This window comes from Leucoraja erinacea, chromosome 5, assembly GCF_028641065.1.
Source record: "Leucoraja erinacea ecotype New England chromosome 5, Leri_hhj_1, whole genome shotgun sequence".
Taxonomy (NCBI): Eukaryota; Metazoa; Chordata; class Chondrichthyes; order Rajiformes; family Rajidae; genus Leucoraja; species Leucoraja erinaceus.
Window position 1 is genome coordinate 70,575,210 of NC_073381.1, and position 118,557 is coordinate 70,693,766.

General features: G+C 42.1%; 2 protein-coding genes across 2 annotated transcripts; both read right to left on the reverse strand.

Moving 5' to 3' along the window:
- Window positions 1–35,181: 35,181 nt before the first annotated feature.
- On the reverse strand, window positions 35,182–99,666 carry faxcb (failed axon connections homolog, metaxin like GST domain containing b). Its single transcript, XM_055635869.1, has 6 exons — window positions 98,929–99,666; window positions 94,091–94,226; window positions 75,674–75,870; window positions 59,122–59,339; window positions 49,370–49,486; window positions 35,182–42,933 (listed from the first exon to the last, which is right to left on the reverse strand). Exons 1-6 carry the CDS (start codon window positions 99,186–99,188, stop codon window positions 42,635–42,637), a joined length of 1,227 nt encoding a protein of 408 aa, XP_055491844.1. The 5' UTR covers window positions 99,189–99,666; the 3' UTR covers window positions 35,182–42,634.
- A 4,296-nt stretch (window positions 99,667–103,962) lies between these two features.
- coq3 (coenzyme Q3 methyltransferase) lies at window positions 103,963–113,487 on the reverse strand. Its single transcript, XM_055635870.1, has 6 exons — window positions 113,223–113,487; window positions 108,698–108,835; window positions 107,309–107,408; window positions 106,674–106,916; window positions 105,622–105,781; window positions 103,963–104,666 (listed from the first exon to the last, which is right to left on the reverse strand). Exons 1-6 carry the CDS (start codon window positions 113,432–113,434, stop codon window positions 104,446–104,448), a joined length of 1,074 nt encoding a protein of 357 aa, XP_055491845.1. The 5' UTR covers window positions 113,435–113,487; the 3' UTR covers window positions 103,963–104,445.
- Window positions 113,488–118,557: the final 5,070 nt, after the last annotated feature.

Consider the following 118,557-nt stretch of genomic DNA (forward strand, 5'->3'; position numbering starts at 1 on the left):
TGAGCCACTTATAATCTCCTTTCAGCATCACCGTGTTTTAATTTATCAGCAATAAGATAAGTGACTCAAGCAGAAGCATGTTATTAATTACTGTTAACCTACTCAATGTTGTGGGTTAACAGTAATTAATAATACACTTTGGGTTGAGTCACTTATCTTACTGCAGCTAAGTGATTCAACCTGTAGAATTTTATTAATTCATTAGGTCGGGCTGCATCCGTGGAAAGAGAATCAGAGTCAATGTTTCAGGTCGAAGACCCTTTAGCAGAACTGCAAAGGAGACAAAAGAAGCTCGTGAAGCTGTGGCGAGGGTGGGGGAGGGTGATGGTGATGGCGAAGAGTTTCTTTTGTCCCATTTTCAGCTCTGACAAAACATCTTCAACCTGAAACATCGACTCTGTTTCTCTTCAAATGGTTGTGACCTGATCTGCCAATTATTTGAAAAAATTTTCTTTTTGTTTTATTTTTCCAGCACCTACAGCTTTTTTTTAAATCGCAGATTTTATTAACTACTGTGTCCTAATCATAATAAATCCACTACTACCCAGACAAGACACACCAAACAAAGTACCCTTAGAAATATTAGCAGTCACAGGCTAAAGATACTAGGCTTGAGTATGCCTAGTACGCACTTAGCCATTTCATATTACCTTTGACTCCTTTAATTTTGCAAACTATCTCCTCAAAACTTAAAAAAAAGCAACTTGGAGCAAAAAATCTTGGTTCAGTTGATCAATTCCCGAATTAAAACTTAAGGTTCGAGAAATTGAGTACATATTTAAAGTCCATCTGGGGGAATAGGGCATTGTCACGGAAACAATCTTAGTGTTATATTGACCTCCAAATAAATGAGTAAAAGAGATGCAAAGACAACAGATAAAGAGCCAACAAGTCTCCTCCATTATTCAGCAATACAAGAGTTGTTAATTCATGTCATATCTTGTTGGGTGGTCTTACTGAGTTAGCTTAACCAAAGAATAATGTAAAATGTAGTCAGGAATTCTGAAGTTTTAATCTATTACCATGGATGTTGTGAAAAAGGTATTCTACAGGCAATAAATAGCCACGGCTGCGAAAAGTCAACTTCGAAGCATACTTTCAATTTTAACAACTTAAATTGTGTGCAAATAGCCCTAGCAGAACATGTATATATAAAATTAGTGCCATTAATTGGCATTTACTCATTAATAACATGTTCACTAATGCCCAGATGGTTTTGCCGGGATGTTTGACTCCAAATCTTATCATAGCCTGAGTCCAAACATGGCCCTAAGAGCTGAATTCCAAAGATGAGGTGAGAAAGACAGCCTTTGACATTTGACAATGCACCAAGACATCGGCAATGTTCAACATGAACTGATAAAGTCATACAGCATTGAAACAGGCCCTTCGGCCCAACTTGCTCACACATCACATCTACACTAGTACCACCTGCCTACATTTAGCCCATATCCTTATAAACCAATTCTAATCATGTACCTGTCTAACTGTTTCTTAAATGTTGCAATAGCACCTGCCTCAACTACCTCCACTGACAGCTTGTTGCATACACCCACCTCCCTTGGTGTAAAAATGTTACCCCTCAGGTTGCTATTGGGCCAATAGATCAGTGAATGACGCAGTCAACCTAGGCCTGCATTTCATCCTCCAGCACCTAGACCGCCAGGGGACCGATGCAAGGATTTTGTTTGTGGATTTTAGCTATGCATTCAACACCATTGTGCCAGAGCTACTACACTCCAAACTCTCCCAGTTGACTGTGCCTGAACCCCTCCTTCAGTGGATCACCAGCTTCCTGACAGACAGGAGGCAGCATGTGAGGCTGGGAAAGCACATCTTGGACCCGCAGACCCTCAGCATAGGAGCACCACAAGGCTGCATACTCTCGCCTCTCCTCTCCTCTCTCTACACCAACGCCTGCACCTCCACAGACTCCTCTGTCATGCTTCTCAAGTTTGCAGACGACACACCCCTGATTGGACTGATCCAGGATAGGGAAGGGATCTGCCTACAGACAGGAAATGACACAGCTGGCGTCCTGGTGCCTTTGTAACAACCTAGAGCTCAATGCTCTTAAGACAGTGGAATTGATAGTAGACTTTAGGAGAGCTCCCCCTCCCCTCACCCCACTCACCATCAACAACACCACAGTCACATCTGTGGAGTCTTTTAAGTTCCTTGGAACCATCATCTCCAAGGACTTTGAATGGGGGGCTGCCATCGACTGCACAGTCAAAAAGGCCCAACAGAGGATGTACTTCCTGCGGCAGCTGAGGAAACACAATCTGCCACACGCAATGATGGTCCAATTCTAGGTTACTGCCATCGTAGAGTCTGTCCTCGCCTTCGCTGGTCTGGTTTGGCTCAGCCACCAAGCATGACACCTAGAGGTTGCAGCGAATGATCCAATCAGCTAAGAAGGCTGTTGGCTGCAAACTTCCCTTCATTGACGAACTGTACACTGCAAGGGCCAAGAAGCGAGCGGGTAAGATCATCTCTGACCCCTTCGCACCCTGGCCACAAAGTCCTTGAAGCACTTTCCTCTGGAAGGGGGACTGCACTGTCAAAGCTGCCACAGCCAGACATAAAAACAGAGGTCAGCTTTTTTTCACGAGCGAAAGTAGCGCTTGGTCTCATTCGATATAACCTAAAGTCTAGAGCAGCCGCAATAGATGCTCTGGAAGAGATTTATTTCAAACACTCTGTTTAAACTATGAATGCTTGGGTCCTTCGTAATCGAGGGGGGAGGTAAGGCTTTAGTGTTTTATTCATCTCTTGTTTATTGTATGTCGGGGACTGATTCCTGGGATGTCAGGAGTCAGACTGACAAGGGGGATGTGGAGAAACGGTCTTATGCGGAAGCAGAATGGACTGGATAGAACTGTGGCGAGTACTGGGGTCTACGTTGGAGGTGGCGAGACTGACGGAGGATTACTTTTTGTATGTAGACGGCTGGTGGGGGTGAAAGGTGAGGACTAAGGGGACTCGGCCCTTGTTGCGAGTGCGGGGATGGGAGGAAGATTGTTGCCGATGGTTGGGGAAGTCCATGGTGGAGGAGGGGAACCCCAGTTCCCTGAATAAGAGGACATAGATGTCCTGGGGGAACGCCTCATCCGTTAAATGCCGTAGATGATTGGGAGTAACTTTTTTCACACAGAGAGGTGTGAATCTCATGGAACTCTCTCTGCACACACTGGGTAGTTTGAGCATGACACCTAGAGGCTGCAGCGAATGATCCAATCAGCTGAGAAGGCTGTTGGCTGCAAACTTCCCCTCATTGACGAACTGTACACTGCAAGGGCCAGGAAGCGAGCGGGTAAGATCATCTCTGACCCCTTCGCACCCTGGCCACAAAGTCCTTGAATCACTTCCCTCTGGAAGGCGACTCCACTGTCAAAGCAGCCACAGCCAGACATAAAAACAGCTTTTTTTCCACGAGCAGTAGCTCTATTCAATAACCTAAAGTCTGTAGCCTCCTTTTGCTCTGGTATTTTATTTCATTCACATGTTTAAACTATAATGTTTTATTCTTAATATTTTAATGCTTTATGTTTTATTCTTAATTGTTTATTGTATGTCGTGTTGTTACTTGCGAGCGGAGCACCAAGGCACATTCCTTGTATGTGTACATACTTGGCCAATAAACCTATTCATTCAGTCACAACTTTTTTCCCAGGATGTAATTATCAAATACTAGACGGCATAGCTTTAAGGCGAGACGTTTTTTTAAAATAATCTAAGAGTGGCGGGTGCATGGAGTACACTGCCAGATGTTGTCATGGAGGCAGATGTGATAGTTACATTTAAGAAGGTTTTAGATAGTCACATGAATACGAGGGTAATGGAGGGGTGTGAATCTTGTGAAGGCAGATAATATTAGTTTAACTTCAGCACAAACATGGTGGGCCGAGTTGCCTGTTCTATGTTCCATAAGATACACACATACATATTGACTCAGCATTTACATTAGCTCAAAGAGGAGCTTGCCCTTCATTATAATTCCCAAAGAAAGGAGTTGCTAGTGATATAAAATTATTAAACAAGGTTCCGCTGTGTTTATTCAGCATGCTTTCCACCGTATAAATAGTTAAATATTATTGATGATTGACACGTTTGTAGAAAGAGAGATATTTTTCCACAGAATATTTATGAATTAAATAGTCTGCCATTTGACCAACGCAAAACTAGAAGCGACAAATGATTGTTTCCTTTGTTGCCACACAATGTATCTCAGGCTGAAATATCTAAAATTTTATTTCTTTAAACAATAAAATGAATTGCTTTCAGAACGTTGTCATTTAGCACAATGGCAGATTAAGAAATGTATTTGCAATAAAACTAAAGAAAATAAATGGTTGTATGTGGATTCAGATGCCAGTTATATTTTATATCCATTTGCTTTGAACCAGCCATTCAAATTTTATTACAGTGTAGAGCACTAAATAATGTTTTATAGGTGAAAATTCAATAGGTTTTTAATTGATGTCACAGCTCTAATCATTCTCTGCTATTATTTTAACCATATTTTCCACAGAGAGAAATTATGAAAGCCAACGCAATAAATATAAAGAACGTGCTTTTGTTAATTTGCCATGAGAATAATAAGTACAAAGAATATTAAGTACAAATGTTGCAAAGAGCGCTCAAATATGCATGGCATATTTCTTTTTTTACAGTAGATGTAACTGTAATTTTCCTCTGCTGCAAGGCTTCTTATTTTAAATGACATCTTCACTTAAGCTGATGGAATTAAAGTGTATGATCCTACTAGCAACAGAAGATTAATGGCTCTTCCTATATATGGTGCCATCCAGCATGTCAATCGGTGTAGGTAAACCAAAGATGGACCAAAATCTCTGGAGAAAAGGAATAGGTGATGTTTCGGGTCGACCTGAAACGTTAACTATTCCTTTTCTCTAGAGATGCTGCCTGATCCACTGAGTTACTCCAGCTTTTTGTGCCTATATTCAGTTTAAACCAGCATCTGCAGTTCCTACCTACACACGATGTAATAAGCCAATGTCTTCTCAGTGAGAACACAATCTGAAGTGTTCTAGGAGATCTCGAAGCTCCTGGAAGGATAATGTGAATTCTACAGACATTTCTCATCATGACAAACATGAGGAGGGTGCAGAGCCATTGACCACCATCAACTTTCCAAATATTTGGCAGAAAGGACATATCAGTATGTTTACTGGGAGAGAGGTCATGATGAGCCATTAACTTTCTCTGTGGATCCCAGAGGAATGCTGCAAGTGCAATTTCGGTCATCCCTGTCGAGGAACCCTTCTATTTTTTAAGCACTGCTGTAACTTCATTGTCCATTTAACATTGCACTGGGGTCTTAATGTAATCATAAGACAAGATGGGAACATTGTCTAAGTAAGTTGAAGATAGACACAATAAGCTGGAGTAACTCAGCAGGACTGGCAGCATCTCTGGAGAGACGTTTCCGGTCGAGACCCTCCTTCAGATAGGTTAAAGAATTGTTTGGCAAATATATAAACTATACACATGCTGGCATTTCTGTCAATTGCAATAAACCTCTTCAGTTTAGTTAGTTACTTGAGGAAATGCTGCTGAACAGAGAGAAGGTGTAAATAACTTTGTATTAAAGTGGCTTTTCTTTGCAGTATCTACTATGCAATCACTTCCTGTCGGGCAAACATGCCAGTCCAAAAAACCATATGGTCATTAAGTTGATGGAAATAAAGGGGCATAAGGAATCATTTAGGAGCGCAGAGGTTTGCAGGACATATACGATGAGCAGGGAATATGTCTTAAGAAATCAGAAACAATTCAACAGAGACTGGGAATTTCAGAGCAACATAAATGGTATTTGTTAGCAAATTCTGCATGAGGATGTCAGAATATTAGCCACAGCGTATTTTAACCATGAAAATGGGACTCCTTCCAATTCCTGATATAATAAAATATTATTAAGAGAATGCAGCAATGAGGAACAAAAGGGTTGTCCTAGAGGAGTTCAGGAGTATAGATATCTTTACCATATTGTTAAATAGTTAAGTCTCTTCTTTGTTAACTTTACTGCAACTTAATAAACCTCAGCTTCACGTTAAACCCAAGTCTATACTTATACGGTCTAAGTTGATAGGAACTCATAATGCTGCAGTTGGCATCCCAGATAGTACAATAAGCCTGGGGTAAAAGAAAAATGATCAACCAAGCACTTACATACTGTAGTTATATTAAGGCTAGTCTCGAGATCGTTCAGCTGGCACATCTTTGGCCCACCGACTCGGCTCTGACCAGCGATCACCCCATACACTAGCACTATCCTACACACTAGAGACAATTTACAACTTTACTGAAGCCAAACTTTACTGAAGTTTACTACAAACCTTTACGTCTTTGGAGTGTATGAGGAAACCGGAGCAGCCGGAGAAAACACAGGCTATGGGGACTACATACAAACTCCATACAGACAGCACACATAGCCAGGATCAAACCCGGGTCTCATGGCGCTGCACCACCATGTCAACCTTTGCATCTTCAGAGACCCAGTTGTCTGGAATGTTAAGGGAAACTTACATTGGAGAAGAGCGGTGACTCAAGCCCTAGCCCTCAGGTTTTGTTCAATACCCTAAATATAATGATAATGGCTAGGAAACTATTCTAGATGTCTGCACAGAAGGTGAAAAAAGGTCAGATAAATTGGAGAATATTAAGCTTGAGACACTAGCAAAATGTGAAAACAGATGATTGATAAAGGAAGATGCAAGGAACTACAAATACTGCTTTACAAAAAAAACCATAAAGTGCTGAAGTAACTCCATGGGTCAGTCATCATCTCTAGAGAACATGAATTGGTGACGTTTCAGGTTGAGTCCCTTCCAATCCCTCAGTTCATTATTCCACTCTCCTCACAACATTTTCTCCAGAGATGCTGCCTGACCTGCCAAGTTACTCCAGCACTTTGTGTCTTTCATTAGTGAAGGTAGTCATGTTAAATTAAAACTGGAGCCAAGAGTATATATTATTGATTAAATAAGCTCTTCCTTCCTCTGTGTGAAATTATGTGCTGTTAGCACATCAAGGAATAGAAAATGAGTAATTAGAAAATTGCAAAACTCAAAGCTGAGCTGGTTATGACATCATCTGTGGTACAACACCCATATAGGCAGGGAATGCCAAACATCCAGCAACTCAATGTAAGACAGTGCTTTCGGAACCAGAGTCACACATTTAGTGGCTGGAACTGCAATCGTTTAATGCTTGTCAGACAGTAAAAAAGTAAAAATCCAAAGGGGAGTTGCTAAAAATTTAAACTCTCCTGCCCATATTGACCTTTCTGTCCTGGGTCTCCTCCACTATCAGTGAGGCCACACGCAAATTGATGGAACAGCACCTCATATATTTTTCTTGTGTAGCTTGCAACCTAGTGGTATGAACATTGAGTTCTCTAATTTCAAGTAACTCCTGCATTCTGAATCCAGTTGTATATTTTAGCAGTTAGATGTAAGGTAAAGGGCAAAATTGAAAACTGTGAAAGAACAAATACTATGCAGTTTTACAACTCCATTCTGAATCTGCATGCATTTCTCTGGATGGAATGCTATGAATTGTGAGACCAAAGCCAATTGCCAGGTAAGAACTTCAAGAACCTACATTAGACATGTGGCTGGAGATATTGACAAAATATTGCTAAAAGACAAATTCAAGAAACACATAGGAAATTGATGGCTGCAGATGTCCAAGACTGATCAGCCCCCAAAATATGAAATATAACATTGTGCTTGGCAAAAGTGACAATAAAGTGGCAATATGGTGACAAGGGTGGTGAATCTGGAATCTTTGCCACACAAAGCTTTGGAGGCCAAGTCAGTGGATATTTTTAAGGCAGAGATAGATTCTTGATTAGTATGGGTTTCAGAGGTTATGGGGAGAAGGCAGAAGAATGGGGTTAGGAGAGAGCGATATATCAGCCATCATTGAATGGTGGGGTGGGAGATTGCAACCTTCACGTGGTCCGCCCTGTTTCGACAAATGCAATCAACCTGGCGTGCACAATCAAATAAGATCAAATGGAACAAGTTGTCCTACAACTTTGGGCTGTGCACGCTATACGCAAGAAGAAGATTGAATGGCGGATTAGACTTGATGGGCCAAATGTCCTAATCCTCCTCCTATCACTTATGAACTTTTGAATAAATGTCATTAAGTTTGTCAAAATTAAGGGCCTCATGGCCGAGAGAAGCAGATCTGAGGTTATCTTAACGTTGATGATTCGCGTTCAATATTAATGTGGGGACCACAGTATCAAAAAAATCCCTTTCCCTTGACCTTTTATTCATTAAGAGTTGTACAATTGTAATCATGAGGCATTGTATAAAGTGTGTATAAACAAGCTAAGGGTTAAAGAATTGTGTAGCTAATATGTAAACTGTACGTGCTGATGTTTCAGCAATATTGACAGCAATATATTTTTTTAATTAGATGAGGAGATTGGACTGGTTTGTTAAAGCAGATTTCAATGCAATCAATTAATGTCTGTATTAATGCTTACTGCAAATAAAGATGACCCATACAAAGAACATAGTGGCACAGCGGTAGAGTTGCTGCCTTACAGTGCCAGAGACCCGTGTGCAATCCTGTCTACGGGTACTTTCTATACAGAATTTGTATATTCACCCAATGACCAAAGGGCCTGTTTCACGCTGTATCTCTAAACTAAACAAAAGGTCATTAAGTTGTTGGAATCTTGGTGTTGCGAATGATTGCTCATTAGATCAGATGCAGAAAGAATGGGATGGGTACAGGCACGTATGTAGCACTGGAAGTCCAGAAGTAATTGGAGAGAGAAAGGTGATTGCAAATCAAAATACGTGAGATTTCACATGAAATCCACATTGGGTAATTGAGGGTGATTTAAACAAGAAGATCGGACATCTTCAAACTCATTTGTGAGGCCAAGATTAGGTCAAGAAAACAGATCAACTGTGCCCCATCAGGAGCACAGATGCTGTTCCAGGCTCCTGGTGTTAAAATATTTATTTGTATCCCTTAAAGAATCTTAATAAATCACAGCTGAATATGAAACTCAAGTTTGTTCTATAAGGTCCACAGACTGAAAGATCCTTCTGCATGAAATCCTTTGAAACAAAACTGAATGCTGCCCGAATAATATTAACTCCTTTACAGAGCACTGATGTATTACATTGCCTTTAATGGAGCTGCCTTTTTCATTTAAGATAGCACAATATATTTTATTTCTTCACCTTCATTCATTGGTGCCATGGTAGAGTTGCTGCCTTCCAGAGACCCAGATTCAAACCTGACCACGAGTGCTGTCTGCACGGAGTTTGTACCTTCTCCCCATGACCTGCATAAGTTTTCTCCGGGAGTTCCGGTTTCCTCCCACACTCTACAGATGTACAGGTTGGTACGTTAATTGGCTTGGTAACAATTGTAAATTGCCCTTAGTGTGTAGGATAATAATAATAATAATAATAATAATAATAATAATAATAATAATAATAATAATAATATCTTTTATTGTCATTGCACGTCAGTGACAATAAAAGATATCTCAAAAACATTTTTTTAAATGCACTTGTTAATAAGTTTTTCATCATTTGCGGAAGATATTGCTTCTTTCTGTTCTACTTTGTGTAACTACATCTATTAAAAGTCTCATTTAAATATTTTATAATAGAAATAGTCTGCTTCAGCACCATCGATATTCATTCGTGTTTTCATAGCAATTTAGCTGTGGAGTCAATTTATGGAAGAGTTTAGATGTTTTAACTCCATTTAAATAGTTTTGCCTCAAGACTTTCCCATGAGACAGAGAAACATGGCATCAGCAGGCAGCTTATTAAATGTAGGTGAATATACAGACGATGCTTATGAGATTGTGCAACATATAAGGTGTCCGTAGACAAATTATTAATTTATGTTAAGCCTTATCTTATGCAATAGGTGACAAAACTTCATTCTGCTTTGTATTTAATATTTTGTTCTTGGGCATTTTTCATTCCCTTTTCCACTTTCGCTAACAGTGTGGGATTGGAAAACTGCTAACAGTAAAATTAAATACTGCTTTCTCATGGATGAAATAGACAATCCCGATCAGTTAAGAGTCGTGTAATGAGTTATAATCTCCTCCAGCAAGCCATGGCCACAAGAGATTTTACTGTGCTGCACTTTTCAAATAATTCTGATGCAGAGTGCAAGAAATCATCAAGACTCCTCTATAAAATGTTTATGGAAACTTGACAGAAGAGGAAACTGTCAGTTGGTTATTCTAGCTTCAATAAGTTGGATAAATGACTCTTAACCACTTACTATGAATACTTATGTGCAATTGAATAGAAACACGCCCAAAATGTCAATAATTTGCATTGTTTTAAAATGTGCAGCTAGAACAAAAGACCCTGAGAAAATAGGAGCAGGAATGCATCACTCGACCCCTTGTTTCCTCAGTCCCTGATCTTTCAAAAAGGGCGGCGTAGTGGCAAAGCGGTAGAGTTACTGCCTTACTGCGCCAGAGACCCAGGTTCGATCCTGTCTATGGGTACTGTCTGTATGGAGTTTGTATGTTCTGCCTGTGGCCACGTAGGTTTTCTCCGGGTGGTCTGGGTTCCTCCCACACTCCAAAGACCTTCAGATTTGTAGGTTACTTGGCTTCTGTAAATTGTGAATTGTCCCTGGTGTGTAGGGTAGTGCTGGTGTACGGGGTGATCACTGGTCAGCACGGACTCGGTGGGCCAAAGGGCTTGATACCACGCTGCATCTCTAAAGGGTTACCTGCTCTTTACATGCCTCTGTTGATCTGGTGTCCACACTCCTCCTGGGCAAAAATGTCCAGAGATTTACCACTCTCTGCAATAAGTTTCTACACTCCTCATTTTAAATGACTTCCCTCGTATCTTGTAATTATACCCTCTTGTTCAAGATTCTTCCAGAAGTGGAGATCTCATCATCTATACCGAGCTACCACCCGAGGATCTTAAATCACACTTCAGTCTTCCCAATTGCAGAGTACAGATTGAATCTCTTTAGCCACTTATGATAGGACAACTATCCATCACCGGGATTCATCACTTTTGTCAGTATATCCTCTTAAATAAAGGTTCTGAAATGTCACCATGTTCCAGGCGTAGTGTCACCAATGCACAATGTCACCAATTGTTCCCCTGTTCAATTGTAACAATTTCCCTTGGCGGCACAGTGAGTGGCGCCGCAGTAGAGTGGTTGCTTTCCAGCACCATAGTCCTGGGTTCGATTCTGACTATGGGTGCTTGTCTGTACGGAGTTTGTATGTTCTCTCCATGACTTGCGTGTGTTTTCTCCCAGATCTTCCGCTTCCTCGCACACTCCAAAGATGTACAGGTCTGTAAGCTAATTGGCTTGGTGTAATTGTAAAATTGTCCCTAGTGTGTGTAGAGTTGTGTTAATTGTGGGCATCGCTGGTCGGTACAGACTCAGTGGACCAAAGGGCCTGTTTCCACGCTGTGTCCCTAAACTAAACTCAACACCAGTCCTCATTCAAACAAGGCCAATATGGCATTTACCTTTCTAACCACGTCACACCTTCCAATTAATTTAAAAAAAACATGTGTATCAATTTGTCTTTAGTTCATCTGTGCTCTTTCTCCATTTAAATAGTACTCACCGTTCAGATAATTCTTACCGAAGTACATAAATCACACTCCCACTTTAAACTCCATTTGCCAAGCTTTCTCTCACTCACACTATCTACCTTTGTCCCATTGCAGAGTCACAATCTCCTCATTACAATGTGACTTCTATTTGTGTCATAAGCAAACTTCAATACTTTACATCCTGTCCCCTTTATCCAGGTCAAAAATAAAGTTTAAAAAAATGGAAAACATCCACTTATTCTGAATCTTGATTTTCAAAATCATAACCAATCATCAATCCCCCAAAACAGTGAGCTATGATCTTATGCACCAGCCTTGTATGTAGCTTCTGGAGATGTAGGCTGATATTTCCAAACAATTGTTGGGTATATTTTATTAAACTGATAATTGCATGAGCAATTGAATCAATTACATGAAACTAGGGGTAATAATTGGCCAGTATTTTTTTGTGAATGGATACTAATAACTGTGGGGTTCCACAATGATCAGTATTTGGTCCCGCACTTTATGTAATATATTAATGAATCATAAATGAATCTCATGAGCTCTGGGAAAATCATATGCAGGTAAAATAAATAATGGCTATGGATAGGAAAGTTTCAGAATACAAGATTGTAATCAATTGTCTTGTCAGTTATGCAGTGAATGATAAACAAGAATAAAAAAGTAGTTTAGTTTAGTTTATTGGCCCATTTACTGAGGTGGTGAAAAGCTTTTGATGCGTGCGAAACAGTCAATGGAAAGACTGCAATCGAGCCGTTCACACTGTACAGATACATGATAAAGGGAGTAATGTTTAGAGCAAGAGAAAGTCGTAAAGTCAGATGAAAGATAAATTCAAGGTTTCTCCAGTAAGGTAGATAGTAGCTCAGGACCACTCTCTAGTTCTCGATTGGATGATTCACTTGCCCAATGACAGTCGGGAAGAAAATGCCCCTGAATCTGGAGGAGTCTTGAAGGGAGAGGGGAGAAGAGGGAGTGAACAGGGTGAGCGAATAGCCTTTTGAAGAACCCTGTCTGAAGAAGGGCTTTGTCCTGAAATATCACCTGTTCCTTTTCTCCAGAGATACTGCCTGACCCGCTGTTACTCCAGCACTTTGTGTCTATCTTCGATTGGAACCTTCTCCTGCTACTAGTGGCGAGCGTTGCAGGTCACACAAATACAGTAAATAACATTCATCAAGTCAATGGCAGCACAGAAGCAGCTCCTTGAGCCCACCATGTCAACCATGTCAACCATTGTCTCCCTTGGCCACATTTGGTCTGCAGCTTTCAATGCCTTGACAACACAAGTGCTGTCTCGATGCTTCTTAAATGTTGCGAGTAATTTATTGTTGCGAGAGCTATAGTTTCCTTTTTTTCAACCTCACATCTTCTTCCTGCTGTCCTCAACTGGCAATTTAGCCAAAACTACTTCCCTGCCAAGGCCACAGTTAGAATTTGATGATATTATCACACTAGGATATGCACATTTGAAAGAGGATCTTAGTGGCTTCATGAAGACTTCCTGCTGACTGCTTAAATAGATGAATCAGTACCGAGCTTTAAAGCTTAAATCACTGTGCCAGTTTTAGCTGCCTTCCTGCCCAGCAGATGGGGAGCAGTCACATAATCGCAACATGGTTAAAGCATAACCAATGCCATTCATGCCGTGAAATTCTACTGTACAGCCTTCTCTCCATGTCCTTTTAAATCCATTCCGTTAATCTAATTATCCAGCTCCATTAATCTGGCAGTACATTCTGGATTCTAAACATTTGTAGTGTATGCATAACTTACCTCATGTCAATGTTGGTGTTTTTTGCCCTCATTCTATGTCTCTAGTTTCTTGACCTTTCCAGGACATAGAACAGCAAAGCATAAGAACAGGCCATTCGGCCCACAATGTCTGTGCTGAATACAATGCCAAGATAAACTAATCGCCTCTGCCCATACAGGACTGAAGAAGGGTTTCAGCCTGAAACGTTGCCCATTTCCTTCGCTCCATATATGCTGCTGCACCCGCTGAGTTTCTCCAGCACTTTTGTCTACCTTTGTCCCCCTCCATACCTTGCACATCCATGTGCCTTTCCAAAAGCTTCTTAAATGGAAGCAAAGAGAACAGTATCCTTCTACCACAGTGATTATACCTTTCACAATTTTAAAGACCTCAATTGGATCTCTTTGCAACTTTTTCTACTTCAATGTGAACAACAATTTAGAGTCATAGAGTGTGGAAACAGGCTCTTCAGCCTAACTTGCCACACTGGCCTACATATCCCAGCGACAATAGTCCCACCTGCATGCATTTGGCCCATATCCCTCCAAACCTGTCTTATCCATGTACCTGTCTAACGGTTTCTTAAATGTAGCGATAGTCCCTGCATCAACTACCTTCTCTGGCAGCTTGTTCCATACACTCACCACCTTTTGTGTGAAAAGGTTACCCCTCAGATTCCAATTAAATCTTTTCCCCTTCACCTCAAGCCTATGACCTCGATTCACTTTCTCTGGGCAAGAGACTGCATCTACCCAATCTATTCCTCTCATGATTTTATAAACCTCTATAAGATCACCCCTCATTCTCCTGCGCTGCAAGGATTAGAGAGTCCCTCTCCTTATAGATCCTCGAGTCCTAGCAACATCCTTGTTACTATTCTCTGTACCCTTTCCAGCTTGACAACATCTTTCCTATAACATGGTGCCCAGAACTGAACACAATGCTCTAAATATAGCCTCATCGATGTCTTGTATAACTGCAACATGACCTCCCAACTTCTATACTCAGTACTCTGACTGATGAAGGCCAATGCACCAAAAGCCTTTTTGACCACCCTATCTACCTGTGATTACACCTTCTAGGAACTTATAGGGAGAAGGCAGGAAAGGGGTACTGATTGTGGATGATCAGCCATGATCACATTGAATGGTGGTGCTGGCTCGAAGGGCCGAATGGCCTACTCCTGCACCTATTGTCTATTGTCTATGTACCGGCACTCCTAGATCCCTCTGCTCTATAACACTCTATAACCCCAGAAGCCAACCATTCACCATGTAGGTCCTTCCCATGTTAAACTTCCCAAAATCCAGCACCTCGCATGTATTAAATTCCACATTCTTCAAGTGTATCTTCAAGTTCCACATCTTCCACATTCTTCAAGTGTATCCAACAACTAAGTTACAGAGATAGGTTGAATAAGTTAGGTCTTTATTCTCTGGAGCGCAGAAGGTTAAGGGGGGACTTGATAGAGGTCTTTAAAATGATGAGAGGAATAGACAGAGTTGATGTGGACAAGCTTTTCCCTTTGAGAATAGGGAAGATTCAAACAAGAGGACATGACTTCAGAATTAAGGGACAGAAGTTTGGGGTAATATGAGGGGGAACTTCTTTACTCAGAGAGTGGTAGCGGTGTGGAATGAGCTTCCAGTGGAAGTGGTGGAGGCAGGTTCATTGGTATCATTTAAAAATAAATTGGATCGGCATATGGATGAGAAGGGAATGGAGGGTTATGGTATGAGTGCAGGCAGGTGGGACTAAGGGGGAAAAAAAAATTGTTCGGCACGGACTTGTAGGGCCGAGATGGCCTGTTTCCGTGCTGTAATTGTTATATGGTTATATGGTTATATGGTATCTATATAATTAGAGTTTCTCATCCCTGAAACTCTTCTCATAAATCTCTTCTACACCTTCTCCACAACATTTTTTTTTTCCCTAAACGTATTGCCCAGAAATAGGCACAATATTCATATTTAGTTTAACCATTCCCCCCCATAAAGGAGCTTTGCAATGTGTTTGCTTTTGTCTCTATGTCTCAATTTATAGTCAAGAACCTCAGGTTTTGCCAATTGGCGAGGTGTGGCGAGGTATGGTGTGCTACAGTCACATGTACGGAGGTACTGAGAAAAGCTTTGTTTTGCATGCTGTCCAAACATGTCCGATTTACCGCACATAAACAATTCAGTTCAAACTGTCTCAACCTGCTCCGCCTCTTTCAAAAAGCTTTCTTCAAATTTATTGAAGTTACTGATTCTCATAATTCATTGCAACTTCAAGTTTGGATCATCTGTGCAAATTTGAAAATTGTGACTTTCACATCCAAGACTAAATTATTAATTCACCTTTCTTGCAGTAGCTCTGGTGCCAATCAATGAGGATGTCCAATGTATGTATCCCTCCAGTATAAACAACGATCAGTTATTATCCAATTGTCTTTCAATGCTGCTATACCACTGCTACACCAAAGCCTTGTACTCTAAACAGTCACAACCCTTGATAAGTTTGATATCTTATTTAATTCCACCTTGTAGGAAGCACACACACACCACATCAACTTCATTCTCCTCATCAACCCTCTCTTTAACTTCACCAAAAAACTATATTTAGGTAGACAAAATTTACTGTTAATAAATTCATGCTGACGTTATCTAATTCATCCGTACTTGGCCAAGTGACGGCTAACTTTTTTTCTATGATGGTTATTTCCAGACCATCCCTCCATTGAGAATAAATGATTCTTATCAATACTTTTTTTCTGAATAAGGCCATTATATATAAAAAAATGTCCCATTCCTCAGGCACCCCTTCTGATCAAAATTCCCTTTGTTGGATCTAATGGCTAATATTTCCAAGATGTGTAATAATTTGTTTTGTTTTTTATCATTAAAATACAATACAATTAATAAATGTTAAGGCAGAGTAAAGATGGTGGAGAGAGGGGAGCTGATGGTAGCAGCTAGGTGGCTGTTTGTTGTATTGGCCATATTATAAAGAAACATGGCACTGTTGGCTTGAAACCGTGTCCAATATCTTTGTCATGGAAAACTGAATATGTAGTTACCTCATAATTGCCTCAAAAATTGAAAAACATAAGTAGAAAACGGTATTATACACCACTAGTAACCTGGCCATTCACATTTATACCTGCAGATAAGATAGCAAGAGATTGTGGCCCATTAATGCATTTCCAAGAACCTTTAAGTTCACAATACATTTCAAAGCACTCTGAAAAATAATGAACAATTATATAAAATGTAGTCTTGAACAGATCAACTAGAAGAAATCTATAAAGGTTGATTACTACATTCTAAGAAGCAGGAGCAAGGGTCAAGAATCAAAAGTACCCAATTATCAAAAAAGGACACAATGTTTCTGGAGTAACTCAGTGGGTCAGGCAACATCTCTGGAGAACATAGATAGGTGACATTTTGGGTTGGGACCTGAAACATTATCTATTAACCAGAGCAATTAGAAAAAGACTCAAAATATGTCACCAATTGATGACTGTTTAGCAACTGAAGCTGCATTGATAACAAGGTGAACACAGTTGATTACTCCATGCATAATTTAGTTGGTCAGTGAAAGTATATATTTTAAAACCATACAAAGACTTTTCATCTTCAGAAGTATAATCATATCATTTTTGTGCTATATCTCACAGAAATACTCCTTTAAATGTATTTAAGTAAATTAGCAACAAAAAAGTTACGAGTTATTTTCTCTGTATTACCTGATAACAGCCTGGCTCCATTCATAACCTCTTTGCATCTGAATGGCAACATAACAGATTCCATTATCCCACACCCTGAGATTTGAGCACATAATCTAGGCTGACACTCAAGTGCAATACTAAAGATGTGCTGCATTGTAATCAGTTCAATGAGACATCAAACTGAGACTCAATCTGCCCTCTTACGTGGATGTAATAGAGAGCATGACACTATTTGGGGAAGTGAAAAGGGTTCTTTCTAGTTACACCCCAACTGTATCTGGTCATTATCTTGTTGCTTCTTTGCACCAATTGTCCACTTGACTGAATAAATCACAGTAGACAAGATCATTCAAAACCAGTTCATTAACTGGGAAGCATTTTGGGACCTCTGGAGTTTTATGAAAAACACTAGATAATTGTAGCTACTGTCTTTATTCCTGAAATAAAACGTATTTTGACATTGCATATGTTTTTCACATGCAATTGCTGATGTAAACTTCAAAGTGAACAATACAGTGGCATTAAGAGAACCCTTGAATGTTATTATATTACCGCGAGTACCTCACTCCCAGCATCAGTCTCTTGAGACTGGCATCTCTTATCAGTTGATTAATGACATGTTTTTCCTGTAGTGAAAGCTATTGTAAACAAGTTGAGTGGCTTAATAGGTGATCCCTCAGAAATATCTTTTAATTACTAAATTCAATTTATGTTTACTGCTCGTCCTCCATCACATGTACTGACTGAGACACACAGCGCCAATATTCTGTCTAAAAATGTTGCTCTGTACAAGGGAAAGGAAACCTTCTCCGTCCTATTTTTCCCTGTTTAATGTGTTTGCTTGGAATTCCTTTGCCTAAAATGATAACAGATTAACTTATAAAATCATGATCATGTGAACAGTTTAGCAGTTGTTAGCAAATGCATTTTAGGGGACAATGCTCTGATCTTCAATAACTGAGGCACACGTGAGTGGTCTACATAGGAGAGGGTAAACACATTCAACTTGAGAGAGAATGAATATGCGAGTTATTGTATTGGGTGTACATGCACACAAATTCAAGTAGATTCAGAGCAAAACTATTACCTTGCTGATATTCAAAGCATAGCTGAAAAGTGATAAGAAGACAACGTTTCTCTCAGTGTGATTATCTAGATAGCATCCCGTGTCAATATCCAGCAAGCCCAAATCACCCATTGTTCACCAACAAAAGAAGGCACAAAGTGCTGGAGTAACTTAGCAGGTCAGGCATCATCTCTGGAAGATGTGGATAGGTGATGTTTTGGGTCGGGACACTTCTTCAGAACCCAGCAAGTTCTGAAGAAGGAACCAGACCCAAAATGTCATCTATCCATTTATTTCAAAGTTGCTATCTGACCCGCTGAGTTACTACAGTTCTTTGTGGGTTTTTTGGTAAACCAGCATTTGCAGTTTTTTCAGTCCACACTGTACACTGGCAGCATGCCTATCATATCAAGAATTAATGGACCCCAAACAAATGTATTTACTGCTGGTAATACATACATGCCTCTGTCATGATGATCTTTTGACCTGGTGCGTATAAAGGAGTAACACTGTATAATTCACAAAATATTCTGAAAAGACATATAGTTTTCCAGCTTTGTCAGTGTCTGTGATACTCAGACACTTCCACCATTGTGGAAAGGTATGTTTCAAACTAATGGTACACAAAAATGCTGGTGAAACTCAGCGGGTGCAGCAGCATCTATGGAGCGAAGAAAATAGGCAATGTTTTGGGCCGAAACCCTTCTTCAGACTTCTTCAAAATAATACTCCTTTAGTACAACAGGCGAACAATCAAATGTCATGTATTTCCATTAATGCTGTAAGTGAAAATATGTAGTTGAACAAAAATCTTCAGAACTGTCCCAAAATGTCATTCTTCACCATCTACTTATCTTCTTTTCTAATGAGTGGCTATACTAATTATAATCACTCTAATAAACCAGACAAGACAAAATTAATGTACTATTATTATTGTCCGAGAAGCTGAATTTTGTTTTTAAAAATGTCTAAAAGGATCTCCATCATTTATAATAGGTGCATTGGTGTTAATGCCATTTGACCATTAAAATTAGTTTGCTTTTGTCCCTCATGTTAAGTACACTATCAAATTGCAAACCATTTTTGTTTTCAACCGGGTTGAGATAAAACATGGGAGGCAAATCGAATGCTGAAGGGTCACATGAAATGCTTTAAAATAAATAACAGAAATAGATCAGCAATGAAACAATTATTATACAGCTAAAAGTGATAATCATGTTTTTTGCTCCACAATCGAAAGAAATTCAGAAAAATAGGGTTAACAAAAAAAATCCACCAGCATTTCTAATATGCTCCATGAAAGAGCAGCTCTTTGAAATTCACAAAGCCTCCATCAGCCTGTATTCAGTATCCATGCTTGATAGCCAAGGAATATGTTCCCAGATGCTCCTCTGTTTATTGTTGACTCCGTGTAATTTGTTTGCCCTAATTTGTCTCTGTGTATCGAGGGAGTTCCCTTTTTAATTTTGCCTTCACTGTTTACTACTCATTGTGGAGCAGCGGGCTGTTAAGCTGTGAGAACCACAAGCCAAGGAAGAAGGGAAAAAAAAAGGTGATGCAGATTGTTTTAAGCCTCTGTTGCCCCATGGGCTCAAAGGCCTTGCTTGAAGCCTGCACCTGCTCCTCCTCCTGAGACCCAGGGCTCCTGATCTTTACGCCATGCCCTTCAGCTGCCCGATTCCCATTATCCTAAATCAAACACCGTTTTCTACATTCACGCCTCCAGCACTTGGCATGAAATTAATAAGTCTCGCTGATACATTTCAGTGGAAGTGTGGCTTCTTTCACACAGCAGTGGTAGATTAAAAATCCTGGCATCAGTAACACTCACTGCATCCAGGCACACAGTATGACAAGGATGAGTGACATTTGAGTTTAGCACAATAATACTTTTAACTCTTAAATAGCATTGTATCTGGACAGTTTAAAACTACATCAACCAATCAATGTCAAAGTTAGCACTCATTTCCATGTGTCTCAAAGACATATTTTTGTAATTCTTCTATAGTTACTCTGTTTAAAAATATTATCCAGAATATTATTCTCTTTTCTAAGTCAACCCACAGAGCAACCTGATTCTTAAATTCATAACAACTCCACAAAGCCCGAAATTATAATAGGGCAGTAGGTTGTTCAAAGGTTTCTCCAATAAATCTAATATTAAAGATGGTTTTAACTTACTCCACCAAACAGAAATCTTGCAGAAATGGAGGTAGCTACAAATTAGTTAATTCCCTGCAAGATTCCTGCCCAGTGGTTATTTTAATATCACTTGAGCAGCAATAGTGCCAAGCCGAAGATGGTGAATATTCATATAGATATCTTAAGTCACAATCATATTTCCAACATCACAGCATGAGCAAATAGGACCGTGAACAACCTAACAAATGCATCGTGAATGCAGCCATCCTGTGAAAAGCAGTTGATTCTGTGTTTAAGTGTAGCGAGCAATTGGATGTATATTTGTGGCCCACTGCTCAACTGCAGAAGGTGGGGTTACACAGACACTTGCAGGTGCTTTGCAATGTGCCTTCTGTTGTTGCACAGTATACATAAACTTTGAGATATGCATATCAGACTTGAGGTAAGTACAGGTGTGTGAATGTTCGGAGAGAAATATAAATAAAAGATGAGCGATAGAATGTAGTGCAAGGAAGAGAGTGTGAAACTAGGGGTACAGTTGCTGGGTTTGAGTTCAGTTTAGTTTATTGTCACATGTACCGAGATGCAGTGAAAAGCTTTAGATGTATCATCAACTGATCATTTGTGAAAGGACGTTAAGTTGACTACACCCTGTCTTGGTGTTAACCCATCATGTCTCCCCAAGGAGGCAAGAAGTTTAATTGTATCTGTACATCACTGTTCTTCACAATATGCCTATCACAATAACTCAACTTGAACTTGGCATATGACAATAAACTCGACTTTGACCTAAATTCTGCTTTTAGAAGATTTCTTGGCCCTCTGCATGAAAGGTCCTCTCATTCCATCCAATTTTACGTTTCATAGTAGAATTGGGGAGCTCACGGTCACCCACAATGTAATCATTGTTTTCAACTAACTCTAAAGACCTTTGGGATACCTTTGAGTGCTAGTAGCAGCTGCAAAGTGCCTCTCCATTGAGAAGGTATCAGGTATCAGATTCAATGAGGATTGTTAGCAGCAAAAATATATATTTGCACCGTGTAGTGTGTGAGATAATGCTGCAGCTAGTCCAGTGGAATTTGATTAAAGATAAGTAGGAATCCTTTCGATGACTATTGACTAGTTTCAGATGTTACTTGTTGCTTACAAACCTGCACAGTGAATGAGCGCTCAGCTAATAAATAGTATTAGTCATACAGCACGAGACACAGGCCCTTCGGCCCAATGCACCTATGCTAACCAAGATTCCCCAACTAAGCTAGTTCCACATGCCCATAATTGGCACATATGCCTCTAAACCTTTCATATCCATGTACCTGTCCACATTTCATTTAAATGGTGGTATTATTGTACTTGCCTCAATTAATTCCTCAACTGCCAGCTTGTTCCATATTCTCAGCACCCTCTATGTTCCTATTGAATCTTTCCCCCTGTCTGCATTCTCCCTGTCTATCCCCCACCCATTGTAATCTATCCCCCCTCCTATAAGATCACCCATCAGCCTCCAGACCTCCAGGTAATAAATTCCTAGCCTGCCTAACTTCGCCCTATAGCTCAATGGTACTTCAATGTCACATGCACCTAAGTACAGTGAAATTATTTTCACAGTATGCAGTTCAAAGACAATCCTACCATACATAAGGCACAAGCATACACTAAGTGTAAAAGTGTGAGATAGTAGATCATATTGAGTCAGTACCAAAGAGTCACCACGCAAGCCCACGTGTCCCGGTAGCATCCTCATTAATCTTCTCTGTATTCTTTCCATTAATGGCATCTTTCCTCCAGCAGGATGATCAAAACTGTACACAATACTCCAAGTGTGACCTTCCTTCTGGCTGGTTAGTTTGGGTTTTTCTAAGCTCAGTCAAGCTGAGGCAAAAATTGTCGCATTTTAATCACAAATTATATTCACGTTAATTTTTAAGATGAGTTCCTGTGATCAATGCTGCAGTTTTTATTAACTCAACACTGGAAGTTTAACTCAAAATAGGGAAGACAAACCAGGGCACATGATCATCACTGATAGCAATAAATAACCATTTCATAGAAAAATAGAAACATAGAAAATAGGTGCAGGAGTAGGTCATTCGGCCCTTCAAGCCTGCACCGCCATTCAATATGATCATGACTGATCATCCAACTCAGTATCCTGTACCTGCGTTCTCTCCATACCCCCTGATACCTTTAGCCACAAGGGCCACATCTAACTCCCTCTTAAATATAGCCGATGAACTGGCCTCAACTACCTTCTGTGGCAGAGAATTCCAGAGATTCGTCACTCTCTGTGTGAAAAATGTTTTTCTCATCTTGGTCCTAAAAGATTTCCCCTTTATCCTTAAACTGTGACCCCTTGTTCTGGATCTCCAGAAGACATCTCTTTACTCCTATCTGAACCACCCCACCAGATTAAGGGTGGCACAATGGCACAGCGGTAGAGCTGCTGCCTGACAGCGCCAGAGATCCGGGTTCGAACCTGACTGGGTACGGGTGCTGTCTGTACGAAGTTTGTACATTCTCCCTGGAACTGCATGGGTTTCCCCGGGTGCTCCGGTTTCCTCCCACATTCCAAAGACGTACAGGTTGTAGGTTACTTGGCTTTGGTTAAATTATTAATTGTCCCTTACGTGTAGGATAGTGCTAGTGTACAAGGTGATTGCTAGATGGCGTGGGCCGAAGGGCCTATTTCTATTCTGTATCTCTAAAGTCTAACGTAAATTGACATTATGTGTTTGTGTATATTGCATCGTTGTGATAATTGAAATTGATTCTTCTGTGCACAGGCGCTTTAACAGGCAGAATTTTAAACCCATTCAATGTATATTATAGTTGGGCAGGATCATGCTTGATCTAGCTCGTAGTCAGACCCTCTGCCTATGCTATCCCTTCACCACACTTCCTCTTTGCAGCCCTGTGAATCCAATTGGAGGCTTCCGCCCTCTCATGAAGAGAAGGTCACGAGTGAGGTCTAGGGGTCAGACTAGAGAAATTGCACCTTCCTCCTCAGTTTATCTCGATGGCTTGGAGATACTAGAAGCATTTGGAAAGAGATCAAAAGGAGTTGCATTATATTAACAATTAAAATAAAATACATTTATTTTAAGAGACTTCAAGTGCTGTACGTTAATTTAAAAAAATTACAGCTCAGTAATATGTAAATAATCCGAATACTTAGTTCTATTTACATTTTCACTCGAGGTTGGTCACCCCATTCAAAAGAAAGAAAGAGGTTCACAATGTGTACACCATCCATGGAAAATTACATTTGGACCGCTCAGCTCAGGACATCTACTCCTGGACTCAGTCACCACCACCAACTAAAACTCAGTACATTCTGGCCTGCTCAATAAGTTAAGAAAATGTTGGCTGTACCCAATATAGTTGACAAATGGTATAGTTCTTGGAGTTAAGAGTCAAGAGTGTTTTATGGTCATATGTCCCAGATGGGACAATGAAATTCTTGCTTGCTGCAGCACAACACAATATGTGAATATGTAAACATAGTACATAACCGGACAAAGAGAGAAAAAAAAGAAAAAGTTCAATAAATAGCAAATATAGTGCAATAATAATATATTATTTTGCAGTTCAGAGCTTAGAGCTTATTCGTTGTTGTGTTTAATAGCCTGATGGCTGTAGGGAAGAAGCTGTTCCTGAACCTGGGCATTACAGTTTTCAGGCTCCTATACCTTCTTCCTGATGGCAATGGTGAGATGAATGTGTGACCAGGAAGGTGTGGGTCCTTGATGATTCTGGCTGCCTTTTTGAGGCAGCAACTACGATAGATCCCTTTGACGGTGGGGAGGTCAAAGCCCGTGATGGACTGGGCTGTGGTCACAACTTTTTGTAGTCTTTTTCGCACCTGCATGTTCAAGTTGCTGAAACAGGCCACGATGCAACCAGTCAAAATGCTCTCTACCATGCACCTGTAGAAGTTTAGGAGAATCCTCTTCGACATACCGAATCTCTGTAATCTTCTCAGGAAGCATAGTCGCTGATGTGCCTTCTTTATAATTGCATTGGTGTGCTGGGTCCAGGAAAGACCTTCAGAAATATGCACGCCCAGGAATTAGAACTTATTGACCCTCTCCACCATCGTCCCGTTGATATAAACAGGATTGTGGGTCCTCATCCTTCCCCTACCAAAGTCCACAATCAGTTCCTTGGTCTTACTGATGTTGAGAGCCAGGTTGTTGTGCTGGCACCATTTGGTCAGTCGGGCGATCTCACTTCTATACTCTAACTCATCCCCATCTGTGATTCGTCCAACCACAGTGGTGTCGTCGGCGAACTTGATGATGGAGTTTTCATTATGTCTGGCCATGCAGTCATGGGTATAGAGTGAGTAAAGCAGGGGGCTGAGCATGCAGGCTTGAGGTGCTCCTGTACTAACTGTTACTGAGGATGAAGTGGTTCATCCAATTCAAACAGACTGTGGTCTGTGGATGAGGAAGTTGAAGATCCAATTGCAGACGGATGCCGGGTTCTGTGAGCTTGGTAACCAGCTTGGAAGGGATGAACCAGCTTGGAATGGTCAAACAGCACAGAAAGTGGCTCTTCAGCCCACCATATCCATGCCAACCTCTTTGCCCATCAACACTGGTCCCATTTGCCCATTTTAGAGCTATATACTCCTATGACCTGCCTACTTAAGACTCTGTCTAAATCATCCTTAAAAGTAGTCAAGAAGGAACTGCAGAAGCTGGAAGATCGAAGGTACACAAAAAATTGCTGGAGAAACTCAGTGGGTGCAGCAGCATCTATGGAGCAAAGGAAATAGGCGACGTTTCGGGCCGAAACCCTTCTTCAGACTGATGGGGGGTGGGGGGGGGGGAGAAGGAAGGAAAAAGGGAGGAGGAGGAGCCAGAGGGCGGGGGGATGGGAGGAGACAGCTCGAGGGTTAAGGAAGGGGAGGAGACAGCAAGGGCTAGCAAAATTGGGAGAATTCAACGTTAATGCCATCAGGATGCAAACTGCCCAGGCGGAATATGAGGTGCTGTTCCTCCAATTTCCGGTGTTGCTCACTCTGGCAATGGAGGAGACCCAGGACAGAGAGGTCAGATTGGGAATGGGAGGGGGAGTTGAAGTGCTGAGCCACCGGGAGGTCAGGTTGGATATTGTAGACTGAGCGGAGGTGTTCGGCGAAACGATCGCCCAACCTACGCTTAGTCTCCCCGATGTAGATCAGCTGACATCTAGAGCAGCGGATGCAGTAGATGAGGTTGGAGGAGTAAATATTTAAATATTTAAAAAATACTTAAAAGTAGTATCTGATTCCACCATCTTAATGCAACAAAGGATTCCCGAAACTATTTTTTAAAGTAATTTAGGAATTATTTATCACGTGGTGGGATGATGTTGTGATTATTTTTTGTGAAAGGTACATTTTATGGTATATCAATGAAATTACAAGTTACAGCTTTAAAAATATCAAGAATTTTTTATCTTTTTTTCAAAAATCATGTGTTTTAAAATTGCTATATATTGTTTTATACAGATTTTGCATTTGTTAACAAACAAGTCAATTTGAGCAAAACCCTGAAGAAATGGAACTTCCTAAAATGAATACAATCTTGGTGCAGTTTGCACCCAGTTTGATGGTTACAGTCAAGTTGGACATTCCACTCCCATTTGTTTCAATGAGACGATGGTTTCAGTGACTAGGGTTTTAAATATAATTCCAGCATTAGGACAACTAACATCAGAGGCAAGCCAAAGTCCCCAAACCTCCTCTGGTCTAACTTAATCAAGTTTTGGATTTGGCATAACTGGAAACCTTGGCTTGGATTTATCACTCTTTACTTCCTCCAGTCCATTGGGGAAAAGCTTGCTTTGTTTTTTGGCTGATCCCCATCATTCATTTGTAAAGTACACTACCATGTTACACTGCACATTCAAACTCCAACCAGTCGCCTGCTTGCAGTCATCATTCTTTACCTACAATGGCAATATTTACAAGATTATCACATTAAAATCACAACACACTTGAACAGACAAGTCACTGCCGCATTTTATCTTCCAATGCTTTCCAGATTTAAATTGATTATTTTATTCATTTCAAATCTCGACCAGAAACAATGCCCATTTCTTCTCTCCATAGATGCTGCCTCACCCGCTGAGTTACTCCAGCATTTTGTGTCTACCTTCAAATTACTTCCATCTTTAGAAACTAGCAACTGCAGCTCCTGGTTTACAAGAAGGACACAAAGTGCTGGAGTAACTCAACGGGTCAAAAAAGGGTCCTGACCCAAATTGTCACCTATCCATGTTGGCCAAGGATGTTGCCTGACCCGCTGAGTTACTCCAGCACTTTGCGTCCTATTTCCATCTTTATTTCAGTATGATTTCTGTATTTATTGTTCATGGGAGAGTGCTGGAGTGGTTGATGTGAAAATTGTTCTGCACTCTGACCCACAGCTATCACTATTGCAGTAGGTGAATGGTTTCCCTCTGAAAGGTCCTCCAAGACCATAAAACATTGATCTCGATTTTCCCGTTAGTTTAGTTTATAGATAAAGCATGGAAATCAGCCCTTTGGTCTACTGAGTCCACGTCAACTATTGCACAGCGCAGTTCCCAACTCCTTCTTTGCCCTCACCCTCTTTCCACCCCCTCCCAATTTTATTGTTCCCACTCACTCATATGGACTCCCCTCATCTGCTTATGCTCCCATCCCCTTGACATGCCGCACTGGGAGTATAATCAGGCGACCCTCGAAATACAGAGACTTTGTCATTTGATAAGTAATAACAGGATCCCTATGTTTATGCAGCATGAAAACAACGGCAGAAACCAAATTGGCAAACATGTGAAAACTCATAATTAAAGATAGAATTTATGTTTTGTGGATTATGCATTTGATACTGTTTGTTATCTTGTGCGTAATGTTTTACGGTTCATAATCGTTAGTTCATAGTATGTTAATTATTGACAGTGTTGAGCCTTTGGAAATAGGTCATTTCATTTTGTAGCAGGGGAAACTGTAATCTTATTGTATTGCATTTATTTTTATAAGATTCAGAATAATAATATACAATATTTAGTTTAGTTTATTGTCACATTTTCCGAGGTACAGTGAAAAACATCTGATGTGTACCAGTCAGCGGAAAGACTGCAGCCTAATTATTACCCATGGCCCAGAGTGAGTGGAGTAATCAAAGCCAAAACTTAAGGACCTGTCCCACTTGGGAGTCATTTGCGTGTCATTTACGCGACATCATTTACGCGTCACGACGCACGATGCGCACGTGACGCGCGCATGGCGTGCATTACACATGCGTGATGCGCAAATGACGCCCAAGTGGGACAGGCCCTTTAGGGTTACAACTGGAAGCAGCTCGTCAGCACAGAAAACGAAACATTTTTCACTAAGTGATTACAATCGAGCTATCCATGGTGTAAAATACAGGATAAAGGGAATAACGTTTGTGCAAGCTAAAGTCCAGTAAAGCCCAATTAATGGTATTCTGAGGGTCTCCAATGAGCTCAAGACCACTCGCTAGTTGTTGACAGGATAGTTCAGTTGCCTGATAACAGCTGAAAAGAAACTGTCCCTGAATTTGGATGTGTGCGTTTTCACATTTCTGTACCTCTTGCTTGTTGTGAGGCGGGAGAAGAGGGAGTGACGGGGTGAGACCCATCCTTGATTATGTGGTGACTTTGCTGATGCAGCATGAAATGTTAATGGTGTCGATGGAAGGGAGGTTGCTTTGTGTGATGGTCCGGGATGCATCTACAATTCTCTGCAATTTCTTGCGGTCTTGGATGTAGCTGTTCCTAAAGGCTGATCTAACTTCTGCAAAACTATATTATTGCTATTATTATTATTATGTAACTACTAATTGCTTTGTTATTATAATTGTGTGGGATTTGGGTTAGTCAGTCTCAACTTTTGGTTCCTTCATTACTTTTGGTTCCTAATGAAAATTGTTGAATTTTGAACTTATTTTGTGTAGTGCAGGAAGTCCCCTGGTGGCCACATGGAGACTGCACGTTGAGTTACCTGCTACTCTGATTGTCTGCGATTAAAGAAAAGTAAAGAAGTCAAACCGATTATTACCCACACCCCAGAGTGACTGGAGTAATCAAAGCCAAAACTAAGGATTGCAACTGGAAGCAGCTCATCAGCACAGAAAACTAACCATTTTTCACAGTGTATTTGCAGGCCAACCCTAGAAAATCACAAACCTTCAGCCATACCAGCCACCAAACATGGATTTCATCAACTTCACCAACAATTTTCATCCTATGCTCAAATTTACTTGGACCATCTCCGACACCTCCCTCCCCTTTCTTGATCTGACAGTCTCCATCACATGAAATAGACCATTGATGGAAGTCTATTACAAACCCACAGACTACCACAACTATCTCGACTACACTTCTTCCCACCCTGCTTCCTGCAAAGACTCTATCCCCTACTCCCAATTCCTCCGTCTATGCCTCATCTGCACCCAAGATAAGGTGATCCATACCAGGACATCCAAGATGTCCTCATTCTTTGGGGAACGGAGGTTCCCCTCTCCCATCATAAATGAGGCTCTCACACATGTCTCCTTGGTACCCCGCAGGTCCGCCCTTGCTCCCCCTCCCTCTAGTCGCAACAGACAGAGTCGCTCTAGTCCTTACCTTCCACCCCATCAGCCGTCGCATACAACACATAATCCTCCAAAATTTCCGCCACCTCCAATGGGATCCCACCATTAGCTACATTTTCCCATCTCCACCGTTTCCGCTTTCCGCAGAGACCGTTCCCTCCGCAACTCCCTGGTTAACTCATCCCTTCCCACCTAAACCATTCCCTCCCCGGTACCTTACCCTGCATCCGCAGAAGATGCATCATCTGTCGTTATACCTCCTCCCTCTACTCTGTCCAGGAACTCTGACAGTCCTTTCAGGATAGATAGAGGTTCACTTGCACCTCCTCCAACCTCATCTACTGGATCCGTTATTCAAGATGTGGACTCTCATATATCGGCGAGACTTAATGCAAACTGGGCGATTGTTTTGCGGAACACCTTCGCTCAGCCCGTGTGAACCAACCTGATCTCCCGGACACTTTAATTCTCCTTCCCATTCCTGTCAGACCTTTCTGTCCGCGGCCTCCTCCATTGTCAGTGAGCTAAATGCAAATTGGAGGAACAGCATCTCATATTCCGCTTGGTTAGCTTACAGCTTCAGTGGTATGAATTTTGATTTCTCTCACTTCAGGTAGCCCTGGCATTCCCTCTCTCTCTATCCCTCCCCCACCCAATTCGCACGTGTCTCATTTTCAGCCTATAAACAGCTACAAACAGCCTGTTTCCATTATCATCATTACTTTTTTGCATATCTTTCATTCATTGTTCTTTATCTCTCCACATCTCCATCTATATCTCTTGTTTCCCTTGTCCCTAACCAGTCTGAAGAAGGGTCTCCTTCTCTCCAGAGATGCTTCCTGTCCCACTGAGTTACTCCAACTTTTTGTGTCTATCTTCGGTTTAAACACGCATCTGCATGGCCTTCAGAAGGGGGGGTGCGTTGGGTGCGACCGCACCCCCTTTTTTTCCCCTCTAAGAAAAAAATCACAAAAAAGATTCAGCCGGGCAATAGTGGCTGAATCTGAACCCAATGTCTGTAACCCCAACACCAGACGCTGCAGTGGCAGAGCCCACCGTCGGGGCCCGCCATCTCCCCCCACACCACCCCCGCTGACCCCGCTGGGCCCACGCCACCCCCGCTGGACCCACGCCACACCCACTGACCTCCGCTAGGCCCACGCTACCCCCGCTGGGCCCACACCACCCTCGCTGACCCCCGCTGGGCCCACGCCCCCCGCTGGGCCCACGCCACCCCTGCTGGGCCCACGCCACCTTCTTCCCCCCGCCCGTTGGGCCCGTGTCACCTTCATCTTTGCCCCCGCCCCCCCGCAAGAAAGAGGGGGGGAGGGGAGGGGGGGAGAGGGAGAGAGAGGGGGGAAGGGAGGGGAGAGAGAGATGGGGAGGGGAGAGGGAAAGGGGGATTATCTATAGTGAGATTGCAAAATTAAGGTAGGTTTTATATTTTCTCCTCCATATGAATAATATTAAACAATATCAAATAATATCAAACAATTGGAACTGTTTTCTTTTTCTTGAAAACAATACTGAAAAATATGAATTCCATAGTTTGTGACATAAATACACATTTTTATGGGATCATTATATACAGATGTAACATTTCAATTTCGATATCGGGGGGAGGGAGGACGGGGGGTTTTGGGGGCAAATATGCTTCAAGCCGAAAGCCTAATCGTTAAAGAGTTAAAAGGTAGCCTAATCTATATAGAGCGGAGAAGAGGAATCAGAGCTGCCAAGGAAAGGTACTCTGTGAAGTTGAGGAGCAAGTTGGACTGATTCAGGATAGGATCTCTGTACTCTTTTCAGTTTGACATCTTTCCTATAACATGGTGCCCAGAACTGAACACAATATTCTAAATGCAGTCTCACCAACGTCTTGTACAACTGCAACATGACCTCCCAACTTCTATACTCAATACTCTGACTGATGAGGGCCAAAGTGCCAAAATACTTTTTGACCACCTGATATACCTGCGACACGACCTTCAAGGAACCATGCAACCATCAACCATTCCTCTGCCCACCTGGGTAATTGATCCAGATCCTGCTGCAATCTTTCACAACCATCTTCACTATCTGCAAAACCACTCACTTCTGTATCATCAGCAAACTTGCTAATCGTTCCCTGTTCTGTGACGTTTCACAAAGTGCTGGAGTAACTCAGCGGGCCAGGCTGAGTATAGAAGTTGGGAGGTCATGTTGCAGTTGCATAAGAAGTTGGTGAGGCCACATTCAGAGTATTGTGTTCAGTTCTGGGCACCATGTTGTAGGAAATATGTCATCAAACTGGAAGGGTACTGTGAAGATTTATGAGGATGTTGCCAGGACTAGAAAGCCAGAGCTATAGGGAGAGGTTGAGTAGGCTGGGACAATTTCATGGAGCACAGGAGGATGAGGGATGATCTAATAGAGGTGTATAAAATCATGATTTGAATAGATATGGGTGAGTCTTTTGCCCAGAGTAAGTGAATCGGGGAGCAGAGGACATAAGTTTAAGGTGAAGGGCAAAAGATTTAATAGGAATCTGTGGGGTATGTTTTTCACACAAAGGATGGTAGGTGTATGGAACAAGCTGCCAGAGGATGTAGTTGAGGCAGGGACTATCGCAACGTTTAAGAAACAGTTAGACAGGTACATGGATAGGACAGGTTCGGAGGGATATGGATCAAACGTGGGCAGGTGGGACTAGTGCAGATGGGGCATGCTGGGCCGAAGGGCCTGTTTCCACACTGTATCACTCTATGACTCTATCTTTCCCTCTCAAACCCATTATCCTGCCTTCTCCCCATTACCTCTGACACCCGTATCAATCAAGAATCTATCAATCTCATTCTGAAAAATGTCCATTGACTTGACCTCCACAGCTGTCTGTGGCAATGAATTCCACAGTACACCACCCTCTGACTTAAGAAATTCCTGCTCATCTCCTTCCTAAAGGAATGTCTTTTAATTCTGAGGCTGTGGCCACTGGTCCTAGACTCTCCCACTAGTGGAAACATCCTCTCCAAATCCACTCCATCCAGGTTTTTACCAGGCTGGGACAGACGGCAACAGCTTCACACTGTGTCCCAAAGCTTGTGTCCTGTCCTGCATCGCCCAAGGCAGCAGAGATGTTATAGGAGAGGGCAAGCACCGTAACAAAGTTGCTCACAATGGTTTGGGTAACATTCAGGAATGTCTATGCATGTCACATCATGAATATTACTGAAGAACGGTCTTGACCCGAAATATAATCTATACCATTTCTCCAGAGATGCTGCCTGACCCACTGAGTTACTCCAGCACTCTGTGAAACGTCACCTATCCATGTTCTCCACAGATGCTGCCTGACTCGCTGATTTACTCCAGCACTCTGTGAAACGTCGCCTATTCATATTCTCTGCAGATGCTGCCTGACCCACTGAGTTACTCCAGCATTTTGTGACTATTTTCCCTTCACCCATCAGCCCAAGCCCACTCTCCCCCTCCTTTCCTATGTTCCTTTCCACCCATAAACCTCTCTCTGCCTTTACATTTCATTCCTCTTTCAAATCTGCTCTACTTATCTACATGCATTTTTCTTCTTCACTTTTTAGTCATAGAATGATGCAGTGTGGAAACAGACCCTTCAGCCCAACTTGCCCACACCGACCAACATGTCCCATCTACACTAGTCCCACTCACACGCGTCTGGCCCATATCGATTTAAATCTGTCCTATCCAAGTACGTGTCCAAATGTCTCTTAAACAGTAGGATAGTCCCAGCCTTAACTACCTCCTCTGGCAGCTCGTTACATACACCCAGCACCCTTTGTGTGAAAAAGCTACCTCTCAGGTTCCTGTTAATTTCTGAAATATTGGTCATAAATTTGGTACAGAAATGCTCCAAAATAAGGCTCAGAATGCATCAGAGAGCATCTAAAAACCCTGGCATCGAGGGACTTCACGCTTCGCGCACGTGATGTGCGCAGCAAGCACATTATTTCTTATTAAGTTTTTTGTAATCCTGTCATGCCACCCCCCTTTTTGAAAAGCTTCGTACGGGCCTGATCTGCAGTTCCTCCTTACAGCAAAATGTAAACCACAGAATGCTCAATTCATTCATAATATATCACCAGCCAGCCTTTCCTTTCGTGGTTTGTATCCTCAGCATCTGGTAGCATGCATTGTATTGGACTGAATACTAATCCATGCATTCCTGCACTAAATGATTTTGCATTCCTGCACTAAATGATTGTCCCTTCTCTTATCGTACCGTTTAATATTTTGCCGGTGCTTGAATTGTTGTCAGTGATCCACAACATAATAAGTACAATAAGGCACCAACATGTAATTTTACAGTGTTCTTCTAGAATTGGTTTCTTCTACGAAGTCACCTTTGCCTAAACAAGGTAATAGCAGAGCATGTAAACTTTAGAACAGCTTTGTGGGTCTATCCGGTTGATATTAATTAAGAATTTGTGGATCTTGTAGAACCATTCTGGGAAAGATGTAACTGTAACTCTATATTTTTATGAAACATTAACTTAGTTTGTCTTTCCATTGATGCTTCCTGAGCTGCTGAATTTTTCCAGCACATTCTGTATTTGTTAGAAGGGTCTCGACCCGAAACGTCGCCTGGTCTTTTTCTCCAGAGATGCTGCCTAACCCGCTGAGTTACTCCAGCATTTTGTGTCCATATTCTATGTAAACCACCATCTGCAGTTCCTTCTTACACATAAAACGCAGGTAATCTGGTATCCGATTGTTCTGAAACCTCAATGGCTTGGCATCCGGTTCAATCATTAGGTACACTTAGACTCTGGTATCTGCCAGCCCACTACATTAAAACTGTTCATTTGGGGACACACTCAGATCTTCAGTGATGCCAGACTAGAAGATTTTTCAGCCAATCACTTGATAATTCTAGTAGTACTTCAACACAGCTTTAATTCTCCTTTGAAAAATAAGTGGATTAAAACTGTGTTGATGTACTACTAGAATTATCATATGATTGTCCGGAAAATCTTTCGGCCTGGCAGTGAGTGTGCCTGGTTAACAGAGTTACAGTAGAATCATACATTTTCAGTGATCTCGGTAGGCAGTGCTGGAAACAAGGATCTAGTAAGTTTCAAGGGTGCTTGTGAAATGGTACCTATTGAGTGAAAAGGAGTGTTGGAACCAAGGTCCCAGCTAGTGCAAGGATGTGGGGGATGGGGTTGGGTGGGAATACCAGGGCCCGCAGTGTTTCAAAGGGAGCATGGTTAACTGAGCTTCAATTGAGTGGACAGGAGTACGGGATCAACAGGGCATTGGCGATTGAAAGGCAGTGTAAGTGCTTCTAGAAGTAATGGTGAAAACTCTGCAAACTTTTCCACTGCAGCTGGATTTCAGGATTTACTGAAATGTAAGTGGGCTTGGTCTCCTCAAGATTGAAGAGAGACACTGGAGGAGACACTGGAGGAGACTGGTGTGATCAACTTGATAAAGACAACTGAGATAAAGGCTACAGCCAACTGAGATGAGGGACACCAATGGATTATGTTTCTAAGTTTTTGTCAAACATGAAGATATTAAAAAGAGGTTGCGGGTGAGGAACTGTGGACATATAGTCTTTACAGATGATTTAGAAGGAAGCCACCTGACTTCTTGGCTGCAATGAATTGCAAATGAACAGGTTAACTCATATGTGAGGTAGTAATTTGCTACAAAAAATATTTTTTACAAAGCAAATCTTCAAGAAACAATAATGGAGGCATAAGTGACTGCAGCTGCTGGAATCTGGTGCAAAAGAATGGACAGTTACTGAAGGAACTCAGCAGGTCAGGCAGCATCTGTGCAGGGAGATGGACACCGACAAGTTGATTGAACATTTCACTCCTCAGGTGCTGCCTCACCCATTGAGTTCCTTCAGCAGTTCTCCTTTTTCAAACAATAGTGGTTGGTGCCTGCCAAACAAAATCTATAATGATTAGCATTCAAAAGATCAACATGCAATTATAATTGCTGAAGGCACTAATGTTTGTTTACTTCAAAATGCAGCAGGAATCAATGGCACAGATTTTGTCATTTTCCCCACTGCTTCTGCAAAATTTGCAATTTGACGAGTTCTTGCAGCATCCTTTAAAGCTTACGTGCTTTTGCAGTCAAAATAATAGCAAATAATTTCGAAATAATGTGAAATAATATCTCATCATTTTGAGATTGTTAGTTTACAGCTAAACAACCACCTGAAACTTCAAAATAACTATTACAATTGTAGAGTCTTTCAATGCAATCTCACTCACTTTCCTTATTTCCCTTTTTATACCTGATTTTGTGTTGAATTCAAATACAGGTACTCCACATTTCCTTAGTTAAGAAAACACATGGTAACGTCATGTCATTGGAGCAGAACTGGCCATTCGATCCATCGAGTCTAATCAGCTTGAATTCACATACTTCCCATTACCTTGGTTAAAGAAACAAATGGTAGCTTGTAATAAGTCATGGGAGCAGAATTAGGCCATTCGGCAGATCTAGTCCTGCTAGATCATGCTAAACAGGCATCAGCTCTCTGATGGTACACAAAAATGCTGGAGAAACTCAGCGGATGCAGCAGCATCTATGGAGCAAAGGAAATAGGTGACGTTTCGGGCCAAAACCTTTCTTCGCTCTCAGCTCTCTGATGCCTGTTTTGTTTCTCAGCACCATTATCAACTTACTATGCAAAAGTCGAAACATGTTTGTAAATGTAATTCTGGGCAACAGCAGAGTCCATCAAATGCCCAACTACAGCAAAATCTTGGACACTTTTGTGATATGTTATGGTGTTTAATTTACCAAATAATTTGAAGCTTCACATGATTTGTACAGTAAATGCCACCATTTTTTTTTAATAACCTTGCATCGGGATGTTAAAGGGTATTCCAGAACAAGGGGTCACAGTTTAAGGATAAGGGGGAAATCTTTTAGGACCGAGATGAGAAAAACATTTTTCACACAGATGAATCTCTGAAATTCTCTGCCACAGAAGGTAGTTGAGGCCAGTTCATTGGCTATATTTAAGAGGGAGTTAGATGTGGCCCTTGTGGCTAAAGGTATCCGGGGGTATGGAGAGAAGGCAGGTACAGGATACCGAGTTGGATGATCATATGCCGTGATCATATTGAATGGCGGTGCAGGCTCGAAGGGCCTACTCCTGCACCTATTTTCTATGTTTCTATTATTGTAGAATTCAAAGAGCTCATATATAGCGAACCACTGTAAAAACACTTCCCTGTGTTTTGTGGGGAATTATACACACACCAGTTATTAGTACTTGATCCATGAATAACAATGTCATGTTTAATTGGGCGCTACAGCGGCGCAGTTGGCAGAGCAGCTGTGTAGGAGCCATGAAGCTTAGGTCAGTATTATTATCATGCCTGCTATTTTTAGTTTTTAGCTATCTGCCTGTACTTTTGTAGGTGGGATTTGATACGTTGTAGGGGTGTGTTCTTTTGTTAGAGGAGTCTCACGCAGACTCGCAAATTAAAAGTTTTAGTTTTGAGTCGGAGTGTGAGGGGAAATAGTTTTCTACCATGATCACGACACACACGTTACGAGATGACATACCTTTATAAGAAGAAGCTTTTATGTGATTTATACGACGTGAATGGAGTAGCGAAAAGAACGGAAAGTTATGAGTTATTTCTTTGTTTTGTATTATTTCAATAAACGACTAATTAATCAAGAAACAACATCTGGAAGATTCATTTATGTGTACGTGAGTGCGTTAGGCTATACCTTCAAATCATCTCCCATAATTAATGGCTAATGAAATTGGATTTTGAGAATTTTGTAAAAATTGCCATTATAAGCTGCCTCAGCACCAGAGACCTGGGTTCGATCCCGACCTTGGATGCTATCGGTATGAAGTTTGCGCATTCTCCCTATGAACGTATGGGTTTCCTCCAGGTGATTTGGTTTCCTCCAACACCCAAAGACGTGCAATTTCATAGGTTAATTGTGAGAAAAAAAATCCCCCCCCACTAAGGTGAAGAGAGTGGATGAAAAAGTAGAGTAACATAGATAGTGTAAATGGGTGATCAATCATTGGCAGGGACTCGATGTGCTGAAGGGCCTGTTTCCATGGCATATATCTGAACTAAAATGAAAACAATCTCCTGTTACTAAACTAATCTCCTGGAGAAAACTCTGTCAATAATAATGGGTATGGAATCAAGCAATCGACAAACGGTATCCAATTTCTCACCCTTTCCAGCATCAACACATATTTAGAGAGTACGGTTGCAATATTAACACACAAACATTTAATGTAGTTAACATTTTTTCTGTCTTTATAATAAATAGTTGACGGTTGCAATAAAAATAGAGATCGAGAGAAATGGCAAACATTCATCCAACAATAAGAATATGAAATGCTGGAAATGGTCAGCACTTTTGGAAAGAGGAACAAAGCTGACATACAAGGTTGAAGGAATAGCGATCAATTCAACAGAAGTGAGTGAGATGAGTGGAAAAATCACAATGGTGAGTCATAGTAACAGTTTGCAATGAATGGATCCGAATAGGTAATAAGCTATCAGAGTGAGGCCAGACGCAAATTGGAGGAACAACATCTCATATTTCGCTTGAGTAGCTTGCAACTTAGCGGGATGACTTTTGATTTGGCAAACTTCAAGTAACCCTTGCTTTCCTCTCTCTCCGTCCCTCCCCCACCCTAGTTCTCTGACCAGTTTCACTGTCCTCCTGATTGATTTTAGTTTTTTTTCCTCGTTGTCACCTTCCCGTCTGCCAACAATGAACCATTCTACATTTCCTAGATCATTGCTTCGATCTATCATTTTCACACCTTACCCGTCCATATCTGTAGTTTCCCCCACCCCTGACTCCAGTTGAAGAAGGGTCTTGGCCCAAAACGTTACCCATTTCTTCTTTCCGGAGATGCTGCCTGTCCCGCTGAGTTACTCCAGCATTTTGTGTCTATCTTAGGTAATAAGCCAGATGGATTGGTGATTCTGGAGACAGGTGAAAGGGCTCATTCGGGTGAGGATTTGTGGCCAATGAAATGGGCACAAAGGCTGAACCAGTGCATGGATAATTCCAAATTGTCAGATTCACAATTCATTTACATGGGGATGTAGGGGGATGAAGCCGAGTCTGCTGAAGACTACGATCAGACAATGGCAGATCATATATATAGGGAAAAGCGAAAACACAGCAGGTGATAGAACTCGAGACAGGGATAGGCTCAGAGGGAAGTGCAAGCAGTGAAATACCTTTATGGGTATTAGAATTCATAAAATGTTGAAGTCTGCAATCTTTGACATCAAAAAGGAAGGGGAAAAAAGTCATTTGATGCAGCATTGAATGTGATGGAGAATAACTTGGAATTGGGCTCTATCATGGCTTTGAGATAGATAGGTGCAGTTGCAGAGAAAGGTCATGGGCCATCATGTACTGATTCACAGCATGGATCTAAGAATGCAATGTGAACACAGATTCAAGAAACATTTCAGCCCGAAACGTTGCCTATTTCCTTCGCTCCATAGATGCTGCCGCACCCGCTGAGTTTCTCCAGCAATTTTGGCTATCTTCGATTCTCCAGCATCTGCAGTTCCTTGTAAGGGCTTGGACATGCTAGAGGCAGGAAACATGTTCCTGATTTTGGGGGAGTCCAGAACCAGGGGCCACAGTTTAAGAATAAGGAGTAAGCCATTTAGAACGGAGATGAGGAAACACTTTTTCTCACAGAGAGTGGTGAGTCTGTGGAATTCTCTGCCTCAGAGGGTGGTGGAGGCAGGTTCTCTGGATGCTTTCAAGAGAGAGCCAGATAGGGCTCTTAAAGATAGCGGAGTCAGGGGATATGGGGAGAAGGCAGGAACGGGGTACTGATTGGGGATGATCAGCCATGATCACATTGAATGGCGGTGCTGGCTCGAAGGGCCGAATAGCCTACTCCTGCACATATTGGCTATAAACACTGGCATGAAAACAGGCATGCCAATTGGTCTAAATTGTGCAGGATGGAATTCAAGCTGGAAACATTTGCTAAGGAAAGTGATGCAACTGTGGATCACTTATATGATCACTTATATTTTGTCCCATTCTGAGATTCAAAACAGTTTATAAATTATAGTGTCCGTATCTAGGGCCGGGTTGCAACATTGATATGATCTTAAGGTAAATATTAAGAATTATTACAAGAGCAGAAAGCATGTGGCACGGCTGATCACCATGATCATATTAAATGGCGGGGATAGGCTTGAAGGGCCTCATGCCAGGCTTCTGCCCCCCGCATCCTGTGCCCAGCCAGGCATCACCCATTCATTGTAGGTTATCCATTCATGTATCACGTGGCTCCTTGTGGAAACGACATACACTCATTCTGCAATGCACTTGTCGGCATTCTAACAAAGATTGTGAACTAATTCCAATAGCCTGAGGTTCTCAAGCCACTATGTTTGTGAGTGGCACGGTGGCACGGTGGCACAGCAGTAGAGTTGATGCCTGACTGCACCAGAAGATCCAGGTTCAATCCTGACTACGGAAGCTGTCTGTACGGAGTTTGCATGTTCTCCCCATGACCGTGCGGGTTTTCTCTGAGATCTTCAGTTTCCTCCCACATTCCAAAGACGTACAGGTTTGTTGGTTAATTGTCTTGGTAAAGATGTAGATTGTCCCTAATGTGTGTAGGATAGTGTTAATGTGCAGGGGTCGCTGGTCGGTGTGGATTCGGTGGGCCGAGGACCCTGTTTCTGTGCTGTATCTCTAAACTAAACTAATCTGGATACCTATTGGGAAGAAATTTGGATTGAAGATTTAAGAGGCAAATTTCTTGGGTGGTACAAGTGTTGTCAGAGCACCATAGCAACACCCATAGTTCAAGCACGCACAAGCTGACGTGAATGATGCATTAGACCACATGTTGACGAGGGTAATTACATTAATGCAGCCTTCCAGAAGTGCACAGAGCAGACATTTATAAAAAGTTGCTGATTTATTTTCCTCCAACCATCATTATCTCACAGTTTTTCAACAGGAGGTACCCTTCCCCACCAAGCCCTTTGCCAACTTCTTTAAATCGATCATGTTCCATTTACAGATCAAGGAATTGATGTATTTTAGCCAAGGATTCTGCAAAGGTGTGATGCACATCGAGGGAGTGGTGTGCTAGTAGTGCAATAATGTTTCCCGACGCTTCTGTGCAAATAATTGTTTGGATTTGTGGATGCACGAGTAACCAGCCCCCATGAAGCACAACCTGACTTAAAGAAACAGCAGAGGACACAAAAAGGAGAACAAGCGCTGAAAGAGGAAGAGGAAGAATACAGAGACAAGAACATTCAGTAGGAGTACATACCTATATAGCTCTGGCAGCAGATACCAAGGCAGTTACACCTTAATCTTTCCATGCTGGAATTGGAAATAATTGCTTTATTTTACATTTTACCATTCTTTGTCATGCACAAAAATGACTGAAATCCTCCAATGAAAGGAAGCTGACTATATTTCATTTAGAAAAACACAAAGTGCTGGAGTATTTCAGCAAGTCAGGCAGTATTCCAGGAAAACATGGTAAATGATGTTTTGGGTCAGGACCCTTTTTCAGACTAAATCGTCACCTATCCATGTGCTCCAGAAATGCTCCCTGGTCCGCTGATTTATTCTAGCACTGTCTTCTTTTTTTTGTAAATGAGCATTTGCAGTTCCTTCATAAGACCATGAAATCATAAGTGATAGGAGCAGAATTGGGCCATTCAGCCCATCAAGTCTACGCTGCCATTTAATCGGCTGATCTATCACTCCCTCCGAAACCCATTCTCCTGCCTTCTTCCCAAACCCTCTGACACCTGTACTAATGAAGAAACCATCTATCTCTGCCTTAAATATATTCATTGACTTGGCCTCCACAGCCTTCTGTGGCAATTCACCACCCACAGACTAAAGAAATTCCTCCTCATCTCTTTCCTAAAAGAACGTACTCTAATTCTGAGGCTATGACCTATGGTCCTAAACTTTCCCATTAGTGGAAACATCCTCTCCACATCCACTCTATCCAAGCCTTTCACTATTCACTAATGCCAGTCATGATGTATTTATTTTATGACAGCACTCCACGCCAGTTAAAGGTATGCAACCAACAGATGCCAATCTGATTGAAGACAAGTATCTGCTACCACGCTCATAACACACGCACACACATTCACAGTGTGTGTACAATCAAAACCGTGCTGCCACACCAATGTGGTAGATAGTAGCTCAGGACTGCTCCCTACCAACAACTAGAGAACAGTCCTGAGCTACTATCTATCTCATTGGAGACCCTCAGACTATCTCTTTAATCAGACTTTACTGGACTTTATCTTGCACTAAACATTATTGACGTTATTCCCTTTTTTCATGTATCTGTTCACTGTGAATGGCTCGATTGTAATCCATATTGTCTTTCCACTGACTGACTAGCACGTAACAAAAGTGTGTCACTGTGCCTTGGTGCACGTGACAATAATCTAAACTCAAACTGATGTCAAAAAGCAGTATTGAAACAATGTTCTCACTGTAAAGTTAACATTCTGCATCCAAGACCTTTCGTGTTGGAACTGAAATGGTAAATATTTCCCTTTCCACAGATTCTACTTGACTTGCTGTGTGTTCATGGCATTTTTGAATTTATTTCAGATTTCCAGCATCTGCAGCAGTATTAATAAATGTTATTTTATGAATGAATGAATGAATGAATGAATGAATGAATGATTGAATGAATGAATGAATGAATGATTGAATGAATGAATGAATGCCATTCATTCTCCTCATTCTAATTTTTGAGAACTTTCCAACTGGAGCTTCCGTTTTCCCTTTTTGTTCAACTCAATTTAATTTGAGTAATTCCTCAACTAAAAAAAAAATAATGGGGGCAATTGCTACAGTGCATGAATCTGCCAACTATTGGACTAATTATCTTCAAAACCTCCCCTTGCCAAGTCACACTTGGTAGAAACAAAATATAACAAGGAGATTCAAACCAACTATTAATATAAGCTTACAACCGCACTGTTTACCATCAGTTTCACACACTGGCACATTGTGTAAAAGCAACACGATCTAAATATATAAAGTTCCAAGAAAGTAATCCCACATAATATTGTTTCATCAATTCACAAGTAATCCTAGTTTATAAGTACATATATCATTTAAGTACACTTCTGCTATCCATGCACCCTAATGAAAACTGCCTCTGAATTGGCATTTGTATATCTGTGATTAAATACTTTACTTTCACCTTTAACGTAACACATAAACTTGTCTATGTGACCTTCCATAACTTAGTCTTTCACAACCATATACTGAAGGCCTTATTTATACTGTGATGGACTATGAAAAGTTTTATCACAGTGGACTATGATGCACTGGAAAGTTTTATCATATACCTAGATGTATGTCGTTTTGGAAATGCCTAAAATTAATGTAAGAGAAGCATTTTTGTGCAGATTTGTAAAGAACTGCAGTATCAAAATCTGATGTATTAGGTACATGGGACATCCCACTACCCAGTAACAATTATGATTGAATGTACCATTCTAGTAGCATATACATCAGTTAAGTACTATACATATAGAGGAGAAGACTTTACTGGTGTAAAGGAGTTTCTCGATTATTGTAACTGGCAATGATTTCACATTGGTCTGAATGACAATACTTGTACTGGGTGATTCCTAGTGACCTCCAGAGTACATCAGTTTTACCACTTAAAGTGCAGAATACACAATGACGTTTCTTTAGCACGTTTCATTTGACCAGCTCGTTATCTGTGTACTCGTCCATTTCCACGTCTGAATCAAAGAGTGAATGGCCTGTATAATCAGTGTCTGGAGTTTGTGAATAGGAAACACTGTTCTCCGTTAACTCCTCGTCAAATGTTTCTGTGCGAGAGTACAAACTGAAATCTTGGAGTGGCGTGGGAGTCAAACTATCTTCACTTGTTTCGTCTTCATTATTGTATGAAGCATCATCGCTCTCTTCCATCCATTCAGGCCAGAACTTCCTCTTAATTCTCTCACAATACATCGCAAGATTAACTAGCTCATCTGAAAGAAAAGGATTAAAAAGATGGGCCATTGGAAGTAGACTCTGAATATATTTCCAGTAACTGGTTTGCAAAAATAATGTGATTATTCACTATTGTATGTAGAACATTTGATGTAGTTTATTATGTTTGACGAACATCACAAAATCATAGGGTTACTACCACAAAGAAGGTGGTTATTCCTCACCACCCTCCCAGTTATGTTCATTTCTGTCTTTCTTGTCCATATTTTCCTTTAGTTCCCTGTCAGAAACCCTGATTGTCACAATTTCCACTATCCTTGCAAGTAATGAGTTTGCAATCGCAACTACTCTCTGCCTCAAAAACATTCTTCCTAGTGTCAAGATTTATGGACAGAAAGCAGGAGAATGGGGTTGAGAGGGAAAGATGGATCACCCAAGATTGAATGGCGGAGTAGACTCGATGGGCTGAACGGCTAATTCTGCTCATAAGACTCATAAACTATCCTCCTTTAGGTGGGTTTCTGTAAGTTTATAATAGAAGAACAAGCATATAGAAGGTGGGCACAAAAAGCTGGAGTAACTCAGCGGGACAAGCAGCATCTCTGTAGAGAAAGAATGGGTGACGTTTTGGGTCGAGACCCTTCTTCAGAGGTAGAAGATATTCTTCAGATATAGAAGGGATATATAGACACTTGAGTTAAAACAAATGCACAAAAGCAAAACATTATAAATTATTGAAATGTGAAATTAAGTGATTGTAAATATTCAGCATGTCAGTCAGCACCTGTAAAGAAAGAAACAGTTAGTTACAGTCTAATTACCGCTCATCAGTTATATTGGTGCAATGGAAAGAAGAAAATATTTTACAATGTTGATTGTTTTTCCCCTGCTTTTCAGTCTTAGTTCCATAGAGTCATGGCATCAGCACAGAGGGAGCTTTCAGCTGACCATACTCAGGATAATGTATAAACAAGTAATTGCAGATGCTGATTTACAAAAAAGGACAAAGTGCTGGAGTAACTCAGCAGGTCAAGCAGCATCTCTGGAGAACATAGGTAGATCACAATTCAGGTTGTGGTCCTTCTTCAGACCAGAAGGGTCCCAATCTGAAAAGTCACCGACCTATGTTCCCACAACATGCTGCCTGACCTGCTGAGGTACTCCAGCATATTGTCTCATCCTCAATATATTGTTGCTTCTGCCTCCTTATAATGTGGTTATTTCGATATATTTCAAGTTGGGAATGTATATCAAGCGTTCTTAAATTTATCAACGTATGTTGATATATAATGTCAACATTTTTGATCAAATTGGAAGATTCCATAATTCTAAAGGTTCCAATGAGCTTTTAAACAATAGCAAAATTAATTTGCCTGCAGCACCACCTTGTAGACACAAGGAGAATATCAGGGACTAAATACTAATGGCTGTGCCCCTGCATTACCACAGGAGGTCACTATTTTTCAGGTCTTTCTCTGAAAACCTGAGAGTAGGCTTTGAAAATATTAAACGTCTCAAATTTATCTTAAAATTATGCTGCATTGTGGTGGAAGTTCAGCAGAATACCCACTTCTGATGCAAAGAAATTAGGAAATTCAGGTGCGAGTTATGTTCATTTTTATGCTCTGCCAGAATCTCCTTGCACTGTAACTTCAAATTCACAAAACCTCCAGTGAAATTGTTAGCACAATACTGCTGCAGCTATGTTTCCGATATAAAAGTGCAGGAAGGCCAAAATTCCTACATTTAAGATCCGTGATATTTCAGGTATTTATGATGTTTGTTTGTTTGTTTAAGTGGTGGAGGACATCAACAACATGGCTTTTGGATCAGCCATGATCATATTCAATGGCGGTGCTGGCTTGAAGGACCGAATGGCCTACTCTTGCACCTATTTTCTATGTTTCTAATAACACTGCCTGACCAAGACGACCCCACAACTCTGAAACACTTCCACTATCAGGACAACGGGTTTATGGGCAAGTTAAGACAATATTTTTTTTATCAACTTTGGACTTCAATCCTTATAAATGGTGCAAAGCAGCGTGGCGTCTCTTGTGTACTGTCTCAATGTAATATACTATCCCTACGCTCTTGCACTTAAGTATGATTTAATCTTCAATAAGATTTTTCACTATTATAAAGGAATTTCCCTCCATCTAATTACATGTGCCAATGATGTACCATTGAACCATAGAATAACACTAATTAACTAGACTAACCATATATAACAATTACAGCACGGAAACAGGCCATCTCGGCCCTACAAGTCCGTGCCGAACAACTTTTTTCCCCTTAGTCCCACCTGCCTGCACTCATACCCTCCATTCCCTTCTCATCCATATGCCTATCCAATTTATTTTTAAATGATACCAACAAACCTGCCTCCACCACTTCCACTGGAAGCTCATTCCACACCGCTACCACTCTCTGAGTAAAGAAGTTCCCCCTCATGTTACCCCTAAACTTCTGTCCCTTAATTCTGAAGTCATGTCCTCTTGTTTGAATCTACCCTATTCTCAAAGGGAAAAGCTTGTCCACATCAACTCTGTCTATCCCTCTCATCATTTTAAAGACCTCTATCAAGTCCCCCCTTAACCTTCTGCGCTCCAGAGAATAAAGACCTAACTTATACAACCTATCTCTGTAACTTAGTTGTTGAAACCCAGGCAACATTCTAGTAAATCTCCTCTGTACTCTCTCTATTTTGTTGACATCCTTCCTATAATTGGGCGACCAAAATTGTACACCATACTCCAGATTTGGTCTCACCAATGCCTTGTACAATTTTAACATTACATCCCAGCTTCTATACTCAATGCTCTGATTTATAAAGGCCAGCAAACCAAAAGCTTTCTTTACCACCCTAGTATTAATTTTTTTTTTTAATCAGAAAGTTGGATGTTTCTAAAAATGTGATGTTGAGAGTTTAATGGAAGCCTGGGTAATGAGAGAATTGGAGGGCCTTGTCTGGAAAAAGAAAGATGCATGGGTCAGGTACAGGCAGCTGGGATATCTGTACCCCTGGAGGAGTTTAGAGGACTGAGGAGCATACTCCAGAAGGAAATGAAGAGGGCAAAATCGAGGCAATCGAAGCATCTCTGGCACATAGGATTAAGGAAAGTCCAAGGAGATTTTACAAGTACATTAAAGGAAAGCAGTTAACTAATGAGAAAACATGGCCCTACGAAAGCCATCTATGCGAGGAGATGCAGGAGATGAGCAAGGATAAATATTTTTCCTCAGTTTTTACTGTGAAGAAAGATATGAAGACCAGGGATCTCAGAACAGGAAATGGAGATGTCTAGATGACAGTCCGTATTACGGTCAAAGAGGTGCTGGACTTCTCCCAGGACTGATAAGATATATCCAAGGACACTGTGGGAAGCTAGAGAAAAAGTTGCAATAACCTTCTTGGAGTTGTATGAATCACTATTAGATACGTTGAGGTTCTGGATGACTGGAGGGTGGGTAATTTTAATTTAGTTTAGAGATACAGCGCGAAAACCAGCCCTTCAGCCCACCGAGTCCGCAACGACCTGCGATCCCCGCACATTAACACTATCCTACACACACTAGGGACAATTTACATTTGTACCAAGCTAATTAACCTTCAAACCTGTACGTCTTTGGAATGTGGGGGGGAACCAAAGATCTTGGAGAAAACCCACTCAGTCATGGAAAACATACAAACTCCATATAGACAAGAACACGTAGTCGGGATCGAACCCGGGTTTCTGGTGCTGTAAGCACAGTAAGGCAGCAACTATACCGCTGCGCCATTGTGCCACCCCTTTTTAAGAAGGGCTGCAGTTGTACAGAGCCCTAGTGAGACCACACCTGGAGTATTGTGTGCAATTTTGGCCCCCTAATTTGAGGAAGCACATTCTTGCTATTGAGGCAGTACAGTGTGGGTTTACAAGGTTAATTCACGGGATGGCGGGACTGTCATATGCTGAGAGAATGGAGCAGCTGGGCTTGTACACTCTGGAGTTTAGGATGAGAGGGCTTCTCATTGAAACATATAAGATTGTCAAGGGTTTGGACACACTAGAGGCAGGAAACATATTCCCGATGTTGGGGTAGTCCAGAACCAGGGGCCACAGTTTAAGAATAAGGAGTAAGCCATTTAGAACAGAGACGAGGAAACACTTTTTCTCACAGAGAGTGGCGAGTCTGTGGAATTCTCTGCCTCAGAGGACCGTGGAGGCAGGTTCTTTGGATGCTTTCAAGAGAGAGCTAGATAGGGCTCTTAAAAATAGCGGAGTCAGGGGATATGGGGAGAAGGCAGGAACAGGGTACTGATTGGGGATGATCAGCCATGATCACATTGAATGGCGGTGCTGGCTCGAAGGGCCAAATGGCCTACTCCTGCACCTATTGTCTATTGTCTATTGAAAAGCCTGGGAACCATGTTAGTGAGGCTAACAAATGTGGTAGGTGAATTACTGGAAATTATTCTGAGATAAGATACATGTGCATTTGGACAGACAAAGGCTAATTACGGATAGGCAACGTGGTTTTGTATGTGGGAATTGTATTTCACGGATTTGATTGAGGTTTTCGTGAAGTAACCAAGAAGGGTGATGAGGGCAAGGCCATAAATAGTCTCTATGGACCTCTGTAAGGCCTTTGATAAGGTTTTGAATTGTAGGCTGCTCTGAAAGGGTAGATCGCATGGGATCTAAGAAGAGCTAGCTGCATGGACAGAATTAGCTTCACAGAAGGAAGCAGAGGGTGATGGTAGGAGGTCGTTTTTCAGACTAGGCCTGTGACTAGTGGTGTGCATTGGTTGGTGCTGGGCTCATTGCTGTTTGTGGTTTATACCTATGATTTAGATAAGAATGTCAAGGCATGATTAGTAAGTTTGTAGATTATACTAAAGTAGGTGGAAATGTAAACAGTGAAGATGGTTATCAAAAATTACAGCAGGATCTTAATCAGTTGGACAAGTAGGCCCAAGAATAGCTAATGGAGTTTAATGGAGCTAAGTGTGAGAGAAAGTGCATTTTGGGAAGTCAAACTAGAGCAGGACCCTCACAGGTGCCTGGGGAGCGTTGTTGAGCAGTGGGATCTAGGAGTACAGGCACATGGTTTCCCGTCACAGGTAGATGGGGTGGTTAAGAAGGATTTTGGTACATTGTCCTTCATCAGTCAGAGTATTGAATATAGAAGTTGGGACATTACACTACTATTGTAAAAACACATTTAGCGTATTGTTTAAGAAAGAACTGCAAATGTTGGGAAAATCGGAGGTAGACAAAAATGCTGGAGAAACTCAGCGGGTGAGGCATTTTAAAGTATATTTAAGTATATATAAAGAGTATTTAAAGTATTTAGAGTATTAGATTATTAGAGTATTAGAGTATTGTGACCAGTTTTCCTCACCCTGCTACAGGAAAACGTCATTTAAATGGAAATAAATACAGAGAAGATTTACGAGGGTTCTGCTAGGACCGGAACACCTGAACTGTAGGGATTTTATTCCTTGAGATGCCGGAGGATGAGGGGTGATTTTATAGAGGTGTATAAAATCATCAGGGGGATTGACAGGGTGAATGCACAGAGTCTTTTAATCAGAGCAAGAGAATCAAGAACCTGCGGCATAGTTTTAAGGTGAGGGGGAATATTTAATCGGAACCTGAGGGGCAACTTTTTCATTCAGATGGTGGCGGATATATGGAATGATCTGGCTGAGAAGATAGAAGAGGCAGGTACAATAACAACATTTAAAAGACAGTTGGAAAGGTACTGGATAGAAAAGACTGAGAGGGATATGGGGCATATGCGGGCAAATGGAATTTGCTTAGAGGGGTATCTAGGCCAGCATGAATGAGTTGAGCAGAAGGGCTTCTTTCCTATATGCTCTACTGATTATCTTTTTTTTTTTTTTTTAATTGATGAAGATAAACAAGTGGATATGGTGTATTTAGATGTTCGTGAGGTTTTCAAAAAGATCCCAGGTGGGAGATTGATGAACAAAGCAGAGAACATGGAATTGGGGATAAAGATAACATGATTGAAAGTTGGTTAATCGAGGGGAAAGTAGGAGAACAAATATTTTAGGCCATTTTCAGCTTGGCAGGTTGATTAGTGAGGTATGGCGGGAATAGGCGCTTGGGACCAACTCGTCAACTATTAACAAATTACATGCTTTGTCAGCAATGACATTAGCTTCAATTGTGTAGATTTTTATTACAAAGATTATCCATCTGTAATAATGACTCAATTTATCTCTCTCCATTCACACTGCCTGCTGAGCATTTCCGAGAGCTCTGCATTTCAGTTTTTTTATGTTCCTTTGCTTTTCTCTCTGGAATCAGTGTTATTATTCTCTTTCTCCAACTGTGCTTTTTTAACCAGTCCACTAGATGGCTTCCTCTACAAATTATCACTGAGGCAACCCAAGCCTCATCCTTCATTTCCTTTGCCCAACCCATCCATCCATCCATCCCCTTGTTGTTAATTTCTCACCTCTAATCAGCTGTTCCGGTCTGGTTCCAGGCAGTGTCCACATTGCCTGCGCAAGTTGCCCAAATACAGCTGCATCAACTGTCGAAGGCCTGGGGCCCATGATGTACTTCTTATCACCTACAAACGTCAAACAAAATCAATTTAACTTTCTGATGGATGAGCATTAACCTGTAATGGTAACTTCATTCATCTCTCAACAGACATCTGCTGAGTATTTCCAGCGTTTTCTGATTTCATTATCAACTTAGATTTGTCTGTCCTATTACTTGCCCATTGCTAACCTAACCACGGGCATCATGTCCCCTCTTCAGCTCAATCCACCGTTAATCCCCGGTTAGGAATGAAAAGGACATGCTCATAGCTGTGTGCCAAAGCACTCTTGAATCAGTGTATGCACTGTGTACAGGAACAATGCAGATTGACTCTCTTCCCAGGAACATTTCTCCCCATTTTTCTTACTGTGAATCTATTGCGCCCGGTTAATTTATTATTTACATGAATGTAAACAGAAAAAATATTAAAACTGAAAATCAAAAACGAAACACAGATGCTGGAAATAGTTTAGTTTAGGATAGGCACAAAACGCTGGAGTAACTCAGCAGTTCAGGCAACATCTCTGGAGAAAAGGAATACATGTCGATTCTCCAGAGATGCTGCCTGACCGGCTGAGTTACTCCAGCATTTTCTGTCTATCATTGGTGGAAACCAGCATCTACAGTTCCTTCCTACACAATGGTTTAGGTTAAATTATAGACACATGAAAAGCTTTTATTGTGGACCAACCAGTCGGTGGAAAGACAAGACATGATTACAATCGAGCCATCCACATTGAACAGATATATGATAAAGGGAATAATGTTTAGTGTAAGTTTAGTTCAAATACATTGCAATAAAACAAAAAATGATGGAAAGGAAAACAGTCTACATTTCAGGGAAAACTTTTCCATCAGAACTAGGAAAGAGAGAGAGCAAGTGAGTTTTAAATTGCAGAGAGAAAAGAGGATGGATGGGTAGAGCAAAGGAAATGAACAATGATGAGCCTTGAGTTGCCGCAGTGATAAATTGTTAATGAAACTATCTCGTGGACAGGTTAAAAAAAAAAGTTTAAGAAAGAACTGCAGATAGACACAAAATGCTGGAGTAACTCAGCGGGTGCGGCAGCATATCTGGAGAGAAGGAATGGGCGACGTTTCAGGTCGAGACCCTTCTTAAGACCGATGTCAGGGGAGGGGGAGTGGGACAAACATAGAATGTAATCGGAGACAGTTAGACTAGTGGGAGATCTGGGATGGGGAAGGGGATGGAGAGAGAAAGCAAGGGCTATCTAAAGTTAGAGAAGCCAATGTTGATACCGCTGGGGTGTAAACTACCCAAGCAAAATACGAGGTGTTGTTCCTCCAATTTGTGCTGGGCCTCTCTCTGACAATGGAGGACAGAGTAAGGCCCAGGACAGAAGGTCAGGTTGGGAATGGGAGTGGGAAGTTGAAGAGCTGAGCCACCAGGCGATCACATAGGTTAAGACAGACTGAGCGGAGGTGTTCAGCGGAACGATCGCTGAGCCTGCGCTTGGTGTCGCCAATGTAGAGAAGTTGATACCTGGAACAGCGGATACAGTAGATGAGGTTCGAGTAGGTGCAAGTGAACCTCTGCCTCACCTGGAAAAGACTGTTTTGGGTCCTTGGATGGAGTCGAGGGGGGAGGTCAAGTCACAGGTGTAGTATCTCCTGCGGTTGCAGGGGAAAGTATCTTGGGAGAGGGTGTTTTGGGTGGGAAGGGACGAGTTGACCAGGGAGTTTCGGAGGGAACGGTCTCTGCAGAAAGGGGTGGAGATTGGAAGGTGTGGCCAGTGGTGGGATCCTGCTGGAGGTGGCGAAACTTTGGAGGATTATATGCTGGCCACAGCTGATGGGGTGGAAGGTGAGGACAAGGGGGACTCTGTCCTTGTTATCAATGGGGGGAGGGGGAGCAAGAGCGGAGCTGCGGGATATCGAGGAGACCCCAGTGAGACCCTCATCTATAATGGAAGAGGGGAACCCCCGTTTCCTAAAGAATGGGGACATCTCTGATGCCCTGGTGTGGACCACCTCATCCTGGGTGCAGATGTGGCGTAGACGGAGGAATAGCGAGTAGGGGGATAGAGTCTTTACAGGAAGCAGGATGGGAAGAAGTGTAGTCAAGATAGTTGTGAGAGTCAGTAGGTTTGTAGTAGATGTAAAAAAGCACAGTTGAAGAAAGGGAAACACAACAGAACATACAGTATAAAAAATGTGAAACGCAGAGCAATAGGAAATGCCCAGCAGACAGTGCCTATGGAGGGAGATAAACTGTGTCACTATTTTAGATGGATAACATGCAACAGAAATAGCCAGTCCTGACAAGTCAGGGAAAAGCAAGTTACCTAAAATGGTTCAATTCAGCATGGAGTTCAGAAGGCTGCAAATGTGTCCATGTGGAGGATGAGGTGCTGCCCCTCGAGTTTGTTTTGTGCCTTGTTGTAATTGCACGGCAGGTCACGGAGAGACAGTCAAATGGTGTTGGATGGAGAATCAAAGTGACAGGCAACTAGAAGCTGGAAGAAGGGTCTCGACCCGAAACGTCACCTATTTTTGTCCAGAGATACTGCCTGACCTTCTGAGTTACTCCGGCATTTTGTGCCCTTTTGTGTATTAACCAGCATCTGCAGTTCTTTGTTTCTACATGGAAGCTCACTCCAATCACCAAATCTATGTTTGCTGTCTGCAAAGCTGTTAAAAATGCACAACACCAAAATAAGAGAAGTGCAAGTGAATCATTGTTTCATCTGAAAGGACTGTTTGGGTTTCTGAAGTGTGAAAGGGTAAAAGTAAGAGGACTGGTATTACATCTCCAATGATTCTATAGGGAAGTACCGAATATTATGAATGGAAGTTATTACAGAATCATTGTGAAAATGTAGACTGGTACAGCAAATGTTTTATAACTAACCAGTCATTTACTAATCGCATTAATATCCATGTCTATATGTATCGCTCACACATTTTATTTTCATGAAACACCCTCATAGATAAAAAATATCCAAGTTAAAATCATGGTAGAGCATAGTACTCCACCAGTCACAAGTAGTATAGTGCGAGGTTTTAATGCTGGCATATATTGCAGCAACATAATATTAATATATTGTGGTAGATTTACAGTAATGTCTCCACAGTAATGGCTCTGCATTATATGAATGTCAATATGCAATGTGCAACAATAACAATTAGTTTAATGACAGTGTAACATTAAGTATAACATTTATTGTGGCCAGAATTTTTTTACCATCCCTTTCTTCAAATAAATCGCTTTTTCAATTTGATTGAATATCACAATATCTTTTTAGCTCTAAAGGGTACCCCCCCCCCCCCCCCCCCCCCCTTCCCAATTTATTTCATTCACTGAAAACAATCTATGACACATGCTGCTAAATAACTTAGAAGTGGATCATTGAGAACTATAGGCACCAAATACCAGGAGAAATTAATGAAGAAGGTACACAAAAATGCTGGAGAAACTCAGCGGGTGCAGCAGCATCTATGGAGCGAAGGAAATAGGCGACGTTTCGGGCCAAAACCCTTCTTCAGATTGAGAAGAAAGCAAAAAAGGGGGGATCCCGAGGGCTGAGGGATGGGAGGTGACAGCAAGAGCTAACAAAATTGGGAGAATTCAATGTTCATGCCCCCAAGATGCAGACTCCCCAAGCGGAATATGAGGTGCTGTTCCTCAGGGCTAATGAGCTGAGAACTTAAAGGATAGGCATGGAGATACAATCAAGAACACGTAATAACTACCAGGAAAGAAGAAGGGTCTCAACCTGAAACGTCAGCCAGTCCTTCTATCCAGAGATGCTGCCTGTCCCACTGTGCTACTCCAACATTTTCTGTCTATCCTCGATGTAAACCAGCATCGGCAGTTCCATCCTACACCAAGAAACATTGATTTGTGCCACTTTTTGTGTTAATGCTACTAGCTTGCACCACCAAGTTCTTGTTAGCCAGCAACATTAGTTGGTTAGTTAGTTTGATCAAACTCTGGACAGTGTTTACAAAAGCATTATATATTCAACCCAAGCCATTAAAATGACAAGCAACTGAAAGCTGGTAGAAGGGTCTCAACCTGAAACGTCACCTATTCTTTACCCTCTATTTTTGTGGAGTTATTAAAACTCATCCAAATTAAATAGTTAATTTTAGTTTAGTGATGCAGCACAGAAACAGACACCGGCCCACTCAGTCCATGCCGACCAGCAATCCCTGCACACTATTACTATCCTACACACATTCGGGACAATTTACAATTCTACCAAGCCAATTTGCTTCCAAACTGGTATATCTTTGGAATGTGGGAGGAAACTAGAGATCCTGGAGAAAACTCACACAGGTCACAAGGAGAGCATACAAACTCCATAAGGACAGCACCCGTCGTCAGGATCGAACCCGTGTCTCTGGCGCTGTAAGGCAGCAACTCCACCGCTGCTATTCCATGCCGCACAGTTAATGTTGCCAAAGTAAAGGCCAAGGAAACAATTTCAGAAATCTCAAAGTTTACTTACACTGCTTTATTTTCGACTGATATTATAATTACTGTTACTGTCTAGTGAATGTGTTGATTCAGATTTAGCACTTGTATGGATCACTAGATGATTCTCTGGATATTATGCAGAATGATGCAACTTTATGCATGGGCCATGGGCAAAGTTTACATGTCAGTGACTCAGTGGCAGGTAATCGGGAAGTAAAATATCCAAATTTTATCCAGTTGTTAAACATTCTGGAGTGTGCAAAAATACCAATTGTAGGATAATATTTGGACAGAAGTTGAAATGTCATAAATATTTAGACAATAGACAATAGGTGGAGTAGGCCATTCGGCCCTTCAAGCCATTCAATGTGACCATGGCTGATCATCCACAAGTAATACCCTGTTCCTGCCTTAAAAGATTTGTCTACTATTATTCAACACCATGTTTTGAAATATTTATTTGAGGGACCCACAATCCCTCCGAATGAAATTAATTTATTTTGGGTCATATTGTTAAGCAACATGACATACCAATCCCTGTACTTAATGCCGTAACTGACGAGGGTCAACGAGCCAATACCTTCTTCATCACACTGTCTACATGTGATGCTGCTTTCAGGGAGCTAAGCACTTCAACACCAAGATCTCTCTGCTCTACAACACTCCCCAGTGTCCTACCACTAGCCTAAATGATAGATGTCCTACCATTCACTGTAAAAATCCTCTACTGGTTTCACTTCCAAACTCCAATACCTGCTTTAAGCACCTTTGCCATTCCTCAGTCTACTTTCCTAGCTGACCAAGATCCTGCTGCTATCGTTGATAACCATCTTCACTGTACGATAACGCCTATTTTTATGCTATTTTTTTTGCAAATTATTAACTATTCCTTCATTCTCATACAGATTGTTTATATAATTGGCGAACGACAATAGACCAAGCACTAATCCCTGTGGCACATCACGAGTCATAGATCTCCAGTCTGAGACACAACCTTCCACTGTCACCCTCTGCTTTCTACCATCAAGCCAATTATGTGTTCACTTAGCAAACTCTCAATGGATCCCATGTGATCTAACCTTCCAGGATAGCTAACTATGCGGGACTCTGTCAAAGGTCTTGCTAAAGTCCATATAGAAAATGTCCTCCAATTGCCCTCTTAAAGACCTCTTCAAAAAATGGGGTGGCACAATGGCACAGTGGGAGGGTTGCTGCCTTACAGTTCCAGAGACACGGGTACAATTCTGACCATGGGTGTTGTCTGTACGGAGTTCGTATGTTCTCCCAGTGACCTGCCGAGGTTTCCTCCAGTTTCTTTCCACACTCCAAAGATGTATATGTTTATTGACTTTGGTAAAATTGTGAATTGTCCCTTGTGTGTGTAGGATAGTGTTTGTGTGCAGGGATCACTGGTCAGCATGGACTCCACTGGTCAAAGGGCCTGTTACCACGCTGTATCTCTGAACCAAACTAAACTAAACTCTCAACAGGTATGTGAAATGACACTGTGAGGCACCCACCACTTTGAGGCTTTCTTCATTCAGGTCTATGTGTATTTTCAACAGTATGTTAAGTGTTAGTTACTAGTAAATAACTATCTAGCACTGGAAACAAGTATCATTCCCTCATATTTTAATGCGTTGGATTTTTCAAAGAAGTTACCTTTTTCTTTACTTTCTCTCTCATAAGTTTTCTGTGTTTTCCTTCCATGTTAATGCATTCTGAACATAATTTCCCATTGAATTTTCACACTTCCTGCCTTAGACTCTGTCGGATTTGATTTGCTGTCAGGTCGTGAGCTCTAAAGAGATATTATATAATTAGCTGCCCGTTGATCATGTTCCCTCTACTTTTCTCTGAAACACCAGAGGCTAAGGGGAGACCTATAGAAGTATATAAAATTATGAATGGCATGGATAGGTTAGAGAGTCAGACCATTTCCCAAGGATGGAAGTGACTAGGACTAGTGGACAGCGCTTTAAGTTGAGACAGACAAAGTTTAAAGGAAATGTGTGCAACATGTTTTTACACAGGTTGCCTGGAACCTGCTGCCAGGGGAAATGGTGGAGACAGATACTATATTGCCATTTGAGAGGCATTTGGATAGGAACCTAGAAAAGCACGGATTGGAGGGATATGGATCACAGACACATAGACAATAGGTACAGGAGTATGCCATTCGGCCCTTCGAGCCAGCATTACCATTTAATGTGATCATGGCTGATCATCCACAATCATTACCCTGTTCCTGTCTTCTCCCCATATGCCTTGACTTTAAGAGCTCTATCGAACTCTCTCTTTAAAGCATCCAGAGAATCGGCCTCCACTGCCTTCTGAGGCAGAGAATTCCACAGGTTCACAACTCTCTGGGAGAAAAAGTTTTTCCTCTACGTTCTAAATGGCCTACCCCTTGTTCTTAAACTGTTGCCCCTGGTTCTGGGCTCCCCCAATACGCTGCACTGCCTCAATAGCAAGAATGCCCTTCCTCAAATTTGGAGACCGAGCCAGCATTAAAACTGGACACATCATAATCTACCAGGTGTGGTCTCTCCCCTAGGGCTCTGTCTTTAAACTCCAGAAGGACCTCTTTGCAGAGAATTCACATACTCAACTCTTCATTGTTATGAAGGCCAACATGTTCCATTAGCGTTCTGGGCTTTACTGCCTGCCTCTAGCGTGTCCAATCCCTTAATAACCATATGTTTCAATAAGAATCCCTCTCATCCTTGCTTACTCTTCATTAACCTTGTGACTGATGAATACTCCCAGGGTGGTCTCACTAGGGCTCTGTACAACTGCAGAAGGACCTCTTTGCTCACATACTCAACTCTTCTTGTTATGAAGGCCAACATGCCATTAGCGTTCTTTACTGCCTGCTGTACCTGCATGCTTACTTTCAGTGACTGATGAACAAGGACCCCCAGATCTCGTTGTACTTCCCCTTTTCCTAACTTGACACCATTCAGATAATAATCTGTCTTCCTGTTCTTGCCACCAAAGTGGATAACCTCACATTTATCCACATTAAACTGCATCTGTTATACATCTGCCCACTCACCCAACGTGTCCAAGTCACCCTGGATCCTCATATTGTCCTCCTCACGGTTCACCCGGCTTTGTGTCATCTGCAAATTTGCTAATGTTACTTTTAATTCCTTCATCTAAATCATAAATAGCTGCGGTCCCAGCACCAAGCCTTGCGGTATCCCACTAGTCACTGCCTGCCATTCTGAAAGGGACCCGTTAATCCCTACTCTTTATTTCCTGTCTGCCACCCAATTTTCTATCTATGTCAGTACCCTACCCCCAATACCATGTGCTCTAATTTTGCCCACTAATCTCCTATCTGGGACCTTATCAAAGGCTTATCACGTAAAGGTAGGGAAGTTTAGTTGAACTTGTCATTGTGTTCAGGATGGATAGTGTGGGCTGAAGGGACTGCTCTTGTGCTCTGTTCTAGGTTCTATGTTTGATTGTTGATTCCATTGAGTTCCCATGTAAGAAGGGGAATAGAACAATTGATCAATACGATTGCATTCAACTCGTCAAGCTGGTCATATGCACATGTAAGTTGAGGTACAGGTACAATAAAAAATGTTGCTTGCAGCAGCATCACCGGCACAAAAGCTCAGACAACACACAAAAACAAATTATATAGAAATCATGCATAAATTACAAATTAAATTTCTAAAAGAAAGAAAACGATACAAATAGGCATCAGTGCAAAAGCATAAATTGGGGAGAAGAGAAAGTTAATGGTAACGCAAGAGGTGGGTCACAGTGTTCTGTTATTGTAGGATTAGGTTGTGCAAGGTATCAAGAACCAGCAGTAACAAAGACCTGCAGATGCAGATTAACACACAAGAGGACACAAAGTGCCTGAGTAACTCAGTGAGTCAGGCAGCATCCCTGAGAACGTGGATGGGCAATGTCTCGGGTCGAGATCCTTCTTCAAGAACCAGATAGTTGTAAGAAAGTAGCTATTCCTGAACCTGCTGGTGAGGGACTTGAGGCTCCTGTACCTGCTGCATGTTGTGAAGGTCAAACAAAATGATTAAAAACAATTGCACTAACTCAATTAAATTAGGAATGGAAACTACTATTGTGGCAATTTATTCCAATTGAAATGTATCAGATTAGTTTAGAACTTAGAGATGCAGCATGGAAACAGGCTCTTCAGTCCAGTGAATCCACGCCGACCAACAATCACCATACACTAGTTCCTTGTTGTCCAACATTTGCATCCTAAACAATTTACAGAAGCCAGTTAACCTACAAACCTGCACGTCTTTCGAATGTAGGAAGAAACCGGAGCATCCGGCGAATACCCACATGGTCACAAAGAGAAGGTACAAATTCCGTACAGACTGCACCCATAGTCAGGATTGAACCCGGGTCTCTGGCGCTGTAAGGCAGCGACTGTACTGCTATGCCACTGTGCCATTGACAGTGACTTGACTTGCCACAAGGTCACAGAGAAATCAGTTAGGTTTGGTGCTTTCATTTTCATCCAGGAGTCCTGAACATTTACTCCAGTGGCGGGCAACCTTGTTCTGCATATGGGCCGGGACGCTTGTCTGTGAGCGGATGCTGGGCCACATCTATCACGTGTACACATGGATCCTGCCCCCATCCTGCCCCGGATGGCAGGCATCAAATCACGTGTTCACAGGTTTAAATCGAAGATAGACACAAAATGCTGGAGTAACTCAGAGTGACAGGCAGCCTCTCTGGAGAGGATAAATGGGTGACGTTTCGGGTCGACAAATGTAATAATGATCTAGTGACAAAAGAAACTGCAGATGCTGGAATCTGGAGCAAAACACAAATGGATGGAGGTGAGTCAGGCAACATCTATGGTGGGACAATGTTTCTTCAGTCTGAAGATGGGTCTCGACCCAAAACGCCATCTGTCCATTTCCTCCACAGATGCTGCCTGACCCATGGAGTTCTTCCAGCACTTTGTGGGGTTTTTTCATGATAATGCTCAAACTTAGTAACGTTGAGTGAAGGATAAATATTAATCAGAATACCAAGAACAACTTTGCGGCTCTTATTTGAAGATGATCCTTAACATCGTTTACATCTACCTGAAAACAAACTAATACACAATGAAAACAGGGACTGCAGTTGACTAAGGACCGCTTCTGTGAGCTCTTAAATGTGGCACTCTAATATGTAGTAATAAATGACACTAAAATAATGTTTTATCTCACCCAAGATGACTGAAAGTGCTCGCATATCCTTTTCCATTAAGATATATATTTCCTCCTTTGAGAAACGGCCGATTCCTTGACCATACATTTCCCGTTTAACAATTCCTTTTGTTAGATGGCATAGTATCCATTTCAGAAAACCACTGAATGGGCCTGAGACAGAGAGTATTTTTCCAGTTTCATGGAGATTGTCCACCCATTGACAGTATACAATGGCCCTGTAATATTAAACAAGCAACAATGTCACATTCACGAGTCACAATCATTCGCTGCCTCAGTGAAACAATTATATGCACATCCATTTCCTACATCTATCTGTAGTGAAAATGAGGAGAGGTATCATTGTGCGGTGGTGGGATGGCCAAACAAGGGTGGGTTTTGGCACCTCAGGTAATGAATGCATAGCATTAGAAACTGAGTTACAGTTTAGTTTATTGTCACGTGTACCGAGGTACAGTGAAAAGCTTTTGTTATCCAGTCTGCGGAAAGACAATACATGTTTTATATCAATCCAATGTTTACAAGCTACATATAAACAAACCCATTGATACAATATTGGGGTGATTTATGCAGTTTCTTTCAAAGGGAATGATGAAGGAATTCCTGGAAATTATAAGAAAACTTGGCAAGTTTATAATATGGTCAACACAAGTGACTTACATACTGGAAAAGGATGTTGGGAATTTAGATCAACATATTGAAAGTAATTAGAAGATCATATTGGAAGAGGCAATAATGAGATCAGGGCAGAGCAAAGATAACCACAGGGTGTTGGTAAACTAGGACTGAGTGCAATAAGATTAACTATAAGTTGAGAGGAGTCATAAGACTCTGCCATCATTTATGACATCCATTTATACAGCAAGTGGGGAAAATAGCTGTTCGGCAAAGGAAGTTCGGAAGACAACTCCCAGCTGTTAAATGGAAAGAGGCAACTTCCGCAGTTAAACAAGAATCAAAAGCAACAAACAAAAGTAAATTATTGTAAAAATATCAGCCCAAATGGAATCATTGTAAAGCGAATGCAATAATTTTTTTTAGTCAATCAAGTATCTTTTAGCCCTCTCTCGAAATGCTTCCCAGAAGTCGAGGCTTGGATAATCTGATGTTTAAGAAACTCACTACTGCTGTGTAAGATTTTCTTTGTGTACTGTCCGGATCAGGGGTGTAATGAAGAGGGTGAAAGGAATCCACATGAAAGCCAGATTTAGGGTGTGGGTTGAACACACAAATCCTTCCAGCAGAGGATTTTCACATTTTCAAAAGCAAAATAAATTCTGATGATGTTTATAGCACACTAAATGTTATAGCAATGGAAGTTTGTGAAATTAGGGATAAAATTGTCCAGATAATTCCGCCACAATATTTGCCATATTGAACACCCAACATTGTGGGCTGTTTTGATTTTTTTTTTTTTTTAAAGAGACAAAGTGCTGGAGTAACTCAACAGGTCAGGCAGCATCTCTGGAATACATGGATAGGTAATGTTTTGGGACGGGATCCTTCTTCAGACTGATCTTCAGCCTGAAGAAGGATCCTGACCTGGAACGTCACCTATTCATTTTCTGCTGAAATGCTGCCTGACCCGTTGAGTTACTCCAGCACTTTGTGCCCCTTCTTCAGTATGCCTACTTTGATGAAGGACTCCTTTGATACTTAGCGATTACGATGCCCGAGATGCTATCCCAATATACGTACAGCATTTCTGTGTAAATTGACATCTGTAAACAAAAAGCTTCATAAAGGTGATAGATATAGATATGCCATTTATTGTCACTATACATGTACAGTGAAACTCCTTTGATACTTAGCGATTACGATGCCTAGAAAATCAAGGTGTCTAAGATTCTCAATAGACCTTTCAACTCCACCTTCAGTTTGGTAGAAAATAAAGAAGGCAATGTGAAATGTAAGTGCAAGCTAGTGAAGCTGCCACAACAATGCGTTGTCTTGTTGTCTTGTTGTTATAGAGTCATACAGCATGGAAACAGGCACTTCAGCCCAACTTGTCCATGCCTACCAACATGTCCCATCTACACTAACCTCACCTGCTTGCATTTGGCCCATATCCCTCTAAACCTGTCCTATCCATTCACATGTCTAAATTATTCTTAAACGTTGCAATAGTACCTGCAAAGTATTTGTTTCCAGGCAAATATTGCACTGTGCTTCTATTGTTGCTCACTGTGGTGGAAAAACAACTGCAACAATTGGTAACAGGCATAAGATCATAAAAAACAAAAGCAGTCACAGCATTCTAATATAATATAATTGATTTTAATGGATCCCTTCCTGCAAGAAAGCAATCATTTTTAACCAATTGTTTTGTTTCCATTATTCATGTTAATACTTTTTAATATAATTCGCATTTACTTGATCCTAAGTTTTACAGCATGGAGCTTTAACCTTCCCAATCTGATATTTAGCAGATTGTGTGCAATATTGATGTGCAATATTTAGCAGATTCTTTCCTTTATGAACTGGTAATATACAATAACAAATTTCCTTCAACTTTTTCCCTCACAGCCACTATGACAATAGACGATGCCAATAGGTGCAGGAGTAGGCCATTCGGCCCTTTGAGCCAGCACCGCCATTTAATGTGATCATGGCTGATCATCCCCAATCAATACCCCATTCCTGCCTTCTCCCCATATCCCCTGACTCCGCTATCTTTAAGAGCCCTATCTAGCTCTCTCTTGAAAGTATCCAGAGAACCGGCCTCCACCGCCCTCTGAGGTAGAGAATTCCACATACTCGCAACTCTCTGTGAGAAAAAGTGTTTCCTCATCTCCGTTCTAAATGGCTTACCCCTTATTCTTAAACTGTGGCCCCTGGATCTGGACTCGCCCAACATTGGGAACATGTTTCCTGCCTCTAGCATGTCCAAACCCTTAACAATCTTATATGTTTTAATAAGATGCCCTCTCATCCTTCTAAACTCCAGAGTGTACAAGCCCAGCCTCTCCATTCTCTCAGCATTTGACAGTCCCGCCATCCCGGGAATTAACCTTGTAAACCTACCCTGCACTCCCACAATAGCAAGAATGTCCTTCCTCAAATTAGGGGACCAAAACTGCACACGATACTCCAGGTGGGGCCTCACTAGGGCCCTGTACAATTGCAGAAGGATCTCTTTGCTCCTATACTCCTCTTGTTATAAAGGCCAACATGCCATTTGCTTTCTTCACTGCCTGCTGTACCTGCATGCTTACTTTCATTGACTGATGAACAAGGACCTCCAGATCCCGTTGTACTTCCCCTTTTTCCAACTTGACACCATTTAGATAATAATCTGCCTTCCTGTTTTTGCTACCAAAGTGGATAACCTCACATTTAGCATTAGGAGAAGAATGGAAAACAGGGGGAGAGCCAATGACTTTGCCTTCCATCACAGTGTGGAGGAGATTCACTGTGATGGATGTTTGTGTAAATTGTGTTAATTGTGTGTCTTGGGTTTTTTTTTCTTGTTGTATGACTGCAGAAACCAAATTCCATTTGAACTTCATTTGAGGTTCAAATGACAATAAACGGTACTGTATTGTATTGTATTGTATTGTATTGTATTGATCTACATTAAACTGCATCTGCCATGCATCTGCCCACCCACCCAACCTATCCAAGTCACCCTTCATTCTCATTGCATCCTCCTCACAGTTCACACTGCCACACAGCTTTGTGTCATCTGCAAATTTGCTAATGTTACTTTGAATCCCTTCACCTAAATCATTGTTGTATATTGTAAATAGCTGCAGTCCCAGCACCGAGCCTTGCGGTACCCCACTAGTCACTACAGGTACACTACAAGTCCAGGTACACTACATCCACTGGCTTTCCCTTGTCCATTTTCCTAGATACATCCTCAAAAAATTCCAGAAGATTAGCCAAGCATGATTTCCCCTTCGTAAATCCATGCTGACTCAGACCGATCCTGTTACTGCTATCCAAACTCGGATCGATCTCGTTGCTGCTATGACCGTTTTCCTTGAGCGCCAATAGTATTTCTGAAAGTATTTCAAGCTCTTGAAATGAAAATCATAAAAGCAAACTAGATGCTGACAAAGGGTCGCTGCTTCACTCTCACATTGCCCGAAATACAGAACTTTTCCAGCATTTTCTATTTTCATTTCCTGTTCTCTAGCTTAAAATAAAAAGGCTCAGTTGGCATTGTATTTTAAAATGACTACTATCAACCGTGACATTTTAGTCTACCAGACATGCAAAGGCAACAATAAGGCTCCAGTGCTCCAAACGGTTCTAATGAATATCAGTAAATAACCAATTTCATAGTGAGGACGTCACCCACAAAAGACTTAGAAGTGCAAACTAATTGACGTGCCAATTCATACATTTTCCATGAAGACCAATGGATCAATTCATGCTCCTGATTTTTACCCAATGCAAGTTATTTGTCTGAAAATTCAAGTCTCACGATGATCTGGCAGTTTATTTTTTTACTATTTCAAACAAAATTTTGTTTAAAAATATCACAGTTCAGACACAATTTACTCCAAATTCAATGAGCAGAAAATATTCCTTGTTTCCTGAAATCCATACTAATGCTGCTTGACATTCCCTGCTTCATACCCGACTTACAGATTTATCGTCAGTTTGATAAATTTAGCAGTGGCCACAAGAGACCACTAAGTAACACTCTGTACCAGCTCCATGTGTTATAAATCTTTACCCAGTCATAAACCTCATAGATTGTGCTACGGATAAACAATCCACGTGACCATGGATCTCAACATACTCAGAGGCAAACTTGCAGGGCACATTGGTGTACTCCCATTCCATGCCAAGCTCACTATAAAATTAATAATAATAAGGACTATCCAACTGGCAGTAAACAGTTCATGCATTCAAATTTAACATAAGAAATATTCCATTTGGATATGAGGAGGTGCAAATCCTATCTTAAAATTTACAAGAATGATCCCAAAAATGAGTAGGTTAACCTATGATAAGCATTTGACGACACTGGGCCTATACTCACTGGAGTTTAGAAGAATGAGGGGTGAAACATACAGAATAATGAAAGACTTGGATAGAGTGGACGTGTAGAGGATGTGGCCACTAGTGGGAGAGTCTAGGACTAGAGGTCCTGCCTCACAATTAAAGGATGGTCTTTTAGGAAGGAGATGAGGAGAAATTTCTTTAGTCAGAGGATGGTGAATCTGTGGAATTATTTGCCACAGAAGGCTGTGGAGGTCAAGTCAGTGGATATTTTTAAAGCAGAGATAGATACATTCTTGTTTAGTACAGATGTCAGAGGTTATGGGGAGAAGGCAGGAGAATGGGGTTAGGAAGGAGAGATAGATCAGCCATGATTGAATGGCGGCTTAGGCTTGATGGACCAAATGGCCTAATTCTACTCCTGCCAGTTGTGACCTTCTGACACAAACCAAAGTTAAAGTGCGGGATGGAGATTTGCCGGTGCTACTCGGTATGGTATAAACAAGATTGGCAGAGGGGTGGGTTCCAGAACAGAAAGGAGGCAGATGAGAAGTTGGGGCAAAGATTGTAGTCAAAGACAGCAAGATTAGCAGACAGGACAAGCAGGTCTTTGGCAAAGAGAGTGGGAAGGCAAGTGTGTGGAAAGGAACTGCAGATGCTGGTTTAAAACAAAGATCGACATAAAAAGCTGGAGTAACTCAGTGGGTCAGGCAGCGTCTATGGACACAAGGAATAGGTGACTTTTCTGGTCGAGATTGTAGAAGGTTCTCGACCTGAAACGTCACTTATTTCTTTTCTCCAGAAATGATGTATGAGCCGCTGGGTTACTCCAGCTTTTTGTGTCTACATTCGAGGAAAGACAAGTGTTTTAAACCGCATTTATTTCATTGCTGGAGGATTAACAGGTCAGGTGGATAAACTCAAGACATGGATTGGCTTGGGGGAGGGGGGGGGATGTTGTAACCACAACAGAAACATGGCCAAGAGCAGGGCAGGACGGGCAACTCAATGTTCCATGGTGCAGAGGCCATAGGTATGAAAGATAAGAGAGAAGGTTGGGGGTAGAGGGGGGGGGGGGGGGGGGGGGGGTGCCTTTTAGATCCTGGCAGAGCACAAGTACAGTGCTCAGAAAGGATATTCTCAGGGGATTGTACAGCAATTTTACAGGTAGAATTTACAGGTAGAATTTAAAAACAGGAAGGGAGCGATCACTTTAATGAGACCATATCATAAGGTGTGAAATACAGGAGCAGATGTATGAGGAGATTGTAGATAGTTGTAAAAATAATGGGGTAGTATGAATGGGAGATCTTAACTTCCCTGATATTGACAGTGCCGTATGGTGTAAAGGGCTCGGACTGGGTGGAATTTGCTAGATGTGCCCAAGAAAGCTTCCTTTACCAATATACAGACATATTAGAGAAGGAGCAACACTGGACCTTATGGACTAAGATATGGCAAGAGACTGAAGTGTCAGTGGGGGAGCACTTTGGGACTTTAAAGTAGTAATGGAGAATGGTAGCACTGGTGAATATTTATCATCTGTTCTTATTGAGGAAAAGATCATGGAAGCTAAGGAATGGAGACATTGAGGTTGTGCTGTCTTCGATCAGATATGAATTACTCAAGAGGAGGTATTGTCAGTTTTAAAGTGCATTAAGGTGGATAAATAAATCGCCAAGGCCTGACCAAGTGCATCCTCAAACCTTGTTGCAAGCTAGAGACGAAATTGTGAAGGCCCTTTCAGAGATATTGGCATCATCTTTAACCATAGGTGATGTTCCAGAAGACTGGACAGTGGCTAATGTTTTACCGTTATTTAAGAAGGGAGGCAAGAACATGCCACAAAACTACATGTCAGTTGCCAGATACCCTGGTAAAAGAGTTGTTGGAGGGGATTCTTAGGGACGGGATCTATCAGAATTTAGATTGTCAGAGACTGATTCGAGACGGGCAGCATGGCTTTGTGTGTGGGAACTGGTCTCATATAAATCTAATGGGTTTTTTCCTAGAGGTCACCAAGTAATTAATGAGGGCTGGACTGTGGACATTATCATTATGGTCTTTAGCAAGATGTTTGACAAGGTCCCGCATGGTAGGCTAGTCTAGAAGGTTAGAGTGCAGAGAATCCAATGGGCTTGGCCATTGGGTTCAAAATTATCTTGGATGGCGGAGTCAAAGGGTAGTTGACAAGGGTTGTTTTTCTTTAGGAGGCCTGTGACCAATGCTGTACCACAGGGGGCAGTGCTAAGTCCACTGCTGTTTGTTATATACATTAATGACTTGAATGACAATAGAGTTAACATTGTCTGTAAATTTGCAGATTACATCAAAGTTGGTGGAATAGTGGACAGTGAGAAAGAATATCTAAGTGTACAACAAGATCCAGATCACTTGGGAAGGTGGGTCAAGGAATGGAAAATGGAATTTAATTATTTCAAGTATGAGGTGTTGCATTTAGGTATGTCAAACCAGGGCAGGACTTACACAATAAAAGGTAGAGCCCTGGAGAGTGTTGCAGAATAGAGTGATCTCGGAGTACCGATACCTGGTTCTCTTAAAGTGGCGAGTCAGGTGGACAACGACGAGAGCCTTTGGCATGCTTGTCTTCATAGGGAAGGGTATTGAGTACAAAAGTTGGGACATCATGATGTGTGACGTTATGGGTCGGGACCCTTCTCCAGTCAGAAGAAGGTCCCGACCCAAAATGTCACCCAATCTTTTTCTCCCGAGATGCTGCCTAACCCTCTGAGTTACACCACCACTTTGTGTCTATCCCTGTTACTATCTTCTTTCAGCAAGATCATTACCAGCAATTCCACTTTCTTTCCTACTGATCACAAACAGCAGCATGACACATCCTTACTGCACAGATGCATTTTCACTGGAGCATGAATAAATGCACGAAATTGTTTGTAAGCTAATCATACACTAATTATCTTCATCCCCTGTCTCCACCATTGTTTATGCTGACATCCCCTCAAACTGTCCCAGTTTGTCCCTCTCCTCCTCCTCACACAAAATGGCTTGGGGTTTTTTTAATCAATCCTGAGATTCATTAACTCCCATTCTTCCATGGAAATATCTTACAAATATTTGACTTTGCATCTGCCTGAAGTCAGGAAATGTATGTCAGGACTGGTGCTCTTAGCTCCTGCTTGATGTTGTTTATAGATCCTGATATATAATTGATGGAAACTCTAGTCCCTGTAAGCTGTTGCAAAAATTCCCTCCAGGACTCGAGTTCCAACACTAGAACCAACAACAGCAGCGTCATATCATAGACACAGCAATTAATGAGCAGAGCCAGGAGGAAAGCTGATTTTCATCAGCAAATGTGGGGGAGTGAACATTTCTTCAAATGGTGGCTGCTTGACACACAGATGTTTGATAAATATATAATCATGCCTTCAGATTCATTTAGTTCGAGCCATAAAGTTATAGATCTACTGTATGCAACATGGAAACTGGCTCTTCAGCCTACCTTATCCATGCTGACCAAGTTGCCATACTGGGTTTATCCCAATTGCCTGCATTTGGCCCGTAGCCCTCTAAACTCAATGGTCAATGCTGCTTTATTGTCATCTGTGCAAATGCACAGTGCAATTCTTTTCTTACATTCAGTTCTGTAAAGTATTGTCATACCCAAGAACAATTCCCAATTAGCAAACTGTACAGAATGAGTCCACTGCGACCACACGCAAGAGGCGCCAAGTTGTTGGACCATTTTCAAAGTCTAGCCCGCGCTCTAGATCTTATGAATAGTGCCCGATTCAGGCAAGCCCCAGGCTGATGCAGGGCATCCAGCCATCGTCTTTCTTGGACGTCTGGATCGTCCAGTGACCGACGTCCATCTCCTCACCCATCCACTTTCGTACCCTGGGGGTGCTTCCCGCAACCAATCTGGAGGGCGTGGAAGGCCAGCCCCCGGTTCACTCTCCGACCAGCCTTGGTTCTCATGTCCGTCAGCGCAGGCTGCCTCCGCTTCGGTCTCTGGTCTTCGGGAGATGAGCAAGGTACTAGCTTGGTTGCTTCCCCTAAAGGCCGCAGCCCTCCAGGTCTTTGTCGTCTGGCCATGCGGCCTGTCCTGCCTTTGTCTTCCCATCCATATACCTGTTCAAATGTCTTTTAAAATGATGCAATTGGATCCCCTTCCATACCTTCCTCTGGCAGTTCATTGCACATATGGACGACCCTTGAAGTGAAAACGTTGCCTCTGAGGTCCCCCGTAAATATCCCCCCCTCTCACCTTAAGCCTATATCCCTTAGATTTAGAATCCTCCACCCTACGGTTCTAATATACACAATCATTTCAACCAGAAATCATCTCAAATGTATATTTTTCCCAACGATCAAATCCATGCACCATTTAAAAAGTATCTACCAGTTATCTTTCAGCAACCATTCCAATGTTAATACTCAGTGTCTCCAGTCTCTACTCATTATCTCCTCATGCCTGGTATCATCTGGAGACATGTGTTACAATTCGAACTTCAATTCTATCATTGACCATGCAAACTACAATTATAGCCAAATCAACGCCCACACAGAAATGCAATTGTATCTGCTCCAATACCGAGAATTTAAAATGCAGATAACCAGTTTCATAATCTCATTGACAGGCACAAAATGCCAAAGTACCTGTAATGCATTTATTTTGCATTGATTCGTAATGAAACAGCTCCAAAGCCTCAATTACAGGCTTAATACCAATAATAAAATGTGAATACTCGATTAGAAATCTGTTTATGAACAAGTTCTCTTGAGAATACATACCTGACAGAAATATAAGATAGATAGATTCTTGATTGGTACTAGTGTCAGAGGTTATGGGGAGAAGGCAGGAGAATGGGGTTAAGAGGGAGAGATAGATGGGGCATGATTGAATGACGTAGTCTTTATGGGCCAAATTTGGGGGACGACATTCCAATGTCCAGTCTCACATCTGCATAAGGATAACAGAGCAGATGCCTGTTGCATCTAGTTCAGTGGATATGAACCTCACTCTCAAAATAATATTATCAGTGTTACACACTGAGGTATATTGTTGTGCACTAGTGCAGCAGGCAATTATAAAGAGAAAAATTGGCCGATACAGGAGTCAATTATACAACCTTGTTATGAACACAAGTAGAGTATCCAGAGTCCAGTGTTTGATCCTGACTGCGGTTGCTGCCTGTATGGAGTTTGTACATTCTCGCTATGAGCTGTGTGGGTTTTCTCCGAGATCTTTGGTTTCCTCCCACACTCCGTACAGGTTTGTACATTAATTGGCTTGGTATAAATGTAAACTCTGAAGAAGGGTTTCGGCCCGAAACGTTGCCTTTTTCCTTCGCTCCATAGATGCTGCTGCACCCGCTGAGTTTCTCCAGCATTTTTGTGTACCTGGTATAAATGTAAATTGTCTTTAGTGTGTGTAGTGTAGTGCGCGGGGATCGCTGGTTGGTGCAGACCTGGTGGGCTGAAGGGCCTGTTTCCACGCTGTATCTCTAAACTAAACTAAACATGCTTGAGAGAGAGTGCAGTCAAGATTGACAGACTGACTCCTGGAATTTTGCTTTTGTTTAATTGGATGACTGGCCTGTCATGTGGAGAGGCTGAGCAGACTTGCCCCTTCTTCTCTGGAATCTAGAAGAATGAAAGGAATCCTCACTGAAATGTGCAAAATTCTTGAAGATTTATGAGGGTGTTAAAGGGTCTTGAGGGTCTAAGTTATTGGGAGAGGTTAGGCATGCTGGGAGGAATAGGGGTGATCTTATAGAGGTGTGCAATATCATGAGGGAAATAGAGAGGGTGAATGCACAGTCTTTTATCCAGAATAGGGGAATCAGGAACCAGAGGACATGGGTTTAAGGTACCAGGAGAAAGATGTAATAGGAACCCAAGAGCAATCTTTTACACACAGAGGGTTGTGGGTATATGGAACAAGCTACCAGGGGAGGTAGTTGAGGCAAGTACTATAACAACATTTAAAAGGCATTTGGACATGTGCATGGCTAGGAAAAGTTTAGAGGGATATGGGCCAAACACGAGCAGGTAGGACCAGTGTAGATGGGACATTTTGGTTGGCATGAGCAAATTGGGCTGAAGAGCCTGTTTCTGTGCTGTATGACTAGGATTCTATGACTCAATAGGCGAGAGACAGCAAGAATGTATCCCCCAGCTATACCCAAGGAGTCTCAAGGTAAGGGATAGGCCACCTAGGATTGAAATAAGGAGACATTTCTTTACTCAAAAGGTGGTGAATCTAAGGAATTCTTTACTCCGGAGAGCTGCAAAGCTTCAGTCAATGATTTCATTTTAAACTAATATCCATATATTTTTGGATATTACAGGAATCAATGAATGTACGGAAAGAGCAGACAACTGTGTTGAGCAAAAGCTCGCTGTGACTATTGAAAGGTGGACAGGTTGGAGGGGTGAAATAGCTACTCCTGTTCCTATTTCTTATGGCCAATGGTTGTCACAGTCATAGAGTGATACAGTGTGTAAACAGGCTCTTCAGCCCAACTTGTCCACACCAACCAACATGTCCCATCTTCACTATGCCCACCTCTATGCATTTGGCCCAATACCCTCTAAACCTCTCATGTTTGTGTTCCTGTCTAATTGTTTCTTAACTGGTAGATTGTTTCCGTATAATGAAAACCTTAAACGTAAGGTACTGTACCTTCAACCTGTTCTCTATTACCTTCATGAAAAAGTGAAGTAACCAATTCTGTCTGCTGGACATCTCATGAGCAAAGGCCATTTAAACTTCACTGCCAACATGCCAAGTTAGCTACAGAACAACTCAGTACTTCCACCCTATGGCCCCCCGTCTCTGTATTGACTTATTCACTAATGCGGCCCAGATAGCAAAGTGTGAAAAATTACTGTGGTGCCATGGTGTGAAAAGTAGAACAATGTTTAATTGCTGTCATAATCTTTCAGCACATTAATAAAAACCTCTAAGAATAAAAGAAATTCAGAATTGTTTAAAGAGCAAACAAAACTTAACAGTTTAGTTTAGAGAAATGGCATGGAAACAGACCCTTTGGCCCAACGAGTCCACGTCAATCAGGGAACCCCATACATGAGCACTCTACTACACACACTACGGACAATTTACAATTTTTACTGGCCAAATTAACCTACAAACCTGTATGTCTTTGGATTGTGGGAGGAAACCAGAGCACCCGGGGAAAACCCACGTAGTCGCGGGGAGAATGTACAAACTCCATACAGACAGCATCCGTAGTCAGGATCGAACCCAGGTCTCCGACTCTGCCGCTACGCCACTGTGCCGCCCCAAAGTTGGAAACATACTGATCAACCTTGATGTATTCCTGCTGCAATGATCCACATTTGCCGAGCTTTAAAGTGATTTATCCTGCAGTGACCCAATTTCACAAAGTTTTGAAGCACTATATATGCTTGTGACCTATATTAGCCACATTCTAGCACAGTTAATTCAGCACTAATTTAAGGTTGTGCTGCACAGAATGCAGATTAAAATACTTGAATAATTTGTGAGATAAAGTAGGAAACTGAAAGTAATTTTGTTCCTTCATGAGTTGATTAGTCACCTGGATGGACAGTCCAGAACCATGGATCATAATCTAAGGATTAGTCATTCAGGACTGACATGAGGAAAAACATGTACTGAAAGGGTAAAAATCTCAGGCGTTCTCCATGTGGATGAATGTATTTAGGACTGGGATGGGTAGCTTTGTGGACATTATGATGAGGCAGCGTTGTGTATTGACTGACACTGCTCCCTGAACCTAAAGGGACAAATATCATTTCACGTTATAGAGTCATGCAGCAGGGAAAACTGGCCCTTTGGTTCACCAAGTCTGCGCTAACCACCAATCACTCATTTTGCTCTCCTCTGAGCAAAGAATTCTTTTCACTTTTGTCCAAAATAACTGACTTTTAAATTGGATCATTCTGAATCTTGGTTTCATAATTATTGCTCAGGGAATCTTTGTCCCTGTCAAGCCTGCATAAGAATTTTCTATTGATCAGTGAACTCACCTCTCATTCTTCTAAACTCCAGAGATAGAATCCTATTTAATCTTTCATCCTAAAACAATCCTCCCAGCAATCAATCTGGTGAACGTTTGTTGAACTCCTTCCATCGCAAGGATATTCTTCCTTAGATGGAGAAGCACAGACCCGCACACAATATATATGTGCATTCACCAGGGTCCTATATAATTTCAATAATACAAATCCATTTGTGCTCAAACCCTCTTGTAATTAAGGCCAATATACCATTTACCTTCCTCATCTCTTGTTGCATCTGCTTTTTTAACTTTCAGTTTAATGTGTGGAGAGGGTCAACACCTTCCGGTTTCTCGGCGTCCATATCGCTGCTGATATCTCCTGGACAGACAACACGACAGCGTCATCAAGAAGGCTCAGCAGCGGCTGCACTTCCTGAGTCTCCTCAGGAAGCACAACCTGGACTCTAACCTGCTGCTGACCTTCTACCGCTCGTCCATCGAGAGCCTGCTGACATACTGCATTACAGCATGGTATGGCAGCTGCACCATGGCAGACAGGGAGAGGCTTCAGAGGGTAACTAGGACAGCACAGAAGATCATTGGTTGCCCTCACTGATGGATATCTACACCTCCCGCTGCCTTAGCAGGGCAAAGAATATCATCAAAGACCGCTCCCATCCTGCGTTTGGACTGTTCGACCTGCTGCCCTCTGAAAGGCGCTATAGGTGCATCAAATCCAGGACAAATAGACTCAGGAATAGTTGTTTTCCGAAAATTATAACTACTCTTAATTCAAATTCACACATGCACTGACTTCACAGCCCAACACCCGGACTTCCATCTGTATATATGTATATAGCGCCGCAGAATTGTGCACCTGTTCCCCCCCCCCCCCCTTCTCCCTTCTGTTTTTTGTTTTCTGTTTCTTGTTTTTTGTACTAAATTATATGTATGCACTGAGTACGAGCAGCTTTTAATTTCATTGTACATGTATAGTGACAATAAATGGCATATCATATCATATCACAAGGCACCCAGGTCCTTTTGCAAGCAAATGCCATTTTTAAAAGTACTGTTTTCCATTTAAGGTGGATAATTTAACATTCTATTCATTCTGCTGTTCTCGCCCATTCACTTCATTCATCTACATCGCTGTGCGGGCTAGAAGGGCCAAATGTCCAAATGGCCTCCTCCTGCACCTATTTTCTATGTTTTTTCTTATCTCCTGGAATTTTCCCCAAATCCTCTTCATGAACCGCATGACTCCCAGAGTCATATCGTTAGCACATGTATACATATCACACATGTTTTCATCATCTAAATCATATATGCACTTTGTTAACAGCTGAAGCTCCCTTCACTAATCTCTGCAGCACCACACTGGTCACAGCTTTCCATCCCAAAGATGTCCAGTTGGTCCCACCTCATATTTTCTTTCCATCAACCCAATCCACAATCCATGCCAGTACAGTATCCCTAATAAATTAATACTCCCTGTTATTTGAACAACCTCTTATCTTACATAACACCTTTTTAAATGGCTGCTAACAGTCTAGATACACCATGTCCATTGCTTCCCCTTATCTACTCTGCTAGTTTCAACCTCAAAAATAATCAAACCTTATCTCCTAATATATCCATGTTGACTGCCCAATTGTGTAAATTATTTTCCAAATACTATTTACAATGTCATTAATTATAGGTTCCAGCATTTCTCCAACTACTAGTATCAGGCTAACTAGTTTGTGCATCCCCCTTTTCTCTTAAATAGTGATGCAACATTTTCTACCTTCCAAGCTGTGGAAATGATTCTAGGGTCAATGGAACTTTTTGAGAGCTAACAAGCAGTGCATCAATTGCTTGCACATGGTCCATATCGCTGTATTCCCTGCATATTCATATGTCATGCATCAAGGTCCTGGTTAGTTATTGCCTTTCAGCTCAATTAATTTTCCCAAACTTCCTTATTCCCCAACATCATTTCTCTTGTCATTCTCTGGTTCTCGGTCTTTAAAAACTCAACATTAACTATTGTTTATCATTCCCTTTTGTCGATAGGTTTTAAAGTATGATTTCATGTTTCTCACAAGAATATTCCACTTTTCCCTTCATTATTAATTTCTTGTTTCTCCATTGCTGAATTCTGGTATTTCCCAATCCATATACTTACACTTTTTGACAATATTATGAACCTGTTCTTTGATCTGGAAATGCTGCTTGACATGTTGAGCATTTCCAGCATTTTCTGTTTAATTTCTGAATTTCAGAATCTGCAAGATTTTTTTTATTTTCATCGATTGCTAACCTCCCATAAACATTTCACATTTCATACACATTCACTGTTTACGTTGCTTAGCTTTAAGACCCTGGTGTCAAATTGAACTAAATCACTTTCAATCTAAATCAAAAACTATCAAATTCTCATCCCCAGATCCCCAAATGCCATTTAACTCAAAGATTATTACTAATTACTAATACTAACAATACTGAAATTATGGATGGCAACTGCTCTACCCGAGACTGCGAGGAGTAGCAGAGTTGTGAACACAGCCCGGTCCATCACTCAAACCAGCTTCCCCACCATCGACTCCATCTATATTCCACTAACACCTTGGTCCTTCTCTCTCATCCCCACTTCCGTCGGACAGAAGATTCTAAAGTTTGAAACCACGTACCGCTAGGTTCAAGAACAGCTTCTTCCCTGGAAGTTGTTAGAACATAGTCAATTAGCATTGATAATATGTTACCAAGCCTGAAGATAGCTTTACATCCCCAGGTCCCCACTCACCAGGCATTGGTCACTTGACACTGAAGCCAACACCTGGATTACCAAAGCTGCAGCTGTTAAATGCAAACTGTGGATGACAGTGCTGATCAAGAGCACACACCTCCTCAGTAGGTCAAGCCAGGACAATATATGCAAGACATGGGAAAAGGTTTAACAGTTTTCACTTCTGTTGCCTCGGGCTTATGATGGTAGGACAAGATCAGCAAAGTCCCACTTTACTTACTCATTTGGTGTCAGCCTATCACAAATATTCCCTTTGTTCTGACCATCCCTCCCCCACTTTCCCCGTTATTGAAAACTGACTTGTTTTCTCTCTTATTCGTTTCTGATGAAGGGTTTCAGATGAGAAACATGTTATTTTCCAAAGATACTGCCCGGCCTGCTGAGTTATTCCAGCAGGAACAGTGGCCTCAGGAGAGGAGTCCATGTTCCTCCAAGCAGACCAGGCCTACAAGTACCCGAATAGACCTGGATAGAGTGGATGGGGGATGTTTCCACTAGCGGGAGAGTCTAGGACCAGAGGTCACAGACTCAGAATTAAAGTGCATTCCTTTAGGAAGATGAGGAAACTTTCCTTAGTCAGAGGGTGGTGAATCTGTGAAATGAATTTCCACAGAAGGCTGTGGAGGCCAAGTCATGGATATTTTTAAGGCAGAGACAGATAGATTCTTGATTAGTATGAATGTCAGGGGTTATAGGGAGAAGGCAGAGGTTAAGAGGGAAAGATAAATCGGTCATGATTGAATGGCGGAGTAGACTTGATGGGCCAAATGTCCTAATTCTGCTCATAGAATATGCCTCATTTTTACCAACTTACCAATAGAAGTGTTCTTCCGCCATCTTTGTAATGGCTCTTGAAACGGCTCTTTCACTGGAATCCATATGTTTATTTAAGTTAACTCCCAGTTTATCTTGAAGAAAATCAATAATGAATTCTGTGCCAGATACCTTTTGATGATTATATTCAATCCAAGGCATCTTTCCTTGAGGAGAGAGTTTGCCATCAAAATAATTCTAAAAGGAAAAAGAGGAGTGTTTTAGCAACATGCATAGCAACATACATTTTATTTTATTAGCACTGTTACTGCCTGGAGCCCACATCCACATGTTCTGGTGAGATGATTTGGCCAGTAACTACATCAACAGCCTCCCAAATATTTGTGCACTCTCTCTCCCACCTGAGATTTATTTTTCTGTTCCCCCCTACCCCACGATCAGTTATCACTCTAATTGTAAACACTGAGTAAAATGGTTCTGTTTTAATATTCCTTCCATCTTCTAACTTTGTCATGAGCCCGATTAGAAAACCAGGGATCCTTTTTGCTTTTAATAAAACATAAAATTATTTGAAAAATCTGTATTAAACTGACATTCTGAGTGGGCAGAAGAATAGCTTTAGTGAACAGTGGAAGCCTTTGCATGGCAGAAGGGAAAGGAAGTGTGCACCACTGATATCAAGTTTTAACTTTGAATTGCCAGCAAAGATCTTTACTTCTCAGCATTGCTTGCCAGAAGTCTAAGTACTCTTTGCTGAACTGATACACGAGGCTTCTTGCCATCAAAATAAAAACTTTAATATTCTGTCTTTCTTCCTTCTTCTTCTTCTTCTTGCGTGCACAGCCTAAAGTTGTCGGGCAACTTGTTCTATTTGATATTATTTGATTGTGCACGCCGGGTTGATTGCATTTGTCGAAACAGGACGGACCACGTGAAGGTTGTAATCTCCCACCCCATATTCTGTCCTCAATCTTCAAAACCTGATGCTAGAACAAACTAAAACAGTGGAGTGTAGTGAGGCCAGACAGGTCGAGCAAAATGATTTTTATTTTTAATAAAAACGAACAAAAACCCGTGAAGTATGCGTGTCTGACTGAACTATCAATAACAGCTCCTGTTGCTGGGAGGAGCGCTGACTGACACACCCCAAAAGCCCGCGAAAACCAACGCTCCGCAGTCACATGACTGCACCGACCAATGAAGTGGGTTCTGCCCTCTCCACCTCACCACTAGGTGCCGCTACAGCACGCACCTCCCCCAGAACCCGAGGAAAGGAAACGACGTAACGACCCGACCAGACCGAGTGGAGACAGGAGGGACCGGTGCCACAGGTGAAACAGGGCAAACAGGCGGAAAAGGGGGAAAAGGTACAACAGGTTCAACCGGGGAACAGGGCGCGGCCGGCAGACGATCCAAACGCTGGGTTTGGGCCACCACCACCGGGGTGTCGACATCCAAATGAGCAGGCTTGAGGCGGGCCACCAACACGATCTCCTCACGGCCCTTGACGGTAAGCTTCCGAGGAAACCGCAGAATCGCCTCCACCTTTCCGGGAAGGGGTGTTGCGCCCTCTGGGGTAACGTGATGCCCAAGGAAGGAGATGGAACTGAGACCGGAGGAACGAAGAGCTGGCCCCGGACGTCCATCATGAGGGAAAAAGCCTAAAAAAAAACTCGGCCCAGAGCCATGGCTGGGAGACGTCTGCGATGGTGAAGGGCCACGAATAACGGTGAGAATCGAGGAAGAAGGAAACAGTCCGAGTCCCGTAGGAGCAAATGGGACTGCCATTAACGGCGGTCAGGGCGGGGCCACGCTTACCACCACGGGTATCGAGGCCGATACGAAGGTGTGATGCTGATCTCAGCCCCAGAGTCCATGATGGAAACAAAGCCCGGAATGGCGATCCCTGACGTAGAGGCGATGTTTCTGGCCGACCGTGATAGCCTCTACTGGTGATCAGCCGAGGCATTTCCCAAAAACGAGCAGGGGGCGCGGCATTGGTCATAATAACACCACTGGTGCTTACTGCGAACTACGGCGGTGGACTGCGAGCCAGCAAAGTCATCCTGAGGAGGAACAGCCCAGCGATGCCGCTGTGACGGCGTGGACACCCGGCTAATGGAACCACCATCCTACTGTTTGTAAAGACATAATTCATCCGCCCATTCAGCGAGCTGCAGGTGGTCGGTGAAATCAGGCGTATGTCATCGGGCATCTGCTCCAGAAACGCCTGTTCGAACAACATTCATGGCTGATGTCCATCCATGAGCGCTAACATCTCACTCATGAGAACCGACGGCTGACAATCACCCACACCGTCTATATGTAGCAGCCGAGCCGTGCGATCGCGGCGGCTGAGCCCGAAGGTGCACTGCAGCAACGCCTTCAGGGCCTCGTACCTGCCAATGGCAAGTGGATTCTGCAGGAACGGCAGCAACTGTGATGCTGTCTCCTGGGTGAGAGCGCCCACCACATAGATGTAGCGGGTCGCATCCGCAACGATCTGGCGCAGCTCAAACTGGGCCTCAATGTGTGCAAACCACACATGATGCTGCACCGCCCAGAACACGGGCAGTTTAAGTACAACTGCATTCTGCTGGGCGGGCGAGTCGTCAAGGTTCTCGTCGGCGTACATGGCAAGAAGAAATCCGAAAATCGTTCGGATCGTCTAGGTCATCAAATGTAGTGAGGCCAGACAGGTCAAGCAAAATTATTTTTATTTTTAATAAAAACTAACAAAAACCCATGAAGTACGCATGGTGCTAGGAGGAGCGCTAACTAACTGACACACCCCAAAAGCCCGTGAAAACCAACACCCGCGGTCACATGACCACACCGACCAATGAAGAGGGTTCTGCCCTCTCTACCCTACCACCAGGTGCCGCTACAGGAGACTATTTTACAATTTCAACTCCAACATTTTTATCTATGTTACCATATTAATTCACCGAAAAGCTTGTTCACTTGATCAAACTTACTTCAGTCCCAAACAGCCCTAACTGCGGGTCAGCTGTTGATGGCTTCCACGTCAGCCTATCTATGTAATGTCAAAATTAATAGCAGAGACCATGCTATAATTTAGTTATTCATTATTTAGTTATTCATTATTTAGTTAATGCATTTCGTTGTCTCTGTACTGTACACTGACAATGACAATTAATTGAATCATTTCATTTTTTTTTTTTTTTTATTCAAAGTTGAATCGCCCTTAATTTGAGCATGCTGAAGATATAATGGCAGTAAAATATAGCTGTACAGCATCAGTTTTTGCAGTACTTAGAATTTTTTGTCTATGTTCATGAATAGCAAACAAGTACATTTTGCATTACTCGCATATTGAACAATGAAGTCACACATGCATCCTACACGCAAATCAGTGGAATGCAGGGTAGATATCAAACAAATCTTATGCCAGAATTGGCACTTAGTTGTGGAAAGGTGCCAACATATTGGATAGCAGTGAAAGTGATGCCCTTATTCAAGAAATGAACTGGAGGCCAGTTAGCTTAACTTGTAATAATGGGAAGATGCTGGAATCTATACTCGAGCCATTTCAAAATGCTTAATGTAATGCAATCACACCAAGCCAACATCGATTTATGAAAAGGAAAAATATTTAACTATTTAGCTTTAGTTCTTCAAGGACGTGACAAGCAAAGTCAAGAATGGGTAGTGGGTGTTAGGAGAACAGGACATCTGTCAATGAGGTCTACCTTAGTTTTTGGGCAGATGGAGTTTAATGTGGATAAATGTGAGGTTATCCACTTTGGTATCAAAAACAGGAAGGCAGATTACTATCTAAAAGGTGTCAAGTTGGGAAAAGGGGAAGTACAACGGGATCTGGGGGTCCTTGTTCATCAGTCTATGAAAGTAAGCATGCAGGTACAGCAGGCGGTGAAGAAAGTGAATGGCATGTTGGCCTTTATAACAAGAGGAGTTAAGTATAGGAGCAAAGAGGTCCTTCTGCAATTGTACAGGGCCCTAGTGAGACCACACCTGGAGCATTGTGTGCAGTTTTGGTCCCCTAATTTGAGGAAGGACATTCTTGCTATTGTGGGAGTGCAGGGTAGGCTTATAAGGTTAATTCTCGGGATGGCGGGACTGTCAAATGGTGAGAGAATGGAGAGGCTGGGCTTGTACACTGTTTAGAAGGATGAGAGGCAATCTCATTGAAACATATAAGATTGCTAAGGGTTTGGACACGCTAGAGGCAGGAAACATGATCCCAATGTTGGGGGAGTCCAGAACCAGGGACCACAGTTTAAGAATAAGGGGTAAGCCATTTAGAACGGAGACGAGGAAACACTTTTTCTCACGGAGAATTGCGAGCCTGTGGAATTCTCTGCCTCAGAGGGCGGTGGAGGCCAGTTGTCTGGATACATTCAAGAGAGAGCTAGATAGGGCTCTTAAAATAGCAGAGTCAGGGGATATGGGGAGAAGGCAGGAACGGGGTACTGATTGGGGATGATCAACCATGATCACATTGAATGGCGGTGCTGGCTTGAAGGGCCAAATGACCAACTCCTGTACCTATTGTCTATTGAGAACATATAGATGAAGTGCATTTGGATAGAGTCTTAGTCATAAAGTGATACAGTGTGGAAATAGGCCATCCAGTCCAACTTGCCCACACTGGTCAAGATGTCCCAGCTACACTAGTCCTACCTGCCCACATTTGCCCCATATCCCTCCAATCTGTCCCATCCACGTGTCTAACTGTCTAACTGTTTCTTAAACGTTGGGATAGTCCCTGCCTCAACTAACTCCTCTAGCAGTTTGTTCCATACATCCACCACCCTGTGTGTGAAAAAGGTACCCCTCAGATTCCTATTAAATCTTTTTCCCTTCACCTTAAACCCATGTCCTCTGGTCCTCGATTCACCTACTCTGGGCAAGAGACTCTGTGCATCTACCCGATGCATTCCGACCGATATCCAGAAGGAATTCAATGAGTGCCACAGGAAGGGCATGTGCACAAGAAAATATTGTCACGGCTATGTTAATATTAGTTGAGGACAGGTTATCGCAAAGAAGATAGTAAATCTGAATAAATGAGGCTTTTTCAAGAAGTAACCAGCGGAGTGCCCTGTGGAACATGTGTTGCTCTCAAATAATTACTATTTATATGAATTACTTGGATGAGGAGACAGTTTAAGGTGTCCATGTGTGCTGCTGACATAAAAGCGTGTATGACATGATGAGGATATTTAGGATATTCAGGAAAGTGTGAGTGAGTGAGCAGAAACTTCACAAATGGAGTTTAACATACAATAATGTGAGGTTGAGAAATTTGGTGAGAGAAATCAAAAGGAAGACTATTATCTAAACGGAAATAAAAAGAATATGGAGTACAGAGGAATCTGAGATGATATGTTATCATGTAATACATTAAGAATGTAAATGTCTTTATTGCTGAGGAGTTGAATTTTAAAATTAGTTAAGTATTATAAGGTCCTAAGGTCATTAGTTGTAGGAGTAGAATTAGGCCATTCGGACCATTAAGTCTGCCATTCAATTATGGCTGATCTATCTCTCCCTCCAAACTCCATTCTCCTGCTTTCTCCCCATAACATCTGACACCTGTACGAATCAAAAATCTATTTATCTCTGCCTTAAAAATATCCACTGACTTGGCCTCCAAAGCCTTCTGTGGCAAATAATTCTACAGATTCACCACCCTCTGACTAAAGAAATTTCTCCTCATCTCCTTCCTAAAAGAACGTCCTTTAATTCTGAGGCTTTGACCTCTAGTCCTAGACTCTCCCACTAGTCCATTCTATCCAAGCCTTTCACTATTCTGTATGTTTCAAGGAGGTCCCCCATCATTCTTCTAAACTCCAGTGAGTATAGGCCCAGTGGCGACAAACGCTCATCATAGGTTAACCTACTCATTCCAGGGATCATTCTTGTAAATGTCCTCTGGACCCTCTCTAGAGCCAGCACACCCTTCCTCAGATACGGTGCCTAAGACTTGCAGATTAACTTTTTGAGAATCCTGCACCAGCACTCCCAAATCCCTTTGCACCTCCGATTTCTGGATTCTCTCCCCATTTAGAAAAAAGTCTACGCCTTGATTCCTACTACCAAAATGCATGACTCCACTCTTTTGCTGCACTATATTCCATCTGCCATTTCTCTGCCCACTCGCCCAACCTGTCCAAGTCCAATCTAGATCATTGGAGGTATTTAAAAAGGAGGCAGTTAACTTTTGATAACTTTTTGAAACCTTTGAAACCTTTCACACAAAGGATGGTGGGCGTATGGAATGAGCTGCCAGAGGAGGTAACTGTTGCAATGTTTAAGAAACATTTAGACGGGTATATAGATAGGAGAGGGTATGGGCCAAACACGGGCAAGTGGGACTAGTGTAGATGGGACATGTTGCCTCTAATTAGGCAGAAGGGCCTGTTTCCACACTGTAAGACTCAATGCCTGAATGAGGTAATTAAGGGCCATGTGGCAGAAAAGAGGAGTTGAGGTTTGGGGAAAATCGGCCTTGATCATGTAGAATTGCAGTGGCCCACACCTGTTCCTATTTTCTGACGTATATCCTTGATCTACAGTGACTGAGCTAACCACAGCAGAAGCAGAGCATTCAGCAGCAGCAAGAATCACCCCACCTGCACTAATTGCAGGGATCTCAAAGACTTGCGGGTTTGTTCAGGGATTAAGTTACAAATGCCTTTCCAGCTGAGAGACAGATACGTATTCCACAGTGGACTTCCAATGCAGTGTGGGTGCAGTCTGTCATCCATTGGAAATCTGGTAGTTTTGATCATCCCCAGACTAGTGCTGCTTGTTGTTCTCTTCAGTAAACACCATATGCCACCTGCCTGAGAGTGAACACCATGCTGGAACATGTGAAATGATGTCCAGCACCATCCAGGAATGACTAATCGCCAAACTATTTTGCATCACGGTCACCTTTATAACTGCAGGCAGAGCAGTCGAGATGCGGTGCTGTGGTTGTATACAGTTGTGCCTGCCATATGTGGCAGATCTTTGTCTCCACCTCATCAGGAAGCCAAGACATCTAAGATAACATAGAAACATAGACAATAGGTGCAGGGGTAGGCTACACTGCCATTCAATATCATCATCCAAAATCAGTCCCCCGTTCCTGCTTTATCCCCATAACCCTTGATTCCATTAGCCCTAAGAGCTATATCTAAAGGGCCTGTCCCACTTTCCCGAGTTATTCACAAAATCTCCTGAGTTATTCACGACTTGTTTTCAAACTCGCAGAATGTTCGTAACGAGTCCGTAGGATTCGGTAGAAGTCCGTGGATATATCGTAGCGGCTCGTTATACCAGCTGTAGGTACTCGGGGCATCAGGAAAGTCAGGACGTTTTTTCAACATGACGAAAAATGTCCAAGAGTAAAAAAATAGTCCCGAGTACCTACGGCTGGCATAACGAGCCGCTACGATATATCCACGGATTAAGGCACAACGCTTTCAGGTTTGTTTTTCTTTACTCCCTTCTACCTTTTGCTTCTGTCCTCCTTTTACAGCCCTCTGTCTCCTTACATTGGTTCCCATCCCACTGCCCTGTTAGTTTAAATGTGACCTTTCCTACACTCTCTTTCCCATTAACTGCACGCATATGCTTCCTCATTGTTGACCCCACCGCCCCCACTATTTAGTTAAAACCCACCCATGTAGCACCAGCAAACCTGCCTGCCAGGTATTGATGTTTAGCATGAAAGGCCTGGAACATCTGTCCTCCAGGCTAGAGCTTTTCACCAGCCCTCATCCCTCCTACTCCTCATTCAGCTTAGTTTGTTGTCACGTGTACCGAGGTACAATGACAAGTTTTTGTTACATGCTACCCAGCCAGCAGCAAGACGATACATGATTACAATTGAGCCATTTACAGTGTATAGATATATGATAAGGGAATAACGTTTAGTGCAAGGTAGTGCAAGCCAGCAAAGTCCGATCAAGGATAGACCAAAGGTCCTGACCCGTGGGCTTTCTCTGTTCCTTGTCATGTTGGGTGCAAAGGAGAATGGGCATCAAGGGGTCTATTTAAGTCAGGAAAAAGAGACGGCTAAAGGTCCAGCACAAGATTTCAAGGTCAACCACAGCCCCAGCCCTCTTGGTACAATATGGAAAATATTACCTCCTCACTCAAATGAATAACCACAGTTCTTTCAAACTAAATGACCAACTCAATCATAAACCAGGCAGCATCTACATGCCACTGTTCATACGTGCTCTGCTGCCAGAATGTGAATGCAGTTAATCATCTCCTGTATTACGTTGCAGGTCACTACTGACAACATTCCACAAGATCAAGAATACCACTATTGATTTAAACATGAAGGACCACGTCCAGTTAACCCAAGCACCCATAGGCATGTCAACCAGTAGCTACCAACCTGGAAATTATTTCATTCCGCACAGCACTTCATAGCACTTTCTAACTCGTTTTTCTTCAAGACAGCAAGGGATTGGAATACCCTAGCAGCCAGCACCAGAGATCTCCAAAAACATCAACACATACAAAGATGCATCTCCATCTCGACTAGCATGTCCACCACCAACATGGTGCTGAGTGATGCTCTTCAGCGTACTACATCCAGATCCAGTAGCTCACTTGCTAGTTACACAGTGCTGAAATAGATCTGTGTAGGAAAGAACTGCAGATGCTGGTTTAAATCGAAAATAGACACAAATGCTGGAGTAACTCAGCGGCATAGGCAGAGTGAAGAAGGGCCTCAACCCGAAATGTCACCCATTCCTTCTCTCCAGAGATGCTGCCTGTCCCGCTGAGTCACTCGAGCATTTTGTGTCTATCTTCGCTGAAATAGATCTCATGACTATTCTTGAATGGATGGCTGCAGACTCCATGTGAAAGCACCCTGTACAGTAGGAGGTGGGCTAGCCCCAATGACAGTATTAGATTACCGAACTTTGGTTCATCAAGTCACTAAATTTGCTCAATAATAATTTATTTAAAACACAGCACAGCACAAGATCATTGACAGCACATCAGGCTTCCTTTACAACTGGTATGAATAAAGTCTTACATTTGTTGATGGTCATTCGGGGAATTAGTCGGATAGAATATTTGTAATTTACTGCTGTCTTTTGCTATCTCTGCAATTTAATAGGCTCCACTGAAGCTTGGTACAAACATGCTGATTTACACTTTCCCAATGAGTGGGAGGCATGGCACTGGGAACAGTATATCTAAATGTCATTGCTATTTAAAACAAAAAAGTGACTTTCCAGAACATGCAGAGTGCCCTTGTACATTGTGCAACTTATTAAATCAATTTATGCTCCTCCCAGTTTTAAACAAAAAAAAAATATGGAGAATGAAGATTAAAATGATAGGAGCACTCACAGCTTTTTGAGGGGAGATATGAGCTGGGGAGGCCTGATAGGAGAACCTCTGAGTTGGGAGGGCTTTCAGGAACAGATATCTGGCAGGGCCATCAAGAGACTGGGAGTGGAGGTTTGAGGTTTGGAGGGGAGGGGGTGGAAATTAAGATTCAGGTAAGGAACAGATGTTAAAGACCCTGAGATCCCAAAGGACTGAAATGCCAGGTGGCAGTCTCAAACATGGTCTGATTTAAACATTATTTAATATTACTTTTTCAGTAGGAGGATCGAGGCTGGGTCAAGGATCAGAGCAAGACAGAAACACAAGCAATGGACACACAACAGTGAACACCTTTGAAGCAGCGTGATGTGGGCTGGTTTCAGTCAGCTGAGCTGAGGGGAAGAGCAGACAGAAACACAAGGAGTTTATATGCTTTCATTGACCGGGATTGTTTCCGTTTCTTTGCCGCACTCAGGAGACTGTGTGATGCAGCTGTAGCGGAGATGCTGGGAAATCTATCGCAACATGCCAGGCATAGTCAGTAAGAGGCAGGCTTGAGAGGCAGCTGCATGTTTTCTGCAAGGCAATTTCTCTTGCTTATCAACATTCATCAGCAGCTGCAATGTTCCTCTTGAGCACAGAGCGGCACAGTGGCACACAGGTAGAGCCGCTGTCTCACAGTGCTGGAGACCCGGGTTTGATCCTGACCTCGGGTACTGTCTGAGTGGAGTTGGCACGTTCTCCCTCTAACCTCATGGGTTTCCTTTGGGTGCTCCTTCTCCTGCCATATCCCAAAGATGTGAGAATTTGTCGGTCTCTCTAAATTGCCTCTGGTGTGCAGGAAGCAGATGCAAACAGTGGGATAACATAGAGCTGATGATCTATAGTCAGTGTGGACCAGTGGACCAAGAGGCTTGTTTCGATGCTGCATCTCTAAATTAAACTAAGAGCAGGACATAACAGAATACGCTCAGGTTATGGAGTCACAAGGAAATGCAGATATTGGAATTTTAAGGAAAACGTAAAGTAATGCATGGAACATCTTCCACAGACCTGTTGAGTTGCACCAGCACTGTGTGTGCTCTTTGTATACCATTGTCAGCATTCATTTTTAGCAAACATCGACTAAAAGGGATTATTATGAACTCTTTCAGTTAGATACATTATATTGGGGAACAAAGAAATGAAACAACTATTTTGAGTCATCCTTCACTGATGAAGACACAGAAACTATTCCAGAAATAGTCAAGAATAACAGGTTAATGTGAATGAGAACTGAGAGAAATTAGCGTCAGTAAGAGTTAGTATTATCAGCCCTTAGCCCCTGTCCCACTTACGTGTCCTTGGCACGTTGAGGCGCAACGGTCCCGCGTGACTTCATGCGTCCGCACAGCCATCTGGAGCGCGTGACGTCATTCTAAGATGGACACAAAATGCAGGAGTAACTCAGCAGAACCGGCAGCATCTCTGGAGAGAAGGAATGGGTGACGTTTCGTGTCGAGACTCTTCTTCAGTCTGTAAGAAGGGCCTTGACCCGAAACGTCATCCGTTCCTTCTCTCCAGAGATGCTGCCAGTCCCGCTGAGTTACTCCAGCATTTTATGTCTATGTTCAATTTTCTTGGCCCCGCTCTGGGAGTAGAAGTGGGGGCGGATCCGGACCACAACGGCCGTGAGCTCCAGGCCGAGTTCGACGATCGTTTGCCTGCTACTGCAGCTGTTGGAGGTGAGATGTTGAGTCGCGCCATGGTCTTGGGCCTGTCCCACGTTGGCCGTCAGTTACGCGACTGGCCGTTGGCACGCAAAGATTTTGTTCGCTACATAATTTCAGAGTGCCGCGCACAACTCCATCCCCTCTGCGCTTCTCAGTGGGACCAGCCCCGCGCAGCCACACGATGCCCGTGCAGCCACACGATGCCCATGCACCTCAACGCGACAACGAGATCGCGTGATTTGCGTGCCAAGGACACGCAAGTAGGACAGGGCCTTTTGAGATCAAAAATTGACGAATCCTCAGGATGGAATGACCTTCGTTGCAAGGGTTTGAAGGTGGTGGCTAAAGTCAGTGGATGCAATAGTATTCATCTTCCAAAAGTCCATGGATTCTAGAACCATTCCCACAGACTGGAAGTTAAAAAATATAACCATACTATTTAAGATACAAGGTTACCTTAATATCAGAAATAGAGAAATGCCTGAAATTGGTGCATTTGGCATTTCAAAATACCTTCAATGATGGGTCATACAAGACGTTAATAAACAAATTAAGGTGGTTTCTATAAAATTGTCACGGAATGTGGAATTGGTATTACAAGTGAGCATTCAGGACTAACGACCTATTTGTAAAAGGGGATGGTCCAATTTTGCCTGTACCAAGATCCATTTGCCACGATTTTGCCAATACTTCAATCCATTAATAACATATTTTCATTTACTGCTTCCATGTACATGGCCCACAATGTTGCCTGTGTATGTATCATTGGCCGACTCATATATGTGGCTTTACATTCTACTGTGAGTAGTCAAGGGGCCAATAAAAAATCCTTGTGAGACCTTGTCAAATGCTTCCAGTTATCCCTCTTCTGTCTCTTGCTGCTCAGTTCCCTAACCATGTTAATAATTTTGCTGTATTCCATGAACACCAAATTTAGACAAAACTCTAAACTCTGGGGGAATTTATCAAAAGCTTCCCGTGGCTAGATAAATCCCACTGTATGCGATCTTATTTATTTATTTTTTTTATTAACCCATTTTGTCAAGTATGATTTATACTCTGATCAGCTAGAAGCCTTTAGGTGCTCGTCACTATTTTAAATTGTAGACCTGAAACACTTTTCAACAACATCTTGTCTATAATATTCTCCTCGTCTTTTTTAAATAGTGGACCAAAATGCCCATTTTTCCAATTTGTACATTGAACAAGTACATGGATAGGAGAGGTTTAGAGGGATATGGGGGAAAAACGCAGGCAAATGGGACTAGTGTAGATGGAGCATGTTGGTTGGCGTGGGCGGGCTGAGCCAAATGGCCTGTTTCCATACTGTATGATTCTAGGTCACTAATTACAGGACAGGAACAGGTCCTTCAACCCATGATGCTTGTGCCCACCATGATGCCAACTTTAACCAATTCCATCTGCCTTCACATAGTCTGCATTCCTCCATCCTCTGCTTGCTCAAGTGCTGTCTATATGCCTTCTATCCATTGTCATCGTATCTGCTTCCACCATCTCCCCAGGCACATTTTAGACTCCACAAAAATCTGCCTCAGCCATTTCCTTTAATCTTTCCCCCCTCTTATTTGACATTTCCTACCTGGAACAAACAACTGACTATCTAACCTATCTATGCCTTTCATAAGTTTGTATATTTCTATCAGGTCACCCCTCTCCCCCCACCAAACTACAGACTCTGGTGCTCCGCAGAAAGCAATTCAAGTTTGTCCAACCTCTCCTTGTAGCTAATACTCTCTAATTCAGGCACATGTTGGTGAATCTTACTCTTTGGAGGAACTGTCACCCAATGGCGACATTGATTTCTTCTTTCCTAATGGTTTGCTTATCTTATACTTGTAATAGTGCACATTAATGCCATTTGGCCCATCAAGTCGGCGCAGGCTCATTTGGCCCATACTCACTCTCTTTATTTCCTGGTATCACTGTGTCTTAGTGTCTCTCATACAAATCCATCAACTTCTCTTTCTTTATGTTGCCATTAATCTATATTAGGGAATAATTTCCAGTTGCCAGCTAAATTATCAGTATGCCTTTGAGATGTGGATGGAAACTGGAGCAACCAGCTGTTTTTTTTTCTCTGGCAAACGTCTACTGCCCTTTTGGGATTAACTGATTGTGTAATACTTTCATATTTTTTTTTAAAACATCTTCCACTGGTCTTTATCCATTAAGAAGATTTGCCCAATTTAACATGAGACAGTATCTATTTTCCTACTCATCAGCCTTTCCTAAACCTACAATTTTATTTGCAATTTCATGTTTCTCTCTCTCTCTCTCTCTCTCTCTCTCACACACAAACATTATGTGCACTGTAATAGAGCATATCAGTTAGTTTATGGCAAAGCCACCAACAATTGAGCATTGATTTCAGGGTAGGGGAATCATAGACCAGAGGACATTGGTTTAAAGTGAGAGAGGAAAGAATTAATAGGAACTTGAGGGACAACCTTTTCACACGGAGGGGAGTGGATATATGGAACAAGCTGGCAGAGGAAGTAGTTGAGGCAAGTGCAATAACATTTAAATGACATTTAGATAGCTACATGAATCAGAAAGGTTTAGAGGGATTATGGGCCAAACATGAGTAAATGTGATTAGTTTAGATCGGACATCTTGGTCGGCATGGACAGGCTGGGCCAAAGGGCCTGTTTCCATGCTATATGACTATATGACTAAATCTCTTTAGTAGAACAAGAATATTTTGAAAATTGCCTTAAGTAGCAAAGGTTGCTGCATGAATCACAGCTCTCGAACTTAAAACAATCATGGATTTCAGTATTTTCAAAAGGCATCTGATGACAGCTTTACCTTTATCCTTCGAATTTTAGGAGACAGTAAACTTAATTTCCATTTTATTTATATTTATCCTTTCACAGGATGTAGACATCTCTGGCAATGCTAACATTAATTATTAATCACAAATTGTCCTAACCAGTGGAGGCAATTAAACATAAATCACATTGGTGGGTCTGTAGTCATATATAGGGCAGGCTAGGCAACAATAACATATTCCTTTCTCTTATGCACTTTACTTAATCAGAAGAATTTTACAATAATCCTGCAGTTTAATTCTAGATTATTTAATTACTTGAATTTCAATTGAAAGTAAATTAAATATAAATTAAAAGGGTGTCAACAATTATGGTGAATTGGGTTGAGAGGGAAAAATAGATCAGCCATGATCGAATGGCGGAGCAGACTCGATGGCACTATGACCTAATTCTAAGCTGATTGACCTAATTCTGTTCCTATGTCTTATGGTCTTATGATCTTAAATTTCTCAACTATCGCAGGTACTATCGCAACTTTTAAGAAACATATAGACAGGTAGATGGATAGGATACGTTTAGAGGGATATGGGCCAAACGAAGGCAGGTGGGACTAGTGTAGATGGGACATGCTGGTCGGTGTGGGAAAGTTGGGCTATAGAGTCTGATTCCATGCTGTATGACTCTATTATGTATCATTATGTTATCATAAAAAGTCTATTTGGTTCAATTTCAGAGGACTTTGCTGTTGGTCCAGTAACTTAACCACCGTATCACTGTGTCTGAGATTATAATGCAGCAAATAAATGGAGCAACCTTGACCACAGAACTATTCATGGTGTTTAGCTGTACAATTCCTTTCACTTGGCCTTGCTTTCACTGTGTTCCAAATCAAAGGGCCAATGTAACAAAATTGTATTGTGCAAGAACAATGCTCTGCATCTGTACTGTACACTGCACAATGACAATAAATTTGAATCTGAATCTAATGCAAAGTAGAGGAAGACCCATGCAGAACATCAGACAATCAGGAAAGACAGATGTGGCTGTTATTTGGGACCGATCAGGCACAATCTGGTTTGAATGTTAAAGGCTTTTCACTATCATTTCATGTGGTGAATTATTGAAATCTGTACATCATCCACTATTTCTTTCAGAATTAACATCAACTCTGATTTTATTTTAATTAATGTGCATAGAACTGTGTTATATTTTACAACACAAAAAATATCAAGTTTTTATTTTCCAGAAATATACTTGCGCTTCTGAAATGTAGTTTCAGGCAATTTTCTTGAACGTTTTTTTCTAATGACTATTTCTGAATACAAAATGACTTTTGACCAGCTCACTGGTCCTGAAATTAATTTTGAAATAATGCTAGGTCCTGAAGCATTAAGATCTCTGAAGATAAACCCTGGACAAGAAAATGTAAAATAGAGCAGTACGAGGCCAGTTGGACCCTTGGGTCTGCTCTGCAAAGGGTGATCTAATGCTGACCACAACACCACATACTCATTTTCTTCCCCTACCCCTTGGTCCCCTTGTATTGAAATATCTGCAAACTCCACTACAAAAAGAGCGATGACTCCACGTCTGAGGTAGAGAATTCCAAAGACCTTAAGACCATAAGGCATAGAAGCAGAATTAGGCCATTCGGCCCATCAAGACTCCTCTGCTTTTTGATTATGGCAGATCTATTTTCCTTCTCAACCCCATTCGTCTGCCTTATCCCTGTGACTCCAAAGAGTCGACTCTCTGAATGATGACCCCTGTCTGAAATGGGTGACCACTTATTCTAAAACCATATATCTTCATTCTAGTTAGCCCCACTAGAGGGGAACATGCTCTCAGCATTCACCCCATCAATCCCCCTCATAGTCTTACATGTTTCAGTCAGAGCATCTGTCATCCTTCTGAACTCTAACCAGCTCACTCTTTCTTCATACGTCAATTCTTTATGGCAGGAATCAACCTTGTGAACCCTGCCTGCACTTACTTCAATGCAAGCACATCCTTCTCCAAAACTGTGCACAGTGCTCAATGTGTGGTCTCACAGTTACCCAGTGTAGTTGCTTCAGTACCTCCTCAATTTTATACTTTGCTTGCCAAATAAAGGCCAACATATCATTAGACCTCTTAATTACTTACTGTATCTATATCACTACATTTGTGTCTCATGCACTAGATTGCCCTTTTTAGGCAATGGCATATTGAGCAGAACTTAACTGAGTAGATATTTGCCCTGGGCCCTGCTGCTAAGAATATTCAATATACACAGAATAACTGGCGGAATAAACTATGAATTACGAGCTACCTGAAATATATATTGCAAATTTAATTTAAAAATCAAGGATATGTTTTAGTGACTCAGGTGGGGCTGCTTGTTTCGCTCGGTTTTTCCTTGCGCGCGTTAGTTCAGCGCTGACCACCGTTGTGGCCAGGCGTGTCTAGAGAACCTGTATACTGGAAACCAAACTTTTGAATAAAGATCTGTTGGAAACTTCAGTTGTCGTTCTTCAGACATGACTAGCCGTCATTAGACAGAAGAATTCTGCAGGAAGAGAGTGTTCCCGCAGAATCGGCCAGCACGAGGCAGGGCGCACTGGCCTTCAAATTGCCTGCCTTTTGGCCTGATCAACCTCAGGTATGGTTTGCCTATGTTGAGGCACAGTTCCACCTGCATCGCATTGTAGCAGACGATACTATGTACTTTCATGTGGTGGGGGCATTGCCGCAGGACTGTGCCTCGAGGCTGTTGCCTTACATCAGGGACCCGCCGACTATCATCACATACAAAGAGCTGAAGGCCCTGCTGTTCCATGCTCATGGTCTCAGCCGCAGAGACAGGGCAGCAAAGCTGCTGCACATGGACAGTGTCGGCGACCGTCGGCCATCCACCATTATGGCGGAGATGTTAGCCCTGATGGACGGGCACCGCCCAAGTCTGCTTTTCTAGAGCAGATGCCTGACGAAGCTGATGCTTGCCGGAGCTGATTTCAGCGACCCCCAACAACTCATGTAGAAAGCCGACGACTTGTGGGCACACAGACGGCGGAACGCGTTTGCTTTTTAACCGCCTTCTGGTCACAGCACGGGTGCAACCAAGACGACATCGAGAGGAAGAAGAAGCCCAGCCCAGCGCCGAAGAAGAATGGCCGCGGCCAGTGGTCTACAGCCAACGACGCTGGTGTTGCTACCATCAACAATACGGGCCCCGAAGCCCGAAGATGTTGGAGCCCCTGCTCATACCCGGGAAATGCCTCGGCCGATCGTCCATAGAGGCGAATGCGATCGGCCCAAACAAACGCCTCTACGTCCGCGATCGCCATTCCGGCCACCATTTCCTGGTGGACTCCGGTGCCCACGCCAGCATCCTGCCTCCGAGCGCCCGAGATATTCGTGCTGGTAAGGTAGGACCCGCCCTCTCAGCTGTCAACGGGAGCGACATTTGCACTTACGGTATGCGGACCATGGACTTAAATTTCGACTCCCACGAGTACAGGCGGAAGTTTATCGTTGCTGATGTCGCCGAACCGATCCTGGGGGCCGATTTATTGCATGCGTTCTCCCTGCTAGTCGATGTGCGAGGTGGACGCATGGTCCCCGTGTCGGACCTGTGCCCTGCCAAGCCGCGCAGCCCGTCTACGCCCTTACAGCAACTCGACGAGGTAGCTGAGATCAGCAACCTTTCGCAGCCCTGTTCGCTGACTTCCCTGGGTTGCTCACGCCATGACTCATTCGCTTTTTTCGCGCCACTCTGGTCCTGTTCTGCCAGTCCCTACTGTTGTGCTCGCCCCGCGATTTTGGGCGATTACGCGTTCTGGTCGAACCGTCCGTTTGCCCGTTCGTTTCCGTACCGTGGATTCTGGGGGGGGGGGGGGCATGTAGCAGCGCCTGCTAGCGCATGCAGAGATCGAACCCGGCGTTTGGAAGCCGGAGTCACGTGACTCAGGAGGGGCTGCTTGTTTTCGCGCGGTTTTTCCTTTCGCGCGTTAGTTCAGTGCTGACCACCGTTGTGGCCAGACATGTCTAGAGAACCTGTATACTGTAAACCGAACTTTTGAATAAAGATCAGTTGGAAACTTCAATTGTCGTTCTTCAGGCCGCCAAAATGTGATGATTTTATAACTGTTTCTGGAATATTTCTCCATCCTGCTGGTCTTTATCTGACCAAATGTTGTGTTGCTATTAAAGCTATAACTGTTGCTGCCAACAGAGTAATGTTGGGTACAAGGCAACAGAAGGGGCTCTGTGGTTTTTGGATCAAGGGTTATGTTGGTCATCCAATATTGAGAACTCAAACAGGAATTGAGTAATTTTGGAATTGAGGAATCCACTACATTAATGAAATGGCTCAGGAGGTCATCAACAGAAAGATCAACTATTAGAATGTGCCATGACATATTTTTAGTCATGGAGTCATACAGCATGGAAACAGGCCCCTCAGTCCAACTTGACCATGCTGCATAAAATGCCCCAAATAAACTGGTCCCATTTGCTTGCATTTGGCCCACATCCACAAAACCTTTCCTATCCATTTTGACTGCTGTTTTGAAGAAACTCAGACAGGCAAGCATTACGGAAAGTCAATAGACGGTAGACAATAAACACAATAGGAAGCACCTGGTACGGCAAGTCTGCCATTCGAAGATACGTTTCCATCTTCAAGCAAAAAGGAGACAAGCTAGGAACCTTGCACTCAGGTCGAGAGAACTGATGTAATATAATTGCATCTTTTGAATCCAGTTTCTGCTCCTTCCTGAAAAATAAGAGAATCACTAATTAAACGCTGAAAGAATATTGGTGTTACTAGATATACTGACCTGTGCATGCATAATAAAAGCTAAGATTCAGAGCAAAGAAAGCTTATTTGCTGAGTCTAGCTTCCACAATATAAACCACATATGGTGGGCAGTGTCAAGGAAGCCAGCAATATTACCTGTAGGGGCAAAGGGAGGATAATCCTGCTTCTGGTGAGAAGCAATGGTAAAGCAAGAAATGAACAGCTGAAGTAGACACAGTGCCCTCTGGGGTCTGCTGGTGCAGCTGTTATGTTACTAAATTTAGTCTGGAGGCCTAGGCTAATAACACACACGATTGTTCAAACCAAACTTAATAATTTAATTCCCTTTTAAAATATGTGATTCTTAAAAAAATCTGCTAGCAGAACTAATACCCTTAAAGCTGTATATTCCAAATTTGAAGCCATTCACCAGTGCCCTTGAGGGGAGGGGAAATACCTTAGCTCATCTGGCCTTCAGCCAAACCTATAAATGCCCTCCAAAGAGGTCCGATACATAGCAGCACAAGTAGGCACAACACCACCCGACCAGTGATACCCACAGTTCATGAATGAAAGAAGCAAGTCAGCAATAATCACTTTTCCTGTCTGCTAACGGAACATTCATCTGGCAGATACTAAAATCTAACCTCCTGAGAGTTCATGTTTATAAGGTATGAGCAGAATTGGGCCATTCGGCCCATCAAGTCTACTCCACCATTCAATCATGGCTGATCTATCTTTTCCTCTCAACCTCTTTCTCCTGCCTTCTCCCCATGACCCCGGACACCGGTACTAATTAAGAATCTATCAATCTCCGCCTCCACAGCCTTCTGTGGCAATGAATTCCGCAATTCCATGTGAAGCAATGTGGAGAGCTGCTTCTACATCATTTAAAACTGTATCTTTTGACTACAATAAACTGAAAATTTAATATTTAGCTCCCAATAATCTGACTTGAGACGCAACTCTGAATAAAACATGTGCAAAAAAGTAATGATGATAAAGGAAACAGGCCATTGTTAGCTGTTTGTTTGGTGAAAACGAGAAGCTGGAGCAGCTTGGGTGGGGGAGGGATGGAGAGGGAATGACGGGGTGAGAGAAATCAATATTCATACCACTGGGCTGTAAACTGCCAAAGCGAAATATGAAATGCTGTTCTTCCAATTTGCATTTAACCTCACTCTGACAATGGAGGAGACCTCAGACAGAAAGGTCTGTGTAGGAATGGGAAGGAGAACTTAAGTGTTTAGCAACCAGGAGATTGGGTAGGTCCAGGCGGACTGAGCAAAGGTATTCAGTAAAACAATCGCCCAGTCTATGTTTGGTCGCCGATGTATAAGAGTTCACATCTTGAACAACGGATACAGTAGATGAGGTTGGAGGAGGTGTAAGTGAACCTCTGCCTAACCTGAAAGGACTGTCGGAGTTCCTGGACAAAGTCGAGGGAAGAGGTATAGGGGCAGGTTTTGCATCTCCTGCGTTTGCAGGGGAAGGTACCTGGGGAGGTAATGGTTTGGGTGGGAAGGGACTAGTTAACCAGGGAGATGCAGAGAGAACAGTCTCTGTGGAAGGTGGAAAGGGGTTGAGATGGGAAGATGTAACTAGTGGTGGGATCCCATTGGAGCTGGCAAAAATGTTGGAGAATTATGTGTTGTACGCGATAGCTGATGGGGTAAAAGGTAAGGAGTAGGGGGACACAGTCTCTGTTGCGACTAGGGGGAGGGGGAGCAAGTAACAGTTTTAGAAAGATATGTCACAGGATCAGTATTCCAGAGAAGACTGTACACATCAATAATGGGGACTGATCAAAGCATTAACTTGGGGAGTTGGGTCATTGAGTTGTACAAAACGTTGCAGTATTGGACTAATGTTGGAATTGCAGCATCGTGTGCAATTCTGGTTTCCAAGATATAGGAAGCATGTGATTTAGCTAGAGAGGGCGCAGAAAAAAATCACATGGATGTTGTCCTGGACTGGAGGGCTTGAGGCACAAGGAGAGACTGGATACACAGTGGAACAGCTGGTAGATCTATTGCCCCACAGGTTGTTGGCTGTGTGGAGTTTACACATTCTCCCATGGGTTTCCCCCAGGTACTCCAATTTCCTCCCATATCCCAAAGATGTGTAGACATGGAGGTTAATTTGCCTCTGTAAATTGCCCCAAGTGTGTAGGGGGTAGATGCAAAAAGTGAGATAACAGAACTAGTGTGAACAGATGATCAATGGTCAGCATGGACTAGGTGGGCCAAATGGTCCGTTACCAAGGTGCGTGTTTCGATCGAATAAGAGAATGCACTCCAGAATTCTCTGGAGTTTAAGAGAATGAGGGGTGATTTACAGAAGTTTATAAAAATTAGTTGAGGGGGCACAGAAAGAGTATAAAATCGCAGTCTTTTTTCCCAGGGCAGGAGAGCCAAATTAAAAGGCATTACCTTAAGGTGAGAGGGGTAAGATTTAAAGGGAATCCAAGGGACAGGTTATTCCACATAGAATAGGGGGTATATGAAACAAACTTCCAGAGGACGTGGCAGAGATGGGAACAATTACAGCACTGAAGAGACATTTGGGCAAGTATAACTAGAAATGGACCAATTGCAGTCAAATGGGATTAGTTTGGATAGATAGTCAGCTTGGTTAACATGGATAGGTTGGGTGAAATGGTATCCGATTCCATGCTGCCAGCACCCACCACCGTCTGTGTGAAAAAGTCACCCCACAGATTCCTATTAAACCTTTCCCCCTTCACCTTAAAACCATGTTCCCCTGGATCTCGATTACCCTACTCTGTGTCTACCCAATCTATTCTTTTCATGGTTTTATACGCCTCTAAAAGATCCCCTCTCATCCTCCTGCGCTTTAAGGAATAGAGACCCAGCTGCGTTACCTCTCCCTATAGCTCACACCCTGGCAACATCCTCGTAAATCTTCTCTGTACCCATTCCAGCTTGACAACATCTTTCCTGTAACATGGTGCCCAGAACTGAACACTATACTCTAAATGTGGCCTCACCAAAGTCTTATATAACTGCAACATGACCGCCCAACTTCTATATTCTGACTGATGAAAGCCATTTTGACCACCCTGTCTACCTGTGATGCCAACTTCCAGAAACTGTAACTGCTCTCCTAGATCCCTCTGCTCTACAACACTCCCCAGAGGCCTACCATATATTGTGTAGGTCCTGTTATGTTAGACTTTCCAAAATGCAACACCTCACATGTCTCTGTATTAAATTCCATCAACCATTCCTCAGCCCACCTGGCCAATCGATCAAGATCCTGCTGCAATTTTTCACAACCATCTTCACTATCTGCAATACCACCCACTTTTGTATCATCTGTAAACTTCCTAATCTTGCCCTGTATGTTCTCATCCTAATCATTGATATCGATGACAAACAGTAACGGGCCCAGTACCGAACCCTGAGACACACCACTAGTCACAGGCCTCCAGTCCGAGAAGCAACCTTTCACCATCACCCTTCCTTCCATGAAGCCAATTTTCTATCCATTCACCTATCTCTCATTGGATCCCATCTGATCTAGTCTTCCAGAGCAGCCTACAATGGGGAACCTTGTCCAATACATTGCTGAAAACCATAGATACATCTATAGCTGGTTGCAGCCCTGATTAAATTATAAACCAGCTTGACTTTGTACAACATATTACTTTGGAACATATCCTCATCCTACCAGAAATATTAACTTTTCCCCATTCTTTCCTCCCCATCACCTCTTCAAATGTTTTAACTACCCTGTCGTTTTTTAAACTATGTTTCTCTCTCCGCACATGACCTTTTCCAACATTTTCTGTTTTTTTATTCTACATTCCAGTATCTTAAGGTTAGTACATTGACTTTCAATTATTATCTGGCCTGTTTTGATCAAAACAGTCAATGATTAAGTATAGAAAAACGTTCTGAAATATTTCAATCGATAATAATATTGACAATCCTCGTTTTAAATAGTTTTTTTTGCAATTGGATCACATTCCAAGATTTATTTGACTATAGCATCATATTGTGATCATATTATTTATTGTACTGTCAGTTTATGAGAAGTGTGTGTTTCATTTCCGTGATTGGTGTGGCCAATGAAACAGCCGCAATCACTGGTACCCGAGTGTGTTGACGCGCACACACACACGGACTTAGCGTGTGGTTACATCCTCCTGGAGTTACATTCTCCGGGAGTTTACATCTTCGTTTATAAAAAGCTCGACAATTATTCATTCTGCTTAAGTAAATCGTTCCTAATAAAATAAAACTAGAATAAATCATTGGTGTTTTCTAATACAAAAATTAAATATATTGTGAAATAACTACGTTGCATTTCGTGCTAATCATACTAAATCATATTTAAGCGTTACAATTCGTATTTAAGATATACCTGCATAATTAAAAAAAAAACATTGCCAGTTCTTAACCTAATTCTCAGGCGAGTACAGGACCTAACCTGTAAGCAATCTGGGCCGTTCTAATTAACAAAACAATCTGATTGTTTCTTCTTGTGCATGTGCATGTGTGTGTGTATATGTGTGTCAAGGGTTTGCCATACGATCCACATCAGCTCCTTTCTCCTGACTCTTGGACTAACACCGCTTGGCAGCTTCAAACGTCGCTGCCCTTGTGCCCAGTCTGTACGCCCGGTATATGGAGCATAGATGATGAGTGGTTACCTGATCGCCAGCAATTCGTGCAAGAGATATGCAGCCGCTGCCAGCAAGGCACCTCCGGTCAAGCACAGCGTTTTCTTCCACCATGACTCCGCTCCCAGCCCTGACATGATGCGACAGTAATCTTGCAGAGGGAAAGTAATTATGTATCCATAAAAAGAATAGTGATCATCAGAACCGCACAGTCCCAGAGAAAAGCTCTGATTCCTGCTCAGATCAACTACGCATGATCTGGACGATGCAAAACCAACACCCCAGTACATTCTTCGTTATTCCGATAGATCGGCCCGAGTGACTGCGCCGTTTCAAATAGGAGACAATTGCAGATGTTCGGGGAATTGTAATGATGTTATGCCGATATAAGTTGTACGAAAAGCAAACGTGTAAACACGACTGGAAGATCCGTGGAAAACAAACAGCATATTAGCCTTGCTCCCGGTGCCCGCCCGCCTTTGTCTTCCTGTGTTTTCTTTCCCCTCCAGCTACTCTGTGATGTCATTACTTGACACATTGATTCTGCAAAGACATAAATTGCACTCGCACTCAAAGCATCGTACACTGATTTTAACCCGATGAAAATCGTAATATGTAAAAATCCACCTTGCGCAATAATACACACACTATACATTTATAAAGTACTGCATTAATGTTAGAACATCACATCGTTGCATCCGCTTTAGATGTCCAGTGCAGGAGCGATGAGTACACCTGAACTTTCTCACTGTCCACATCACCCACCATTAAAAGGGTCAAGTGTTATATGGGGGGGGGGGGGGGGGGGGGGGAATTATTATTTACCATTAAAACACACATCCACAAGAAATTTAGCAGGACAGGAAATCTTGGTCCGCTGTCATTTCTCTAAAGGAGTTTGATTTTGTGCCATTTGCACCATAACCCTGCATTTTCTCTTTTAATGTGAATAAGTTTTCCTGACCCGAGGCTCAATTTCTCTAACCATCCAGTTTTCTTATTCCCACCTGCCTTACCCTTCACTCTAATAGGAACATGCATGCTTTGAACACACTCTTAAATCAGTAGGAAATAACTGCAGATGCTGGTTTAAATCAAAGGTAGACACAACATGCTGGATTAAATCATCAGGATAGCCAGCATCTCTGGATAGAAGGAATGGGTGATGTTTCAGGTCGAGACTGTCTGAAGAAAGGTCTCGATCCGAAACGTCACCCATTCCTTCTCTCCAGAGATAGTGCATGTCCCGCTGAGTTACTCCAGCATTTTGTGTCTACCCTCACTCTTAAATCATCCTACTTTCCTAATTTCCCGTTGCCCAACAACAAGCCTCTCCAATCAACTTTAGTATGTTTCCATTCAATACCACAAAGTTGAACTTGCCCCAATGCAGAACCTTAATTGTAGCCCAACTTTGTCTTTATCCATAACTATTTTAAAATAAAACAGTGGTCGCTGATCCCAAAAGCCTCACACATGGACACTTCTGTCACTTGCCCTTCCCAATTTCCTAAGAGTAGATCAAGCTTTGTCCTCTCGCTTGTAGGCTAAGGAAACTGTCCTGAACACATATGACAAATTCAACCCCGCCTAAACCCCCGACACTCTGACAGTCCCAGTTTATATTGGGAAAGTTAAAATCCCCTACCATGCCAACCCTATTAACCATCCAGCTGCCTGCAATATGGCATATTTGTTCTTCTAGTCCCCGTTGACTATTCAGGGCCTATAGTACACTCCCAACATGGTGATCGTCCCCTTTTTATTTCACAGCTCCACTGGACAAACCATATGATACAATAAAACTTTATTCAACCCTGGAGGGAAATTGGTCTGCCAACAGTCACAACGCACAGGATACACGAAAATTGAAATTAAAATTAAAAGTGAGAAAAAAAAGAAAAAGACAAGCGACTGTTGGCTGGCTGCAGTGTGCACCGTGCCCAAACTGGAACAAACGAACAAACAAACAATTGCAGTCTTATCCCCTGGGCTGAGGACTGCGCTGGCCAAGCATAAAAATATCACAAACCCCCTGCTGGACCCTCTGCAGTTTGCATATCGGGCCAATAGATCTGTGGATGACGCAGACAACCTGGGCCTGCACTTCATCCTCCAGCACCTAGACCACCAGAGGACCTATGCCAGAATTTTGTTTGTTGATTTTAGCTCTGCATTCAACACCATTGTGCCAGAGCTACTACACTCCCAATCATTCCAAGTTGACTGTGCCTGAACCCCTCTGTCAGGGGATCACCAGCTTCCTGACAGACAGGAAGCAGCATGTGAGGCTGGGAAAGCACATCTCAGACCCACAAATAGGAGCACCGCATGGCTACGTACTCTCCCCTCTCCTCTACACCAATGACTGCACCTCCACTGACTCCTCTATCAAGCTTCTCATGTTTGTGGACACAACCCTGATTGGACTGATCCAGGATGGGGAGGAACCTGCCTGCAGACAGGAAGTGTCACAACTGGCGTCCTGGTGCCATCGCAATAACCAGGAGCTCAATGCTCTTAAGACGGTGGAATTGATTGTAGACTTTAGGAGAGCTTCCCCCTCCCCTCACCTCACTCACCATCAACAACACCACAGTCACATCTGTGGAGTCTTTTCAGTTCCTGGGAACCATCATCTCCAAGGACCTTAAGTGGGTGGCTACCATCGACTCCAGTCAAAAAAGCACAACCAGAGGATGTACTTCCTGCGGCAGCTGAGGAAGGAAAATCTATCACAGGCAATTCTATAATCTATAATTCTAATTCTATACAGCCATCGTAGAGTCTGTTCTCACCTTCTCCATCATGGTCTGGTTAGGGTCAGCCACCAAGCACGACACCCGGAGGATGGAGCGAAACGTCCGATCAGCAGAGAAGATTATTGGCTGCAACCATCCCTCCATTGACGAACTGTACACTGCAAGGGCCAGGAAGCGAGCGGGCAAGATCATGTCTGACCCTTCTCACCCTGGCCACAAACTCTTTGAATCACTTCCCTCTGGGAGGCGACTCCAGACTGTCAAAACTGCCACAGCCAGACATATAAACAGCTTTTTTCCCCATGAGTAGTAGCTCTACTCAATAACCAAATATCTGTAGCCTCCTTTTGGTCTGGTATTTTATTTAATTCACATGTTTAATCAATAATGTTTTATTATTAATGTTTAATGTTTTATGTATCATTCTTAACTGTCACTATGTCATGTTGTCACTTGCGGGCAGAACACCAAGGCAAAATCCTTGTATGTGAATACTTGGCCAATAAACTTATTCATTCATTCAACTAGAGTTACTGCAACACTTTGTATCTATCTTCAACGTTATTGCCGCTGGGTTGTAGATTACTGATGTGGAAAAAAAGTTGCTTTCCTCTAATTTGATCTACCCTCACCTTGGCAGTAGAATGATGATGAATACTTTATTGTTACATGACAAGTCATAGTGAAATTCTTTGCTTGCATATCCAAGGTATGCAATGGTCACCACATAAAGGGTGCTGACAAAGTTACCTGGCCCAGGTCTTCCTTTGTTCTCCCCTCCCCTCCCTCATGGCTGTCCCCCTCATGCCAGGTCCTCCATTTTTGGAATGGAATACTTTGTCACATGTGGCGAGGCACAGTGGAATTCTTTGCTTGCATACCCAACGTATACAATTAGCGGCCATCTACAGCACTTTCAAAGTTACACAGGACGCCGGCTCCTCTTTTGCCCCCCCCCCCCCCCCCCCCCCAACGGTTCCCCCATGCCAGGTCCCCATTGTCCTTTGTTCTCCCTCCCCATTGTCCATTATTCTTCCCTCTCCCTCATGCTGGTCCTCTGTTGTTCTTCCCTCTCCCTCACAGCAGTCAATCCACCTCCGATTCCAAATTTAAACTATTTCCAGACCAAGGGAGCAATTTCCAAGTTTAAGCATATGCTCAGGATACAGTTAATGATATTGATGGAATCATGATCCGATTCTTCCAAGTAAATATAAAAGTTATTAAACAATGCTGCCTGGAAGATCTAGCGGTGGCAAACAAGAAGACTGTCCACTGTGCAAGAGCCTGGCCTAACATTTGAAACATAGATGATGGCCATGAAATAAGAAGGTCGTTTTACTATTTGCAGCATTCGTGCTGGTAATTAATAACTGATCAGTGAAGTCTGATGCAATCATTTATATATTTAATCATACCCTGAAAGCCCATTCAAGTCAGTTCTGATAAATCTTCCAGTGGCTTTACACATCTTTAATAGCATAGACTCATCGCATTGAACAAAACCCTATTAGCACTGGTCTACAGGTGTTCATCGTTATCCTCATTGACATTTTAGTTGCTCCAATAATAGCCCTCATTGCTTCTAATTGGTCACAATTCTGCTCTCTGTTCTCCTGTAAATTATTTTCCACAAGACTGCAAAACAATATTTTGTTCGAGTCCAGCTTGTCTCTTTGCCAAGTTTCATTTTAGCTTCCCTCTGTAAACTCAACACACACACACACATTTTAAAGGAAAATGCAGCATGTTTTGTTAACTGCTGATTTTCAAGTACACACAGATGTGCATGTTAACAGTTCTGCCATTAAATGGACAAGATACAAAAAAAGCATGCCAATGTAATTTTCCTTACTATATGGTCTAAAGATTAAAGTAACCATCATCCCAGACACTTCATTTCTTCCTGTTTGATGAAAGGCCATCAATACAAAATGTAGATCTGAGTTTTTTGGTTCATTTCTAGGTTATCATCATTATTTCTAGTACTGTTTTAGGAATGCCTCACCCACACCAACAGAATCCAGAACAAGGATAAGCCTTTCATCCCAGATCTGAATTGGGTCATAGCTGCTCTACATTCACACTGATACTTCACTGCCTTCATGTGCAAAACTACAGGGATGAAAGCCGCACTACACAAGACCAAAGGAAATCCAAGCAATTGCACTATAATGATATAGTGAAATCATATTTTGCAGCTACCAGAACACTGGTAAGTGTTGAAAATTATCAAATGTAAATGCACAGAACTCAATACTCCATAAACCCCCATAATTATGAACACATCAACAGCCAAAAGCAGATTAAAAATCACTGTTTAATGTAAAAATAATCCCTGATTAACAAAATCCTGTAATCTTGATATTACTCTTGATAAATTTGATATACAAACATAATTTCAACATTGTTAAATCAGAGCAGTTCTGGAAATATGGGAGGCAGTGAATCAGAGAAGGACTTTGACAGAGGCTAGATTGACTGAGGAAATTACAAAAAAGCAAGACAAGTCTGAAAGTGTCATCTAGATTTCAAGCATATAGTTCGAAACAAAGCATGTCAAAAGTCATACCGAAATACTAGTTTTCAGAAATAATTTGTATAGTATATTTACGTCAGTGATATCAGTATGTACGTTACATATCTATATGTTACATTTAGAAAATTGTGCTATTTTTGTCAATGTAAAATATCTTCATGCAGCTTGGAAAAGGTTTTGAATGCATGATGGAGATAATCATGAAACATTAGCACAGCAGTATTTTTGAGACACAAATGAATTAAATTATTCCTTCGACAATTTGTCTTTGGAGCAACTACTAGATTCAGATTGGTCAGAATCGTTATCTTTCCCGTTACTACTTTCTGAGACAAAATCTGATTGCTCAGCTACTTTACTTTTCACTGCGTGCAGAGCATAATTTACACTACAATCATTAATCCAACTCCAGGTACCAAATATGGGATTAAACAGCATTCCGTTGATAGCCTCAACTGTGAGTCCACCTGAAATGCACAAAGAAATATAGTAAGTAAAGCATTTTCAAATGACTTTAATGACACAAATTGAAGGCATAATAGAACCTCTGATAAAATATGAGTGTCAATGTAACTTTTCTTACAATAGTGGATGAAATTCCACTACCATAAATGATCAATAACTTGTTTGTGTCACTGGACAACAATGGGAGATCAACTCATGTGAAAGTGGGATAACTTAGAACTGGTGTGAACGGGTGAGTGGTGGTCAGCATGGACTCAGTGGGCCAAAGGGCCTGTTTCCATGATACATCTCCAAATGAACCTAAATTCCCCAAAATGCATGGAATAAAGAGAAAAGAGTACCATAGGGAAAGGCTGCAATACTTTGATGAATAAAAGGCTTTATTCCAGATGAATTGAAGGACATTTATCTCAGTTACAAAACAAAAATACTGCTCATTTGAATGCTTATGTATATCGAATTACCAATTGTTCTTAAGAATCTTCAAATTGTAGGTGTTCACCTAGCACTCACATCTATTGGTGGAATCAAAACACTTCCCAAATACTAGTCATATTAATAACATGTTGAAAAAGCACTTTAAAAAAATTGTTCATCAGTGGTTAGCTTCAGACAAACACACTTTTGCCTTTCTGCTATTTCATAATATTGTTAATTATTGTCTTGAAGTAAAGAGAAGGACAAATAAAAGTGAAGGGCAAATCAAAGTGAAGGGCAAATCAAAGTGAAGGAGAAAGTCAAGAAAAAAAAATGTTGATGTCAGAGGTAGGGGCCAGAGGTTTTTCCATTCACCCAATCTAATGAAAATGGTGTGATTTGCATGCTATAGAAAATAAAAAAAGATTGCTCTGCTACTGATGATTTACATTTATTATGTGAAGCAGCAGGCCTTGCTTTCCCTCACACTTTGAAAGGCTGATAACTCCACCTTTACCATTTAGATTCCATTGTACTTACTAGATGTTAGATATTTCTCCAACTCCTCAGGGCTGATGAACTTTTCCCATTCATGTGTCCCACTTGGTACAATTCTCAATACATATTCAGCTGCTACAATTGCCATTGCATAGGACAGGATTGTTTTGTTAATTGTTGTGATAAAGAGGGATCCTTCAGGCTATTTGAAAGAGAGCAAGTGATTTCAGGCATCAAGTACCTGGAGATAGCACAATACACTAATAATAAATCATATTATTAACATGTTGTCTCTAGACAAAGGCATGATCTTAGTTGCTTTTGTCTCTTAAAAGAAAGCCCAAGATCTTTATAGCCTTCTAGTCATAAACAGTGCCCTAGAATAATTATTTATGGTATTGTGAACAATACCCCCAGAAATAAATATTTTCAGTTTACTATTGAGGATATATTTATTTATCCCTGAAATTACAGTCTTAAGATAAAGGAGGGCAATCTTGACTATTCCACTTCATGACAAAAGTGGCAAGATAAATGTCCAGAGTACACTTCCCAGCACTTATAGTAGCTAAACAGCACTGTCACCTAAATTGTATCATGATGGGTTATACTCCCGAGCACGAACTGCATTTAGTTACAGTATGTTTAGGAAAGAGCTGCAGATGCTGGTTTAAATCAAAGGTAGACACAAAATGCTGGAGTAACTCAGCGGTTCAGGCAGCATCTCTGGAGAGAAGGAATGGGTGGTGTTTCGGGTCGAGACCCTTCCTCAGACTGAGGAAGACTCAGACCGAGGAAGGGTCTCGACCCAAAACGTCACCCATTTGATCTCTCCAGAGATGCTGCCTGACCCGCTGAGTTACTCCAGCATTTTGTGTATACCTTTAGTTACAGTATAATCCACTATTAAACAGGAAGCAAAAGTATCAAATATGCATTTAAACTAAATCCTAGTCCTACATTTTATCCCCACTGCATGTATACTCCCAAACAGTCTCTCACCACCACTCATCAGAAAGTGCTGGTCTTAAAAGTTACAACCACTGTTTATGAATGACTGAATAAACCACTTTTATTTTTCAAAAACATCTTACCTTTAACACTTGTGCAGCACATTTAATAAATATTTCCAAGTTGTTAACATGCTCTACAACTTCAGAAGCTACAACTGCATCAAATGTATTTGTTGCCTCCATTGCCATTTCTTCCAGAGAGCAAGCAGTGTACTCTACTTGCCCTTTCAGCACTGGATCAAATAATTGGTGCAGCTTTGCTGTTCTGATATTATCTTCTAAAGGATCAATTCCAACCACCACTGCTCCAAGTCGACCTAGTGGCTAAGGAAATAAAAAGTAAAATCATCAACTACCTCCTAACTAAATCTCTAGCTAACTTAGTGGAGATTTCTCAAAAGATCAAATTGTTAAAGATTTGAGGCTCAAGATCAGAGAAGCCTGTCCGGATTGAATTAATTCACTTTTGTTTCAGTAAATGTGAGAAACACACAAGACTTGGACTGTGGTGTGAGGGAGTAGGTAACCTGGGATTGTTTTTTATTTTTTATGCACACTGTATATTAATGTCTAATGGATTAAGCCACTTCCATCAATTAAAAAAGTCATATTGCAATCTAGTGCTCAATGGGTGCTATATTGATACAAGGAAGATGTGTTCTAATCTTTATATAGACAGTAAATTGGTTCATTTCTTTCATGGGTATTTATTGTACCTCACTTAGTAGTCCTCCTCCACAACCAACATCTAAAATCCGGAAACCTTGAAGGGGATGTCCTAAGTGCATTTTTTCACTGAACGTCAATAATGTATCGCTAGAAAATGATCAGAAAACAAAATCATCCATATTTCTCAGGAAAGCATCTACAAAGTTCAACATGGAATAAACAACGCAAAGTCTTAAGTTTGCTGCTCCAAATTCTGACCGTATGTTCACCCCATGGATGAAGGTGCCCTAAGTCACAGGTTATAAAATTGCTGGTAATAGTCAATAATAGATGTTAATGTTTTACAGAGTAAAAAGAATGAAAATTCCTGGAACAATATAGAAATGGAGAGCTAAGGTGGGAATAGGGACTCTTAATAAACAATGAGGTTGTCTATGTGTGGCGACACAGAAGAGTGAGGTGTTAAACAAATATTTATCATATCACTTTACAATAACCATATAACAATTACAGCACGGAAACAGGCCATCTCGACCCTTCTAGTCCGTGCCGAACACATAATCTCCCCTAGTCCCATATACCTGCGCTCAGACCATAACCCTCCATTCCCTTCCCATCCATATAACTATCCAATTTATTTTTAAATGATAAAAACAAACCTGCCTCCACCACCTTCACTGGAAGCTCATTCCACACAGCTACCACTCTCTGAGTAAAGAAGTTCCCCCTCATGTTACCCCTAAACTTCAGTCCCTTAATTCTCATGTCATGTCCCCTTGTTTGAATCTTCCCTACTCTCAGTTTGGAAAAGCTTTTCCACGTCAACTCTGTCTATCCCTCTCATCATTTTAAAAACCTCTATCAAGTCCCCCCTTAACCTTCTGCGCTCCAAAGAATAAAGCCCTAACTTGTTCAACCTTTCTCTGGATGGAGAACAATGGAGAAAGCCAGGGGTGATAGGGAATTTGGGGAAATACATAGTGAGTAATAAAGATTAAACAATAACACCAATGACAGATGAAACATTTTCACAAATAAATAAATCAACAAAAGAGTTTATATATCTCGTGTATCTCCATGAAGAATAGCAGCACCATGCTCTTGTACATTGAGCACCTTTATGACAATTTAACATTTTGCCACAAGTAATTAAGCACATTTGAACACTGAAGTGGGCGCATGTGCGGGGCTCTTCTAGAGTGTGCGCATGTGCGGGGCTTTTCCAGAGTATGCGCATGTGCAAAGTATTTCGGGCGGGAAGGCCTGCGGAATCAGCCATGTTTGCCAGACATTTCTGAGTTTATGTATTAAAGAAATAAGTTTCTTAAAGCTTAAATAAAGTTGAGTAAACTACGAGTAGTGTAAAGTTTCATTTGCCTCACAACAAACACTTTCCCCACAATCATCATAATGGAAGCTGTGAATGGGAACCTTACCGGATAAAAGGAACACGAAGATCATTCAAAGCATGCAGAGCTGCAAATTCACCATTACTATCCCACCATTTTTGTGACAAGGCCTGAAATGTCTTCATTTCATCAGGGTCCACAGTTGACTTTGATGTGGTATACCTCCTAAATGAACCAAAGAAAAACATCACAATAGTCCTCATATTTTCTTTTAGTGTAGCATGGTTTTTCTATCAAGAATAATAATAATAATAATAATACATTTTATTTATGGGCGCCTTTCAAGAGTCTCAAAGACCCCTTACAAAAATTTAGCAAGTAGATGAAAAACATGTAAGGGGAATGAAATAAATAGTAGAGACATGACTAGTACACAAAGTAAAGACAGAATTCAATACAAAACACAATATGAGGCAATTAATGCACAGATGAAAAGGGAGGGGGACGTGGGGCTAAGGATAGGCAGAGGTGAAGCGATGGGTCTTGAGGCGGGACTGGAAGGTGGTGAGGGACACGGAATTGCGGATCAGTTGGGGGAGGGAGTTCCAGAGCCTGGGAGCTGCCCTGGAGAAGGCTCTGTCCCCAAAACTGCGGAGGTTGGACTTGTGGATGGAGAGGAGACCGGCTGATGTGGATCTGAGGGACCGTGAGGGTTGGTAGGGGGCGAGGAGGTCAGTGAGATATGGGGGGGGCCAGATGGTGGAGGGCTTTGTAGGTGAGGATCAGGATTTTGTAGGTGATCCGGTGGGAGATGGGAAGCCAGTGAAGTTGTTTGAGGACTGGAGTAATGTGATGCCAGGATTTGGTGTGGGTGATGAGTTGGGCGGCTGCGTTCTGGACCAGTTGGAGTCGGTTGATGTAGGTGGAGCTGATGCCAAGGAGAAGCGAGTTGCAATAGTCCAGTCGGGAGGAGATGAAGGCATGGATGAGTCTTTCAGCAGCGGGAGGTGTGAGAGAGGGTCTGAGTTTGGCGATGTTACGGAGATGAAAGAAGGAGGTTTTAATGACATGGCGGATGTGAGGCTCAAGGGAGAGGGTGGAATCAAAGATCACGCCAAAGTTGCGGGCCTGGGGAGATGGGGAGACAGTGGTGCCGTCGATGGTGAGAGTGGGGTTATTGATTTTGCTGAGTGTGGCTTTGGAGCCTATGAGGAGGAATTCTGTCTTATCGCTGTTGAGTTTGAGGAAATTATGTTGCATCCAGGTTTTTATAGCTGACAAACAGGAGTTGATATGGGAGAGGGGGGGGGGGGGGGGGGGGGGGGGGGGTGGGGGGGGATTTGGTGCCGAGGTAGATCTGGGTGTCATCAGCATAACAGTGGAAGTCCAGGTTGAAGTGGCGGACTATCTGACCAAGGGGAGGATGTAGATGATGAAGAGGAGGGGGCCGAGTACGGAGCCTTGGGGAACGCCTTGAGTGACTGTGGCTGTAGCAGAGGTGTGGTTATGGAGAGAGATGAAGTGGGATCTGTTGGAAAGGTAGGAACGGAGCCAGCTGAGTGCAGAACCTTCAATGCCGAGGTCTTTGTCTGGTGAGCAGGATGTTATGGTTCACTGTATCGAAGGCTGCACTCAGGTCGAGGAGGATGAGGATATTGAGGGAACCAGAGTCAGCAGAGGTGAGGAGGTCGTTGAGGACTTCCTCAAGAGGAGAGCAGTTTCTGTGCTATGGAGGGGACGAAAGCTAGATTGGAGGGGTTCAAGTAGGTTATACGCAATGATACACATATAGAACAATACAGCATTAGAATAGACCCTTTGGCCCACAATATCAGTGCTGAACATGATGCCATGACCATCTCTTATCTCCCTGCACATAATCCACATCCCTCCATTCACTGTATAGCCACATCCCTATCCAAAAGTCTTTTCAATTCCTCTTTTATATCCGCCTCAACCACCAACACTATCAGCACGTTCCAGGCACTCGCCAACCTCTCTGTAAAAACTTGCCCTGCACACCTACATTAAAGTTTACTCCACTCACCTGAAAGCTACGAGTGGAGTAAACTCTTTCCTAGGATTTGATTGTTCCATCCTGGGAATGAAGGTTCTGATTGACTAACCCATCTCATAACTTCATATAATTCTATCAGATTTTCCCAAAACATACAGTATTACAAAGAAATTCATCTGTCTGTCCAACCTTTCTCTGAAGCTGTTGCTCCCTAAACTTGGCAGCATTCTGGTAAAACTCATTTGTACCCTTTCCAAAGTCTCCACATCCTTCCTATAATGGGGTGACCAGAATTGCATGTGATACTCCAAATGTGGCCTAAACAAATCCTATACAGCTGCACCATGACTCTCTGACTCTTATACTCCATACCCTGAAAGCAAACATACAATGTGCCTTATTTACCACTCCATCTACTTGTTGCTACTTTCAAAGAGTTATGGACTTGAACCCCAATATCCCTCATAACATCAATGCTAATGGCAATGCCATTAATTGTATTTCTTTCCTTGTATTTAACCTCCAAAAGTGCAAAACATCACATTTACTCAGATAAAATCCATCTGCCATTTATCCACCCATTTCTGTAGCTGATTTGCATTCTGCTGCATACTTAGTCAGCATTCCTCACAGTCTTTGACATCTGCAATCTCGGTTTCATCTGCAAACTTACTAACCAACACATCTACATCCAAGTCATTTATATACAATCACAAGCAGCAGAGGTCCATGCACAGATCTCTGCAGAACTCCACTGGTCACAGCTTCTAATCTGAATATTGTCCTACCACTACAAACCTCTCTCTTCTACCTACAATCAAGTTGATATTTAAGTGAGTTGCTAAAAATGTCATTTCTGTTGTAGCAAAATCATCAATACCACTTCAAAATTAGTGTGCTAAAGAATTGACATGAAATAATACAAGCTTAGTCTGGCCAAACATTAATTTAGACCAAGCATTATTTCTCAAGAACAGTAACATTTTATAAAGCAAGAACATAAATGTCTGGGATGATTTGTTAAATATTTTCTTTCAAATAAGCAAATACTTTCCAGGTAATCAAAGTGAGCGAAGAGAATAACCGTGGACAGTACTCTTCAATATGCTACAAACCTCTTTCGCATTTCCTACTCCTCACCTGTCCCATGAGATATCAGAACAAGAGTAAGGATGTTGGTTCAGTAACCAAAGGAGCCAACCAGCATGTACATATCTAATATTGACCATATTAGCTGCTACATCATTAACCTGCCCTTCATCAAAAGGTCAGGTGGCAATGTTCACTGATAACTGAAATGCTCGTTTCCAATTGAAATCCTTCAAGATACAAGCAGTATGCACCTGCTTGCAGCAAAACCCTGGACAGCTTTCAGGCAAGGGTAAATACCAGATAATGCCCATTTCTAACAAGATAACACCTACAGTGCCCTCCATAATGTTTGGAACAAAGACACATCATTTATTTATTTGCCTCTATACTCCACAATTTGAGATTTGTAATAGAAAATATCACATGTACTTAAAGTGTGCAAAGTCAGATTTTAAAAGGGATGACATAATTCAATGTCTATTTTACTGTCAGAAGCACTTCACCTACTGAAGCCAATATTCATATATTAAAACAGATTATTTCACTGTTAGTTTGATGACTGCAACAGCTTCAACAAATTGGCTGTAAACTTCCCTTACAAAAAGGAAGAATAATTGAACAATGGGTAAGCCATCAGAAGGAAAGTTTAGTTTATTGTTACCCGTGTACAGGTACAGTGAAAAGCTTTTGTTGCGTGCTAATCAGTCAGCGGAAAGACAACACATGATTACAATCGAGCCATCAACAGTTCAGATATATGATAAAGGGAAGATTACACAAAAAAGCTGGAGAAACTCAGCGGGTGCAGCAGCATCTATGGAGCGAAGGAAATAGGCAACGTTTCGGGCCGAAACCCTTCTTCAGACGGCCCGAAACGTTGCCTATTTCCTTCGCTCCATAGATGCTGCTGCACCCGCTGAGTTTCTCCAGCTTTTTTGTGTAACCTTCGATTCTCCAGCATCTGCAGTTCCCTCTTAAACACTATGATAAAGGGAAGTTTAGTTCAAGACAAAGTCCAGTAAAATGCAACAAAGTCTCCTAATAATGTGAAGGGCTCTGTAAACAACCCCCTTCAAAAAATATTACCATTTACATTCACCTATATGGCAGAGTCCTTTGATATTCTGCAATGCCATTTTTTCCTACGTTCAAAATGTATATTTGATACTATCTGCTGGCACCTCCTTATGACCTTTTTCATGCGCTGTGACTCGTGAGAGAGATTATTGTCTTACGGGATTTTTACAAAACGAAAGCAGCTTGTTGTGTTTAAGAAGGGTTTCGGCCCGAAACGTTGCCTATTTCCTTCGCTCCATAGATGCTGTTGCACCCGCTGAGTTTCTCCAGCTTTTTTGTGCAACCTGCTGAAACCTATAGTGAGCGAGTTCGTGAATACATTGTCCCGCTGACAAAATCTCGTTGGAAACTCGGCATAATTCAAGAAACGCCTCTTGAGCAGGAAAGCATGCACATTTCATGTCATGTCAGGTCAGCATTTCTCACCGACTGGCGGCCGCGTAGCCAGGCGGACCCCGTGCATAGCTGCAGACGTTGCCTCCCGGGACCTGTCGCTCCCTGGACGCCCGTGGACCCGTGGCCGCCGCCCAGCCCCAGAACGTTGCCCGGAGTGCACGCTCTGGAAACCGCAGCGGGAGCCTGGAGCACGAGCCACGTCCCGCACTCCGCAGTTGCAACAGCGCCCTGTGCGTTGCCATTGCTAGCAAAGATCCTATAACAAAGCTATAGGATCTTTGATTGCTAGGGCACCGGTCCCTCTATGATTACAGTCCGGCGGAAATACAAGCCGCTCGATCCAGCTGATTTAGTAAAAGGCTCATCAACTACACGCGCAGCACTTGAATTGGATCAAACGAGGCAAAACTCCTCGTGTAATTAATTATTCGGGAAATACCGATTTTAAATAGACTAATAATAACATATTCTTGGAAAATTGGAAATTGTTGTTTACATTATTTGCGTGCATTATTTTAGACACAAAATGCTGGAGTAACTCAGCGGGACAGGCAGCATCTCGGGAGAGAAGGAATGGGTGACGATTCGGGTCGAGACCCGTTTAGTTTATTGTCACGTGTACCGAGGTACAGTGAAAAACTTTTGTTGCATGCTGATCAGTTAGCAGAAAGACAATACATGATTACACGCACCATCCACAGTGTAGATACATGACAAATGGAATAACGTTCAGTGCAAGATAAATCTATTAAACGTCTGATCAAAGATAGTCTGACTCAATGGGGTAGTTAATACTTCAGGACTGCTTTGTAGTCGTTGGTAGGATAGTTCAGTTGCCTGATAACAGCTGGGGAGAAACTGAATCTGGATGCGTCCGTTGGAAAATTCACCTTACATGCACTATTGTAGAGTTCTCTTGTCTCTCAAATGCAGTGTTTGGATGCTGGTATCCCATCAGTTGTTCCTTCTTCATACGTTCAGGTACAGGATACTGAGTGGATGATCAGCCATGATCATATTGAATGACGGTGCAGGCTCGAAGGGCCGAATGGCCTACTCCTGCACCTTTTTTCTAAGTTTCTATGTTCAATGTTTCTATTCCACCCTGAATCCTTCAATCAGTACTCTTCTCACCATTGATCTTCACATCAGCCTGAGATTTAGCTATGAAATAGGTAAGATTTCCAAAATAAAGCATTGTAGAATCATACAGCAGAGAAAAGGGACCGTCAGCTCATCATGGCGGTTGCATCTATATTGGGTCCATAGCAATCTGTACATTTGATTTTCAAGTGCCTGTCTCAGTGCATCTTCAATGCTGTGATTATCTCTGCCTCCACCACCTCCTGACAATGTGTCCCAGATATCTACCACTCTTCCTTGCAAAGCATTCCCAACGGATCCCCTAAAAACCTTTTTCCTCACATCTTGAATCAATGCCCGCTTGTTTTAAACAACTCCACCATGAGAAAAATATTCCTATTATCTGCATACATAATGTTCCATAGTCAAGCTGGAGGAACAGCACCTCAATGGCAGCCTTACCAACGGTCTGTCTGTCTTTTTTGTTATTTTTAGAGTGTTTTAAAAAGTTTGTGTTAATGTTCTCTGGGTTGTTTTATGTGTGGAGGGTGGGGGAAGAGTTCGGGGGAAACTTTTTTTCAATCTCTTACATTGCCGGAGATGCTATCGTTTTCCGGATCGTATTTCCAGTCGCTCTGCGGCCTAACATCATGGAGCGGGCGACCTTGCTCGAGACTGACTTTGAGCCCCACTGCAGGGACGTGGACTTACCATCAGTGCCTGCGATCCCTTGCCTGGGATCTACACTCAACCACGGCCTGCGGATTTTAACATCGAGGAGCTCGCAGTCTTGGGTAGAGACCGATGTCGGGAAACTCCAAAGTTGCAGGAGGTTCGACTAGCCCCAACCCAGAGTCTGATCGCCCGGTGCAGAGGTGCTGAGATCTCCCCGATTTGGGAGCTTGATCGCCCTGACACAGAGGGCCCGCAACCGGCTAAGGAAGCCAGGATCATCCCATCAACAGATGGCTCGAGGCCCCCAATGGCAGGAGAACAAAGAAGAGAAGAGATTGAACTTTTTTTTCACCTTCCATCACAGTGAGGAATGCGGAGGAGTCACTGTGGAGGATGTTTATGTTAAAATGTATTTTGTGTGTTTTGTTGCTTTTTATTGGTATGACTGTATGACAAATCAAATTCCTTGTATTTTGCAAAACATACTGAGCTAATAAAGTATGATTATGATATTCCCCTTGGGTGGTATAATCTAACCGTATAATAATTTATCCCCCAATTTTAGAAAACTAACCTACCAAACCTCCTGTTAGGAAATGAGACAGGTCAGGTGGCGGAGGTATGTGTTGGGGAGCACTTCGGGTCCAGTGATCACAATACCATTAGTTTCAATTTAATTATGGAGAAACATAGAAAATAGGTGCAGGAGTAGGCCATTCGGCCCTTCGAGCCTGCATCGCCATTCAATATGATCATGGCTGATCATCCAACTCAGAATACCGTACCTGTCTTCTCTCCATACCCCCTGATCCCCTTAGCCACATCTAACTCCCTCTTAAATATAGCCAACTGAACTGGCAGAGAATTCCACAGATTCACCACTCTCAGTGTGAAAAATGTTTTTCTCATCTCGGTCCTAAAAGGCTTCCCCCTTATCCTTAAACTGTGACCCCTTGTTCTGGACTTTCCCAACATCGGGAATAATCTTCCTGCATCTAGCCTGTCCAACCCCTTAAGAATTTTGTACGTTTCTATAAGATCCCCCCTCAATCTTCTGTATTCTAGCGAGTACAAGCCGAGTCTATCCAGTCTTTCTTCATATGAAAGTCCTCGCATCCCAGGAATCAGTCTGGTGAACCTTCTCTGTACTCCCTCTATGGCAAGAATGTCTTTCCTCAGATTAGGGAAGGTCAGAACTGGACCAAGGGTTGAGATTTTTGATTGGAGAAAGGCCAACTTTGATGAGATGCAAAAGGATTTAAAAGGAGTGAATTGGAACATTTTGTTTTATGGGAAGGATGTAGAAGAGAAATGGAGAACATTTAAAGGTGAGATTTTAAGAGTACCGAAACTTTATGTCCCTGTTCGGTTGAAAGGAAATAGTAATAATTGGAAAGAGCCATGGTTTTCAAGGGAAATTGGACACTTGGTTCGGAAAAAGAGAGAGATCTGCAATAATTATAGGCAGCATAGAGTAAATGAGGTGCTTGAGGAGTATAAAGAATGTAAAAAGAATCTTAAGAAAGAAATTAGAAAAGCTAAAAGATACGCGGTTGCTTTGGCAAGTAAGGTGAAAATAAATCCAAAGGGTTTCTACAACTATATTAATAGCAAAAGGATAACGAGAGACAAAATTGGTCCATTAGAGAGTCAGAGTGGACAGCTATCTGCAGAGCCAAAAGAGATGGGGGAGATATTGATCAATTTACTTTCTTCTGTATTCACCAAGAAGGATATTGAATTATGTGAGGTAAGGGAAACAAGTAGTGTAGCTATGGAAACTATGAGATTCAAAGAAGAGGAAGTACTGACACTTTTGAAAAATATAAAAGTGGATAAGTCTCCAAGTCCGGACAGGATATTCCCTTGGACATTGAGGGAAGTTAGTGTAGAAATAGCAGGGGCTATGACAGAAATATTTCAAATGTCAGTAGAAACGGAAATGGTGCCGGAGGATTCGCGTACTGCGCATGTTGTTCCATTGTTTAAAAAGGGTTCTAAGAGTAAACCTAGCAATTAGAGACGTGTTAATTTGACGTCAGTGTTGGGCAAATTAATGGAAAGGATACTTAGAGATAATATATATATGCATCTGGATAAACAGGGTCTGATTAGGAACAGTCAACATGGATTTGTGCCTGGAAGGTCATGTTTGACTAATCTTGAATTTTTTGAAGAGGTTACTAGGGAAATTGATGAGGGTAAAGCGGTGGATGTTGTCAATATGGACTTCAGTAAGGCCTTTGACAAGGTTCCACATGGAAGGTTGGTTAAGAAGGTTCAATTGTTGGGTATTAATGGTGGAATAGCAAGATGGATTCAACAGTGGCCGAATGGGAGATGCCAGAGAGTAATGGTGGATGGTTGTTTGCCAGGTTGTATGCCGGTGACTAGTGGGGTGCCTCAGGGATCTGTGTTGGGTCCACTGTTGTTTGTCATATACATCAATGATCTGGATGATGGTGTGGTAAATTGGATTAGTAAGTATGCAGATGATACTAAGATAGGTGGTGTTGTGGATAATGAAGTAGATTTTCAAGAGCGATTTAGGCCATTTGGAAGTGGGCTGAAAGATGGCAGATGGAGTTTAATGCTGATAAGTGTGAGGTGCTACATCTTGGCAGGACAAATCAAAATAGGACGTACATGGTAAATGGTAGTGAATTGAGGAATGCAGTTGAACAGAGGGATCTAGGAATAACTGTGCATAGTTCCCTGAAGATGGAATCTCATGTAGATAGGGTGGTAAAGAAAGCTTTTGGTGTGCTGGCCTTTATAAATCAGTGCATTGAGTATAGAAATTGGGATGTAATGTTAAAATTGTACAAGGCATTGGTGAGGCCAATTCTGGAGTATGGTGTGCAGTTTTGGTGGCCAAATTATAGGAAAGATGTCAACAAAATAGAGAGTACAGAGGAAATTTACTAGAATGTTGCCTGGGTTTCAGCAACTAAGTTACAGGGAAAGGTTGAACAAGTTAGGTCTTTATTCTTTCGAGCGCAGAAGGTTAAGGGGAGACTTGATAGAGGTCTTTAAAATGATGAGAGGGATAGACAGAGTTGACATGGATAAGCTTTTTCCATTGAGAGTAGGGAAGATTCAAACAAGAAGACATGATTTGAGAATTAAGGTACAGAAGTTTAGGGGTAACATGAGGGGGAACTTCTTTACTCAGAGAGTGGTAGCTATGTGGAATGAGCTTCCAGTGGAAGTGGTGGAGGCAGGTTCGATTTTATAATTTAAAAATAAATTGGATAGGTATATGGATGGGAAAGAAATGGAGGGTTATGGTCTGAGTGCAGGTAGATGGGACTAGGGGAGAATAAGTATTCGGCACGGACTAGAAGGGCAGAGATGGCCTGTTTCCGTGCTGTAATTGTTATATGATTACAATGAACGATGCAGTGGATCTTCAATTGCTCTTATTTTTATAATACCAGAATATTAATGATCAATTGATTCATGAGGAAAAACTCAAGGGAGATCTGCATTCTTATATTGTTTTATATTTGAAGAATGTGGATGAAATGTGGTTAAAGTTTATAATTTCAAAGGTGACAGTATCCAAAGGCAAAAGAGTAATTGCCTAATTGAAAACATTCTGTAA

Bases quoted from the DNA above. Each gene is read 5' to 3' on its own strand.
- faxcb (XM_055635869.1), bottom strand. From the start codon at position 99,188: ATGTACTGGGGTGTTGGTTTTGCATCGTCCAGATCATGCGTAGTTGAT. The intron at 59,340-75,673 runs GTAAGTTGGTAA...TTAATATTACAG, and splicing joins GCGGAAGAACACTTCTATTG to GGCCATTGTATACTGTCAAT. The intron at 49,487-59,121 runs GTGAGATAAAAC...TGACGTTTGTAG, and splicing joins AGCACTTTCAGTCATCTTGG to GTGATAAGAAGTACATCATG.
- coq3 (XM_055635870.1), bottom strand. From the start codon at position 113,434: ATGGCAACGCACAGGGCGCTGTTGCAACTGCGGAGTGCGGGACGTGGC. The intron at 108,836-113,222 runs GTGAGAAATGCT...TGGTTCATTTAG, and splicing joins GGCTACGCGGCCGCCAGTCG to GAGGTATACCACATCAAAGT. The intron at 104,667-105,621 runs GTAAGTACAATG...TGTGCATTTCAG, and splicing joins GGAGAAATATCTAACATCTA to GTGGACTCACAGTTGAGGCT.